The 144,179-nt window shown below is 39.4% G+C and overlaps 6 protein-coding genes across 27 annotated transcripts in view; 5 read left to right on the forward strand and 1 right to left on the reverse strand.

Moving 5' to 3' along the window:
* Positions 1–8,029, forward strand: part of LOC113036808 (arfaptin-2-like) — an 8,077-nt gene extending 48 nt beyond the window's left edge. The window contains exons 1-10 of one of the 11 annotated variants that reach the window (XM_080289191.1): positions 1–75; positions 422–530; positions 1,194–1,302; positions 1,739–1,801; positions 2,735–2,821; positions 2,962–3,062; positions 3,194–3,415; positions 3,489–3,646; positions 3,733–3,907; positions 7,513–7,839. The exon at positions 1–75 is cut by the window's left edge and continues 48 nt beyond it. In XM_080289191.1, coding sequence (XP_080145317.1) covers positions 432–530; positions 1,194–1,302; positions 1,739–1,801; positions 2,735–2,821; positions 2,962–3,062; positions 3,194–3,415; positions 3,489–3,646; positions 3,733–3,907; positions 7,513–7,668 — 1,170 coding nt within the window. In that variant the 5' untranslated portion in view covers positions 1–75; positions 422–431 and the 3' untranslated portion in view covers positions 7,669–7,839. Of the gene's footprint in view, positions 335–421; positions 531–1,193; positions 1,303–1,738; positions 1,802–2,734; positions 2,822–2,961; positions 3,063–3,193; positions 3,416–3,488; positions 3,647–3,732; positions 3,908–7,512 lie in introns of all 11 variants that reach the window. The other 10 variants (XM_026193320.2, XM_080289189.1, XM_080289190.1 and 7 more) reach the window with 10 other exon arrangements.
* A 3,611-nt stretch (positions 8,030–11,640) lies between these two features.
* Positions 11,641–18,384, forward strand: fhdc4 (FH2 domain containing 4). 2 transcript variants are annotated; one of them, XM_080289199.1, is made up of 9 exons: positions 11,641–11,871; positions 12,271–12,805; positions 13,685–13,746; positions 14,428–14,530; positions 14,651–14,736; positions 14,818–14,918; positions 15,017–15,087; positions 15,179–15,452; positions 15,564–15,681. In XM_080289199.1, the coding sequence occupies exons 2-8, from the start codon at positions 12,464–12,466 to the stop codon at positions 15,335–15,337; spliced, it is 924 nt and encodes a 307-aa protein (XP_080145325.1). In that variant the 5' UTR covers positions 11,641–11,871; positions 12,271–12,463; the 3' UTR covers positions 15,338–15,452; positions 15,564–15,681. The 2 variants fall into 2 exon arrangements, with proteins under 2 accessions (XP_080145325.1, XP_080145324.1); XM_080289198.1 differs by lacking the exons at positions 11,641–11,871; positions 12,271–12,805; positions 13,685–13,746; ... (2 more) ...; positions 14,818–14,918; positions 15,017–15,087 and adding exons at positions 15,766–15,930; positions 16,022–18,384 and having other exon boundaries at positions 15,315–15,452.
* Positions 18,385–20,941: 2,557 nt separating this feature from the next.
* On the forward strand, positions 20,942–37,525 carry LOC113035767 (tripartite motif-containing protein 3-like). Of its 2 annotated transcripts, XM_026191460.2 has the most exons (13): positions 20,942–21,089; positions 29,700–29,872; positions 30,367–30,607; positions 30,802–30,953; positions 31,076–31,256; positions 31,343–32,072; positions 32,237–32,340; positions 32,416–32,583; positions 32,681–32,849; positions 33,401–33,460; positions 33,688–33,758; positions 35,784–35,924; positions 36,015–37,525. In XM_026191460.2, the coding sequence occupies exons 2-13, from the start codon at positions 29,727–29,729 to the stop codon at positions 36,165–36,167; spliced, it is 2,316 nt and encodes a 771-aa protein (XP_026047245.1). In that variant the 5' UTR covers positions 20,942–21,089; positions 29,700–29,726; the 3' UTR covers positions 36,168–37,525. The 2 variants fall into 2 exon arrangements, with proteins under 2 accessions (XP_026047245.1, XP_026047246.1); XM_026191461.2 differs by lacking the exon at positions 33,401–33,460.
* A 1,762-nt stretch (positions 37,526–39,287) lies between these two features.
* frem2b (FRAS1 related extracellular matrix 2b) lies at positions 39,288–87,554 on the reverse strand. 2 transcript variants are annotated; one of them, XM_026191459.2, is made up of 24 exons: positions 82,353–87,554; positions 81,163–81,252; positions 64,235–64,381; positions 60,704–60,934; positions 58,565–58,690; positions 57,789–58,040; positions 50,026–50,175; positions 48,916–49,125; positions 48,634–48,831; positions 48,294–48,458; positions 47,920–48,102; positions 47,694–47,824; positions 47,415–47,570; positions 46,862–47,165; positions 46,597–46,728; positions 46,088–46,419; positions 44,316–44,508; positions 44,087–44,191; positions 43,730–43,857; positions 43,500–43,634; positions 42,783–42,909; positions 41,993–42,180; positions 41,756–41,902; positions 39,288–40,931 (listed from the first exon to the last, which is right to left on the reverse strand). In XM_026191459.2, the coding sequence occupies exons 1-24, from the start codon at positions 87,361–87,363 to the stop codon at positions 40,434–40,436; spliced, it is 9,339 nt and encodes a 3,112-aa protein (XP_026047244.2). In that variant the 5' UTR covers positions 87,364–87,554; the 3' UTR covers positions 39,288–40,433. The 2 variants fall into 2 exon arrangements, with proteins under 2 accessions (XP_026047244.2, XP_080145322.1); XM_080289196.1 differs by having other exon boundaries at positions 47,415–47,573.
* Positions 87,555–104,914: 17,360 nt separating this feature from the next.
* Positions 104,915–114,947, forward strand: trpc4b (transient receptor potential cation channel, subfamily C, member 4b). Of its 8 annotated transcripts, none has more exons than XM_026193549.2 (11): positions 104,915–105,341; positions 105,730–106,143; positions 107,009–107,527; positions 110,845–111,187; positions 111,370–111,509; positions 111,651–111,964; positions 112,069–112,264; positions 112,375–112,569; positions 112,826–112,867; positions 112,999–113,088; positions 113,191–114,947. In XM_026193549.2, the coding sequence occupies exons 2-11, from the start codon at positions 105,766–105,768 to the stop codon at positions 113,737–113,739; spliced, it is 2,766 nt and encodes a 921-aa protein (XP_026049334.1). In that variant the 5' UTR covers positions 104,915–105,341; positions 105,730–105,765; the 3' UTR covers positions 113,740–114,947. The 8 variants fall into 8 exon arrangements, 5 of the variants coding, with proteins under 5 accessions (XP_026049334.1, XP_080144644.1, XP_080144645.1 ...); XR_013901230.1 differs by lacking the exon at positions 104,915–105,341 and having other exon boundaries at positions 105,348–106,143; positions 113,173–113,245; positions 113,477–113,530; XM_080288518.1 differs by lacking the exon at positions 104,915–105,341 and having other exon boundaries at positions 105,348–106,143; positions 113,191–113,263; positions 113,477–114,947.
* Positions 114,948–119,974: 5,027 nt separating this feature from the next.
* On the forward strand, positions 119,975–131,928 carry postnb (periostin, osteoblast specific factor b). Of its 2 annotated transcripts, XM_026192838.2 has the most exons (21): positions 119,975–120,138; positions 120,541–120,639; positions 123,676–123,740; positions 123,940–124,097; positions 124,176–124,340; positions 124,420–124,566; positions 124,763–124,904; positions 125,622–125,834; positions 125,966–126,100; positions 126,759–126,907; positions 127,052–127,188; positions 127,378–127,508; positions 127,616–127,746; positions 128,063–128,165; positions 128,262–128,329; positions 128,619–128,664; positions 129,567–129,743; positions 129,817–129,864; positions 130,180–130,254; positions 130,347–130,385; positions 131,347–131,928. In XM_026192838.2, exons 1-21 carry the CDS (start codon positions 120,020–120,022, stop codon positions 131,373–131,375), a joined length of 2,376 nt encoding a protein of 791 aa, XP_026048623.1. In that variant the 5' UTR covers positions 119,975–120,019; the 3' UTR covers positions 131,376–131,928. The 2 variants fall into 2 exon arrangements, with proteins under 2 accessions (XP_026048623.1, XP_026048624.1); XM_026192839.2 differs by lacking the exon at positions 130,347–130,385.
* The last annotated feature ends 12,251 nt before the right edge of the window (positions 131,929–144,179 follow it).

Below are 144,179 nucleotides of genomic sequence, written 5' to 3' on the forward strand. Positions count from 1 at the left end.
TATTCCGAAGTCGTACTATTAAAGCTGCGACCTGGCTGGATGCAGGGATTTTCTGTCTGAATTCTATGGAAGCAGGTAGATGATCATGTGAACGATTCAGGATGAGTAATCATGGATGTAGTATGGGATACTAAGTAAAAACAGCGGTGCCTCCGTTTAATTTATGTTGTATTTCAAGGCTACTGCCCGCGCGACTTGTTTAGTCTTTCTGGCGACTGACACTTGGCTCCAGTCTCAGCTACAGTGGTGAGGATTTGAAGCTAGCTGTCAGGTAGTAGCCCACTAGCAAGCCACATCAGCACCGTTGCTATTGGTCAATCACGTTAGCATCAGTGTAAGCCAGCTGTTATTCTGTGTCGATGTAGGCTAGCATTGTTCTGTTTTTCTCCCCCAGCTTTATGTGCTATTGTCTTTCTTGCAGAGATTTCATTATGGCAGACAGTATCATGAGCAAGGCTGCAACCATGGAGATCCCCATTAACAGCAATGGAGACACAGGCACTCTCCCAGAGGATGACAGTCTGGAGCAGGTCAGTGATGCTTCATCTCACCTCACTCACTGTGGAAATGAATAATGCTATTTTGCTTATAACAGTATCTAGTTTCCCTAAATTTTGCGTGATTGTACAGTTCATGGCTGGTTAGGCCAAATGTTACCCTACCATGTAAAGGCCTGTAGCTAGGGACAGTAGATGTGTACCTCCAACCCGATAACGTTGAATCGTTCAGAGCACCTACAGGAGGAAACTGTGACATAAATGAGCGTTTGTATGACAAACTGTCAGTAAAATTAAAAGGTTGGTGCACCATTTGTAAAGCCCATTGGGATTAAGAAAGCTACACCAGCAATGACATTAGTAGCATTAGAATAAGCAATACTGAGGCCTCTATAATGAAATGTATGACTACTACAAGTAATATTATTATTTTTAGCTCATAATCAAATGTTTTGTATGTTATCTGTCTGCACGTCAGCTTTACAAAAAATAGATTCTGTTCATTTTAACTAAAAGTTATGGATGACATACATTTATGTTTATGTTTAAGATTACTGCTTTGTGGGTCTGACCAAGATAAATAAAATTACATTGTTTCATAAAATGATCAAGTGTGCTCAGCATTTTTGTGCACCTTAACATCCATGCAGATACTTTGAAAAAGCTAATAAATTGTGTTTATCTGTTTTAACTCAGGATCTGCAGCAGGTGATGGTGTCTGGACCCAACCTGAATGAAACCAGTATTGTCTCTGGAGGTTATGGAGGACCTGCAGGGGGCATCATCCCAACCAGCAGTATCAAAGGTACTTTTAGCAAACCATGCTTCCATTCTCTGCAGGTATTGCTTTGTTGTTTATTCTTCTAAGTAATATCTGCAGGGATATTACAAATTTAAAGGTGCATTAAGTACAAGTTGCTGTTCAGTAAGTAATTTTCATGCTAAAACGCACACATCAGTTGAACAGGATTTTTAATAAGTACAGTTGACCCGGCAACTCCTTTTCCAGGGGCTGACAGACACAAATACCCTTAAAGATATTTTGTTTCACGATGTTCTGGCTGTTGTTAGATAAAGGCTGTGTCAGAGATCAGTGCTTGTACTGTCTTTCAGTTACTGAAAGAGGTTGATACTTAGTGCATCTTTTAAGAAACAATAGCAGGAGCTTTTCTTTGTGTGTCACAAGAGAGCTGCTGACCTGCAGTCTCCTGGTTTATGTCACAAACATCCATATTCCTTAGGACCCGCAGTTTACTTCAACCCCGAGTATCTGGACAGAAGACAAGCCCCTGCACCAGGACCAGGTGGCTGTGTATTCTAATAACCCCTTTCTTTCTTATTTAACCTTGATATGTTGGTCTTATTTGCCCCCTTGTAAGAGGTTTTGAGGCTTGATGAGCGGACTTGTATGTAACCTTGCTTGTACCTACCGAACTCTGCCACTGAACAGCTTCAGCAAGAAGTAATGTTTTGGCACCTTTCAAAAATAGGAATGAACTAACCAGATATTACAGGGCTGTCACATTCAATGTTGTGTTGATGTCTAAAAAAAAATCTGTTCTGTTCTGTACTTTGAAATGCACTTTGACCATTTTGCCAGTACTTGCATCTCATCCCATGAATTTCATTTTCATCTTCTTTTTTTAATGCTTTTATTGTGCATGTGAAGCCTGCCTGGTGGATTATTATTTACTTCAAAACCCCTCTAACCCTGCTCTTTATGTGTCCTCCACTGCAGAGCATAACAGTTTTTAAGCTCCTTTTGGACTTTCACTCCTTTTCCGTGGGTGGCTTCATGTCTGAATGCACAGCATATAGCAGCGCACTTTCTTCATGATCATTTACAAATCAAAGAAAGTGCACAGATTTACACATGTTGTGTGAATGCAGTATGTCACATTTCATGACTTAAGTACCACTGACACAGGATTGATCTGGATATAAGAGCATTGTGTAACATAATATCCAGTCCAGTTACCATGGTTATTTCTACAAATATTGTGGGAATGCTTGAAGATTCACACAGAAGCTACCTATGTCTGAATGACTGAATTACTTCAACAGATTAATGAAGCCAGCAATTCTACAAATCCCATGTCAGAAAGGGGCTTCGGTCTTCATGCTCTGCTGTTCTGCGGCATATCTCACTCCCAAGCTGCTCTGGCATGTTTCACTACAGTCATTTTTACATGTCTTCCTCTCATTCTTACTCTATATCACCGGCATGTTCATTTCAGACATTCGCATGAAATCCAGGGGTGTTAACTTGCCTAAAAGTCAATCTGCAGCAAGTCGACTTGCCCACCACACAGAGCAGCATCCAGGTATCACCATGCTCATCACCCTGTCCACACTGTCCTCACTTATTTTCTGTAAACCACTGCCTTAAAAACTTCTCCTCATAGAAGAAGCTCCAGTACTGTGTACACTGTGTGTTTATTTCTAGCTTTTATGTTCTTTTTAGGGTCGTCGAACCATAACACAAATTCAACTGAAGAAGTTTCTCGTGGTGTAGCAGTGGAGAAACTGGACAGTGTGAAGAAATGGGGCATAAACACGTACAAGGTATTCTGCACTATGTGTGCATGCTGTGTTTTTAAAATGGAATAGATATGCTTGGATATGTCTGTGTTCCAAAGACTACATCAGGTTGCGTTGACACCGTGTGCTGTTCTCTGTTCATATTCATTGCGCAGTGTACAAAGCAGATGTTCTCAGAAAAGTTTGGCCGAGGCTCACGGACAGTAGACCTGGAACTTGAGGCTCAGATTGACGTGTTAAGAGACACGAAGAGCAAGTATGAAAACATCCTAAGACTGGCCACCGCTCTCACCGATCACTTTCAAAGAATTGTGCAGACGCAGCAGGCTCTAGGAGATGCCTTCACTGACCTCAGCCAGAAGTCCCCAGAGTTGCAGGTATAGTATTGCAGAATCTCCCCATATGACATGTCATGACATTGGCAGGTAAAACCTCTGTATTTCTCTGCAGGATGAGTTTGGGTATAATGCAGAAACACAAAAGCTGTTGTGTAAGAATGGCGAGGCTCTGCTTGGTGCCATCAACTTCTTCGTATCCAGTGTCAACACACTGGTCAACAAAACAATGGAAGATACTTTGATGACGATTAAGCAGTACGAAAATGCAAGGTATTGAACTACTAAGATGTACAACCATTAAGTGGTTAAACTTAATGGTTGCCTAGAAAATAATTCAGTCTTGTGTTTGTGTTCAGACTTGAGTTTGATGCCTATCGCTCTGATCTGGAGGAACTGAGTTTGGGACCAAGGGATGCAGCTGGCGTGGTTCGCATTGAGATGGCTCAGCATGAGTACCAGATCCACAGAGACAAATATGAAAGGCTGCGTAGTGATGTCACCATCAAGCTTAAATTCCTGGAAGAAAACAAGGTTCAGATTACAGTCTAGTTTTATTCTTGAAATCCCTGCATGTTTAAAGAGTGCAGTCCTCTGAATTATTATTCTTTTTAGCTCTAGTAGTGAAAGATAGTGATATAAGTATAACTTCTTCACTTTTTTGGGCAATGTTGGCACTTTTTTCCCCCCTCAGATTTCCTCGTTACACTGCACATGCAGGTTTTATGTCCCAGACCATTTCAATTAATTTGGGTATTTTTTTTTAAGTCATTATCTAAAGAAGTGCTTAAAGCATTTCAAGATCGCTGCTGAATAGCAAGCCTTGCTTCTAGGAGATAATCCCAGTGTCCACACTCAGAGACTTACCAACTTTGTGGCACATTTGTGCTAAAGCCTTTGAGGGCTTAAGGCTGCCCCACTGTCAAATCAAGCGCATGAGGGCTCTCTGGCAGATTTCTTGAGGTCTTATGCATACTTTCTGAATTTCTGCAGACTATACCTAAGGGTACCTTTAGGTTAAACTTAAAAAGAAAAGTATGAGGAAACAACAAACAGACACACAGGACCAGGCAACCCAAAGGTTGCAATAATATTTAGATTTAAATCAGGGCAGTACAACCTCTCCTTTATTGCACACAAATTTAATTCATTAATCTTTTTTATAGTGTTTAAAATGCTGTCCCATTCCTTTTTTCATACCATTTTTATTCCTTGTGAAATTACACACTCAGGCTCTGCAGTTTTGCTTGCAGGTGATGACATTTACATTTTTGAGGGTTGAATACTTAGGAAGGGTACAGGGACTGGTTTTGGCTCCAGTGATTTTTACCTCCAATCATGCAGCATTGGTAACCACATGACATCAGTGTTGTTGACATCATTGTGGTTTCACATGAAGCAAAGCCTAGATTAAACCACACCCAAAGTCAGGGTTCATTCATGGATGATGTGGTTTTGAAACAGGCTAGGCACTTGCAAACATTAAGGGCACAAACAACTGCCTTTAGCAGTATGATATGCCTCCTTAAAAACAGCTGGTCGTAATAGTTTTGAGATGGTCATTCTGAACGTGGAAAAAAAACACAAAAAAAACCCCAATCATATTTAAAATATAATACTAAAATACTGTGTCTTGCCAATGCCTCTTCTAAGTTGCTTGAAGGATACCCATGTTACTGTGTTGAGTGAGCACAGTGTTGAATATAACTGCTATCATTATACAGCAAAAAGAAGGAATCTTTTGCATTTCTGCTACTTTCAAGGTAAAACCTCAATTAGAACTTATATTAGCAGAAAAAAGAGCTGCCCTTGCCGAGAGACTTAATCTCTCTAGTGTGTGCCTGCATCTGCCCAGGGGCCTCCTCTTGACAGGAATGACTAAAGCATCTCAACTATGAGATGTCCTAGTTGGATGCCCAAACGTCCTTAACTGGCTCCTTACTTGGAGGAGTGAAAGTAAAGCAAAGTAAAATTGAATATATAGCACCTTTAAAGATAAATATCACAAAGTGCTTCATCACAAAAACATAAAGTAAGTTTAAAAATGAGTTTTTAGCTGCTTTTTAAAAGAGACCACAGAGTCCACAGATCTTAAGCTCAGTGGGAGAGAGTTCCCAGTGTCTGGGGAACACTGCTGAAAAACCTCAGTCGCCTTTAGTTCTCAGTCTTTTGTGAAGCAAAACCAATAGACCCTGATCACATGACCTCAGAGACCTGCTGGTGATGTATGAATGTAAAATTTGACTCATGTACACTGATGCTTGATCATGCAGAGCTCTAAAAGTCAGCGCTAGAATCTTAAAGCGCACTCTGAAGGTTAATGGCGAGCCAGTACAACTGAATTAGTATCAGTATGACATTTGAGTACTTGGAAGACTCAGTCAGCAGTGTTGTAGCTGCATGCTGAGCAAGCTGCAGACATCTCCGGGAAGATTTGTTGAAACAAGTAAACACCGAATTGCAAAAATCTAAAAGTGATGAAATAAAGGCATGAGTATGAATTTCCAGTTTAGAGCCTGAACGACTGAAACTCACCTGGGAAATTTTTCTCAACTGGTAAAAGCAAGAGCGAACCACGTCAGCTTCCAGGGACAAAGCTGAGTCAAAAATGACCTCAAGGTTCCTGATGGAAGATTTATCAGATGTGACAAGGGGACCTAGAATCTCCATTACCTTAAGCACAGATCTGACAGGGGCACAAACAAGGACTTCTGTTTCCTCTTCAGTAAGCTGGAGAAAATTGCCATCCATCCAACCTTTAATACAGTCTAATCATTTATGCAAGATGTCTAAGTCACAGTAGAAACATCTTGGGCTTAGAAGAGATATTTAACTGAAAGTCATCTGTGTAGCAGTGACAATAAATGTCATTTAAAAGTGCTCAAAATATGCTGAAGATGGAACAGATAGACAAAATAAGAGCTCCATAACAGAACCTCGTGACACACAGTAGACAAGAGAAGTGGAGAATCATGTCATGGTCAGCAGTATCAAAGGCAGAGGTCAGGTCCAGCATCAGCAAAACAACATTCTCCTGCATCGCTTTGCATAGAAATGTCACTGGAGACTAAAGAGAGCTGTTTTGGTGGAATGAGCTCTATGAAAGCCAGATTTAAATGTACCAAGAATGCTGCATTTGTCTAAAAGAGATGTATGCTACTTGGTCTCAACCTTTTCTAAACTGCTACCAATAAACAGTCATTTTTAGATTGGTGTATAACTTTGAGGATGAGAAGAGTCAATTTTTTATTTTATTTTTATTTTTTTTAAGAGATTGAATGGCATCTTTCTTAAAATAAGCAGAGACTCGGCCGAAGAGCAGTGGAGCACTAGTTATATAGAGCACACGGGGGCCGATAGACTGAAAGACAGTTTTGAACAAAGATGCAGGTAAAATGTTGAGGATGCTTCGAATCAGCTACTATAAATAGTGGCTCAAATTAGTGACCCATATTTTAGAACCCAGCAACTCTCCAGAAGAAGCTAATTTCTGCTACTTGTATTCACAGTCTCCCTCTTTCAGTCAATACTCCGAGGTTGGGTCCCTAGGTAAGGGTGGAAATGCACATCGATAGCTTTGCTTTCACACTTAGATCTCTCTTTACCACAACAGACTAATACGGCGTCAATCTCCTGCACTACTCTTTCCTCACTCATGAACAAGACTCCAAGATACTTAAAACCACAGGGCCTGGATGGGCACAGCCCAAAAGCAGTACATCAGCAATCCCTCCTGTGGGGCCATCACTTGCAGAAAGGGGCTGTAGGAGTTCGGTGTTTTGTGGATCAGACAGTAGTTGTGGTGAAGGTCCTGGCACTCTGATCCCTGGTTAATAAATCTGGCTTTAGGAAAATGAAATGTCACTCATGACAAGAACTGTTAAAAAAACATGGAAATTCTTGCCAGATAAATGTAAAATAGCAAATAAATTCAAGTTAAACTTAAGATAGTATTTTCTGAGATCTTTAAAACGGCCTGCTTGACTCCTGAGAATAGGCTTCAGAGGAATGTGCAAGTTATTTTTAGGAATGTATTCCGAGCAGTTGGTGATCCAAATAAATGTCTGCAGGCTGTGCTTTCATGTAAACACCTGAAACCATGTTTGTAATGTCATTTTCTCTCCTCTCTTTTCTTCTAGGTGAAGGTGATGCACAAGCAGCTGCTTCTCTTCCATAATGCCATCTCCGCTTATTTTGCTGGCAACCAGCAGCAGTTAGAACAAACTCTTATACAGTTCAATGTAAAGTTAAAGCCCCCAGGATCAGATAAGCCATCGTGGCTGGAGGAGCAGTAATATGCATCCAGGGTTCAGCATTTTGACATGTACAGTTTCATGCTGGCATTGTGGTTAGATGGCGAATTTAAATGGATAAAGGAGTATATTGTAGAATAAGTAGCAGCCAGATATAGCTCTTTTGTAATGTTTTTCAGTATGATTTATTACATAGATGGACAACTTTTTAAGTTCTTATGTTGTTTTATGTTAAATCACAAAATTACCCCATGTTATTTTCTTACTCTTTAGTTAGCACAATCATTTCCATCTCTTATATATGTACAGGATAGTCAACTATTGTCGAGATTCTCCTTTGCAGTTTGCACATGCATTATTTTGATGTATTTGTATTGTTGTGTAAGGTTCCCTTTTAATATTTCAGTGTACATCAAATAGGAGGAATTCTTAAAAAAAATAGCAAGTCAGCAGGGTACTGCTACAATGTTCAGAAATTATATTTATTTTCCTTATGCACATGTGATCATGAGATCAATTTTAACACTTTTGAGTCAAACACATCAGAATATAGATTCATGTTTCTACTGTCACTGTTAAAATCCCTGCCTGAATGGTCAGTTTACAGTTTCTGTAGAAGGGGAATATATATATATATATATATATATATATATATATATATATATATATATATATATATATATATATATATATATATATATATATATATATATATATATATATATATATATATATATATATATATATATATATATATATATATATATATATATATATATATATATATATATATATATATATATATATATATATAATTTAGCAAACATGATTTTTCTCTAACCTAATATACAGTCATAATTATTTTACACCTAAATTTTGGATACAGTGTTAGATCAAGTCCAGCACCATTGCAACTATCTGTCTTTTTTACTCTGGAGTTTACACATGGAAACAAGCCTGAACAAACATGACATTTGTGTTTAACAGCAAATCCCCATCAATTCCTAATCTAATCAGATCTCAACAATCATAAAGAAATCCGTATCAAAACATGGCACGCAGCCAGTGTTGCAGTGACTGTAGGAGCTGGCATTGTGCATCTGCAAAACTTCCTTTTGAAATACTAAATGGGAATAGTGGATCAAGGTGCACTTTAGGTTACAGTACAAGTGTCAGCGTCATCAAAAACAGAATGTATGAGTTCATTTGTTATAGTTTGCGTTATTTATTTACCTGTTTGTAACATAATTTGTATGTTACTTAGATTGTTTTAGTCAGCTGATTGTCTTTATCTTCTGCAAATCCAATAAAGTCTGCTGGATGTTTTGTTTCACTTAGATGTGCTTTCGACACAGGGGCTGTCAGTTTCGTATGGTTACAGTTCACAGTATGTATGTAAAGAAAACTCACAATATTCAGTATGTAATTTTAATTATGTACATGATAAAATATATCTGCAACATGCTTTCAGTGGATTACCTTATTTCTTATTCCTTAAAATACACCTTTTTTTTTTTCCTGAAAGTTTGCTTAAGGTTTTTGATGTTGGCTTAAAAGAATGAGACAGGGCGACCAGAAGTAGCCTAAAGAAACTGAATGTTTTCTTTGAGGTGGTGTATGCAGTGAATAAAGCCATCAATCTGTCAATATTAGAATCACAGACATGATTGCTTTTTCAAGCTTCTCTGCCATTAATACAAATAGATTTTTAATGGTCACAGTGCTCTCAGATAAAATCAGAATAAGAGATTAAGGTTAAGAGATTAGATTATAACACACTCTTATCTAATCTTACCTTTATAAGTTATATAATATGATAGTTTGTTGTGGTCACACATTTGGTCTTGTAATTAAGTCTTAAATATATTCTTTACTGTCAGTCCCTTCAGACTTCCCTCAGTATCGCTTTCACTTCCTGCTTAAAATCTTATTTTATCCCAAAGGTCATTTTCCATTGGAAAAGGCAAACAACATGCAAGTTTTCCTCAGTATCTGAGAAAATCCCATGGCTTGCATACTAACACTGTTTAACGCACTGCAGACAATTTGCGGGATGATTTGAAGTATCGATCTTGAAAAATGTTTATGCCAATTTTCTATCATAATATGACTTACAGTCCTGTTTTATTATTATTTTTTATTATTTATTTATTTTTTGCCTGTCCCGTTTGGCTCTTTTGCCATCAGAATTATTGTCTAAAGGCAAAGAAAGATGCCCAACGGATTTACTTTACCAAATTGACCATCCCAGCCTTGCCATAATGGTCCATTTGATTCACCTTTTATTGTGTATTTTATTTTCACTTGTTGAATACGGGACAGACTTGACTGGGGGAAAGAAGGGGAAAAAGAGGGAAAGAGAAACAGCTGAGAAGAGGGACGGGGGAGAAGGGCAAAAAACAAAAACCAACAGAACGGGCAGAAAAAAAAAGAGAGAAAAAAATGCATATATCGATCACCTGGATCACCTGTTGAGAAAGAAAAAAGAAAACAAGCAGAAGAGAACAAGAGTAATAGAATTAACAACATCACAATGATATATGGGAATATGACAGTAAATACTAAATATTAAACATTATTGTGCAGCACATAAGATCAACAGAACACAGTGTGCTTTGAGGTAGGAGCCAAAAAGGGTGTAGTTTGTGGGTGTGATCACCCGTGTGTACACCTGTGAGCATGGACGCGCTTGTTTTTTTAAAAGGTTCCTTCATGTAATGATCTGCTAGAGGGTGTGGGGGGGCCACAGCCCCGTCCTCCAGGGCATGAAGCAGGTATGGAGGAGATCAAAACTCCAGACATCCAGAGGCCCCCAGAACACAAGAGACCAAGGAAGACTAACAGAGGGGCAGCCGCGCCACTGTCCCAGAAAGAGCTGAGGAGAGTCCCAGATGAGGGCTCACTCAGCAGCCGCGGAGCAGAAGCCAGGGGGAGTTGCAGTGACGCGCCCGTGAGCTCCGCCGGCAGCCAGCTGTGCCTGAGTGACCGAGCCCCAGGCCGAGAGGCCGGGGGCACCCCACCTCCGAAGTGGCCCGAGCAAGCCCCAGGCTCCAGGCCCCGATAAGCGGCCGCCAAGGAGTGAGCCGGTGTGTACCTGGACGCCCACCCCCAGACACAAAGAACCACCAACGCACCGATGTCTGAGGGAGTCCGCCACTGGCAGGGGAAGTGGTGGTGGGGGGAGATAGGCCTCCAAACCTTGCAGTCCTGTTTTATTAATGGGACTGAAGTTTTTAAGTACCGAGTCCCCAGCTCAGGGGTCCGATTGCGTTGTACGGATTTCCTTATATGGTCATCAGAGCTCAAACTGAGGCATGTATTCGAGGGCGAAATCCTGTGGGATTTTGATAAATATACACCACGTAGAAAAAACAGTCGACTTAATTTGTATTAGTGGTGTTAAATGTACTCTATTACACAAAAACAAATACACATTCTGGGCTTGTGACTGGTGAGCAATCCGTTATCGTTATCTGATAACGAGCATCTACGGAGCAAAGTTCAAGCTGTTTACCAAGAAGAAATGTTGGTGCTGGTCTCGGTCAAAATATGTACAGACAAATGTGAGAATTTAAGTTTTTCTTGTGCATTAAAATGTGAAATTATGCTAAAAAAAATGGAGTGGGGGGGGGGGGGGGGGAGGGTTGCGACTCCATCAAAGCGGCGAGTTATGTTTGCGGAAGTCAAACGACACGCAGCCAATCAGAGCTGGACTTATTATACCGCTTACCTTTGTGAGAGAACTCCCATAATATAGAGTTAAAGCCTGAATATTAGTTGAAAATTAATATATATAATGAATTCAAATCAATGACGGTCTCACCGCAGGAATATTTACTAAAGTATATAACATTTAATTTATTTTTAATTAAGTTGATAATGTATTTATTACATTTTAAATATGTTCAATGGGTTTTCTCTCTGAGTCAGAATATTTGTCATTCTAGTTGACCGCTTACTCACGCAACTCATTGACAGATGGATAGAAACGCAGCGCCTCCCCAAACTCCAAAGGGAAAAGAAAGAGAGAGAGAGAGAAAGAAATAAGCCAATCCCAGAGTGCCTGGGAAGGTGTGGGCTGTCATGGATTTTAAGTGAGTTCACCTGGGCGTGTCATTTACACACAGGTAGTCTCTATCCAGGCTGATGTCACTCTTTACTTTTGAAATTTCAGCAAGAGGGCCATAAGAAAAGAAACAAAAAGGGAAGCGGAGTAATGGGACTTGTGCTGAGTCCAACACAAAGGTGAGTTGACTTTTCATTTCTTTCTCTCCGGTCTTTAACTAAAAATAATGCTAAGTGTTTGAACAAACATTGGTTTTAGTAGTTTACCGATCACGGTGGACAAGCATAGCTCTGTACTGGATAAAACACCAGGAGCGTTTAGATCTCCTAAAGTGACTGTTATGGCAGATTTAAAGTAGCCTCTATGCGTTTCCAAAGTGGATCATGAATTATTATAGTGTTTGCACAAGTTTCAGGAAACTTTTTATGAAAATAATCGGCGGCATCACTCCCATAATTAATCTTATGTACAGTAAAGAAAGTAAATTCTGTACTCTGTGCTAAACAAAGCTGCTCACTGTTGTAGAGTGTATGAAGATCTGTAGCTTATGTGTCCCCACCCTGCTTTGTTTCTTTCAGTCGGAATGCATCATCCTAACTGACAACACTTTGAACAAGTCACTCCAGGACTGACTCTTGCACCGCATTCCTGTAAAAACGACCAGAATCGCTTCTACATTCACTGCATTCCAATATATGCTGAAATTCAGCTTTTATGCATGAATATGAGTGTGGATGCATTCAAAACCTGCTGAGAGGTTCTTATTAAAAGATGCAGCCAGGAGGTCCTCCTGCACCCCCACCTCCACCCCCACCACCTCCACTTCCTCCGCCACCACCTCCTCCACCTCCATCCCTACATGGCCTGGGTCCAATTTCAAGGTTGGAGCGCCGGCGCTCCAAGATGCGCAACTTCAACTGGGAGACCCTACCCAAACACACAGTTATAGGAAAGCACAACATCTGGACAGCAGATAAGACTGATGGGGAATATGAACTGGACACTGATCATATGGAGGAGCTGTTCAGCCACAAGCAGGCCCAGCAGCAAATCAAAGCTCTGAACCGTCAGAGTCTGAGGGGCCTGCCAAGTTCTGCCACAGCAGGGGAAATGGTGAGTGCAGCTAGCCAGGCTATAAATGTGTCACTATCACCCGTTCATGTAGTGGAACTTTGACCCCCAAGGTTTGTACAAGAGATTGAAAGCTTTTATATTCTTTCCTGTTTATTGCTGAGGTATGGAAGCAAGTTCTTTTGACCTGAATTAACACCCCCCCCCCCCCCCCCAAGCTTACATATAAGAAAAAACAGACGTCCCTGCAATGTTTTCCTCTCCTAACATTTAAAACCAGAGTGACCGAAGTGGTGATTTCATGAACTGGGAATATAGTGATACTATAGGAACTTTATTACCCTTTATGTGAAACTTAAAATTGCAATTTACATTTGCTTATTTTACAATTTACATTTTATAGGCCCAACTTTGCAATATATAAATACAACAAATGACAACAATAGTATAATGTTTCTGTCAGAAACATTATGTAATGATGTAAAATCACTCAGTACAAGGGTGGAGTATTATTATTTTCATTTGTTTGCTGAAGGAAGATCTAATTGTGTTCTCACTGACATCACTCTGTTGTCCATGCTCTGTATTTAAGCTACCGTCCCTAATAAACACCACTAGGCACATTTACTTAATGAAGTGTAGATCAATCATGATTTGACTAACAACACATTTTAACTTTTTACTTTGACCTTTCACCTAGAATTTTGTAAGAGAAATGGTGAAAAGGTGCAAAAACTGCATCTTTGCCTGGAATGTTCAATACAATCAACTCAAAGAATTCTTAACCTTTGGATTCGACTGTCTCTTTGGAAAGTTGAGATGTCTGTGATACGAAAGACAGAGCTCAAGTCAACAATGAAACCGTTTTAGCAGCTAACAAGCAGATTTTAATCCGGTCTCTGTTCTCCTTTCCCCTCCCAGATTTCTGTCCTCAGCTCCAAGAGGAGCATGAACATTGGAATTTTCCTAAAGCAATTCAAGCGGTGAGTCAGTGGTAGCACTGTGAAGGTGTGAGTATTTTGCACAATAATCTTTCCATGTTACACTGTACTGAGGACAAGGTGAGGCAGGCATATTTGTATGCAATAAGACTGCATCATACTCACAAAATCTCTGAAAGCCGACATGTCCTGGCAGGTCTGATCTATACTAGACTGTTCTACAGCTCTAACAGGTTATCTCCCTGATGTAACTTACAGATACACTTTTGCGAGGTATTGTAAATCTATTGCCTAAAGCTAGTTGTCATAAACAACAGATCTTAAAAGGAATGAAAACAATCCTGTTACTGTTAACATCCGTAAAATGTTTGTGATCAAACTACTGTGTCACCAGCAAAACAAGAGAACAACATATGGATACATTAATCTAACTACTTTTTTCTTTCTCATGCTGTTACCAAATATGTTTTTCTGCAATCTGAGCACATTTCCATTCCATCATTTTCATGTCCTGCACAGCATGTATTTTTCTGAGGGTTGAAATAAAGTGATTAGAGCAGGTAGAGGCTTGTATGTGTCAGCAGCTTTTTTTTTTTTCCAAGTTTTTTTTACCAGGCATAGAAAAGTGTGATATGAAAGCATACACACAGAACTAATGAGATATTTCAAAGCAACAGTAAAAACATAATTAAAGATAACTGATTCGCTTGACCTCTATTACAGGTCTATAAAGGACATGATTGAGGATATCAAATCAGGAAATGGCCTGGGCTTTGGTACTGGAAAACTGCAGGAATTATGCAAGATGCTTCCGGATGAAGGGGAGGTACTGTAGTTGCTTTTTGTTTTTGTTTTTTTAAACATGTCTATTGCGTCATGTGATTCTAAACCTTTGTTTATTTACTTTGCAAATACATAATCAGATTTTCTGATTTCACAAATGCAGGTAAAGCAGCTGGTTAATTTCAAAGGTGACATGTCTGCTCTCCCTGAAGCAGATCAATTTATGTTACTGTTGGTCAAGATCCCCAGGTAAGCCACCTGAGTGTAATTCAATGAAAATCACATGTTAAATGTCAGTGGTGATAATGATGGAAACGTTTTGTCTTTTAGCTATGAAGAGCGTTTGAGCTGCTTGGTGCTGAAGGAGGAATTTTTTCCCCTTATGGATGAAGTAAAAGAATTCATCTGTACTTTGACCACTGCTGGAAGGGGTAATGTCTGCATTCCTTGAGTTTGAAACATGAGACCCATTAAAGCAGAGTTGTACGCCCATTTGGAGTTGGAGTTAACAATATATGTTTTCTTTTAGAGCTGCTAGATTGCGATAATCTTCATGCTGTCATTCGCCTGGTCCTTAAGACTGGAAATTACATGAATGCTGTGAGTATATAATGATTGTGTTTGTGGAGTCTTGGATGACTTTTCTTTGTATTTATATTTGTTTGATCTCAATATGTTTATCTGATCATAGGGCGGCTACGCGGGCAATGCAGTTGGCTTCAAAATGTCTTCTCTGTTGAAACTAGTGGATACCAAAGCAAACAAACCTGGAATGAATCTTATGCACTATGTTGTGATGGCAAGTGGCTTTTACTTGTTTGAGAAGTCTGTGTTTCTCACCTTAAGATGAAGTTGCATAATTAGATTTTCAACAAACTTTCTAATTCATCACAGCAAGCTCAGAAGGTGGACACAGCACTGCTTAAATTTCCAGAACAGCTCAAACACATTGAAGCTGCAGCAAGGTAAGCAATACCTTTTTAAAAGCCATATAGGAGTGTCTTGTATGGCTTTTTTCTTCTTGTATTGCTGTATCATCAGAATAAGAGAAGAAATGCTTTCAAAAATTCTTTTAGAATACATCAAGGTGACATTGAAGGGGAGTATCGAAAGCAAATAAAGAAAGTGCAAGATGCCAATGCAAACACTTTAAAGCAGGAAGACCTAAAGGCACAGATGGAGGATTTTCTAATGGTGGGTGATTCGTTACTTGGTCCAGTTTGTGTGAATTTTAATAGAGAGTATATGCTCTAATGTTTTGGTTTTGGCTCCAATTAGGAAGCGGAGGTTTGCTTGAAAGAAGTAGAAACTGATCTTCAGGAGTTGCAGTCTGTAAGTGACAGAGTGGCACAGTACTTCTGTGAGGATGCCAAGAATTTTAAACTGGAAGAGTGTTGCTCCATTTTCAACTCCTTTTGTGAAAGATTTTTGCGAGCTATGCAGGTAATATACGCGCTATATGTGCTGGCATATTCCTATACTGAGATAAAAGAAAAATTAAAGGGTTTGAACTGGGATTTTTTTTTTCCTGCAGGAAAACAAAGCTAGAGAGACTGCAGAGGTGAAACGGAGACACAGAGACAGACTGGAAATTGCAGCCAAGCGGAGATCCACAGCTACCTGCTCCAGTAGAGATAAGGAAATGGATAGTGTTGCATTAGAATCTGTGCTACAAAACTTTGTCATCAAACGTGGTTCTAGGAGAAGAGCAGAAAAGCCCTCATCGACTCGTGGAAGCCCAACTAATGGTAGTCCCAATAACGGGAGCCTTTCAGAAATTACTTCTCAGGAAACCCTTCCCCCAGTAAATCAAAAGATTCAAGCCTCAGTTAGAGCTAAGGACATGGGCAGAAAAGAGTGGAGTTCAGCAGTTGAACTCACTGCGAACTTACGGAACTCGCACAAAGCCCAGTCAGACATCGAGGACACAATGGCAGAGAGTGAAAATTCTAATGAAGAAGAGATGAAAACTTCCAAAGAAGAGGACTCTAGAGGACTTAGGAACCCTTTCAAAAGGACTGTTAGACTTATGACCACAGTTAGATCTTTTGATGATAATGAGGAAGATCTGCAAGATAATAATGAGGAGGAGGCCCAACAGCTGCGTGAAGCATCTAAAAAAGTTTTGCGTTTTCAGAACAGCCGTGGCAGCGTCTCATCTGGGGACTACTCTCTGGAAAATCAGAAGTCTCCTCCTCCAAATGCGCCCATACGCCGTCAGCTCACATTTGATGAGGAAGCGGATAGGTATCCTGATGACCCCAGCAATGAGGATTTGCTTCAAGTTTTGCTCAAACCTCAACCTTCCCCTAAACGTAACCTTGGACGCCGCCATACGCTGCCTACTAAAGTCCCAAAAACCGAGGCAGGGGAAAGTAATCGGTGGACTGAACTGCCCGTCAGAACTCCAAATCATGTGGCTAAAGAAAAAGGGACGATGCCAGAGCGAGAGGGCGCCGGACACCCTCCCTCCAAACCAGTGTTTGATTATACTGACATTTCTCACAACTTAAAACAATCAGGTGCTGAAGACACAAATGACACATCAGCAGAAAACACAACCAAGCCACCTGTTTCCTCAGCTCCTGTCATGCAGCCCACAGACAACGATGTACAGATAACTAGTGACACTGTTCCAGCAAGCAGCAAGCCTGTGGTGTTCAAAACTGAGACCACTGGACTATTTTTTAGTTTTTTAAAACGCCTCGGCGATATGAGCAAACTACAGAGCAGCAAGGACACTGTAAATAAGCCCACAGGCTCTGGTGTTTAGCCTTTGGGATATATTTTTACATGTATAAAAGATAATTTATCTAATTTAATGTTAATTGCAATTAATTCATGATGACAACAAAGTGTTAAGATTGTTCTATTTTGGTAGTTTTTCCTAAATTGTGAATATATTCAAGAAAGCTTTAAGCAAGTGAGGAAGGTTTCTTTGTTTAGGAGAAGGCATTTTGTATGTTGTACCACTAGATGGCAAAATATAGTTGGCTTAAAGTGGAGGTTTTCTGGTTGATGTAGAAAGATGGGCACATTCATTGTATTTGCATTTATATCCATATCCAATAAGACTATTTTGACTAAACTGTTCTCAAAAATGGGATAAATGGTTTAATGCCTACAGTGTGTGAACTTTGGAAGGATTGACGTGCAAAACGTGCAGAAGGTACTGAGAAGGTGGAGAGAGACAGAAAGAGAGAGAGGGAGACACACCAATGACTGTTTTCTAGTCATTGAGAGAGAGAGAGAGAGAGAGAATAAAATGGCTCAGAGGCTGTATTTAAATCCTGGTTAGATGTTTTTGTTTTTAAACTACGCGTGCTTGTAATGCATGCTTAAATACAGTATTTCCTTTTTTTGTTTTGGTTTTTAACTGCGTATATTTGTATTGCTCTGTTTTCAACTCTTTTTGTGAAACATTCTTGTAATTCTTTTTTTTCCACATTATCACAGAAGCATGTCAAAAATGCAGAAGAGTGTGGTTGCTTTGAGGGTCTTACTCAATTCAGCCATTGTTTGATCTTAAATAGGTCAGTGTTACAAAGGCAGCCTGTATTTGAGCAGAGCTGAACTATGAAAAGTCCAAATGAAGGGCGTTGATCCCAAATTAACTTAAGACATCACCACAGGTGAAGGCCCAGTACCTGGTGGCTGACAATGGTGGTACATTTCACTTATGGAAGACCCTCAGTACTTTCATTTTGTGGGAGCAGAGGCATTGGGTCAAAGAGGCCACAGCTTGTACCATAACATTAGACCTTGTTTATTCAACTACCGGCAACCAGTGCTCTGCAGTTGATGCCAGAGTTGCATTAATTAGGTTTTTGGTACTCTGTCAGGCTGTCTGACTTGAAATAATGAAGTAATAAAAACAGCCTCTTCTATATACACAGACTGGTGTATTTCAAATGTTTTTGTTTTTTATAATTCTCTATGATAAAATATTTATAAGGCTAGCATGCATGGATATGGTAAAGGGTCAGTGATAAATATGTTTCAGTACAAGACTCAAACCAGGCAACTATATTTATACTCCATTTATGTTTACAAACAAATAATCAATAGCAATTCAGAATGCTTATCTGCTCAAGCCCTTATAAGCTTGTGTTTGGGTATATAATAACAATCTGAAATGGACAGCTAACCTTTGATCACATTAAGTCCATATGTGTTTAGACAATGGCAACATTTTTGTAATTTCGCCTCTCACAGCACTAGTTGTAGATTTTAAATCAAAGAGCTTGATTTAAAGCGTGAGCTTGAACCGCTTTTGAATTTAAGCATTTTTTTTTAACAAAAATAGTCCCTCATTTTCACCAAAAGGACTGAAAGCACATGGTAGTCAGCTAGATTTTTCCCTTTTCTAATAAAGCCTTTCCCAACATCTAAGCTAGTCAAAAAACTCTCATTGAGGTAGGCGTACTATTGTCAAAGTCTGTCATTAGATGCCTTCAAAGATACAAAAACAGGGAATTTACAACAAGAACAAAAGACCAAACTGGATTTCTTTAGAAAACAAAAGTGCCTGCAGATTTCTGAAGAGCAAAAATCTCTGGACAGAATCACCATGAACCAGAACAGTAAGGAAAGTGTGTAGAGAAATAGAGAAACGGCTCAAAATTCCAAAAAATTCCACATTACTTGTCAAGTAAACAGTAAATGTAATGTTATGGCATTGGCGTGTATGGTTGCCTAATTGGGTCACTAGTGTTTAATGATGATGTGCCTGCTGATACAAGCAGCAGGATGAGTTTTGAAGTGTACATGGCTATATTCTCATTTTCAGCCACATGCTCCACAACTGATCAGACTGTGCTTCCCAGGGCAAATGGGCAAATCATTTTGCAAGACCCCAGAGTTTCTCAAGGCAAAGGCATGAGAGATTCTTCATCAGGCAAGTCAGTCATCTGATCTCAACACAACAGAGCTTTTCAGTTGTTAAATAACAAACTGAAAACAGACAGACCCACAAACAAGCATCAACTGAAGGCAGCTGCATTAAAGGCTTCTCAAGGGAGAAAATGCAGCATTTGGTGATGTTCATGGATTCTAGACTTCAGTCGGCCATTGACTGTAAATGATTTTCATCATCATTTTCATGAAAAACAATCCCTATTTAAACTTCTTATGCTGAACAGTGAAAAGGTCATAAAAACAGCGTCTGATGTGAAGAGCGGCTGCACGGATAGATCTCTATTTATTATGCATTGAACCTGCTTTAAAGTTCTAGTGCAGTAATGGCTGTGTGATGGCTGGCTGCCTTGTTATTGTTGTTTTCATTGTTACATCATCCCTTCAAAGGGGAAGTCATGCTGTTTATCATTTGACGGCATAATATTGACCTAGATTTCTCTAAGTCAGTCATAAACAAATAAAAATACAGATCAGTTCAATGAAAATAAATGATTATTTATTTAAATGTTTGTAATAGATTACTTTAGGGTTGTGTTATTTTTTGTTGAATTAACTATTTTAAACCATGTTGAGAAAAGCACTGTCAGTGTTGTCAGTCTGACCTACATTATGTATATCTGTTATAGTCACTGCTGCTGCCAGACTGCTGCAGCCATCTTGACTCAACTGGAAGCAGTCTCCATGGCAACTCCACCTTGCAGAATAAAACCAAGAGACAATTGTTTGCCCCTCACCCCCAAGCCCCACCCCCCAACAAACTCCTTATAGCCTGCAACACAACAGCCACCTAACACTGACGGCCTTCAGCATTTTATTATACAGTGACATCATTTTGTATTCAAAATTCTCAACCTGCATGAACACATACTCTCATTTCAAATAATCCCCCAAAGTGAAAGCTGTTGAATTCACTAGCAAAAAGCCAGAGTCTTTCTTTGTTCTCAAAAGCCTCTTCTAAGTGAAAACACACAGCATATCCCATTACATATTCCATACTCTACCACCACCTGGCCTCTAGAGTGCTGTATTACTAAAACTAGCAGGACTCCTATTATTAAATGAACACACCTATCCCCTTCCATTCTCTAAAAAACAAACAAAAACAAATCAAAAAACCTCGTCAGCTTTCGAGCAACATACTCTTTATAATAATTAGCATTTTACATGTTTAGCGATTTTTACAAAAGTCTCTGGAAGGAAGGTTTAGGGAAATGTAATATAATTAAATCACTATATTGCCGTCAGTTTTGTGCTTTTTCGTTTTACTCTGATCGTTTTTGTGTTTACATCCCCAAAATTCAAAGGGTAAAGAAATAAACGTTGTGCTTTTAAAGGAAATGGGTGGTACCCAAGGAAGCCAAACCCCTTTGCAGTAGTCAGATTTATCCCTCAGTCAGTTCTCCAGATTTTCCACGTCTTTTGCATATCCCCTGCCTCCTCCATATGCTATTGGGTTCTTTAACTCCTCCCATTAGCCCTCTGACCAATCCTGCGCATAAACCACTCCCCTAATCTCCTCCTTTCCCTTGTCCTCTTCCTTACTGTCCCCTTCTTCTCCCAGACAGACCCTGCCCTTTCCTTTCTGTCGCCCTGTCTGTGGATTCTGTATTGGAGAGGTTTGGGACACTGACAATGGGAAGCTTTCTTTACGGCCTGCAATGCTGACACTCCTGTTGGGAATTTACGTGAGTACAATGTAACCATTCACTTCTTTTTTATGGTGTCGAATTTCTGCTTTCTCATCCTGCTTGTTCCGTTATCCGGAGTCCTCAGAGATACAATGACTGGGCTATAAGCAGATGAATAATTGATTACTTCATCCCAGCAGCATCTGTGCACGGATAAATCATATCATAGGGGGCTGTACTTTAAATAAAACAAACAAAAAAACATGATGTCCCCCTCTTTTGTGCTTTTTTTAAATTGCAACAATCAACCAACTTAAAGTCAACGCAATTAATTCCAGCACCGTTTAAGACAAACTGTTGCACAGAAATTCTCCATTGCTCTGATTTTTTTTAAAGCATTTTTTTTTTCATTGCTTCCTCTTTCAGCCCACACACTTCTCCATTTTAGCTCCTAGCTGGCTGCCGGCTCAGTAGCAGGTGGGCATCTCTGCTGCAGTCTGAGGGCTGGGCTCTTTTAACCAAGCATACATGCTCGTTTGTTAGAGGATTAGTGGTCTTCCGTTGGTTTTTCTCATCTGAATATGTATGGAGTGTGCTGCTGAGAAGTTTTGTGAGCCACATGTGAATCGACATGTTGTTTTCTTGTGCCACTCTGTGGCTCCTTGTGTTGCACTGTACTGCAGCAACAGCAGCAGGCAATGCATCATTTTTGAAGACATTTTTTTTTTAGTCTTCAGGCCTAGACTGTGAGCAGATGGTCCAGTGGTTTTGGTATTGATTGTCTTTGTTCTGAAAGGCTCGTTTTATATTTCTCATTTTAGGCTAAAAGTATCTCAAAAGTTTAATTTTTAAAATGAGTGCAGGTGATAGAGATGTTTGCCTGGTTTTGCTCTGTTGGCTGCTTGCACTGGGTCACAGGGAGGGTGCAGACGGTGCGGGATGCTGCGCCAGAGGGCAGATTGTTAGCAGAGCTTAGAGAGTCAAATTATATCTGTGCTCTTAAGGTATACAGGACAGGGAACATGTGCAAGAGAACCAGGGGACCAACAAGGGCGTTGTGTGGGTTATACAGTACTACTCTGCAAATATTGAGCAACAGAGATTAAACTGTAGCTTAGAAGTGACCAGAAACAGCAACAGCTTTTGAATACTAATTCGATCAAACGCAGACATGTAGCATATATGCTATAGGCTATAGCCCTTACCTGCTAACAAAATCAGCCCCCAGTGCACCAACACAAGTGAGAGGATAGGGAACTTGATAAATATATTATAAAAAGATAGATTGCAGGATAATTAGATTTTTTTTTTGATGTTTCATATTCAATGATTTATTGACCTGCTTTCCATATTATTATATCAGTATTTAAATGAGACCCATGGCAGTGAGTCAGTTCTCCTGGGTTTATTTTTCCTAATTTGTGTAACAACATCAAATGGAAACGATCTAATCTAATATAATGCAATATCAGTTTATCTGGCTCCACTGTTAATTGCTAATCAGTGTATGATTAACCTGATTTAATATAATACACAAGTTGGATCGTTCGCCCTTTCTAATCTTTCCTAGTTGTCATCATGAGGTTTGTTGAAACCCCAATTCAGAATAAATAGATTACTGTAGGTAATAACTATAATAATTATAATTATGGTTTATAGCTCTAGAAAGCAATTAGAAAGCACTTATTTTGGAGTTTAGGACAAAATATTTGAAGGTTTAATCTCCATGAAAATGATTGTGCATATTTTGTGTTATTAATTCATTTATTGGATCAGATTATTGCTCACTGATCAACAGAAGAATGACTGTAGATGAGCCAGAGTTTTGACTTGAGTCTAATTATCAGCTGGTGTCCCTGGTCAGTTCCTGAAACGGCAATCTAAAATTAGAATATAATGACTTATCACAGCCGGTGCATGCTGATAGTACACAGGCTACAGATGACCATCAACCAGTACAAGGCACATCCACCAAACTACCAATACAACAACCACGATGAGGTAGACTACATACAAAACAAAAGAAGGTAAAATGCTTGTGATTGGATCCTCTAATTCTGTGCTTACGTTTGAGTCGGTCCTCCTTTGAAGAGCACTTTTATTATTTTTATTTTTGTTTAGTGGTTTATGAGGCATCGTCAGCCTTTCATAAGACATCATCAAGAGGGATGCAGTCACATCATGATTACTCGCTATAGATAATAAATATTAGATGAGACTTTCTGAAGCAGCAGAGTGGTTTATTTCAACTAAAAAAATAATCAATATTTTCTGGAAAATACCTTTACCAGTAGACATCTGTAAACCTTCAGCTACTGAACTAAAGTGCTGTTGTTTCTTTTATTGAACAACAGTGCAAAGTTCAGAGATGAACGAAATTTATAGATTACAGACTGAGGCATTCACGCTGTAAAACATGTGACAGCACAAAATGGTTAAGTCAATAAAAGTAAATATAGCACAATAAAGTCACAGTTTTTTTTTCTTTACCTATTATAATAACATAGCAGCTGAGCACTGGTACTGTTCATTTTATCAAACCAACATTTGTGCCGCTCGGCAAACTGCCAAGCCGAAACCACATTCAGTTTCTTAAATATCCTGAACACGAACTACATTTTCTTAACAAAGAGTAACCCCACTAATGCTTCACAGTGTCTGTGTATCTGCAAAGTACAGCGTGTATGAGACCGTATTTGAACTACTGAGTCATAGTATGAGACATCTCAGTCCTCTTACTGCAGGTGAATAAGCATTGCAGGCACCGCTTGTGCGCCGATCTACCTTTTGTTAAATCTGCAGTGCGTGTTGTGCCTGCAGACAGGCTGCCCTGCGTGCCGCATTGTATTCTGACAATGTTTAGGAGTGTGGGCTCACAAGGCGAGACAAAAATCTGCTGTTGTCAGATCTTATCAATCTAAACACAAAACAAAATGATGAAAAACTGCCACAGTGTTAGTTTTTAGTAGTTCAGTGTCTAATTGCAATCAGTAAGTGTCTATGCTAGGCCATTATTAGGCATGCAAATGTGTCCCCGCTCTTATGCTGAGTGTATCATTCTCAATAGCCTTACATATAATATACAGACACTGTTTTTCTTTTATGTAAAGCCCAGCGTTCCATGCTGTGACTGTTCTGTCAGAGATTGATGCATCGAGACAGATTTCTTCATCTGATGGAGTGTAAGGGGGGTGGGGTGGTGGTGGTGGTGGGTGTATTAGTCTTAAGAAGTTTGTGTGAATAATGATTGATGAGTCATCACGGAGCCGGCATCTTTTCTGTCCCTAAAAACATATAAAACAGACCCTGTGCTTAGATCCAGCTGCCTGAATGTCTCATTCTTAGGTCCACATTAACTTTGGCATTGTAAAGAGTGTAACTGCTCCACATTGTTATTCCTAGTGCAGATATAACTGTGAATAGTTATTCTTGACCTGTGTTCACCTGAAAGTGCTACAAATTGAGACAATGATCACAAATGTCTTCTGAACAAAGTTACAAACAATGAGACATTCGCTGTGATGTAGACAATAGTTCAGATGCTTTGTGATTATGTAATTTATGCTGTGTCTCTGGAGCATATGCTTTTCTCACTTCTACTCTTACTTGTCTTTTCTCTCTTTATATCTGAGTCAAGCGTACAGATATTCCTTTGTAACAGTCTACCTTGTTCCTCATAACCCAGAAAAATCTTTCAACAGCGTGTTGGGTTTATTCAAAATTACATTTCAGGTAATTCTGCTCAGCCTGTGAACAATTACTGTGTGTTGGCACATGAGGAAGGACACAACAGATGTAGCAGAAAACATAAACTACAGTCTATATTTAAACACAATCTGGAGAGCACATCACTGAGGGACAACACTTCTCTCTTCAGGTCAGTGAGGCTTTCACCAGTGTATGCTGGTCTAGTACATAAACAACTGCTGAAGACTCCTCTCTGCTGTGTCTCTTAAAAGTGATATCACAAGATGGTAACACGGATACAAAGTCCGTTTTCCAAGAGATGCTGTATGCAATTGTAGTTCAATAATACTGAGCTGGCTAAGATAGTAATGCTTAAAATAGATTTGAAATATTGGATACCATTGGAGAAAAAGATACTTGTCTGTTACTCAAATAAGGAAAGAGGAAGGGAAGAGGCAAATACTTTATATGGCCACTGAAGCACAAACATCCTGGAATCCTGAATAGTCACTGTTAAGGAATGGTATTAACAATCTGTAAATTACAGCCTTCTTAAAGGGCCAGTTTCTGATTTCTCATTATGTCGATTGAAGTAAAAATTTGACTTGAACATCAGTCTTTCATTTTATTTATCATGAAAGTATCATTAATGGGATCTATGCTCTTATTTGCTCTTATATTCTCTGTCCTACATATACTGTTAAAATGGTGCATGGTCATATTAAATATGGCCAAAACTTCAAATATTATTTATGTATAAGAAATAGAAATCGCCCAAAAGCTCCAGGCTGCTCTAAATGCTCAGAAGTTCAGAAAGGTTTTCTTCTACTTGGCTCATTATGATGTTAGTGGTGCCAGATATTTCTATGCGGTCATCTCAGACACGCAGCTGAGACTGAGTACAATAGCCCCACCCATCCGCTGTCTAAACCTTCTGTTTGGGACGGGCAGCCAATCAGAATAATCGATTGATCGGTTGGAGAGGTGAGGGGCTGTACCAAGGTACAGTATGGTTAGCATACCCAGTCCAAGCATTTGGTCATGTGACAGTTCCGTTTTATTGGGCCAAATTCATTAGCTTATCATCTCCTGTATAAAAGAGTTTTTTTGTTTAACTGTGTCTCTCTTAGTCTGCATAGTCCAGAGATATTTGAATGAAACTTCTCCACCAAATACTTTTTCTAAGTTAACAACAGTTAAATGAATAAATTTCAGCCTGTTTGTAATGAATGACCGACTTTATGGTCCGTTCATTTCTTTAATCAAAAGTCTTATTCAGTGTTGCACGAAGGCTGGAGCACATCCAGCTGTAACCAGGTGAGAGGCAGGGGTACACCCTGAGTACGTCACCAGTCTACCACAAGGCAATAGCTCACTATTCATTTGGAATCATGATTTAACTTAATGGAGTACCTTGAGGAAATGCTTGTAAGCACACGTGGAACATGCAGACTCAACAGAGAAAGGCCTCGGGCATGTTTGAAACAAGAATTTTCTGCTGTTGGGAGGTAACGGTGCTAATCACTTCACCACAGGGCCGCTCTGTACTTGAAAATCACATGTTGACATGCTGACACTGATAGTTTTATCCTGGAAGCAAGCTGATTTATAACCATTAACTGAAATTAGACAAGTCAAGTTTAATAACTTTAGGGGCTTATTTTGAGTTATTATTTTTAAAGACTTTAACTCGCTCTCTGTCTCATTGACTATAACCAAGAGATGACATTTTGCATTAAATGTAATAATAGTTGGTCACATAACTGTGGGTCAAAGAATTAGTCATGTATTCAGAATAACATTATATTTTCCTCTATAACTGGAATTTTCCGTCTCAAAAAAAGTTGAAATTGCTCTTTCCTATTTATTCCAATTTATCGAGGAGCAAAAAGCCCTGGATTAGGAAGCATGTGTAATTATTTTTTGTTGTTGTTGTTGTTTCCATTATAGAGGACAGCATAACCATAGTGATTTATTTTTTTTATTTTTTTAAAAGCATCTACAGATATAAAAAGTAGCACTTCAATCGGTGGAGCAGTGAGAGGAGAGAAACCCTTACCTGCGCAACCGATTGAAATCTAAGCAGGTTAAGCTGAGGGCAATGTTTTCTCTGAAGGCGAGCTCCTGTTGCTAAAATCCAATTAAATCATTCATATTACATGTGTCTGTTTTCAAGAGAAAGGTTTTGAGCATACACACTTGCTTCAAGCATGGAATACAGCTGTATCATCTTCGGACAGCTAGTGACTAGCCTTCATTCTTTTATGTGGACATGAAGCATTTTCTTCAAAGCGAATTTGAAGTGACTGGGCATGATGGTGTCATCTGAATCTGTGAGACAGTAATCCAGATGGCAGACAGGACCTGACCCTGCAGGAGGAGATTAAGGCACTTAACAGTAATGCAGGGTGAGAGTGGCAAGTGACGTTTTGCAGTGAAACGGCTGACTTTGCAAACATTCGCGCCGTGATTTTCTGCAGTAAAAAGAGAGGAAAGGGACTATTGACCTCATCTGTATGAAGCGCTGACTGTGCACTTTTCATGACAAAGCCTTGTGATTGCTGTTTAATCACATGCTTCCTCAAACATTAGAGTAAACTGCAGATTGAAGTCTTTAGTCTGTGTTTAATTAAATATATTACTATTTATGTTGTACATTAGGTATTCTCTAAATTCACACAGGGAAAGAAGGTTTTTAATGAAAGATCTGTCTGTGGTGAGGCGAGTGGGAGTAACTGAGCCGAGGAGGGCTGCTTGAAGAACAGACAGACAGGCAGGGAGAAGGGAAGGTGGGGGAGACTGTTGCAATCCTAAAGACAGTGGCCAGTCTGTCGAGAAGGGAGGAGCCTAGAGGTCTTGGCTCATCATACTTCCTCCTGATGTCACCGTTCAGCTGCTGCAATTCAGAGTCTATGTAAAGGGAGGACAGCCCAAGGAGGGGAGGGCTTTTTAGGGGAGACAAGGGAAGGGGAGGCATAGAGTTTTTTGGGAAGGGCTTATTGTGAATGGGCTTGGCAGACCTCCTTAGTCAGTAGGCCTTCTGATCACTTGGGAAGAAACAACAATAGAGTCTGCGTGCTTGAGAAAATTCCCATCTGTCTGTGGCTGGGCTCAGGCATACTGATGTCATGAGTGCATTTATGTGGCCGAGAGAGAAAGAGAAAAATGACAGGATAATAAAAAAACAGGGAGAATGAGGGAGGGGAAGAGATGTGGGGCGCTGAGCTGTGAGCAGAGCTGAAATGCCATTGTTATTGCTCGCTGCTCTGTGTTGCAAAAAGGGACAGCTGCCGCCGAGGCCTGCTTGCTCATGTGAGGCAGAGAGCCCAGCTCACCGTGAATTTTTCCCCATCTCCCCTCAGACAGAGAGACAGGTGGTTCCTGAACTCAGCCTGCTAAGAGTCAAGGGAAGGAACTAGAAGGAATTTGGGGAGTGGCATTTCAAAGCTTCCTCTTTCCTCTTGTTGCTCTCAAAGAAAAGGGGCCTAGTTATATTTTTAAGGCATCAGCTGAAAGACAGTTTTGTTTGGTGAGACATGTTATAGTGACGCAACAAGGAAACTGATAGTAAGCTCAAATAGAGTGAATCCTTCTTTTGTCCGGTCTGTGTGCATTGTTTTAAACTGCAATGAGCAGGATGTTTTTACGCTCATAAACATGATCAAGAATTTTAAAAAATGTTATACATTGTCAGTTACTCAGAATATGACATCTTGCATCAGTGATGGTGTGCTACATTCATTTACATATTTTGATCTGTAATCAGGTTTAAAATGACGGCTCAAGGTCAACTGTCAGGTTTCCCCGGCTCAAAGGTTCACTTTGATTAATAGCACCATAGCAATTAACCTTCTCATATACGTATCAGATAGCTGTTTTAAGCTTTCTTGGGCATTAATGAAGCTATTGGGTATCCTAACTGTTCATGATCCTACATAACAAGAACATATCTTGCTAGTGTTACAAAGAAAATTGAAAGAAAAAGCAAAAGAAAATAAATTAATTGCCTTGGAGTTCTTTTCCCATGTAATTTGACATCTCAGCAGTCGTCACGGAACTGTCTTTGTCAGGGGATAAATTCAGTTAATTTGTAATGAATTTTTTGAGCTTTAATTCAAGACGTGCAATGCAGTGTCAAGGTTATTAGCGGATGGTGCATTACAGAAAATTATAAGGAGCCTAGAGTGAGTTACCTGACTGAAGGTGTTTTGTAGGACAGAAACTATAGAGGAAAAAACTGAAAACAATAGGGCTCTTTACAGTGTTAGCCAAACCAAATGACAAAACACACCAATCCTCCTGCTGGAATTTTATTATCATATGAGTCACTCACTTTTGTAAGCGGTGTTTATTGACCAGTTTGTCTGTGTTTTTGGACTCCATGTAATCCTTTATGTGCTTATGTACACTATGACAGATGTACGGCACAACATTGGCATGCTAAGTTAATCCCTGCTTGACCCAGTGGTATAATTTCATGTAACAGCAACTCTGCCATCTGAACTGCAAGCCAGCAGGCATCTACTCATCTAGGAGTCATATTAAATAACAAAAGTGACACAGTATACCGAAAAATATCACCAAGAGTAAAACATCAGTATTAGTATCATGTTTTGATTGGCTTATACTGTGTATAACCTCTAACACTATTGCTGACAGCATAATTGTCTCCACTAAGAGTTCTACCCTGCAGTTTTAATCACATGTATATGTTTCTTTCCACTGTGTGAACTCAATTGGGGGTTTCACTTATAAAGTTAAACAACCTCTGGTGAGGGAACTCATACTACTTGACATAGTTTGATAAGCGAGACCATAAATTGCTCGCGGATACAGGATTTAGATGAGGTTTTATTGTGTTAGCGGGTCTATGAGTCATTTCTTCCTTTGCTCAAGCAACTACACCCTGTTCACCCTGCCTGACTGTTTCCTCGAGGCTTTCTTGACCTTTCTTCTCTTTCTTTCACCTTGTTTGCACAGGTTAAGTGTTCCCAGTGTCCCCTTTGAATGTCTGTCATTATGGCGAAGCGTGAGACTGGCAGCACCAGCCCTGTGGTGAGGCAGATAGACAAGCAGTTCCTGGTCTGCAGCATCTGTTTGGACCATTATCACAACCCAAAGGTGCTACCCTGCCTGCACACCTTCTGTGAGAAGTAAGCCATGAATCACTTAGCTTTACAAGGTGATCGACACCAGGAGATCAAAGTGACAGTAAAGAGATAAGCAGACATAAAACATTTAGAAGCAAAATAAAAAAGATGAGTCAGCGTTTGGCTATTATAGGATGCAGCGTGCTAGATTTTAGTGTACTTTAATGTCTTTTTTAGCAATTTCTAAATTTGGTATCACAGCTCCTCGCTTAAGCGAGCTATTCTGTCATCATCATGGTTTCTGCATGACGTAAGTCACCAGCTACTCTAAGCTTGGTCACAAGAAAAGCACACAGCCTTTTTTTTAGGGCACAGCTTTGGTAATAGCAAATACTGATTTCCACAGCTGTGTTGCTACAGTAGTACTGTTTTTACATCGTTGTGCTTAGTAACCACTCAAATCACATTGTCCAGTCTTCTAATCAGGTCTCACCCTGAAATTGGTGCTTGACTGCAGCTTTATTAACTGATTTCTTTAACATCTTATCTGATTGTAGATGTCTACAGAACTACATCCCTCCCCAGTCTTTGACACTATCCTGCCCAGTGTGCAGACAGACTTCTATCTTGCCAGAGAAGGGTGTGGCAGCCCTGCAGAACAACTTCTTCATCACAAACCTAATGGAGGTGTTACAACGAGACCCAGAGTGCAGCCAGCCTGAGGCGGGCAATGTTCTTGAGTCAGCCAACGCAGCTACAACCTGTCAGCCCCTTTCTTGCCCTAATCACGAGGGCAAGGTAAGCTTTAAAAAATAAAAAAATGCTGATGAAAAATAGGTCAGAGCTGTCATACCTCATCTGCATGTTCATGACCAGGCTGCCGACTGTTATTGGATTAAAAAGAAATGCCTTCTGTATATATACATTTGAACTTCTGAGCAACCTTGACCTCAGAAATGTGACTTTACTTGCCTCAACTGCACCATCTGCAGGTGATGGAGTTTTACTGCGAGTCATGTGAAACAGCCATGTGTCTGGAGTGTACAGAAGGAGAACACAGGGAACATGTGACGGTGCCTCTAAGGGATGTGCTCGAACAGCATAAGTCAGCCCTTAAAGGTCAGCTGGACACTGTTCGCAACAGGTAAGATTTTTCACTGCTTTAACACATAATCTATTATGCGATTGCTTTTGGAAGACATTAGTAAAATTGGATGTGTAAAAGTATAAAGAGCTGTAATCTGCGTTTGTTTTTTGCTCTGGCAGACTACCTCAGTTGACAGCTGCCATTGACCTTGTGAATGAGATCTCCAAGCAACTTACAGAAAGGAAAAATGACTCTGTGACAGAAATCAGTAATACTTTTGATGAGCTGGAGAAGGCCCTACACCAACGCAAGACTGCTCTCATTACTGAGGTGGAAAACATCTGCAGCACCAAGCAGAAGGTCAGCGATCTTATTCATTTTAAATTTGATGCATTTAAAAAAAAAAAAAATCATGATAGCTCTGCTGACTTTCTCCATCTTCTTAGGTGCTTCAAACTCAGCTTACCTCTTTGCTTCAGGGCAGAGAGAACATTCAGAGTAGCTGTAACTTCACAGAGCATGCACTGAGCCATGGGAGCGCCACTGAAGTCCTTCTGGTCCAAAAACAAATGGGTGAGAGGGTGAGTGCTCTGGCAAGACACAGCTTTCCCGAGCATCCTCATGAAAACGGACATCTGGAATGCCAGGTGGAGACGGATGGATTGAGGCGCTCCATTCAGAATCTAGGAGTCCTGATCACAACGGGGGCTGTAGGCCATACCAGCGTTGCCACCGGTGAAGGTCTGCGACACGCACTAGTTGGCCAACACACCACTATCACAGTCACCACTAAAGACAAAGATGGAGAATTGGTGAAGACTGGTAACGCGGTTCTTAGGGCAGAGATTATCTCTGCGGATGGGGTGTGTACTGAAGCTGAGGTGGTGGACAACAAAAACGGCACCTACGAGGTTGGATACACCCTCCGCTCTGAGGGAGAATTCACCTTTTCTTTGCTGCTATATGAACAGCCTGTGAGGGGGAGTCCTTTCCGTTTGCGTGCTGTCAAACCGTCAGATGTCCTGCAGTCGCCAGACGATGTGAAGAGACGAGTGAAGTCCCCAAGCGGAGGAGGAGGTCATGTTCGCCAGAAGGCCGTGCGCAGGCCTTCCAGCATGTATAGCACCACCAAGAAAAAGGAAAATCCAATAGAGGACGAGCTGATATATAGAGTTGGTGAGTGAAAAAGCGTTATTTTGGATATTAATCGTACTGTTGACTGTTCTTACAATCTTCCATCCATGCATATTTTTATGCTTTTAGTGCTTTTAATTTACTTTTAATGGCACAAAATGGTGACTTATCCTTAAAAACATGGTGATGTTTTGTTGATTTGACAGGAACAAGAGGGAGAGATAAAGGAGAATTCACCAATCTTCAAGGCATCTCGGCCTCCAGTAATGGTCGGATTGTGGTAGCAGATAGCAACAACCAGTGCATACAGGTCAGTGGCTAACCTATTTAGCTTCAAAGAATTCATTTTTTGAAGTGTTTAATAATTAATTTTCTTTTTTTATAGGTTTTCTCTAACGACGGCCAGTTTAAGATGAGGTTTGGGGTAAGAGGTCGTTCACCAGGCCAGCTGCAGCGCCCCACAGGAGTCACAGTAGACATGAACGGGGACATAATTGTAGCTGACTATGACAACAGATGGATTAGCATCTTCTCCTCGGATGGCAAGTTCAAGGTTGGCATTCCAGTCAGTAAAAGAAATGTTTTTTGTTTTTAAACCGCACGATTATAAAGTGAAACTAGATTTTAAAACAAAACTTTGTTTGTAACAGAATAAGATTGGTGCTGGAAGATTAATGGGCCCCAAAGGTGTGGCTGTGGACAAGAATGGACACATTATCACGGTTGATAATAAGGCCTGCTGTGTCTTCATCTTCCAATCAAATGGGAAGTTGGTGACAAAGTTTGGCGCCAGAGGAACATCAGACAGACACTTTGCAGGTACTGAGTGATGTTAAATCAATAAATGGGATATTTATATATATATATATGATCATTTTATTAACAATGTGTCTTACGGAAAATGACAGAGATGAAGTTTCATGTATCAGGGCATGTGGTTGGGCCAGATTTACAAAATTGATTTCTGTTTCTTCACAGGAAAGTTGATTTGAACAGTGCTAGTGATCAGCATGTCTCTATGCACCCTTCATTTGTTTTAACTAATGAGTGCATGTATAGCTACTTGCTTAATTAGAGACATTAACACACAGTTAATGTTTTGGTTGTTGCACTGATTGTCCTAATTATAAATGATAAATTATACACCCTGTCATCATAGCACAGCTGGAGTCCGCAGTTCATGATGTACACTACTGCATGCCAAGTTTTGACGATCGTCCTTCCCTGTTGTTCAGATGTGGGGGGGGACTAATTTGCATGCTTTGCTGGAATCCCTCATTGATGCCGCTCCAGTTGTACAGCAATATTTAAGTTGAACTCACCCGTTCGTTCACTTTCATTTCTCACTTATAACTTTTCTTTTCTTTTAGAGAAAAGTGGTGCAAACATTGCACTGGATACAAAGATTAGTAAATCTGGCCCTGTTTTCAGTAAGTAATATATTCACTGTGACTGTGAGCTAAAACAATGAATCTTTGTTCTCTTTTTCTACATGTTGGTGCTTCAGCCCTGTCATGTCTCAGCTCTGAGAGTTTCTCTGTGATCACTTGGTGTCTTGTTTTTGATGTCCAGAAATAGTATGCCGCTTCATCTCATACACTGTAAACGGACGGATGACTCATCTTTGCTGTTCCCTCCCTGTCTCCTCTGCTTTCAGGTCCTCACTTTGTGGCTGTAAATAACAAAAATGAGATTGTGGTAACAGACTTCCACAACCATTCAGTGAAGGTATGGCTTGTTGCAAGTATGTGCGAACATTATGTTTGAAAACCTGGGACTTCTTCCAGAAAGTGTGTTCAATAAACCTGAGTTGATTAGCTCTGAGATCAGCAAGTCTGAGTTTTCGGTTCCAGAGCAGCTGAATTAAGGGTGTACATGAGTAGAAAAAGAAAACCATCATCGGTAGTGCTCCAGTATCAGGACTCACCATGGCAACGGGTAAATAAAGAGCAAAGCCTCCATTTGAATCCAGTAAACTGAAAAATATGAACATGCGTCAGTGCTGACCATGGTATTTATCTCAAATGGAAGGGCAGGAAAGAGTAACTTTAATCAGGTTGGTCTGCTCTGTCATCATCATAGGCAGACTGTGGTCATCATTATCCCAACTGGAATTTTCACTAGATAAATCTGTAATCCTGATTTTCAATTTGATTTTCAAATCTAATTATTCAGCCATAACCCAAGAAGGGTAAAATATAAGTGAAAGAAACAAAAGATAACAGACAGATTACTTATGGACCGGTGATATTAATTACCCAGATAGCAACAGACTACAGGGCAGATCCGCCTTCAGGGCATTTCGATTAATTAAATAAAAGCTGTTTTTCCTACAGGTGATGACCATTCATTGTCTGAATGATTATTTAGTAAAAACTGAATCTTCTAATGGAGTGTAAAAAGCTTAATTTTTTCATACAGAGAGTTTCATCATTTCTGAGATTACTGAATAAAAAAGTTTAATGAAATTTACAGAAAAAAAAACTCTGCTTTAATGTTCCCAGTTTAACCATTTATAATCTGATCTAATTTCAGCCTGCACTGATAGATGATGGCTTTTTCACAGTCATAGCAACGGTGTTTAGATGTTGCTGTTAATAGTAAAAGTTTAGTAATAGTTTCTAATATAATTGAAATGAATGTAAAGTTGTTGTTGGGTTTTTTTGTAATTGCAAACAAGTTTAAATTTAAATGGCTTTTAAAAACATTATATTAGGATGAGGTGTTTTAAATAAAGAATGCAGATTATAATCAGAAGAAATTAAGCTGTTGAACTGATTCAGATGGATGAGCTGGGAAATGACTGGTGCCAAACTGAGTTTGGGTCTGATCCTTATCCATTTTGGATCCGTCCCGCCGTGCAAGTGGACTCCAACATGGACACAGTTTGCTGATCTGTTACAGAGCATATGAATTTCAGACACTGTGCCTTTGACAGCATTTAATGACTGAAACGCAATCTGTGAACACATTGCTGAACATGAAACGCTCAGGACACAGGCTGTCTGTAGCTGCATTTAAAAACTCATGACTCAAAGGCCTAAAGAAAATCATTTCAGCCTCATCTTCACTCCTTCACTCAAATGTTCACATCCTCTAGAAGATCCAACTGTGACAGACATTTTTCACAGTGTGACCAATTACAGTGTGGGGAAAATGGCTGACAGTCTGACAGCTGCATTACTGTCTAGAGTGTGAGAGACAGAAAGATGGAGACTATAGATTTTAGTGTGAGCTGATTAAAAGTCTGAGTTGTAATCGCTGTCTCCATCCTTAACGGTTGACAAGGGAATGAATGAAAAAGTCTTTTTAACCACTGGTTGTTGTTAAGCTCAGAGTTCAAGTCAACTCTCTTTCTGGAGCCTAAAACCCAGATTTTCTCTTAATTCAGGTTTAACAAAGTCAGCGATGTTAGCTAAACTCTCTTCCTACAATAGGACTGAAGTCACTTTAAGATACCAAAACTGAAGCAACCCTCTCCGATAGCCTCTTTATTTTGCAGGTTTTTTAAATCTTAAAATAGTGCTTAGCATTCTGATAAAGGCTGCATACCTGTTCCCCCCCATTGTTTTCAGCCATGCACTTGGACCGATTTTAAAATCAATCAGTTTCAACAGAACAAGAAAAGGCAGGCAGACTCAAACCAAACCAAACACTGCTGTACTTCTCATGCTGTGAGGATGTGACTGGCATTTTTCTTTACTTGTCAGCATCATTCACCCATTTTCTTTTATGCTTAATCTTACCTGACAGGTGTACAATGCAGATGGGGAGTTCTTGTTTAAATTTGGCTCACACGGAGAGGGGAACGGCCAGTTTAATGCTCCAACGGGTGTGGCTGTGGATGCCAATGGAAATATCATTGTTGCTGATTGGGGAAACAGTCGGATCCAGGTTAGTTTGCGGAAATGAATAACTGGAACTGCGTTACACTTGCAGTAGTCACTCATCTAATCTGTCCTTCAATTCTCCATACCCATCCAGGTGTTTGACAGCTCAGGGTCTTTCCTCTCCTATATCAACACATCAGCAGACCCGCTTTATGGCCCCCAGGGCTTGGCTCTCACATCTGATGGCCACGTGGCGGTGGCAGACTCTGGGAACCACTGCTTCAAGGTCTACCGTTACCTACAGTAGATACCCGAGATAGCCATCTTCAACACCGCAAGCACTGACGACACAACCAATGTATTCCACAAGGTGCAATGATTTTTCCAGTACAGCCTTTTGTGTGTCGCCTCACCTTACCTTTATGATGTGAATTGACCATAGACAGCATAAAAGGTGGACGTCGCTGACATCATCCATCTCATTTCAAAATACCAGATGTGATGAGGAGGGGTGGGTTTAAATCTGAAACTGCTTGCTTATTGGCTAATGACTTACAAGTGGTTAGCCAATGATTGGGATAATCATAGCACATTAATCAACAGATAATGATCCTTTTTAAAACATTGTATGACCAAGATTTACAAAGTAGACTTAATTTTTTATTCAGTGTGCCCCAAAATGAGTGACTAAGTCACGAGGGAAGGGTTTACAGAGGTCAAGACAGAAAGCCATTTTCCCATAAACATCTATAGGGTCAAAGTCTTTTTGCAATTACATCTATTGCATTCTGATGGCCTTTAAGCTGCTGCTTGCACTGGCTTCCTTTTTGCTTACCTGGAAACTACGTCCATGTTTTATCCTGTCTGTGGAACTGACGGTTAACTTTAAAATTGAGTGACGTAGCGTAACTCGGAACAAGCGATGACTTGAAGCTATGGACTGGTTTTTGAAAATCTGCAAATACTGACGTGGATGGTATTCTTAAACAACACTTTCTGTGAGAGCTGACAAGGTAGGAGATAGTTGGAACTATTTAATCAGCCATAACTCGTCCAGATGCATGAAACTTTACTTTATCTTGATACCTAGACAACAACACAGTGCACCCATTAGTTGCTTTCTCATGAACTAGTTAATGCTTACAGTGAAATAAACAGCGCTATGCTTCTCCAGCAATGAAATGTAAAACTTCTCATTTACTGACATCTCACATAAGTGTCACCACCATCTGTGCATTGATTTGCTGTATGTACTGTATATACATGAATGTATATTGTGTATATTAGATCACTCCCTATGTATGTGCTATGATTTTTCTTTTTCTTTTTTTTTTTTTTTTTTTTTTTTGGAAACACTCAGCCTTGTGGCAGTCCAGATCACAGGAGTCAAGGATTCCCGGATTTTAAACATGTGTATGGCAGCTGTTAAAGAGTGTGCTTTCAAACATACCCAGCACATGCTTAAATGAAGAATCGTCATATTTATTGCTATTGCAAGCAGCACAATGATCGTTTTTGTTATTATCTGTTATCTTGAAGGGGGAAAACAATGTAAAATGCTAATTTATTTTATTTTATACTAGCTCAGCATTTGCAAATTATTTTTCTAAATATTTTTTCTTTCTTTCAAGCTTCACACTTTCTCCCTTTCCCCAAATTAACCCCTTAAAGCAGAATTCAGTATCCACCCGCATCTGGGAAATGTAGATCAGTGTTTGTGCACTTGGGCAGCTCTTTTCCAAAGCTACAACCCTATCTGGTTTTTATTTACAATACCAACAAAGTATATCAGTATTTAGGTTTCTGTGTTTAGGATTTTGGGTTCATAGAAGCACTGGCTTGCCTTTAACAATTCAATAGCTTTTATTCAAGTGCTACCACCTGGATAGAAATAATACAGATATCTCAGGAAATCCATCCAAATTTCACAATATCAGTGGAAGAATATTAAATAGTTGTTTTTTTTTTGTTTGTTTTTTTTTTTAATTCATAAACTCATAGACATAATAGTGGAACAGGCACATTGGGAGCTTTGCGAGAAAACTGTTAATTTGTGCAAATTTAATCTGAATCCAAGGTCATAGCTATTGGGACGGAAGATGAATTCTGTTTTATTGTGTTTGTTGCTTTGTGGTTTTCATATTAGAAACTGTTACAGATGTATTACCAGAAATGACCGTTTATGAGAGGACATTGACTAGCAAGCACATTCACGCTTAAGAGTACACTATTTGTGATACTGTTCTAAGCTTTCTGTCAAATCTGAGTCTCTGCCTGGCTTCCATCATGCCATGACTCTAAATGAAGGACTCATTTGTTCATTCTATGTAATGTCAAACAAAAACACGGTGCCACGACAGAAGAAAGACCGGGTGCAAGTCTGACTTAATTAATCACAGTACTATGCTCAACACCCAGACACTTCCATAACCTTTCAGTGTGGAGCTTTTCTGAGCTGCAGGATATGACTCAAATTCTACCAGTTAAGTCAGCTAGGAAGCTGTGGTTTTCATGCACCTCGACTCGTTGCCAAACAGGAGCGAAGACATGCTCATCTTTTTGAGATGTGTCTAAAGCATTTTATCCGACCCAGTCTTGTTTTCTCTATGAATATGCACTGGTAATAAAAGCACATGATTTACTGAGCTGCTGTGTATGTGTGTGACTAACATTTGTTTGTTTGCTCTGCAGGGAAATTTTTTTTCTCCCCAAATAAAACCAAATCGTTTAACAGTAGTGAAAATGAAATTGTAATTTACACAGGCACTGGGGACACACATTCTGGGCTACAGTGGGTACAAATTTCAATTTCACTGGCTTGTTATGACGCTGCTTTTCCCAATATTTCTATATTTATACAGATTTCATGAAATCATTAAGTTCAATGCTATTTTCTTGAAAAATTATTTATTTGCAGACCATGTTGTCTTCCTGGTCTATGTTACAAATACTTACAGCACATACAGTATGCATCTTTTAACAATAACTGTTCCCAAAACATCCAAATGGTATATTTATATGTAATACATATGTGTATATACATAGATACATCATTGTGCATAAAAAATGCACTCAGCGTATTAGAGTATAGTAAAAGAAGCACAGTACATTGATACAGTGTCAAACCTAGATTAGCAAGCAAAATGTGCACCGAAAAACAAAAAAATCATACTGTGGATAAACATTTCATCAAGGTATTTTATCACAGGTTGCATAGAATTGTTTTCAATTTCAAAATAATAATAAAAAAGCAAACAAACTTGACATTTATAAAGTGATTATGAAGTTGATGTTTATTATAGGATACACAGCAGTATGAGGTAATCAGATTTTATGGCAACATGGATAAAGTTTTTAGCATTTTTTTCTTTCAATGCAAACTGTTAATATCTACTGCAATATCACAATAATAAGCATGTCATACCGTTTGAGAAAAAAAGATTTGATGAATCAAAATCAAAGGTGGAAAAGGATTGATTTGTGTCAACAGAACAATACTTGGAAAATAAATATATTTAAAACCAAAATATCAAAAAATCAAAGAGAGAATGATTGCAGATTAAACATTTCATTCCCTTTAAGTGAAATAAAGCATAAAAAAAGCACAGTCAACATGTAGCCCTGTTGAGAAAGGGATTTAGCAAGCTCTACAAAGCTACAGTAGGCAACACTTACAGTAGAATTTAAGCGTACCAGTTATGAATGTAGTTCCTGTTAAAAATAATGGATGTGAAACCATTACTACACTACACTGTACACTGCAGACCAGCTATCCCGAAAGCTGCTGTAACACCACAGGATCCTTTAAGAGAACTGTTTAAGTTCCCCTATCTGATTCAGTGTCATATGTTAACTAAGAGAAGAACAATAACCATTAGATAAATACAGTTTCTCATGGGATATACTGTAAAATACAAACATGTGGAAGTACAGTAGATCAGACACATTTGCCACAAGCCAGTTTAAATCAGCAGTGAGACTTTTTTAAAATCCTAAAGTACAAAAATTAATTGCATGCAAGAACATAAGCACAAGAAAATTATATTCACTTGGATGATTTTCAATTGAGCGTTTTACTGAACACACAGGACACACATTTTACATCATAAAACCGTAAAGTCCTGTGACTTCTTAGGCACACACAGAATCTAATCATTCTCTGTAAGAACAGACAGGTTTTTCCAGTGAAAGCGTACTGTGGACAGTGTCAGCAAATGCAAAATATCCGGCCTCTCTAGACCTACTCAGCAAAACACCAAACACCATTCAAGGTAAGAGGCATCTTCTGTAGCACCTTTGGAAACCTAATAACACCTTTTTGGATCAAGTGGCATCAAAGGCCAATTAATAAGTGACAACTTGGCAAGTGCCTTAAAACAGCTACTAACACTGTCCGTTTCCTAGTGTCCAGACCACTCTCCAGCATGAGGAGTGATGCAATATTTCAAGTAGATTTCTGAATAGAATCAAAGCTCTTGTAGTTTGTGTTGTTTCACACGCAATCTTCAGTTTTTTTATGTAAATGTGAGGCACTTGCAACATAAAATAACTTTCTCGATCTTCAGTCTGTCAGTTAGACCTCTGAGCTGTCACTGATGTTTTGTGTCATCATGGGCTCTGCGCTGCTGGAGTTCCTGGGCACTTCTTTCTTCTCTTGTTTGGACCGAACTAGTAACACCACCACAATGATGACGAGAACGGTAAGTAGCAGCCCCACAAAGATACCAATCATCAAAACCAGGCTGTCGTCACCGTCCCTCTCTTTGAGCTCTCGAGGGATCTGTCCTTTGGTAAAGATCTCCCTGTCCGGGCTCGTCCTCTGTTGGCCACTGCGGTCCAGGGCGATGTGCAGGATGTTGGTGCCACGATTGTTACTCACACCAATGTCCTCTACTATATCTAGGACATCATTAGCTGATCTTCTGAGGCGATGTTGACTCTTCGGTAGCAAATCAGTGTGCTGACTCATCACGTGGTACTCCAGGCTTCTCTTCCCTATGCCACGGTTAGCATTGTCCTTGGACCGGACAGTGTAGATGGTGTGTATGTACCACTCTCTTCCTGCAGCCACCTGAAACGAGCAACAGCTATTATTTTAATGTCCATCCATGTGTCTCAAATTACCCAGGTAAAAAAAAGGACAGAATTGATAAAGGGGTTTTTGCCACCTCCTCCCTATATTTTAGTGGAAGGCTAAAAGTATATCTATTCTCAGAGATCCTTAACTGCCAGCTTTATTAAACTATAACCATTAGAGTCAGATCTAACAGTTCCGTGCAGAGAGTAGTACGTATGTGCTATGAAACCTTTATTTTTTGACATTTTCTTGTAAGGAACAACTTCAGTTTTATTTTGTGACTAAAACAGAGCTAAACCTCACAGTCCAGTTCAGTCCAGTCACTGCATAAACTGAATAGAAAAGCACAAAACTTGTTTAACCATTGGAAAATGCCCTGCCAGTCTGCAGACTTAATGATACTGACTTTTCCTTGTTAACAAGCCAAGAAACATAGATTCCCTGACCAAAAGCAGCAATTTGGACATGATGAAAAGTGGAGAGTGTGAGTCATACCAAAAATACATAACTCTGGTATCATAACCTCTATGAAAGCCAACCTAAGGAGCTTTTCATGAGGGCACAGACTGTGTCTGGTCATTAAGTCTTTTTCTCTATCAGCTTGTTAGGGATAAAATGTCAGCGCAATAAAAACCCATTAGTCTAGAGCTATTAGTCTGTGATCTCTACAGAGTGGGATACCATGCTCACACCATAAAGGCAGGTTAAGTTAGCTCTAAATAGTTTCAGTGTAATGTTTTCTCTGGAATGACTCATAGGTTTGTGATTTTAGATCGTGTGAAGTATTTAGTGTGTGTTTTCAATTTGTTTTTACTGACCTGGAAAAGAGCTGTAGAATCCATTCTGAAACCATCTGAACCAGGTTGTCTCACCAGTGCTAAAGCACCGGGGTCATCCACTGCCAGGAAGGCATTAAAAGGTACATCACCAAATACTCGAGCCTGTGTCTCCGGCTGGGCCTTGTCCTGAAGTCAAAGAATTACACAGGAAACGATGAAGTTTGAATAGGCCCAGAGTACACGTGATACTATAAGAAATATTCTTTTATTACTTACAATGATCTTGAATCTGTAAAGCAGTGATGGAGCATCAGCCAGACAGCCGAACTCAAAATTGCTCGGATTATATTTAGGGACGTATCCATCTGCTCCAGTGCACAGGAACACTTTTTCGATGTTACAAATAAAGGAGCTGCCCAAGTTCTGTACTGGATCCACCATCACTCTCCCATAAACTGCATCCCCTGATAAAAAAGAAATAAAGATTTCATCACGAGTAAAACATCAGTCATTACAAGCATAAATTTGATGGTTTAATGAAAAGTTAGTAAAAGTGGTTCTATTATGCCTGCAGGTTCAGTTCTCTCAAATGACTGTACTTTGCTCAGCTATATAATGAGGAAAAACCACTAAAAGCCCAGCTAAAGCCACTCTCACTCTCTACACTGACTCAGACAGCAGCTTCAAGGACTTTAAGTGTTTTAAGACCTTGTTGATGGACACAAAATGCAGGCATTCTCATAATTAGCCTGTTTAGGAAAAAGATGTGGAAGTAGTCAGAATGGCACTTCATGAAGCCCTCATTTTCCTTTCATTTTGTTTTGTTGAGTCAGTAAATAATGGGGGACGTTTCTGCCAAATCAACAGAACCATTCATCACACAGGGATTTCTTTTTGATCTGTAGAATGAAGAGAAGTCCACGCAGCTGAGCAATGAAAACATTCACAGAAATATTTCGAGCTTGGAGCATATTTATTTCCTTTAATGTTATTTTTTCTTTTCATATTTTTCTTTTATTTTATTTTTCAAGATTTTCAAGGCGTTTTAGAAATGTTACAGTATTACCCTCTGAGAAAGCAGTGTCACTCTCCTGTTCAAAGCCCATGGAGCCGTCTGAGAGCCAGAGTGTCCGTTTAGAAAGTAAGATCATCTGTGTGTTCAGACTGAACTCAGCAGCCACTGGATCACTAACCTAAAAAGACACAGAAGACAGAAAACAAAAAAACATATTTACTATTTATTTATAGTTTAGATATTTAACTACCAAATGTGAAGATTTGAATGGTCTTCTTTTTTGTTTTTACATTCACAGGATACTTTGTTAGACAGACCCTACAAGTAACAGGTTGGACTCCCTTTTGCTCTATTGACCAATCGCTCTTGCGTATACTTGGATTTATAAGTAGACAAACAGTAAATATGGAGAGCAGAGGAGGAATTGTATTTTCTGAAATTCAATCTCCAAAACGTGATCGTGATTAATTTTTATTTGCTTTTTTTAAAAAATATATCTGTATTTGCAAACAATAGCCACAGAATTTAATCCAGAAACTGCAAAGACAAAATTATCCACTGGCACCATACTACCAAGTTCAGTATGCCACTTAATTAAGACATTTTTAAAAAAAATAATTAGGGGTTTTGTAATAGTGTTTCATTGCTGTCACAGTAGTTAAAATGTTTATCACTTAAACAGTGTAGCCACTAAACACAAATACATTTCATTCTGAATAAATGGTTAAATCTGATGCAGGCGTAACTTGTTAGACAAGGTGGAATTACCTGCTGAAAGCGGATATCCAGGTCAAAGGTGAGAGGCTCTCTGGGATTGCAGACAGGAGGGACTGCGTACTCCAGGCTGGGAGGGGACGTACAGGGGAGGAGCTTCACTGTGTACATGCCAGAGTAGTCACGCACCTGAGTGGAAAAATTCGATTAATTAAGAATAAAGTGTAAGAAAAATAAATGAGAAAACAAATGCGGCTGTTTTTAAAAGCAAACTCTCTCCTCACAGCAAAATCAGAGATGAATATCCACTGCTGGATAGGCTGGCTGTAAGTTGGCTCAGTCCTGACAAGGCTAAGGTTAAAGGTTAAACCAGGGTGTTCAGGACACATAACCATGGAGGTGAGTGGTGAAGCTGTTGGGAAAAAAGACATCAGTCATCAGAAGCAAACATAAAACAACCTTATTGGTTAATATCATTAGTTAAATATAAGCCACAGGTAAAATCTGCAAAGCCGTGGTCACCCTTTTTTACACTAAACATCTTCTAGAATCTGTTTATTTGACATTTTTGAAACATATTATGACGTGCTAAAGAGCAGCATTGCATTTAAACTGCATATTATGTAACTGATGTGACATACCTGGATGTGAAAACACAAACAGGCCTCTGAATCGAGCTTCTGTGCGGAAGTTGACAACTAGTTGTCCTTGACTATTTATACGCATGCTGGTTGGGTAAAGGGCACCTGCAAAGACAATGACAGACTACTTTAGGTTGCATACTTCATTAATTTACAGGGCCTTAGATTGTAGAAATGACATAAAAGTATTGTGTTAAATCTTTGTTGCAAACAGCAGCTCAAATCTTGCCTTGTAGTTCAGCCTCTGGCGGGCTACCGATTCCATCTCTCCATAAGATGGCAGTGTCGTACACAAATGTGAGCCTCAGCTCTGACTGTAAGTCAAAGTGCTGCCATCCTCCCGCTCCCACGGGGGAGTGAAAGACATATGACACATGTAATGGGACTCGTAGGGTCACAAAGGACTGGACCAGATTAAGCACCTGCAGTGACAAAGATTACATTTAAACTTCAAAGGCGAACCTGGTCTTGTTCCTGAGGTTCAAAGACATAACAACATCATGACATCATCACATAGAATAGCTCACAAAGAAAATGAGGGATAATATTCTGCCATTGTGGCTGTTTTAAGGTATATTTTGAAAATGCTTCATGTTATTGAAGTTAATAACACGCATGTAGTCATGTGTACAGTATATGTGTGTGCTGTGGACCTAAAGGACACTTTACAGGGAAATCTGACACCAACAAGTCCAGTTTAAGATGTATAGTAGTAAGATATGACTGCATTTTTATGCAGTTTTATAACTGTCATGTGGCTGCAATAATGCTCTACATATGTGATACTGCTGCTGGAGATACTGACTCACTGGAAACATTCCTGCTCTAAAAGAGCTGTCTTAAAATGGTCAAAGTGGTGAAAGTGGGAGCAGTCTCTGGTATCTGCACTTTCCTCTGACCTGTGAGCGGTACCTGCCTGCACTGGCTCTGTGTTCATGTGGAGACGTGCCTACGCCTCTGGGCATTTAGAGCTCAGGCAAACGATTTGCAGAATGGCCTTCTGACACAACCTGCTGGGCTTTAATAGATTCCTGTGGCCTGTTAGGCTGGGCACTAAGCCCTGCACTGTGACATGACAGTCGCCCCGACCTGCACAGAGTTGTCTCCAATCAGCCAGCCTGCCCACTTAGAAGAGCACTTGGGTCACAGGGCAGCCACAAAAAAGACTGTTCCTTTTTCCACTGATGCTCAAAGTGAACCTGTGAGGCCTGACTCTATAAATTTATACACAGTACAAGTCCTGTATATAAATGTATACCAGTGAAAAAAACATCATTAATATCTTTTCCTAACTTATAAATGTATTGTTTGTTTTTTTAAATAATATCTCCGATAAATGTGGTCACTAATAAATAAAGAAATATGCAATCAAGTTTATGTTACTGGCAGCAGACTGCTTACTTGCTAAGACGTGTTTATTTCTGCTATGTTCACTTTTAGATCTCATAACTTAAGGCAACAAAGTTCCACTTGTTGAGAAAGGTTTTATCTCCTGGGTGATGCCCTTGTTATTAAATAAACCCGGAGCTATGTAAAATAAGTATCTCCCATTATAATAGCAAACCAATATACAATTCGACATATCCTCAGAGCCAAAATATATTTGCAAGTGCTGCAGGGCATGAATTAATAATCATCAGCATGGATTGTAGAGGAGGTTTTTACCATGATTTGCCCCCCGTACGCTTCCAAACCATCTTTATCAACACTGTTTTAATTAACTGAACTTAAATTAAGAATATGTTGCCAAGGTGAAAAAAAGTGTTGATGCCTGTAAGGCATATGTGCCAATAGCAAAAAAAAGGAAAATGGGGAGACTTGCTACTTTAGCAAGACAAAACCATGGTCCTCTCAGGAACTGAAGAGATCTCCAGACAATGTCGTCTTTATCTGCCAGGATTTACCTCATCTTCAAAGTAAAAAACAACTAGGCAAATGGACAAGGCTTGTTTTAGCCACGGGTTCAAAGGTGAGCCAGACCTCCAAGGCAGGACTGCTTACCTGTCCGTCAGTTCCGATGGTGCCTCCACAGTCGCTGAGCAGCTCAGACATGTCATAGTAGCTTGTGAATTCCCACAAACAAGCCTCCAAGTTAAGGTTTCTGTAGAATCGTAGTGTGCTGGATCCCCTGAGGGAAGTGCTGTACTGGTAAGGTGCAGTCTCGCCAATTACTTCTGGATTTTTGGTGGCATCAGAGAGGAAGCCATAACGAGTCTTAACTTCAGTGTAGTCCAGCAAGTTGGAGCAGCGATGGTGCCCAACACGGGTACCGTCGGGGCTAAGCGTCAGCTCAAAGTTTGACAGAGGCCGTGTAGATACTACAGGCAACATACCTACAGAAACACACATGTAGCAGTTGGACAGCAGACACATTAATAATTGGTGAATAACTTAAGTAGCTTCTTATTAAAAGAATATGGTTGATCAGTGACACGAATGATGTTTCAAAACAACATTCTGTCTCTGCATGATTTCCTATTAGTCTTAATTTTTAGTCAGGAATTGCTTACCATCAATGTGAGGCATGGTGACAGTTAGTTTGATAAGATTGGGGTGGTCTGTGTCTTCTGCTCCACTGTATCGCAGCTTAGCAGAGAAGGGCTCGGCCCCCACTGTGCCTGCAACACGGGGCTGGCACATCCCTGCAACCATGACAAATACAAAGCAACATCAAATATTCTATTTCTCTAAAAAACAGTTCAAGCTTTTGTTATGGTTAACTCTTTTTTATGAAAGACACTAAATGTTCAAAGTTAGCAAATGGACTAAACTCACCCTCGTCCGTGCTGATGGATACTATGGGGCTAGTGAGTTCTAGACCTTCATCTCCATTAGAGTTCACAGCTCTTGCTGCACACTGAACCCTAGAACCAGCCTGGAAATACACTGAATCCAGAGTTATCATTTTAGACGAGGTGAAGAAGGTGTCAAAGTCAACTTCCCTCATCGGGCTGGTGACGCCGTCTGGACCAGTGGGGGCGCTGACGAGCCAACGATACCGAGTTAGGGTATTGTTGATGTTCTCGCTGACACAGATGGAGCCTGTTTTGTCGTAGTCTAGGTACTTAGGATTACAAGCCTGGAAATGGGAAAAGAAACAGTACATTTAAGTGAAATTCACCACCAAAACCTACAGCAAAATTGTTTCTTTATGCCAGCGAGGAGCCCTGAAGGTAGCTCGTAATAAAAAAAGTGTGCACATCTGTTAAATACTACCTCATTAAGAGATTTCATCTGGACTTGTGAGACACAAAGCTTTGTTAAATTAACCATTAACACAGAAAATGACAACAATTATCTATTTATCATAGCATCAGTTAGGACATACAGTGACACAAATGACTGGGTATCCGGCCACAGGCAGAGAGCCCCTGGTTCCATCAGGGTCATCGTAATGCAGCAACGACACCACTCTGGGCACTGAGGGGAATGTCACATCTGCCATGCTGTTGGTCTCCTCAATATAAATTATGGCTTTACTCATCTGCTGATTGACAATAAGAGCAATTAAGAGAAGTTCTTAAACGGGAACAAATTACTGATTGCAAAGTGATAACGTGGTAATTAGATGCTTTAAAGGTAAACACTAATTTAGTTTGGCTTTCACCTTTGTCTCTGCCACCATGTTCTCATCAGGCTTCAGATGCACAGTGAACGCCTCCCTCATTTCTCTTACACCATCATATAAAATCTCCACCTCCACAAAATGGTCTCTGTCACCTTGTTTGAAAATAATTTCTGCAGAGAGAAAGGAAAGACACTTGACAAATATATTTTCGAGCAAATTTCAGAATTGTGCTAGAGGGATAAAAGTGCCTGGCGGTATTATTTACCCTCAGATATGGGATGGTAGTCCTCCCCAGAGGTAGCAGATCCATCTTTGGTGTGAACTCGGACAACAGAGACCTTGGATGTGTCTCCAGCACGCAGCACTGGGATCCTTACTACAGACACTTGGCCACTTTCCTTGGGCTCAGTCACACTGAATTTGGTCTCTCCAAAACTAATAATTGCCTCTGAAAAACCATGAAATATTGACAGTAAAGTATAACTGTGACATTTCCACATACCATATATTACAGTCACAGTGGGCACAACCTTTGTGATCTGTTAAAAAACACTATTGTAGATCTAATCTAACTTTAAATGTGTTATAATGATATCAAAAGCCTTTACACTGTCTTTAGCCCAAAAAAAGGATTCTTACTGTCGCCATCATCTTTTATCTTAATGAGTGTTTCATTTTGCTCTCCAATGGATGCTCCAAATGGAGAGTCACTCTTAGGGCTTCCCAAAACAAGACGGAGCTCTTCCTCTTCCTCATGTTCAGTGTCATCAACCAAAACCAGTAAACACGGTTTTTCAATTTCTCCTGAAAAAAAGTACAAATGAGTAATTAACCATTCCAACTATATTTCAGAATTGAATGTTCCAATTTAATTCTTTTTTTTTATAGCACAAGGTGTTTTATAATACTATGGGCAGGTAAGAAATACACACACACACAAACCATGTAAGAGGACATGTGTAAGGTTTTACTACACAACCTGGTAAGAAGGTGATGATAGAAGCGTCTGTGTTAGGCCTCTCATTGAAGTCCATCATGACCTGTGCTGTTCCCTGTCTGCTGTAACAGCGTACTGTGGACTTGTAACTGATATCACCGCTACGGTATACAGTGGCTGAGATCTGCCCCAAGTTCTCATTGCCCACATACGTAGCTTCACGGAACTGCACCTTTGGCACTAAATCCAAAAATCAGAAATAATACATAAAGATAAGTGTGGCCATGTTAATAAGCTCTCATTGCATCCCATATTTTCACTCACAGTCAGAAACTGAGTCGTTGATGATGATAGCAGTCTTGCTTGGCTCCCCGAGGATCCCATTCATTGGCATCCGTAGTACCAGTTCAAACTTCTCTGGCCCTTCCAGCACTGGCTGACCCAGATCATCCAGGATTGTCACACGAACTGTCTGCATGGTGACCCCTGGTGCAAAGTCTAGATTCCTGCTGATCCCCACGTAATCCACACCAGCTGCCCCACAACACAATATAGGTCAGACGTGTTTCAAAGAACAGTGTTTATAAAACGTAGTGCATATAGCAAAAATCAACTACAGTACATGCCCATATTTTTCTTGACAACAGCTCTCATGTTCATAATGCATTTGTGAATCTCAGGCTGCAAGCAAGTTGAAAAGTTCTATACTTCATGCTAGCAAAATCCCTGTTTCTATTTCATGTTTCATAGGCATGAACAATTGGAATTTGTTGTGATATTAAAGCAGCACTGCTAGAATCTGGACATCTCCCTGAGTGCTGACAGGTTATTCATCTGCTATTCCGTGAAGAGTCTGAGTATTGAGAGCTCAAACTTTGCCCCCAGGCTTTTTTTTCATGTACTTATGACCCACTTATGTGTGTAAGTGTGAGTCTGAATTTCTAACATGCTGCATATGATTAGATTTTGGTTATTTTTGCAGTTAAAAAGCAAGCAGGAGTAGAGATATTAGGAATCTGTGCAAAGAAGAGAAGACTGCCTGGGGGAACCAGATAATAGACGCTATAGGGCAGACTTGAAGGGATAGCAACCAGTCTTACAGTCGAAAGCGGTTAGGAACAAGCAGAACAATTGGCATGCATTCCTGAAGCTCTATTCTCAGTCAGACTGTCATTATCCTCACAACAATGTGTAGATCCAGCGCGTATAAGACATGGTCCGAACAGAAAAGCCCTAGCTCCCCTCCCCCCACCTTTAACCAGTGTTTACATTCCCCTAGGCCATCCACTCAACATATTCAGTGCTGAAATCTGTTTGCACAGTTGAGCTCAAAATGACTATCAATGTGACATCTTAAATCTTTTGTTTTCTGTGATTTACATTTATCTAAGAATAAACTAGACAACGCCGTTAGAGAAGGGGACCAGCAGATACCTTCAGCTGAGACCGGATCTGTCTTTCTGGAGCGCACTGTGACAGTTCCTCCTTTGGAAAGATCAGTCCCTGTCCTCCACACCTGCACCTCCACGTAGCCATCACTCTCATCCACGTGGTAGTCTGTGTTGCCAAAGTAGAAGACGGGATCTGGAAACGAGAGAAAAAAAACACGAGGAAAAGCACGTGGGAGAATGCAGACCATAAAAAACCTTCAACCTGAATCACAACAGGATATCTGAATGTCTGGTGTAATTGCTGAGTTGAATCTTTTAATAGGTAAAATAACCTGTAAAATTATCTCTGATTACAGGAGATTTTAAAGGAACATTTCCATTGAATAAGCAGCAGGTAGCGAACACAGTAATTGTAGACCTTAAATAGTGCTTTCTAACTTCCTGGCACGATGTTTTGGTGGCATTCCTATAACTGTGACAAGTATCCAAAGGGAAAAAAAGAAACCTGATGGCTGGTTTTGTACTGGTGGAGCTCACTTTGATAGCGATGGGTCTGAGAGCCAGACAGGAGGCCTGACAGAAGGTCTGGGGGGTTGTAAAGCTCCATACGCCAGCCCAGGCCTGCCTGACTGCAATTAGTGTTTCTATGAGCTGAGCTGAGATTCCACTGCAGCCAAACTCACCCACTGTTATTCTAGTTAACTCTTTCAGAACCAGCGTCCTCGCAATGATGTCCAGCATGTTATGCTGCAGGTGAAATGGTTGTGTAAGGGTTTGGACTTTGGTGGACATTCTCCTAAGAAAATGCTGTAAGAATTTTGGGGGGGTTAATACAGATTGCTGTAGACACTCCCTGTAGTACCGCTCACAACTGAACATACTGATAACGACATGAATGAACAAAAAGTTTTACATTTGGATTCCATAAGACCTTTTGCCACTCAGTCCAGTTTTTGTTTAACCTCCTAGGACCTGGCGTCCACATATGTGGACATAACATTTTGGGTTGTCTAGACCAAAATACAAATTTTTGCTCTACAAGGGCCTGATATCCACTTACGAGGACATTATACTGCCACTCTTCTATTAAACTTTTAAACAAATATCCTCATATGTGGCTCTCATTTTTCTTAAAAACAAAAATCAGGTAAAAAAAAATTCCCCCATTTGTCCAGTTTGCTCACTGTTTTTAAGGACACACTGCACAGCATGTCAAGACATGCAATGTTTTCAGCTAATAGCTCTTTGGAAATCATCTTGTTGGTGCACAAATAATAGTTGCTGTCAAATGCCTGTGCAGACTGTTTTTGCAAAAAGGTGCTAGTAACAAAGTACCTAAAAATACATTTTGACAATGTAAATTGTTTCTTTGCCAAGCTGTCTGTTATGTGTAGATACAACAAAATATAAAGGAATGAGAGGTGGCTCAAGATTTTTGCACAGTACTGTAGTTAATATCACTAATGAGAGCCACAACTGAGCAGTAAAAACCTTGGGCTTTCAAAAGCTACTGTGACCAAATAACGAATAAATTAAGTGAATGTCAGTGGCCATGGGCAGAGTTGTGGTTTCCATGACAATACACCTACAAAAAGGTACTTAGCTGTTTCTCATCACACAGTATGGGGCAAAACTGAATATGTGGAACGGAGCGATAAACGCAATGAAAAAAAAGAAAACCTAACCAAATCCACGCTGTTATGCGTTATGATTATGTTATCTAGTGAAACCAAAACGCAAGACCAAGGAAACAGAGAATTAGTGACAGAGATTAACTGTCAATAGTGCTGCCAGGCTCAATTACAGATCAGGGAAAAGTGTTTATTATTTTTCACCACATTATACTTCTAAGTAATCTGACTCTTAGAAGATCTTGAATATTTTGATGCAGTCTGCCGTGGCAGCAACTGCTCGATGTTAGCAAGAAAAGACAAGTTCAAAAAAGGAACGGGTCTTTTAAGCAAAGCCTGGGGTTTCATGGTTCTTAGAGAAACCATCTCTGCGATTGAAGTAATATTATTCCTAAGTGTAAGCAAAGGACGGACGACTTTTATGCTTTAATCTGTTCTGAGAGCATGGCCAAGACAAAGAGTGGTGCATCAAGAGTCTTGCAGCTGCCAGAATTTCTACCCACAGAAAGAACAAACAAAGATGGTTTTGGCTGCCTGCAGTGGGACCTCAACTGGAAGAGTAATCAGATCTACTAACCTGAGGTTAGCAGCCAGCAACTCAGGCCCTGTTGTACTAGCCCAGTAATCAGATAAGGTTTGTGCAGCAGACAAACACTGAGCTTCAAAGAACTATGACTCATTAAATGAAAGGTAAGCCACCGTATCCTTGATTCACGAGCAGTAGCCTCCTATACCTCAAAGCACATCTAAGATTACATGGATGTTAGTGGTGATGATGCACATTTAGACCTATTTGTATTATGCAAAATCATGTAAACTATTGAAATCCCATATCTTTGTAAACAGAGGAACAAACTTTAAATGTGGAATAAAAGCAAAAAGCCACAGGGCTTCTTCTTTTGAAATTAAACATAAAAATGTAGATCAGAAGTAAGAGGCCCTTTGATTTAATCATTGTGCTCGTCCCATTATTGTGTAATATGCCGGAAACACAATAGCAAACAAAGAAATATCCTTACTGTTGCATATGAGTGAACATAGTATAAAAGAAGAGGCACAAGGAGAGACGCAGACATCCCTAAGGAGACTGTTGCGCTCCCACTGACTGCTTGATTTCACTTGAACTTTGCATGACATTCCCACAGCGTTAAGTGGCTTGTCTAATGGTGAGATTCAATTGAGCCCTGGCAAATGCACTTCTGCCCACTGTGTGCTAGACAAATCTCTCTGCAGCAGAAAATGCATACAAAATCAACTCCATATTCAATACAGGAAAATCAACAACTTTAACAACGGCTGACAGCAATGCAGGCTTGAAAATTCAAAGCAAGGTCTAGATTGAGCCTCTTAAGGCCGACGACTGAAGTCAGCACTTCTCTGCTTAAGTGCTTTAAGACATCTGTTTATATCAGAACGAACGGGAATCCAGGTGAGACATAATGACAGGGTTTGAGAGGTCTTCCTCAATTCATCCCCATCCAGGATGTACAGCACATGCACTGAACCCACCCATCTTTCAAACAGGTCATAATCATACCTTCAGAACCAGTGCGAAATTTACAGGCCAAGTGACACGAGATGATAAACACACCAGTCAAGTCTTGCTGTACAAGCATTCTCATGTCTTTCACTCCCAACCACCAAAATATTTTCCCGGATGCAAAGTCAATATCAAACAGCAATTACCGCTGCAAGAAAGGACAAGTTTCTCCGAACCATCACAGGAAAAGCCAGAGTGGAGTCTGTAAGGATGTGGCCGTTTATGCGCAGATGGTCGACTGCTGGGAAAATAGCAGGTATTCTATGGTTTGCAGATGTTCCTGTTACTGCAGAATACCCGGACAGCTTGAAAACCTTAATCCCTTTCAGTGCTAATAATCTACAAGATTTAAATGTGTCCAGGAAAAGTAGTAATCATATATATTTATTGTAATTTATTGCTACAATCTATCTTATTGTTTAATATATGTGGTTTCCAACCAGAATATACATTTATTTTACTAATTAGCACACTTTCACCCACAGAGAGCGAGTGAGAGTAAGAGAAAACCACCAGACTAACATAGAAATATGTAAAGTTGTACATCTCCAGAGACCACCTGGGGAGACTTTAAGTGATGGATCAGTCAAATTTCCTTCAAAAACAAGAATATCAGTTTCTGTGCCGTCTCAGAGTCTGGCGGTATTGCCTTACTTTTATTCCCTCTCTGTGGGTGAAGGTGTGCTAATTAGTAAAATGAATATTTTGGTTGGAAAGAAAACATGTCTTCTGTCAGTGCCACAGGTCTTTAACAATAAGCTGACGTTTAACAATAAGCTCAGAGCCGAAAGGGATTTTTCCGGTTTTTTATGACAGGGCAGTAGCTCTGTAGTGTGTATTTTTTTTTTTGCATCAGTGTGTATTTCTGTTGATGAGAAGAGAACAGAAAAGGATTGTGAAACGCTTTGCATTTAGATCTCAGTATAAGTAATAGAAACCACCTGAACCTTTCTGAGCATATGCAGGCACCGTTTCATGTTAATTACCGCGCTGCCTTTTAAATTTCTATAGAGCTTGTCAGTTTGTAGCTTCTTTTGTTGTTTACCATTTCCTTCATTGTTACGTTCTGCTGTCTTCTCTTGGCTTCAGTTTGCTAGTACAGTCTGTCCTCACTTGTTATTAGGACATTTTGGCTTCTGTTTAGCTTTTTAATTTGCTGCTCCTCAGTATCTGTTTCATTTTTATGAGTGATTTTTGTTGTTGTATTTCCACCTCTAGCCTGACAGTTTAATTGTTTCTGAAAGGGAGCCCGATGCCATTTGCACAGTACATGCATATTATACACATTGAATATATGTTTCTGTGCCATCTCTGCATCGGTGCTAATTAGTAAAATGATTTTTTTGGTCAGAAAGAAAACAGGTCTTCTCTCTGTGCCACGGGTCTTTAAACCTGGTTATTACTGCAGTAAACTTCACCTCATTTAGGCATAAAAGCTGTAGACATAATCAATTTAGAATTCCAGAAACTGTCAGATTAATATCAGACTACTGGCAGACAATAGCAACTCCACCTTCTACAGCACGTGCGGTTTCTTGCACATGCCACCGCAGTAGGTGGCCAGGATTGTGTTTGCACAGAGCAGGGAGTGCATATATTGGTGCGTGCTTCATATTTCACTGCAGCACTAAAGCTTTCCAGCTTGGAAAGAAGACAGCTGCTTTTCCCCTCCTTTTTTTCTCTTCAGTTCTTTCTTTCTATTTTTTTTTTTTCTTTTTTTTTGTTGCAAATATCAGTAGTATATGTTTAATAACTGTCTGACCCCACAAGCTGGCAAACCTACTCTGAGCCCTCCTGGGAAGTCCTTGCGCAGACCTCTCACAGGCAGGGGCAGGTGCTTAGCCAGGATCTGACTCCTACCTCCCTCCTATAGAACCCGCTTGACAAGCATTCCTACAAGAGGGATAACAAAGAAGGATGCGATGCTCCCATTTGCCTCAAGCTCTTATATACTGAAGCAAACCTGGATTGCATACTTGAATTTAATACCTAGCTAGAAAAGCTAAATTTGAAGTGGAACTGAATCTCCCGCCGCCTCTCTGCTCTTTCAGATATGTCATTGGTCTTGTTCTGCTTGACTCAGAGCTACTTACCATTTACTTCTCCATCAACATTAAAGGCATTTAATAATCACCTCCTTCAGGCAGAAGTGAAAGGTCGACATGACCTTATTTCTCCCTGCTCTTCACGTTCCATTTATACAGTGGTTGCCGGTAACATTAGGTACCTAATCCTGAAATTATACTCGCTGTGCCTACTTTACACGTATTATGTGCATAAGCACCTTTTGTGTGTATTTGCATGTGCAGGTGGTTGATCTGATGTCAGGTAATGGTGTCATTGTAATAAGGTGCAAACCTGTCAGACAGCAGCTCCAGGCAATGTTTCGCTGCATGTGGCACTAAAAGATTCCACAGTAAGAACCAGATCTTAAGAATAACAGCAAAATGAACACAAAGGAACTTTCTTCAAAAGTGTGCTGTGTACTGTACTCCATACAATTATGTTGTATAGGCGCACTACTGTGAGTTCATTGCTTTCTGACAACTGATATGCATAAGAATATTTTGACTGTCACAAGCCAGAGGCAAAGAGAACATGACAGCAGATAGAGCGCAGACTGTTAATTCTGGCTGTCAGTCTGAGTCGAGTTAATCCTATGATGCCCTGAGCATCCTTTTCTTCTTTTCTCTGTTTGATAATACACTGAGGACTTATAATGTAGGCAAAGGCAGGTGTCAAATTAGCACAGTGACTATTTTTTTGGATATTTTATAATGAGACCTCTGTTGGTGATACGAGAAAGGATTATTTAGGTAAGAGATGAGTTTGTAACAGCTAAGATAACACACGCAAGATGGATAATTTCAAAGCAGGAATTTGCCTTTCACAGCTTTCAGTAATGCACCAGCACAAACATGTTGTTCATCAGTTATAAGCTGTGCAGCACTAGAGGACTTTGGTCTTTAGAGATCGCTTCTAAAGCAAACTAAGTTTTCTTATCTTATCCTGTGTGATACCTGTTACAATCCAATTGCTTCATTTGCCACACAACCTGTTTTTTTATTTAAAAGACAAGCAACAGCATTATGAGACTTTTTCAGACAGTCTGTAAAAGACAGATATATTCTTTCTTGATCTCCAATCGGTAGAATCTCTGGTGGTTGTTAAGACATGTATGTCTCATACTGTTGGAGTCAAAGACGTCCACGAAGACTGTGACAGTGTAATTCAATAGCTGCAGTGAAAGAATATCCCTTTGTGAAGCAGGATGGCTGCTGTGAGGACTAACTGTTGTACATACAGTTAAAAATTTCTACCTCACAGCAGCTGTTTTGGCAGTCTCGATTCAGTACCCACAAGCAGTAGAGGTCAAAATGCCTAGTGCTCACTCTCAGGTTACACCGCACACTGCTACAGTATAAAAACTTTCTAATTTAGTAACTTCCTCCATCCTCAAGGAGGTCAAAGAAACACACTTGAAGCGTGGCTGCCTCAGGTACCCTGGGAACTGAATGGGCGAAAAAGTCTTTGACACAGATTGAGGCTTTAAACTGAATTGAAAACTGCTGCTGGAGTCACCGTGACACAGGTTCATGCACTTGTTGGCAGTGATTTTTGGCCATGATCTAAAACAAAAACTACTACTTTTTTATTGTCGAGAAATGGAACACTGAATATTTCTGTGCTGCTAAACATTTGAGGTCACAGGTAATATTATTTCAGAAGCTGTCTAAACTAAAGTCAACAGCGTGAATGACAGGACTGTTATCAAACATAAAAAACATGCGGATTTGAACGCATTTGAGGTTTCACTAATGGGAAATGAAACTAACTAAAAGTAGTAAAAAAAATCTCAGTGAAGCTAACTAACTTTAGCCACACACAAAATAAATGGTTGGCTAAGTTTTCTGACTATTAGAATTCTAAATTGAATGTTACATCACATTTGCAATTACATGGCTTCAGATAAATTTTCATTCAAGGGAAGACCCTTCTGCAAATGTGCTGCTTTTTTTTCAGCTGCGGTGTTGCCTGCCTGGCATCATAGAGTCTTGAATTCACAGCAGTGCTTGTGGAGATTGTTGAGCGATAGAGAAGTGTGGATAAGGCCATCAGGTGTTGGGGAACAAAGAGGCGTCAGGAAGATATGGGAGACTATCAGACCTCCAGTCTGAGCCTGCAGATATGAGATAAAGGCTTTGCCTTCAGGAAGAAGGATCGCACACTCAAATGCTTTCTCTATGAGACACTGGCAGGCAAGCACAAACACATACAGGGAAAAAAAAAATCAAACACACGTTCACATCTATACCAGCATGTTTGCAACCTGCTTATCTGTTTGAATTTATCTTTTGGAATCAGTTTATGCAGTGAAAATTTGCATTTACAAATATTTTTTTAAATTAAAGCCCACAAATAAAAAACACACTGAAGATACAATAAAACTTAGTTAAGGAACAAATTCATGCTGACTTTTTTTTAGGCTTTAATCAGACGTGAAAAAGTGAAGATGAAAAACAGGCAGAAATTGCCTTAAACTGATTCCGCAGTCAAATTTCTTAACCTGCACTGACTATTTGAGACTGGATTGCATTCAACTGCATACTTACGACCAGTGTAATGTAATCTTACCATCATCCATATCAGGAATTATTGTGATTCTCGCTGTGGGAAACTCGGAGCCCAGACAGCCCCCCATGGGCATGCTGAGGGTGACATTGAAGCTCTCCTCGTCTTCGTACAGGGAGTCGTCGATGATGACAATGCGGCAGGATTTTTCTATCTCTCCCTTGTCAAAGCGCAGGATGCTGTGATGGTCCTCAGGCCTGGAGATGTAATCAGAGTAGGACAGCACGGTGGTGGGCATGGTGCCTGTTGCAGAAACTGAGCAGACAGAAAACAGAATTACAGGAAGAAAAATGACGCAACAGTGTACTTTTCGTCACATTAAAAATAATTATTTATGTATGATTTTCATGAACAACGGACCTAAGTTCAAACTAAGCTATAACAGAAGGCAGTGCCTTTCGACTTAATGTCACTCTTTAATGAAAACTTTTAATGCAACATTGATCTTCATCAAGTCAAGTCAGTGATTAAAAGCAGATCAGCATATGGCCTTTATTTTTCCTCTAATGCATTAAGTATCACATTGCACCCACTTTTGATGTGCAAGGAGGAAAGTCATTAGCACTCCAGATGTATTATCAATATGACAGCCTTCATCTTCTGCTTTAAAGATGCCATTTATAGATATTCAGCCTCAGCCTAAATTAGATTTCACCGAGAAGAGGTGATCAGACTGAGTACTGAGAACAGGGATCCTTCTGATGTGGAGGACAGCACTAACTCACTCGAGAAATGACACAATTTATCACAAACATTTCAACACAAAGTTATTGTGTTACCTTGCTGGGTGTAACATATGACCATGAGCTCCTGGCTGACATCCCCGCTTCTGCGTACAGGGATAAGCAGCTCACCTATGTCTTCCTCTATGTTGTAGACGGCGGAGGGTATAAACACTGTCGACTCTGCGCGTGAAAAAAAAAATCATCAATAAAGATATTAGATCATTACTCTGACACGGTGTTTTGTTATGATTTAAGCTAAGTAGCGTCAGAATTGATTTGAGGAAATCTCTTATGTATGATCTAAGCATGATAAGAATAATCTGAAGTGAAATAAAAATGCACTGGCGATAATGAAAGGGGAAACGCTTCAGAATATCAAAGTATGGTTTTGATTATTTGCATCAAAACCCTTCATTAGACAGACGTGTGCGCTGGGACCAACAACAGCTTTCATTACAGCTCTGCTGATGGTGCTTCCATCATGTTTTATCAGACACTATTTGTTGTTTATCCGCAGTAAATATCTCACCTATAATTGGCTTCCACAGGATAATAAATAAACAGTTCTGCTTATTGACCTGGTAACTGATGCAGATGAATATGGAATTTGTTACGTGAAGAATTAAGCTGTTTAGAAAATAATAAGCCCGCATAAATTGGCTAGAAGACGTGAAAGTATAACCTTTTGTTTTCCTTTAAAGTTTTACGGGCATCTCTCTATCTATTTCTCTCCATCTCTTAGCCATGTGTGACATTTAGCAAGGTAATGAGTTTTTATCATTTCGGCCATGAAATCCACAGACAAATGGTTTGTATTCTTCTCAGTAAGTGTCATGTTTGGCCACATTGAAAAGCTATTAGAACTTGAGCTGTCCTTTCCCTTCCTATGCAAACAGTTGCATTGGATTATGCGGTTGCACTTCACCTCTCGTCCCTCTGAGCTATTTTAGTCAGTATGGTCTGAAATTATTTATTTTTCACCGATACAAGTGATTCAATTGGTGCCCTTGGGCTATAAAATTTTTCTGCTCTCAGTTAAAAGAAACATGAAATATAGTTTTAAAAGCCCGCAGAGTATATTTGACCTTCAGAGGTTAAAACACATATTAAAACTTTAGAAACCATGAACAGTGTAATGATATGATAATGGACATGGGCGTATGAAGACGAAGAAGATGTCTGTGCAAGGCATGAAGATACAAAAATAGAACTGCAGATAGATAGCTGTCAGTTTTTTGGAGGGTTTCTTCTTGTTTTTTCTCGTGTCTCTGGAGGGGGGGATTGCCCTCCAGAGACACGAGTTTTGCAAAACAAGCTTCACCTAAACACGATCATTAGCTTACACTGTTGACAGCAAATGCTTTGCTTTCACTAGCTGAAGCCCTATGGGATGAGGAGAAACATTATCCATATTTATATCCACATTTGTATCATGCTGTTCTCCGTGTCATCTCTGTTACTGACAAGCTGTTTTAAGAAACATCTGTTCAGTTCTTTAGGCAGTGCCTCGCCCTTATTTACAGTACGATAATTTCACATTCAGGTCAGTGCGGCCATCTCTATTTCATATCCCTCTGACACTATGTTACATCTCTAGTGGAAAGAATATACTTTTCTACTTTTTATTGTCTGCCAATCTTCATTTTTGATTCAAGATAGAGTTAGTTCATCTATAATTTCAGTGTACTTGAGATTAAATGCTACATTTAAAATGCTCTGATGTCTTTTTCCAGACCTTAAATTTCCCAAATTAATCCCCTAAACATAAGCATAGCTTAGTATTTGAGCATTTAAGTATTTATTGTCATTGTCAGAGAACAATGAAATTGCGTTGTGTTGTCAACTTTAACCACTTTTGTGCAGTTTTAGTTTACCTAGTTATCCTGTAAATGCATTATCTCGCTCTCTCTTTTTATTTTTTTGAAATTCCTTTTTCATGTTCCAACCTGCAGAGGCAGGGTGCGTATTATTATGCATTGCTATGTGGCCAACTAGTTTATCATGGGTGTGATCAACACAACCATGACAACCACGACATTATTTTTTCTCTGCAAAAATGACAGATCAGCGTTAATGTTCAGACACGTGATATCAAACACTCAGTTACATCAGACATTAATGAAAAATGTTCAGCCCCCCCCAAAAAAAGAAAGAAAGGAAGGAAGAATCTCTGGAAGTAAAATCAATACTGACCATCATCGGGGTCCAGGATCTCTACAGTAGCTACCTCTGGGAATTCAAGGGCTGCCATCACCGGCTCAGACAAAACAATCTGAAATGTCTCGGACACTTCATACTCCCCGTCTGACAGGATCCTGACCTTCCAGGTGGCTTTGCTCTGGCCTGGGTTAAACTGCACCTGTTTTTGAGATTTCCCCCGGAAATCTTTGTCCTTTTCTGCAGTGCCATCCTTTGTGCCAATACCTTAGAAAGGGCATTACAAAGTTATTGTTAATTAACATTTGAAAATTCTGTAAAAATGACCTCACCATCTGCCGGCTTTTGTGTTTAATTTTAACATTTTTCTTTGTTTACTGCATGCCCATTTACAAATGTAAATATTTATGTGATTATGAATAACTATATAAAAGCTGAAAAACCAAACAAACATACAATTAAACTGCTTTTCACCTCCCGTAACACCTGGAAAATCTCACACCCCAGTTGGTCTAACACAACAATATCTGTCCATATCCAGGGTGCAGTTTCCCGCCACCGTTCTTTGAGATGATCATGGTGGAAATAAACACCATTATCCCTCATGTCAGCCCAGCCTCAGCAGAAGTGGTTGGAGGCTGACTTGCACTGTCTGACCTTCAGCATGAGAGCTGTTTGATGGAGCTTACAGTCACTACTGCTGTGACACTGGCTGGAAGCCTGTTGAGCAGGAGCGCTGAAGCTGGTGAAATGTCACACAGCCATTCCATTGTGTTTGCTAACTGGCCACACAACACACAGCAGGGTTCTGGCAATAAATAAATAAAAAAAAACCCTAAACAAAACAAGGAATTCCTGCGAGCTGCTGTAAATGCAGAAAACCATAATATCACTGGAAATTGAACCTTTGAGATTACAGGATTTTTTTTAAAAATACTGAGCAAGATAGAATTAGGAAAAATTAAATTTCATGTAGTGTTTTTAAATGAAAATAAGAAAGAAAAATGAGTGGATACAATGAAAAAAAAGGTTTAGTGGATCCTGAAATATCGTCAACATTCAAAGAGTATGAAAAGAGACACAATGATGTACTGTTAAGTCAATCTCCTTCAAGCTGGATTGGTTGGTCCCATTCACAGCGGTCACTCTGAGCCTTCGCAGCAGCTGGGCTCACTGTAGCCTCCTTACTGGTGTGAACTGCACTGTGCACATTGGTTAGAGATGAAGCAGCCCATCCTTTGGGTCCTCAGATCAGTGTTCACTCATGCAGGGTTAGGCAAGATAAAATATGCTGTCTTCACTTGAAGGCACTGACCTAAGATCAGGTGGTATTTTATCACAATACCGAGGCAGAGAGTCTGAGGTGCCACATTGCTCTGGTGGCCTGCTTATGCCAGTTAATCCGAACAGTTTGCTACTTTTACTCTGCTATCCCCATCACAGCAGAGGAGGCAGGAAACTATAAATGATCCCTGTAAGAATGACATGAATGCTCTGGGATTTTTTATGTTTTCCGTTACAAGGAAGGACACTACCTTTCTAAGACAGGATATTTGTTATTACGTGTGTGCCTGGAGGCGGAATAGTGCAGAGATGTTGAAGCACCAGAATAACTGATGAATAAAATAAAAATAGATATTTTTAACCGAAAAATATAAAGTTCTAAATTGAAACCAATGGCAAGTGCGACAGCATGGATGTTATTGTTGAGAGATGTCAATAAGGTTGTCTAAATGTCTGATGAACTTGAGGCTACCTATTTTTCATGGCTAGAAATAAAAAAACAGAAAATCCGTCCAGGACTATTTGATCAGACAAAAATAGAAGAGAAGATTGCAAATGTATAGATATGGGAAACAGAGACAATAAAAGCATTTATGATATATATTCAGTAAGAGAAACTATTGCTTTTAGTTCTTGTAATTTTTTCTGGGTATCATAAAAGCACGATGGCAAGCTTTGCCTGTACCCCTCTACGGAGAGGTACATCATCCTCTCCCGTCCATTATCATCCACCTTAATGCTGCAGCAGTAACAAGAAAACTTGTTTTTTAAAACCTTAGCACGCAATACCAATAACACAACAGCAATTTTGGACATAATGCAAGCCTTGTTTTCTTTAGGCAATGAAAACAGTGCATCCAAAGTTCAAAGGAGAACTTCTTTAATTGATAATGAAGTCATTAATAAATCAGCACCAGTGCTCCAGAAAATCAAAGCAAACAGCAACTATTTGATTGTTTGCCCAACCTCCTTATAAACAATATTTTACTTTGTTGTTTAAAATCATCCCACAGACAGATCACTATTGGGTTACCACACACACACAATCAGTTTTGCATCTTTTGTTCTGCATCTTATCAACGTGAACAGGAAAATTACATTAAATCTTGTAATAAGTTTTAGATTTACTTCTTACTCTGATCTACCACATGTATCACATCTTCACTGCAAGTTTTCTCCTCCTCTTTTTCTCACTCTACTGCACCTCTCTAATAAGCGCAAAAGGCCATAAAATAACATTACATAACATATACATTTTATGGCATTTAGCTTTATAATATAAAGATATTATATTTTTATTTCACTGAGTCCCTAAGGTAGAGCAGTTATGCCGTGCAGTGTGAGACACTGTAAAGGTCAGTAAAATTTGCATATCCCCTCAGAGATGTTTCATTAGTCTGGGGGCTCTTGAGCGTACGAAGTTGCAGTGACGGTACAGTAAATGATCCTATGGGGTTTGACCTTCAGCATGAGGCCATTTAATTACACCTCATCTTTATGGACAGAATAAATGGCAGCACTAAAACAGGCTACTAGTGCCAGCTGTAAGAATTCCTGCCACTCATAAATGCTTACAGCAGCTCTTTTTTAAAAAACAGTGTTAACAGTTATTGCTCGTTTAGTTCTGTACACTAGATTGCCTCGACTAACATTTGCAGTGGCACCTCTCCATAGGCTCTAACTTCAGCTGACCTTTCTCATGAGCATGCAGAGTCCCTGAGGGAACATCCTCTGCTATTGTGTGACTGGAACATAAATACCGTCCAGAAAAGAGAGGTAAAAGGTCACGACCCGTGTGACCTTATTGGCTATCTAGGCCAGCTTTGCAATTGTCCTGAAATATAACAATGCGCGTTCGTGTGGGCTTTTGAGTCGGTGAATGCTTGACGATATGGTGGCCTGCGACACTCAAGTAAACAGACTTAAACAAACGGGTGTTGAGAAAGTGAATATCTTCCAACAAGGGCTATATGTTTGCTTCCCTGTGTATTTGAATTTAACTGCAAAACAACTCAACAGACTCTGTGGAATTTGGTGAGTTAATCTTTAGTTAATCCTGGAGCGAAGCAGCAAGCAAATCATCAGTGGTTGACCAAAGAATGCACAAACATGTAACATGTTCAGCATTTATTCCTTTATTATTTTGAAAATATCCAGAATCAGAAAATGGGGAACATTTTTTGTTAAGATAAGATGAACATATTCAACTCCTCTCATTGCTTTTTGGTAACATTTAAGATGAATTAAAGACATTTTAAGTGACTTGATGTAAAATCTGCTTACTGATGAATGATGTCTCTCCCAGGTAGCCCCTACGCTTCAGCACCACCTCCAGGAACTTGGCCTCTTCGTTCACCACGTAGTGTTGTTTCTCTAAGGAGATCCAAGCCCAGTTCAGACGGAACTGTTGGTTCTTCAGTTTGTTGCCGCCTGTTACAAAAAGAAAAAGTTTATTTTTTTTCTTCAAAAATGACTACTGAGAAATCCTAATACAGAAACACAGAAGAAGACGAATTAAAAACTCTAACCAGGACTAAATGGTCCAAAAATGGGCACATCATTTTGATTCAGAGGTGATACAGAAATTTCAATACCCTCTATTAGGATGGGTTCTTGCATACCCCCAGGTTTTGACTTTGACTTCTAGCCTGCTCTCAGTGAGGGGTATGCGGTGTGCACAGCCCTTAAGCAAAAGGAAAACAGTTTGTGCCATCTAATTGCTTCATTTCTGATTAAGATAAAAGGTGTCTGTTTCTTGTCTGAACTGGGTTTTTTCATCCATGCCTTTTGAAGCTGCACTCAAAGGGCGACGTTATAGTCCTGGAGGGCATGTCTGCAACTATTTGACCGTAAAGACTCAAAGCAGAACCACATAGACAGGCATCAAACGCAGATACACAAACTCCGGCAGACCAAAATGGGCACACATGCACGCACGGACTCATACAGGAACGCATTTTAATATGGTCATTTCCAGTGCGATGGCTGGGAGTCTAAATAATGAAACACAGGTTAATAAAAAAATCCAAATGCATCCACCAGACTGCACAGTTAAATTGTCTGGCTGGTGCTGTAATGGTTGAGGATGGTGAGATGGAGATGCATGAGCCACAGAACATTTGGCAGTTCAGAAAGTAGTGAAATAAAAGTGAAATTGTCAGGAGGGTACCGGGACATTGTTCAGAGATTTTAAAGTGCTGCCTTTGCAGATGTTAGGCACAACTGAGAGTCTCAACTCCTCCCTATTCTTGTCGGTACAGCCAGTAAATCTGTCACGTCCAGCAGACCACTCTGCTGTGTCCATTTCCTTCCTAACTGTGAAGGGTAAAACCTATATACATTCACCCTGGGTGTTTTATTATGTGTGAGGGTGCATGCATTATGAGGTTCGGTGACTCTGTGCATGCTTGAGTGGGTGCGCGCACATATTAAATATTCTCTGCACCTGTTACTTTGGATGTTAATGTACATGTTTTCTCGCACTGAGCAACACCAGGCCTTTAATACCCATGTGTTAAATACCCATTTGACAATATGCGGCATTAACTGCTTGAAAGTATAAAAAGTCAGTGTGATGCATGAGGACAAGTAGCAAAAAATATTTATTTTTCCCTCATCTCATAGAAAACTCGTTGTATTATTTATGTCATTAAAATATAATGAACACACTGATTTACTTTGATGTTTTCAACCAGACAGGGTGTTTAAAGTTAAGAAGATAAAGAATGCAGTAAATTCCGAAAGAAGACAGAAGACAAATCAAGACAGATGCTGAGGTTCCTTAAAATTACAGATCCAGATGGAAAGGACTGAACTGTGAACCTTGAGTAGAAAGCAGATTTTCTCTGAGTATTTATTTCTCTGTTTGACAACAGGCATATCTAGTTGACACACAAAAAATGGCCTTTAGTTGACACACAACTTCAAAGCACGGCTGTTTCTCACCTCATTCTGATTCAGAATCACGTTTTGAAAGTTCAAATACTGTGGATTTCCCTCTGTGTTTAAATTATACTTAAATATGAAAATTGTAGCTATCTAATATTGATCAAAAGGTCTATCTGGCAGTGTAATAACATTTAATCATTTTGTAATGCTAGCATTCACTTGTTTGTCTGCTCAGGCACTATGTCACTGTGGAACACCTCGCTTTTCTGTTTTAGTAGGCAAAGCCACCGGTGCTGATGATGAGATCAAGTAGCTCACAAGGTAAGTGCAAAACATTTGCACCACATTATGACAAAATTTCCATCACTGATCTCAGGACACAAATGGCAATTCCTGAGTGAAAAGCTGTTTGGGAAGTCAATGTGGCATTAAATTTGAACTAATAAAATCAAGCTGTTCAGCTCTGTTATGCTTCTCAGTACACTAGCAGTACAAAAAACAACATCATTTAAAATATAAAATTCTGTGTGCAGAGAAAACATGCTTTTAAAGAAAACTATTGCTGGCAAAATACATCAAATATTACATATGTAACACGTAACTTTTATTAAGTGACAGTACAACATCCTATGGGAACCTGACACACATTCTTGAGGTCTACCACAGTGTAGGCTTTCTGCTTCCTGTGTGTTCCGCATTATTCTTCTGGAGACAGGTGACCTATGTATGACAGGGCCTCCCTACACTATTTGGATTAAAGCCAGCAGCATGTCACTCATGCCACCAATAAACACTGTGTGTGTGATCTCTGAGCTGTGGCGCCTGTTCTCCACGGAAGCAATGGAAGCAGAGGTTTTGGCTAGTCTTCTGCCACCATTTGTTTATCTGAACCTTACATTAGATAGAGTCTATGTAGGTATAGAAAATGAAGGTAACATATTATTTGCACACTAAAATATTCAGCTAGAGAGTGGAACAGAATATAGTCAGATGCACACCAATTCATGTTCTGTTTTGCATAAGTATTCACATGACACTCAAAAAAGTGCCTACGCAACAAACCGAGCCTCAAGGAGGATTTTCTTCCCTTCTTTTTCAGGATCACTCACATTAAACACCTGTTCACCTTCAGCGTTATTCACAAACTTGAACAAGCTCTATTAATTATTCACTTTCCCTATCCATAAGAGACCGAGGACGACACAGCACTGACCCGCACTTTCAAACATCAGAAGAAAAATATTTATGTTCACAGTTTATACCAGAGTATATTATAGGTAGAGTCCCAGAATGACATTAGAAAACGTTAAGTTTAGCGTTCCTCAAGGTCTTGTTAAGCTTTAGTATGGGCTTCAGGGAGTGGAGGTGCTCATTTCCAGAAGACCACTTCACTCCCCTAGATTTCTTTCTAATTAAGATAAGCAGGGGTTGGACTAATTCCACTTCAAAGAGGCCCAAAGGAAAACATCCAAGTTAATCTTTAACTAGGTCTCACAGTAGTGAGACAGAATTTAGTGAATATCTGTATCACTTATGTTTGGGTCTGCTCTGCAGGGCTAGTCTTAGATTTAATATTAGACCATATTTCCACATTATCCTTATTTTTCCTGGATAATCTTAATGAATTCACCAGATTGACAAACTGCCTTTGTTCTGTCTTTGTTAGTTTCACAGTATGCCTTTAAGCGCTGGCAGTGGATGTCACTCTAAATATTAGAGATAACTGTCAGACTCTGCAAACAAGCACTTAACTACAGCCAACCTCATACATGAACCATCTGAGAAACCCTCTTGTACAGTTCATGTAGCTGCTGTCCGTTCACATAGTGGATGCGTGATGAAGGACAGAAGCCTTTTGAGTGGGGCCAAAGAATGTGAAAGGCTGCACTGTGCCAACTTACAAAATGGTCTCCTCCCTGCATACATGTTGCAGTCAGCCCTTATTTGGTCACCGTCAAGCATTGCAGGCCAGAGTGCCCCATGGATTCAGCCAGGCAGACAGATAGGCGGCTCTTTGCCCACAGAGTTGCACTGCGCTGATTATGAAGGATAAACTGGGACTAACTGATGAATCCTTTTAGACTCAAAAGACAAAATGTATCTAAAAATAAATGTACTCTAAATTCACTGTCATGTAATGGAATAGACTGGCATTTATACAGTGCTTTTGAGGTGTTGCTGAGCAATTTACACTATAAGCCACATTCACCTTTTCACTCATATTCATAACGCATTTTATTCTGTGTATTTAAGCACTAGCTGTGTCTATCTTACATGCACGTGGCTAATTTATAATCTAAGATGCAGATTTTGGAAGCAGAAGCCAAAGGACCTGAGGGAACTCCAAAAGGGACATGAGGAACATGAAACGTCAACACAGACAGTCTGTGCTAATCAATCCTCCTTCTCTTTCATTCTGCACATATCAGCACTGCAATGTTAATAAAAATATAGCTCGATAACTAATTGTGCACCAAACCTGCAAAGTAATTTAAGTGTTTTGGTTAGTTGTGTTTCAAAGCTTCCGAGTGCAATTAGACCCCACTACAAGAAAAAGCCACAAGAGCTTTTCAATTTATTTATTTATTTTTAATTTATTAATAAATGCATGAAATAACTTGTAAAGTATAACTTCACAGCTCTGTACAGCTATCAGAGACTGAAGGCAGAGCATGTTTAAGTGCAGAATAACATTTTATTTGACTTTTATGCATTTATATGTTGGAGAAAAGCCAAGAAATAAATATTTAAGGAATGAGTTCAAATGTATTTCATATGCAGATGTTTCCAACTACAAACTCTGCTTCAGTGTTGCACAGATAATGTTTTTCTACACTTCATTTGTTTGCGCTGGTGTGGATAACAAAATGATGTTTCCACACCTGCAGTGCGAGGCATAAAGTCTCCTGAAGCAATTTGCTAAACCAAATTCATTCATACTATTAATCAGTGCCTCTAAAACATTATCATGCAGTCCTATTTTTCTTAAATCACCAGCAGCAAAAAAAAGAAAGAAAAAAACAATAACAAAAAAAACCCCAACTACTGTTCGTGCCATCTTTTAATTAGCATCAAAAAATGTCGGTAAGTGTAAATCAGTCTGTCTATTCAACATGTGGATCATTAGCAAGACACCTCATCTAATGATCAGGCTGCCATCAAGCTTTGAGGTAATTGGCTACATTTGGTGAATATTTATGGTCACACTGAAAATTGCTTTGAATAATTTGGGTTGCTTTCTCAATCTTACAGCTAGGTTAAAATTTCATCAGAATCCAATGTGTCCTCAAAGATGTAATCATGCTATTTATTTTATCTCTAGTGTGTAATCGATTTTATGAAACCAGGGTTTTAGCGATTTTAGTATAATCGTCTTTAATTAATTTGCATAATGGAGGCAATGTCGCCTTTGAGAACATATAAGTCAAGAGACAAATCAATACCTAATTTTCTTTCAATGGTTAATTTCTGTGATGGAAAGCAAACATGTTATATAATCATCTCCTATAAAATGACCTTTGCTTTTAGGTCCATGGTGTGTGAGACTATACCAGCATACTTTTCACCTCTCCAATTAAGGGAAAGGGGATTTAATAATCCTGTTGAAAGAAAAAAAGCACATGGCAGAGTAGAGAAAGAGAGAGAGAGCGATATGGTCTAATCTCCCTAAGCCTTGTATGCACAGTAACGAGTGGAGAGCTGGCCATGGCTTGAAAGATTTAGAATGGTTATGATTTCACAGGTCCTAAACCCTTTTCTATAAGCACAGACTTTCAGGGAACTGGTCTGCCATAAATCTGGCCACTCCAGCAGCGTCCCTTCTGGCTGCTGTTGCCTCTGTGTCCACTCCAACACACTGTGGTCACTCTGGGGCAAGATTTGTGAATGCTGAAAGAAAGGCGAGAGGTGCTTTTGTACAAAGGTGCCAGGTCAGAGAGCCATGCAAGGCTTAAAGCAAGCAATGCTTTGCTCTCAGTAGGGAAAGTTCTTCGAGATTAACATCTGAACCCAAAGGTGATTAAATTCTCAGAGCTCTTTCCAAATTTGAAGTGTAGCAGTTAGAATTACCTGTCCTTAGTGACTAAATCCTGATTTTTTTTAAAGCTGTTTAGAAGGTTAATGTCTCCTTATTGCATTACATCTCTGCTCTGAGACTTTATGGGGTGACAACTATAACTATGTTGGCCATGATTGGATTACACTTAAAGGCATTTTTTTTAGTTTCATAAAACATTTTACAAAATCAAAACAGAATCAAATTATCAGCTCCTCACAAGAATCAGAAAATTAAAAAAAAATTCTACCCAGCATCTGCAGAATGAAACTCAAAACACTTAACATCATGATTTCAATACTCTCTTCTACCCTGTTCTTGACACTAAGGATCCTTTTAAGCAGTCATCCTGTTTACACTTTTTGATTCCTAATTGCAGCACCAGGTTGTTGTGGAAACTGCACAGTGAGCCACTCGCATGTGTAAAAAGGCAATGAGCAATTCCCAGAGCTCCTATTTCAGACGAGGCTCCTTTATTCATCCCCAGGAAAGAAATGTGGCAGAGGAAGTACAGTTCAATGTGACTGTAGGGAAAGGTCACCCATTCCCTGGGAATCTTCTTCACACTCCAGTGTCTTCACACACTGCCACAAATGATGTCATTTGTGGGTGCAGATATCACAAAGACACATGAGAATAACTGGTAAGAATACATTTTTGGAATAAAAACATCCGTCGTAAAACGTCTACTGTATTTCCAGTTTCAAAGTCACAAATCTGCCTGTATAAATTCAGATCATTTATACATTTATATGTTGGCAGTTATGTTGACAATTAATTAAAATCTAACATCCATCTTACAAATTAAATGTTAGCAAATTATCGCCATCATTTAAAGGTTTATTATTCTCAAATATGTAAGTTCATAAATTATTTATGAAAACATTTAAAGAGTTATCAAGTTCAGAGTATAGACTTGCATGGGCAGCTCCAATTTCCAGTTATCCTGACAATAGACAAATGTACCATTTCTAAAATTTACAAACCACTGACATCTCATACTGCAAATGAAAACATTCAGGCTTTTTATATCAATCCTATTAGCCTTGGGAGGAAATATTAGTTCAATTAGAATATTTCCAGAAATCTTAAGAAGCAGCATGAAGCCAACTCTGCAGTGCATGTCTGCACTTTGTGATTTTACAACATGGGGCACTGTGCCAAGCACTCAAGGTGAGGACTTATTTCTATAGTTTTAGAGGTACTTTTTGTGTTTAGGCATGTTGACAGGATAGTAAAACAGACAGGAAAGTGAGGACACCCAGGCCGCTGCAGTAGTCTTTCAGCATATGGGTGAGCTATACCAGTGCCCAGGACCTCTATCATGGCTTTACGGCTAATACTTTCTACATTTTTCTTATATTTGATGAAAATACAGTGCGTAACAAAATCACGATCGACATAGATTTCAAGTTATAAATTTCAATATATAAAGATTTAACAAATGTTTAGAAATTTAACCATGAAAGTTAATACACAGGGAATTTAAAGTGCATCACATTTCTGAAGGATATCTCTTTCCAAAAGAGGTATCAAAGCCTCTTCTGAGGGCTTTGTATATTTTGATTGTATAGGTGAGCTCAGACAAAGTATTCATTGATTGCCCTTGAATAGCATTCCAGCCTGTCGAAGAGGACGTGGCCTCGAGTGTCTTAATTAACAGTCAGCCACACGGTTTACGGAGCATAAGCCTGAACTCTCAATAGCAAGGGAAGTTACAACAAAAGGCTGAATTAGCAACTACAGGGCTTTTTTTCAACATTCACAAGTAAAGGTCACAGTGGATTTCAAATCAGGAGTTCTTTGCTCATTACCAGTCAATTATGTACAGTATGAACACCATGGCGCATAAGCTGCTGAGGTAGATGTGCAAATCTTCTGTGACCTGCTGAAAAAGCTGCGTGAAGTGAAGCTGGTGCCAAAAATTGTTTTAGCAAGCCTTTGAGTTTCGTTTACATGGAGTTATTTTTTAAAAAAAAACACCTTTCCAAATAGCATGCTGTAAAGAATACAAGAATAACATGCCTTTTGAGCTTATCTTAGCCTCAACCTCAGGCAGAAGAAAATGTGTCTGCCTGAGCTTACATTGTTACAGGTGCATATGCAAAATGTATCCCAACTCTCAAATACTGCTGGCGACTGAACAGAAGAACAAAGGTAGCAAAATAACAAGGAGGTACAAGGCTAAGTGCGAATATGGGAGGGAAAACAAAGAAACATAAGGATGCAGGAAGACAGGAGTTGACAAAGAGAGGGGGGGGCGTGCTTTTTCTTGACCCTTGAATGCTCAGTGTTTGCTCTCTTGTCAGACCGAATAATGGTGGACTGTTTGCTGAAAGCAGCAGTGTGAGACCACAGAATAAAAAACCCCATCCCAGTCCCCCAGACTCATGCGCTCCATACTAATAAAGCCGGGCATTTCTCGAGTCTGTTGGGCCGGCCTCCATTGGCTTCGGCTATAACAACATGTTTCAGCTGCATTTCACAGTTGTTACTTGCAAATCCTCACATGTAGTAAAGCGTTTGCCTTGGAGCGAAATGCTCCCTAAAAAGCTGAAATGGTAATTCCTAAAGAAGTGTTAAATAACTGTTGGCCCTTTGTTTATGATGGATGAAAAGAAGCCATTGAGTAGAACTGTGCAAACCTGCATTTTAAAGATAAGCATGCTGTTCTGCATTCATGAAAAGAGCGAAGAAAATGTCTAAGGACTTAGTGTTGTTATTGTCTTCTCCTTTTAATATTGGACTGAAGATTAGTCTGTGCAGCAGAACAAGCCCTGGGTTCAAAAATATTTGCTGGCATGTTAAAAGAAGAGTACTTCTAAGGATGCCTGCAACATTTAATATAGGCAATCAAATGGATTTTTCTTTTTTTTTCTGGCCTTTGAATCATTGTCAAAATAGCTTCTGGAAGTCTTTGTTGGCGAAAGTGAACCTTATGATATGAAAACCGACTTCTGGTACAAAGTCAGATACACTCTTGTCGTTGCATGGATGAGTTCTGTGCTGCAAGACCTCTATTCGGAGTATACCACATTGCATAATACTATCATTTAAATTTATTCTCTTCTGAGACCACTGTGTTGTGTGCTACCACATAAAAGCACACAGTGTTGTAGGGAGCACAATTACCTGGCATCCCGTGGAATGGAATAAAGTAATGCGATGTAATGAATCTGAATATTTCTCAGACTGAAAACTATTAGACATGAAGGACAAGAGATGAATGTTGGAGTTACAAGAGAGCAGAAATGTCATTCTTACCTTCAGATTGCTTTGTTAAATTTCACACTGAATATTCTTTAAAACATTATCACCTCTTTTTAAAGTTGAAATGAAATCTGCACCTGATGTTTCGAAGCTTTAATCGCACCATATTTTCTGCTCATACATATGACTTATTAACCACTGATCACGTTTGAAGTAATGTTTGGTGGCGAGGATAGTGGCTTTAGCCAGTCGCCTGAAAAAATAAGCAGTAAAATGCAACCTCTTTACCAGACTGCTCAGTTGTCTCAACTTGCTTCCTTTGGCCTTTATTTCTGTCTCTTGTCCCATTTTCTTGCTAATATGTAACTCTTCACCTCACTCCAAGCTCATGTGCTGGAAAACCAAGATAAGCCCATGCATGGTCTAGTTAATTTCTGGCAGCAAGACATTCCTGAGTTTTCTTAATGGGGGGAAGGGTTCATCTGAGTGCTGGACATTTCCACGGCTGTCTTTGAATTATTTTTGTGCTTCTCAAACTGATATAAGCCAAAACAAATTTTAGAAAATGCAATGTAAGACAAATAACTAAGAATTGATTCACATATCAAATGCAACTTTTGGTGGGACATATTACTTGACCAGTAGTGGAAAAATACTGATATGCACTGCCTTCAGCTCTGTAAAAAAATATAAGAGAATAGATGAAGTGAGCGACGGGAATGTTGTCTGAATTAAATAACCATAGTTTGAGGCTGTCATACATTCCTTGAAATGGAGAGAAGCTTGATACTTACTGACTACATAACATTTCTTCACGGCCAATCAAATCTATAGCAAACTCTAAATCATTTATATTCATATGTAGATCCAGCTGAATTCATGCAGAGTTTACCTACTACATTTGCGCTCTCACACCTTGTCAACACAGGCAGTGTTTAGAGAGTGAAGTGCACATCAGCACATTCATGCCGTCGCTACAGGCGACAGGAAGCAGCTTGACGCCTTGCCCTCACCAATACAGGGACCAACAAAGCACTTCAATCTTTCATCTCCTATGACTACCCCCCCACCTCCCAATCCATTTCTCCACACGATGACTCCTCATATCCTGAGTATCAGGCTACACTTATAGAAAGGAGGTGATGGTGAGTGGGAGCTTGATCAGAATTCCCAAAGGGTTTCATCAGCACCTTTCATGAGACGAGAGCCCAGAGACACACTCCTACCATGTGCGAAAATAAAAACCTTCTCAAGTGAATCTGTGTCTAAATGCGTATCATCTTCAGTTCCTCTCTACTGTATATATTTCCCTTGCATATTTATATACTAAACTTATTCTTATTCTTCTTCTTTCGGGTGATCTGCCTCCTCCTCACCCTGTCCCTAATATCCTCTTCTGTCACACCAACGCTCTGCACGTCCTCCTTCTACTACATCCTTGAATCTTCTCTGTGGTCTTCCACTTTGCCTCCTGCCTGGTGGTTCCATATTCAACATATTGTGTCCAATATATCCACTATCACTCCCTTGCACCTGTGCAAACTATCTCAGCCTTGCCTCTCTAACTTTGTTTTCAAACCACTCGACCTGAGCTGTCCCTCTGATGCACTCATTTCCAAAGCTTGGCCTCCTGTCTTTTCATTAGTGCCACTGTCTCTAAACCAAACATCTACCATCAGACCATTCTTTTCACTGTTGCTTCTATCCATCACAAATCACAGCTGACACTCATCTCCAGTCACTCCACCATGTCAATACGCTCTTCTTCACCTCCCGTGTACATGGTCTGATTTGGATAGCTGACCTCACCTATTTAAACTCATCCACTTTTATTATTTCTACTCCTTGTAGGGTCACTGTTACATCCGTCTCTCTCTCTCTCATTCACACATATGTATTCTGTCTTGCATGTACTACTTTTCATTCCTCTTCTCTCCAGAACATACCTCCACCTCTGCAGGCTCAGTTCCACCGTGCCACTACTCTCGCTACAAATTACAATCTCATCTGCAAACAATATAGTCCAAAGAGACTCCTGCCTGACTTCATCTATTAATCTGTCTATCACCAGTGCAACCGATCCGTGATGTATTCGCACCCCTAACTTGAACCCCTCTGTCCCTTCTCAATAATATGCTGATGATATCACAATGAAAGAAGCTGGTGTTGTTTCTGCTCTACATCACAGCACTCTAATCAAAAGAGACAACAGCTTGAAATCAAAGACAAAGCCGTTATCAATTAAACTGTAGCTGATGCCAAGCATCTTGATGAAACATTTTAGCAGCGCCAGCCTCATCTCTGATTATGAAATCAGACAGCTGGCCCAGTGATGGAAAGACGGTCAATGCTTTGTGTACGCGAATGTGAACGTGCATGAAAAATGTGTACAAAGGAGGTGCAGCGTGCAAAGGGCTCCAATCATGAAACCCAAGTATAGCTGGAGAGAGTTGTGACACACTACAGCCTCGGCCCAGCTGTCAGTGGCTTATCATGCGGCAGGGCGGAGAGGAGCAGCTCTGGTCCACTGCTGGGATTCAGGGGCCAGAAACACATTATCCAGAGTGATTTTTCAAAAGTGAACAAAAGCTCTACTCCTGTGAAAAGAGAGTTGTTACAGCAGCAACTGTAGCATCACAAACACTCAGATTCCCTGCTGTTTGTCAAAACAGTCCCATCGGGCGATTTCATGAGGCCAAAAATCACACAGGACACATCGCAGAGCATGAAAAGAAAGTGATATTTTATATTGTGACATAATAACGCAAAATAAATTCCTGAATAGTTTAATTTGACCTAAAGTTTATTTCCTTTTTGTTCTGCCCCTGTTATATTTATTTTAAGTATGACTCAATTTGTCTGGGGCCGTCCTAAAACCCGATGACACAAACTTTAACCCTTTTTTTCCACATAATGGGGATTTTCACCAGAGGAATCTCAGTTCTGCTAGACTGATAACCTAAGGCAGCAATGACGACACACATCATCATTCGGAGAACAAGCCTGGGCCTGAGGTTTCTATACTTTTGGGAATTTGCCTTTGCTTTGTTAACCTTGGCAACATACACTTTGGCAGCACATAAAGACAGAGAGAGCAAAATCATCAAACAGGGTTTCCCTTCTGTTTTCTAATGGGAAAATTAAAGCAGATCAGAATAAATCAGTAAGTTCCCTAGATGTTTAAGCAACAAATCACCCACATTCTTTGCTGTAATCAGCACAAACACCACAATGAAAAATAAATGTGACATTGTCATGGCTGCTCCAAATCATTATCTATCATTAATGGATTTGGTGTTCTCTTTTTCTGATGCATTTGAGGCAGCAGAATATGCCTTTTGGACTAAATATAGATTGTAAATACGGAGCTGTAATCTGCACTCAGGAGCAAAATGAACAGCAATAAAAAAAAGGAGGCACAGCACTAACAGACGGCCTGAAAGTGATCCAACAGACTTGGGCAAAGAAATCTGAACAAAAAAAAAAAAAGAGAATTCATTGGCTTATTCAGTGCCTAAATCATTTCAGAACAATGAAACCTCTTGAAACATATTTAGGCGTTCCTGCCTCGGAGAATTCTACTATCATCTTTTCATCATCAATAAAAGCATTTTAATCTTTTTTTTTTAAAGTATTTCGCTGGCTCAAGACTGCTAGATAACAGCGAATGTTTGATCCCCTCACAGATGAGCACAGGTTTTTCATCTGTTTGGTTAGTCGCAGCAGCTCTTTGCGGATATGCTTTCATTTAAGTCGTCTCTACGCTTCACACACACATTAAAGGAAAGCAAACTTGCACATACACCTCGTTATGCTGTGCTGAATAGAGAAGGCTGCTGCTGGGTGGTAAACATTGCAAATATAACTGCAATGCAGACTAGTGAGAAAATTATAACACAAAGTTAGCTGCTGACGACATAAGGGACCGGTAAGAGACGCAAATCACTCTCCAACTAAAATGATTAGTCTAAATCCATTCTGTAATTCAGTTTTTCAGCCCCAAAGTGCAGCAGCTGTGCCTCAGGAACAGCTCTGTAATCAAAGCCCAGATGTTTTATCACTAAATGCTTTTTCCATAACAATAAAACGACTTCACCTATTTTATTGTCTGCAGCACAGCTGGACTGTGAAGAAAACCGAACACCCTGAAACCCCTTTAAACTATCACTACAACGAGACCAGCTATGTAATTTGCTGAAGCTTAAAGCATACTTTATGAATATGATTCATACCAGTGGTCCCAAGGACAGAGGAATGTTATACCCCACAAGAAAGTATAGAAGAGACAGTTTCATTAATAGCAGGCTAGAAACGCTGCAAAACTGCAGAGTCATCTCCTGTGCGGTGATGGGGATATTATAGCATATAGCTATACTAACCTCACAACTGCATGTGAGTGCATGTTCTACACTTACTTTTGTTGTACTCTAGCACGCAATGGGGAGTAAGATAATCCCCCCCCCCCAAGCCTGGAATTAGGAGGGGAGACAAAGAAGATGGAGTATGCACCCATTGTCACAAGAGATTACACACCGATAACATGGAAGTTATGTTGACAACATACATATCAGATGTTACTGCAGGTGAAAAATGGTTTGGAGGATTTATTAGGTCGAGGTATGCACGGTGACCTGAACTTATCTTGTTACACGAAGAAGAAATAACAAACAAAACACGCTTGTAGAGGTGGGCTCTGCAGACATGCACCCTATTGTCTCTTTCCATGTGAGAAAATGTGTTCCAGACAGAAAGTGATTCTATTTTTCTTTTCACTGCTGACCCATTTCACTAGAAATTATTGACTTACATACTCTATGCTTCTTACAGCGAACGAGTCTCATTAGTCAAATGAGGAAAACATGGACATTTTGTGCATGCCTGCAGAGTTTGACCTTAAAAATACGTTTCTTTTCCCAAACTATTAATGATCTTTTGCTGCCTTTTTGTAGCTCACTTAAATAAAAATAAAAAATAAAAATGCACTGAGCGCCTGGAATAAAAAACAAAGAGTACTACATTGTGTCTGTCATTAAGAACATTTGTGAGGTTGACTGACTGGCTGGAAGCAGACAGGGAATCAGCTCCATAAACAACTGCCTGGGAATGCGAGGGCTCGTGTGTGCTCAGGTAAGCTCACCTGAATGCAACTGAATCCCTAGGAGACAAGGGGAGAGCTGGAGTCCATCAAAACACAACAATTAACTGAGTTAGAATAACAAGGGCAGCACACATACAGGCACACAGATACAACCCCCCCTCCGAAAAAAATCGACATTCCATTTGGGCAACAGTTTCTTCAAAACAGCAGACATCTCTACAAGTTAAAATGTGTGAATTTAGTCATTTGGAATGATTAATTTAAAGCTCTGACAAGGATGACAAAAAATTATACACAAGCATCACTGGTAACATTCATCCTGTGGTCTCCTTTTTGGCAAAAACACCTTAAATGCAGCTTTAAAAGCCAGCAGTATCAACTTTAAGATGCTAAAGAAATTCAAGAGGAAAATAAATCAGATTAAAAAAAAATGCACAAATCATTTGTAGACCACTGCACATAAAATGCAGCATAATTTGGAAGTAAATTCAATATTATTCTGTTTTTTATACACTAACAGGATTAAAAGTTGTAATTTGTAAGAAACTCTATTCACTAATTAAAAATGCTAAGCACTTTGGGATGTGGCCCAGTTGTTTTTACTTGTAGTAAAAAGCCCATCTCCTCTCTTTATGTGGCCGAGTTAATCAAGTGAAACCGCCTAAATTGCACAAACATAATTAATCAAGGTAAACAAAATATCTGCCTGCTTAAAGCACAGGTCATTACTTTAGTCGATACTCTAATATAACTGTGCTACACAATGGATGAGAGCGAGTCAGGTCTAGCACAGTTTCACATTTGGGCTCTGAACTCACCATTTACAATTAGAAACATGTAGAAGTCAGAAAATACATTGTTGCAAAGAGGAACTGACGCTCTGGCAGCTCAGATTAAAATCCAACACTGTACCCTGGTTAACAAGACAACCCATCTATTAGGAAAACTATGATGTCAGCTTCTACAATTAAAGCAAGCTTGTGGTTAGAAGTGAGACTGCCATAAGTATTTAGATGGAGCACAATGAATGGCTTTGCACTTTCCATTCATCCTCCTTTGTGAGAATACATGCCGGGAGTAAATTAGCGTACTGCCCTGTAATAAGTGCAGACAGTCACTTTATGTTTGGACTGACAATGGAACCAGAAGAAATCCTATAGGCCTTTGTGTGGTGTACTAAAACCCAATACATGACCTCACCTGGAAGAGGGAAAAACAGTAAATAAATAAATCCAATAGCTTTGCACATGTGCTGTTTAAACAATGACCAGCACGCTTAAGCACACAAATTATGGTAATCAGAAGTCAGCAGCAGGCGCATACTCGAAAATGTGACTACATTCACAGTTCGTCACAACTATTGGCATAAACCCGTGGAATCTCACTGAACAGCTGCAACATGAAAAGCAACTTTTCACACTCATAGCATTGCCAAGTGCATTTGGTAAATTTCCCAATGAACTTGAAGCGAGAAAGAGAATGTTTTCCACTGCTGAACATGACATAGTGCAGCTGTGTGCCAGTGTACGGCATTCAGCTCCTCCACAACACGGCTGTTCAAAGAGCTGCAGGCTCTGTCTAGGGATTTAGGGCAGCCACCAGCCCAGCTTAAATCTTATTAAAAAAAAAAAATCTTCACTGATTGCCTCAAAAACTGCACTGCAGTACGTGGTGAGTCCTTATGGATCAGCCATCCAATGAGATCATTCATCAATTTGTTAAGCTCTTTAGGTGCCACTATAAAGTACAATTTTCATATCAAAGAATGACATTTTAGAGAGGTGCACTGTATCTGATAGTTGCCATTTTATGCTTTGTTTTGTTTGAGGACATAACTATGATTGAGGACGGAATAAGACAAAAGCTGTTTTGAAGTCTCGCAGTGAGCGCTGAAAGGAGTGAATCTAATTGCCAGTCTGGAAGATAAACTACCAGTGTGGGGATATGTGTGTCATCAAGCATCAAGCAAGGTACACAGAGAAAGAAAGTGACAAAGAGGAAGAGAGGCCCACAGAGATCCATTAAAACAAAACAAAAAAAGAAAGCCCAAGTGAGACAATAATAAGGGACTGAGCCCTCACTCAACAACAAAAAAATCTGCATGGGCTCAACTGCTGATATTCAGTACCAGCTCCTGCATTTGAGTCATCTCTTATTAGCGCCCCATCCACCTGTTGAGATTGATTTTAACCTGTCAAATATCAAACCGAAGGCACGGAAAATGAGAAATGAGAATGGGAGCTCGCCGAGGTGCTTGTGGGAAAAGAGGGCCCCTATTAGAGCCGTCCTTTGTGCTCACTCATCACAGCTGAAGGATAGCAGAAAGGACACACTGTCAGGCACACTGCTTCTGCTAATCGGCAACACCGGCATGATTGCCTCAAACCATTCACAGAGCCTGCGTCTGATTACATATCTACAGCTCTACTAATTAGTAACTGGCTAAATCAATCATTACTTTCTAAAAAATAATGAGCGACTACATTAGGTGCTAAAAGACTGACCTACCTATGGCATCATTTGCAGTAGGACAAACTAATGAATATACTAATAAATATTTGAATAAAATTTTAATAGGCGTAAAAGATCTAATATTCCTTTTTTCTCCGAAATGCTGGTGGAATGAAATTCACCAGAGCATAAACAAAAGCTACCCAGAAACAGTACATCTTTCCTTCTATTTCACTGCATGCCTGTTATCTCACTTACTTAAGCTGAAATAATGGAAATCTCTGCAATCTTTGCAGATGCCTTTTGATTTGTAATTCTGCCTAATTAGGCACATCGTTGAGTGGATTCAAGCCTTACCCTTCTTAGAGAAATCTGAATTTATTAAACAGCAACAGCGTGACAAATTCACTGTAACATCCTCAAAAGTGAGCGTGTCACAGACTCATTTCAAATTTAACAGCTATCACTCAATATAACTCCAAGAGTGGATGTTTAAATTGAGGAACTTACCGCTGTCCTCAATGGAGAAATGAAAGATGTCGTTTGTCGCGTTGTCCCCATCCCTCAGAATATAGCATATGCTCATGTCGTCAATTTCAGCTGAAAAAGAGCACATTTACATAAGTACAAGAAAAATCCTGCTCACAAAATTTTGCATCAGCTATTTGGCAAAAACAACTAACAAAATATGTTCAGTTTGTTCCTATCTACTTGTCAGTGTCTTTGTGCCTGTGTGCCTAAATGTGCACGCTGACAGCACCAGGGGAATCCGAGCAAAAAGAACTGCCTGAAAGGGCTGTAAACAAATAAGACTCTTGAACGATGCCGGACATTAAGACCAGCTTGACTCGTGGGATGCCATCACAGCAGTCTGTCTGCTTGCCATCTTGATAGCGTGGTGCTAGACAAGCTTCCTTATAGCACTAAAAACTGCAAAGTTTCCACTTGCTGCGTTCAATATTTTATGTCAGAATATCTCCCTTCAAAGGGACAGATGCATACAAATGTGTAGCCTAAACTTTCAAATGCCCAGGAGATAGTGTCTTTATTTACTGTCTGTTTACTCTTGTGAGAACTCTTGAAATATTGAACAGGCCTCTAGGGGAAAGCATCTCACAGTGGCTTAGTAAATAAAAGCAGGGAATACGTGAATATTGACTGTGGCTGCTATCCTGATATTTACCATTACCAAGACACCCCTCTGGTCTGTTTGAAATGTAACTTCTGTACTGCACCATGTTATTTACAAAGCCAGTGATTTGCTGGGAGCTAGAATACCGCATCTCTCTCCCTCTGACATGTTTGCATGTTCACATTATTTATCATCACGTCTGTAATTCTCTTGTCTACTGTTATATTCCTCTGGTAAAGCACAAACCACCCTAAGTTTCCTCCAAAGTGAAATGTTTTAGGCACTGTTTGAAAAATGCTCTCCTCCAGAGCGAACTAGTCAGCCTGAGGCACTAGCATACTTCTTTCTGTAAACAGGCGCTCTCTAGAGTGAAAACAAAAAGTTTATGATTTTTAAGACCATTGGAGTAAGGCCATTTAAAAGTCTAAGTAAAAGCAGGGTAAGATTAAATTCACATCAGACTGCTCCGAATATTTTGAAAAGTCTTCTACGTGAGTTTTACTGCAGGAGATTGCAAATCCATCAGAATGTCACAGGACTGAAAAGTTTTAAAGAGCAGCCTTCTTACCTTGCGTGAAGCTGTTGATAGTTGCATTTCCTCTGGCGTGGTTGATAAGGTAGCCATGTTTTGGGGCTACAGTAATCCTAAAGGTCACAGAGTCCTGAATGCTGTCTCTGTCCTCTGCTTTCAGGGTCTTACTAGTGATCACAAAGCCCAAGTGGCCTGTCTCCAAAACCCGCAGTGTTGGAGCACCTTTATTAACCAGAATCTGTGGTACACCATTATCCACGGAGAGGATGGTAATCTTCATCATTTGAGGCTTTCGGGTCTCAAATACAGTATCGGGAAAGACATAGAAGTCTGTGTGAGTGCCATCGGTGACAGTGAAGGAGAAACTGTCCTCTGTACTCTCTGTGCCATCGTGCCTGTAGCTGATCAAGTTCTCATTCAAGTCCTGCTTTGTGAATGAGGTGACAGGCCGGGTGTTGTTAAAGAGCAGGCGACCATGAACTGGAATCTGAGTGACTGTGAATTTCAAGAGACGGTCAACGGTGTCCCTGTCTTCAACTGTTAGCTCAAAAGGTGTGATGAGTTTGTTTTCTCCCTCTGTCACTGCCAGACTGTGTACCGTCAGTACAGGCTTTTTATTATCCACATCAGCGATGGAGATGCGGAAAGTGCGGAACACGGGATTATAGCCATCAGTCACTTCAAATTCAAAGCTATCCATTTTCACTTCGTCATCCGATGTGTGAATGTAGTAGATTTTGTTGCCAGCCAGCTGGAGCTGTGTAAAGGATGAGATGGGCATCCCAGGTATGTCTGTGCACTCCAGGTGTCCTCTGACTGGTGCCCGGGTGATTGTGAAAACTAAGTGTTCATCTGGGCTGTTGAGGTCACTGGTACTGAGGAGGTCTGTTGTCAAAGTAACCCTGCCACCCTCTTTAAGAGATACACCTTTACTGACCACATCAGGGAAAACCATGTCTATGCTGCCGATTGTAACATAGAAGTATCTGTCAATCAAAGGGTTGATGCCATCAGTCACATCAAACTTGATGAGGTCTCGAATTCCCTCTTGTCCATTGTGGATGTACACAATCAGACCCTGATCCACCTCGCTTTGTGTAATATTCATTCCAACTGTGATATTTTGCAACGTCCCTGAAGGCGTCGCTCTTTGCAAATACCCTTGACTGGGTCCGTATCGAATTATATATGTTAGCGTGCTATCCTCAGAGTCCAGATCAGTAGCTTTTAAAACATCGCTGTTAATGACTTTCACATCACCTATCTCTATTTCAAGGCCATCATTGATTGCCATCCTTGGGGTTTCGTCGTCCACAGGGATAATCATAACAATGACTGTTTTCTCCACACTGAACTTTCCATCTGTAAGAACAATATCAAAGCTGTCCTCTGTGGTCTCTGAGTCATCATGCTCATACACGTAGCTGGAGGCCTCCCTGATCTGATCCAAGGTAAAGTTAGACACAGGGACGGTGCCAGTAGTGAGCTGATTGAGAATAAATCCATGCTTGGGGGGTTTGGTGATGATGAATGTCAGCTGATCAGAGGGGAGATCAGCATCAGCACCATTCAGAATGGGAGTGTCAATAACTATGTTCATGCCCTCCATAACCACAAACTCTCTCATGTAAATCTCTGGCTTTTCATCATTAGAGGGGATTATGGAGATGGGGAAAAAGTGCCTTTCAGAGAAATTGATGCCATCAGAGCATCTGAATGTAAACCTGTCTTCTACTGGCTCGACTCCTTTGTGAATGCTTTGAACATAATAAATGTGATTCTGTTTGATGTCCTTGATGGTGAAAGCACTAATAGCTGTTCCAGACCTGGATTTCTCTGAGCCTGGGGCTGGGGAAATATTTTCCACATACCCTGAAGTCGGCTGTACGATGATTGTACATAGAAGGTCATCGCTGGGGGTGTCGACATCATCTGCGCTTATGTGGAGAATCTGAATGGCATGCTTCTCTCCCTCAACAACAGTGAACTGCGGCCCCACAAAGACCTCTGGAGCCTGGCTGTCCAGAGGAAGAATGGTGACATGCACTCTGACACCTGTGATCTTATTTCCTCCGACAGTCCACTCATCAGACATGTCTGTCAAAGTGAGATTGAAAAAGTCCTCCTTTGTGCTTGAGCCTATCTCCCCACTTGTGTGAGCATAGACCACAAAGCCATTAATAATATCAGCTTGGGTGAATGTGCCCGATGAAACACCTCTAACCAGGATTTCACCCAATGACGGCGGGTCTTCAACTATGAAGGTTAATCTGAGGTCATCTGTGTCCTCATCTCTTCCTTGAATGACATTACTTGTGATTTCTGTTGCTCCATTTTCCAGTACATCTATGTAGGAGCCAATTGTGCCAGCAGGAAGACTTATAGTTGGAGCCTCATCATCAATTGGCTTCACATTGATCTTTATAGTAATTGGGACTATGTGCACCCCATCGCTGACATCTATTTGTATGGAATCTACTGTTGATTCATCTCCATTATGAATGTATGAAATTAGGCCATTTGCAATATCCTCTAGACTGAAAGCATTTCCTTTGGTCATATCAATGAATGTAAACTGGACCTGACCATGCAGTGGTGGCTGAGTTAAGGTGAAGGTTATCTTTTTCTTTTCCGTGTCTGTGTCAGAGGTGTCCAGCTCAGCACTCGTAAGGATATGTCTGCCACGCTCAAGCACAGTAAATCCAGAGTTCTTTATTTGAGGCGGCTTGTTGTCCACAGGCTTTAAAAATATAGTGAAAACCCCTTCTACAGTATTCCCAGAAACATCCTCAACAGTGTATCTAAACTGCAAAACATGAGTGGTAATTCCAAGCTCAAGATCAGGTGGTTTGTAAGCTATTTTGTGGTGATTGATTTGAGCCTGAGTGAAAGTTGTGACTTCGGTGTTTGGATTTTCAGTCAATACCAAAGCTCCGAGTACAACAGGGCTGTTCTCATCTGTGTCTGTCGGTGGCTGCACGATTGTATATTTGAGATCACGATCGTCTGAATCGAGGTCAGTGTAACGGAGGAATTTCTTTCGGAAGTAAGTAAGCTGATACTCATGCACAGTCATTTGCAGCGTCGCCCCAGGGTACAGTTCAGGTGGAAGGTCGTCAACAGGGAGAATTTTGATGTCAAATGAGCTTTGACCTGATTGATTTGGTGGGTCATTGTCATCTTGAACCGTAAACACAAACTGATCCATGACTGTGCTGGTACTGTGAGGTCCAATGTGCTTGTAAAACAGTTTACCATCAGTAATATCCTGCTGCAGCCATTCAGTCACTACTTTCTCATACATTTCGTCCTCTGTATTAAACTTCCAGGTTGATGGGTCTTCTGGGGCCTCAGACTGACGCAGCATCACCTGTCCCAGTGTGGAAAAAGGAGGCTCGATTGTGAATTTAATTGTGGAATCTTCTGAGTCGATGTCTGCTGCACTGAGCATAAGCGAGGTGATAGGCATCATTTGGTTTTTGAATAAAACCAAACCAGTGTTGGCATTTATAATGGGAGGCTCGTCATCTGTCGGCACAACAGTAATAGGAAACAGAAACTCCACCTCATTTGTGCCATCTGTCATTCTGAAAACAATATTATCACTGTACGTGTCACTGCCATCATGTTGATAAATTACTACACCAGCATCAAGGTCAGCTGGGGTGAAAAATTTCCTCCTGGAGCCAAGAACAGTCAATTCACCATGCCTCAGGCCATCAATAACAGTCATTTTGACTTTCTCTAAATTATCCTCATCACTGATTTCCAGATTCTGTGAACTGGACAGAGGCCTGGACTGACCCTCATACAGCAATTGTCCAGTATTCCTAGTAACCACAGGGGCCAGCGTGTTCATAGGCTTTACAACAATCATGAAAGCAAAAGGATCTGACACAGCTCCCTCTCCATCCACAACCTCAAACTCAATCTGGAAAATCCTCTCAGTGTCCGAATCCACAGCAGGGGGCTTGTAGGCAATTTTCAGCTCTTTGAGGTCTCCTTGGTAAAATGAGGTTATTGGCAAATTCCTATCATCAGTGCTTACTATGTAGCCTTCCTCAAAGGACAGGGGAGATGTAATATTGAAGATTAATTCATCAGGATTAGACTCGACATCCTCTGCAGCCAGCATATCCGTGGTTATTGCTGTCATTACAAACTGATCTACTTCCATCATCATCATGGCAACAAAGCTGGGTTTAGGAGGTATGTTGTCTTCACCCTCTTTGATTCTGACCAGAATCTGGAAAAATTCCTGCTTGAGCAAATTGCCTTCTTTATCATGTAATTCCACAACCATCGGAATGTAATCTCTGTTAGGTGACTTCAAAGCGAAAGTGTGCTGATAACGGGTGTTCATTTTAATAAACTCATCACAGTCCACCATTGTTCCGAGGCTCTCTTCATCCACAAGTTTTCCATACCTGGGCAGCACATTGCCACTGGAGAGGGAAGCTATTTTGCACTGATGCGCACTTCTATCATAGGTGAATTCTAAAATTTTCTTATCGATGGGATTACTTGTGCCGAGCAGTTTTTCAACAGTGAGCGGCATGTTTTTCGTCAGCACCTCCAGCTGTGTAAAAATAACCTCCACCTCCATCATAAAAGGTATTATAATTGTATCCGTTTGCGTGTCGTACCTGAGTTGTAACCTCACTCTATCCTTCGGGGGACTCCGAGAGCCAAAGTGAGAATACTTCACGTCATTGGGACCAAATTCACACGGAAACTTTTTCGGAGACAGGTGTCCAGGCCTTTGAGACAAAGGATCGTTGTCTAGGACTGTTATGCTGCATCTATCACCGGGCTGAACTTGGATAACCAAATCGTTGATGGGATCAATGAAGACTGATCTCCCGAAAGGCACGCGTATCCCATTATTGGCAACCAATATCGTGTCTTCTGACAGCTCAGCCCTCAAAGCGTATGATAATCCATAGCTGTCAAAAACCTGTGCAACCACATCACCTGTCAGAATCACTGCGAGCAGAATCAGAGCGGCGCCAGTCCCGTGCAGATGCGGGTGAATAATCCAAGCCATTTGTAGAGTGGAACTGCAGAGGAAACACCTTCAACTTTGTGCATGCAACCTTGTAAACCGCGTACCTCGGTTAAAGTTGCAAGAGTACAAAATCGGAGTTGGATAATATCACGCACCTGTGAGCACTGAGGTGCACCATTCTCTCACAGTAGCTGTGCACTGATAGCCCAAACTTCATACTCCTGCCTAGCTGGAGTAAGGAGAGCCACGCCCTCCACTCAGCCAATTGGTCGATATCTCTCCTCCGGAACGCGTTAGCCAGGTTTTAAATGGACGTGGTTTGTGTCATTCTGGGTGGAAAAAGAATGTCGCGTCGGATAAACGCTCAGTTTCATTTAGTAAAAGAATGTGGTGCTATTTATGTATTAGACGTGACTTTGCGTATGTCCCCAGCAGAACTTGCAATAAGATATGTGAGCAAGTTACTTCGTTTAAACACGCCAAAAGCAGACTAGCGGTCTTTATTAAATATACATTCAAATATAGTTGAATTACTCCAAAATATCCACATTAATAAGGGAATGAGAAGTCCAGCTGTATCAATGTGAGTGCAGAAGAGCTTTGTCTCCCTCTCCTGGGTTGCGCTGGAGTGAATATGCTCTGCACGTCTTCATTACCCTCCAAACTCACATTTTTTAATACTCACTGTGTTTGTTTGTTTTTAATCCATTTCGGAAAATTTGGTCTATGATTATATTAATATCTCGTGCAATTTGCAATTTGCAGGATTAACTGTCTTAATGTTTTCTGTTTTATTTAAGAAGTCACTGTTTTTGTCACTAGAGATTCAAATTATGCCTTGAAGGCAGTCCTCAACTCTTTTTTTTTTTTTAACCCTGCTCACAATCCACTCCTAATGGGATCAAAAGTTCTATTTATCCAAATCATGTGGGAACATTGTCCTGCTTCTTGCTAGGGCAATCTAATCGCAGAGGTCCTCCAGATGTCAGGTGCTTTCCCCAGCAGAGCACTTTCCTCTGACAAGCTGACAAGCCCAGTCATGAACCTCTCTCTGTACCACTTACCTGGAGAACCAGTGTTGATGAAAAGAACACCCACAAAGATACTGCACTACACAGCAGGGCAGGACAGAATGACTGAATTTTATTCCAAGTAGGGTTGATTTTGGTGCCATGAGCACTGCTGCACAGTCAGATAAGAATTACAAATCTGGTAGATTAAGAAATTTGTCTGGTAGAATCAGACATACGTCCAAAGGGGAGTGTATGGAAAAGAAAAAAAAAAGAAAAATCTTGAACACGTGTGGTATTTTACTGTTCTCACATTCAATTAAAATGTCAGCAAGACAGATTTCTACAACACAGCCGTGGTATTCATTGAGCCCACCTGCAGGAATAGCTGCTCATCTGTGTATATAGTATGTATACAGATACCTAAGATTCCCTGTAAATAGGCAGCAACTCTAGAGCTTTACAGTGCCTGGAAAAATCTGACTTCATTTGCGTTCCCTCTCTTTTGATCCCCTTTAGATGATTTTTCATTCCATCCACAAGCTTGTGGACGCACACATTGTGTCTGCACTTACCAATAGTTATGCATTAATGACACACAAACCATCTTGCAGCTGGCATGTGTTGAAATCAGTACACAGTAGCTGCCATAACAAACGTTGCACTTGAGTTGCACTGGACACTGTTGACAGGGTCCAATTATAAATCTAGCCCAGCAAACTGCAAGGCAAAGCTCCCAGTCCTTGACAGCTCCCAGTTACAAGAGAAAATGAAAAAGAAGATGAATAGGACTTTCTGACAGCAGCAATGGCAGAGAAGGTATTGGATCATATCCAAACCTTCAGGCTTATTTTGGGGAAGTTTGATGATATTCTGTCATATCACATTTATATCAAATTTATTGAAAATGACCAATCATTCTTAGTAGATAGAACTGTCAGTCCATGCAGCAACTGAAGACTGTAATCATGCTCCTGATGTGCAGAGGATTTATTGCTGGGTAGTAACCATTGGCCCGGGACTGAGGTTTAAAAATTGCACTTCGGCTCAATTTCACATACCACTTGTGTTTATCGAAGTAGGAGCTGATTTCAGGTTGCTCAAGTTTTCACGCTGCTGACAGCTGACAACAAAAGTTTCCAGGCTCTTTGTTCGGGAGTTCGACTACTCTTTGTTTGTCGCTGTTAACACTCAAACCTTGGTTTACTTTGTTTCGAGACAACTTTGGTGACAGCTAACTACACTTTTACCAGCCGTCCAAAGACAGTGTCTATGTAGAACAAAAAGATACATATATTTACACTAGGTGGATCATATATCCAAAAATGCCATGTTTTTGCTTGTTGTTTACTGAAAACCTAGCTTCCAGTTTCCTCTCAGCTGGATGCCCTCCCAACAGGCTAAATACTGGAAGACTTGTATTCCCTCCTGTCAGAAACAACACTGTTATTTTAACCATTTTCACAGAGATATACATCATGTAAGGTGCCTTGAGCTCTGAGAAGTGACATCAAGTCAACCTGATACTTGGATAATGAGGCGCTGCAGGATGGACCATCTGTGCCTTCAGCCTGAGCTCAAATCTGGAGCCAAACAGACTCTTCACATTGTTTTGTTATGTGTGTATTCTGTCATTATTAACATTAACCACTATGTCTGGCATTAACATCATTTGAGATTTATACCCTTTAAATGTGGGTGGAATGCAACTGTTAAAAAAGCAATATTGTAATTAATAGACCACACAATGCATTAATTAAATCGAAATTAATTAAGCCGCTTCCCTTTCTCCCTTGTGCTCTTGATAAACGTCTCTTTTGGCACTACTGTGTTTGCTTCAGAGTTCATAAGTGACTCTGTTCCAACAATTGCCTTGACTTATCAGGACTATTTTTGCTGGTGGTCATTCCCTAGAGACAATGCAACCCTGGACTCAGTGATCTCATTAGGGCTATTTTAGCTCATCATTTCTCTGTAACACTGAGTTGAACCTCTAAGCTGAAAAGATGCCAGCTTCTCTGCCCTTCCCTATAAAAGTAAATAGTATAACCCACAAAAGCACGATGCACAGCCTACCAGCAGCCAAATCCATCTTCTCTCATTTATTTTACTCTTGGGATACTAAAGAACAAAAAGGCAGCTGATCTAGTGAAGTGTAATCATATTCTTTATTTGCACTCCCAAATCCCCAGGTGTCTGTGAACCCATGAATTAAGACTATAAAATATGGCCCTAGCACACATACTGCTTGCAAAACAAGTCAAGTATATTTATGGCATTCTTTTAAATAAATAGCTACAATGCAAAGTACTTTGCAAAAATCCAGGGATAATCAACAGATAGAACCAATTTTATGAACTGAGACATAATTTTATGTGCATGTGGAGCTACCTTCGTGTGTATAAAATATAGGTTGGCCACATTATGTTGACTTCCACTTAAATCAGGAAAACTGCAGACTATAGCATTTTAGCCTTAGCAGGTTGGATACATGGGTGGAAAAGTGGTGCCAGTGTGACTGATGTATTTGTAGAAGAACGTCATTCTCCACCGATTTCAGAATGAAGTTTGTTGAGCAATAAAACAATTCAGAAAATTAAAGAATTATGAATGAGATCATCATTTATTAATTGTGTAATGAAAAAACAGACTTTAAATTTTCTTTTAGTCAATAGCAGAGTTTATATTTTGTCTTTTTTAAAATTATAGCTATTCGTGGATGTTGATTTTTAATGAAACATGGTATTTCAGGTGACTTCAGAAAAAAATTGCATAAAAGTTGAAATTTAAGTTGAAGATGTTTGCAAATGAGGCAAATCAAGAAAGAAAAATTGTACTTTTTATTAATGATCATAACCAGGTTTGTCTATGGGGCAGGAAAAAAAATCTAGTTCAGCAATGCAGTTGGTTCATTAACCAGTAATATGTCAAAAAATGTGCAAAAAATCATGCAAAGAACCTGGAATAAGGAATAAGGGATAGTGGCTGAAAAATATATGCATGAGAAAAATAAGAAATGGGAAAAGGAATGAATAAAACAATCAGATGAATCACGAAAAAAAACGGATATAGTATTGTTAGTGGTCATGTTAGGATAAGTGTAAATGACAATATGTATGTAGTGTGGTGTGGGGAATCCTTGGCCTATGGAAAAGTCTGATGGCATGTGGCCCAGTGGAAAACGTCTGGTCTGGAACATGTGAACCAACAGAGTAAAAGAAACAGAGCTTGGATTAATAATAAAATGTCTGATCTGAGTTCACAAGTCTCCAATCTACAATAAAACCATTTCCTCTATGTGCTGCTAATTGTTTGATGTAGTTGCCCTCTTGTAAGTAACCATTTTATAATGAGATTTTAATCAAGTGTGATGTGTAACTCTGTGTTACAAATCCTCCACAGTGCAACAATGCTAAAGCAATTGAGGGGCACCAGGTTACTGTCAAAACTGCCTTCATTATGGCTTGGCTCGATATAGTGCCAGTTAAGGACACAAGCACATTTACCCATTCATCTGTAACTGAAAACTGTGTGCAGTCTTTTATGTGTTATTAAAACTCAAAATTATGGGCTTCCTGTAGAGATGTGGTCGCCTACAGGTCAAAGGTTACATCAGTTAATCGGATTGCTGCCGGATACCCCACAGGCCTTCCTACTCTTGATGAGTTTTCAAGCTACGAGGCACTTAACATTTATGCCCACCGTGTGGGCTGAACTCGTTTATGCTGCACAAGAAGAAAGAGAAATGAGATTTCAGCTGGTGAGAGTCACTGCGTGACTTCTGCACATCATTTTGTCATGAGCGGAAAAAGTTGAGCAGAGTAATCGGTGTGGGAAATTACAAATTTTAGTTCATGATCTTCTGCACTGATTTTATTTTATTTTTTTAAGTGCCAGACCTTTTTTAAAGTGGACCAAACACTTCATTTTAGGCAGTCTTTTAAGGTTGTTAAACTTTTCAGTTTCCACTTTATGATGAGCTAAATGTGTTTTCCCTCTCGTCTCTGTTTGATCTAAGTTGGGGACTAAATCGGCGATACCATCAGGACGAAACAGAGAGCAATCACTAGATGCTCGTGAAAAAGCTGCATACACAGCACATGTGGAGATAATAACAATTTAACTCTGTCTGCATTCCAATGTTGTGATTGTTGTGATATGATCCAGATTAATCTATTTTAGAAACCGAACTAAGCACATTTTTGTTTTATTTACTCTGACATAATGACATTTACTGCCTTAGAGTGAGAGCACATATGTAGATGCCTATTGTTCCAATATGCTGGGGAATGTCTCAAATATTTCTAAGTCCCCCTGCCAAGCTGTAATTGACTTAATCTTTCCATTAGCCCCTAGTTGCCAAAGCCAGCTGTCATCTGTTAAAGTTAACTGCTGTAACAAGGTGCTTTTCATGCTTTCTGGTAGATGTGAAGACTCAAGGGGGATTTTTAACCCCCTGACCGCCGGCACAGCACACAAACACACATACTCATGCATACCTCCTCATGCATACCTGTATGTTCCCTGCTGACAGCTCTTATAAGCAGCAGCACACAAACTGACAAATTCTTCATTTTTTTCAGGTTATGGGGCACCGCTGATCTCATTGAGCTTGTTAATACTCCTGTAGACAGAAATAAACAGAACCTATAACCTACACGCATCATCACTTCTCCACAGGTAGCAAACAGAGATAACAAGTCCCTGCAGCTTGCTAGGAGACAAAACCACATATGTAGAATGAGAGAAAGCAGAACTGTTTCTTATATTTCCTTAAATTATTTGAACATGCAAAATTAGCTTACAAAATATAAATTATTACAAAGTTGAATATATATATATGCGTGAATACATGTCTATTTACTTCACTGCCACTACCAGAAGATGGCAACATCACATTATACAGTAAAGCGTACAGTATTGCATCAGAAATATATTATTGTGTGACAGCATGATACAGTGTTAAGAAACACAGACAAAAAAGTCTTATTCTAGTGCAGAACTGATACAAAAATGTAGTTTATTTTTAAGTCTTGATTAATTAAAATTAAGCTGAACAAGGCAATTACAACTTACTATGTTTTACAGCACAATTTCATCCACGTGCATACAGTGAAAACGTACATGCATGGATCTTTCAATAATTAGATGGGAACCGTGCTACAATGAAATTTTCAGACGTGTTCGTTTTGGTTCAGCTTGTCAGTCACGCTATTTTCCATAGTTGTGTTTTCTCACTACTGAAAGACTGCCGGGCTTAATTAGTTCAAGATCTCAACAAATGACTTTGAACTTCTATTGCTAGCTTGACTATTGCATCAGTGTTCAATTTTAGAAGCAGGGTCAGAACCTGGCCAATACATACCACATCTAATTGACAGAAACTGGACTGCAATGCCAAATGAGTTCTACACCCACAGGCACAGCAAATGCCCTGAGGTCCTGTTAAAAGTGAGCATATATAACGCACAATAATGGGAAACGGTGTATACTTTGTTTATTTCAGTTTTTCTTTTATTTAATCATTTATTTTTGTTCTTATTTAATTCAGTCATGACTTTTAAACAGACTGAGGAAACGTCCACCAAATAGTGACTGACTAATGTGAGGTAGAAGGAGGGCTTATATATGTCTGGTCTTCTGTACCAGGCAAAGTTCAGTCAGTTTATCAAGTAATGACTAAATAGAAGCAGGGTCAAAACCTGGTCATACAGTAGCTTTCTCATTAAAGCAACCAACAACAAAATCAACAACTGTAACCCTTAAAACAGATACAAAAAATCTATTGATATATTGTTAATACATTTGTCTTGAATGATGAAAGCACAATTTATCATAGTGGTACAATTTCACAGTGATACAGCAATGTGTGTATCAATATTCCTGACATACTTAATACAATCTCATAACTTTAGAAATATCTGCTGATGGCTGGTGCACCAGAAACCTGATCAAAAGTTTACTACTGAGACCTTTTTTTGTAAGTGCACGGCAGTTCTTGTTATTAATTATGTGCAGATTAAACACATAAATCCCAGGTGCTGGCACAGAAAATAAGAGTCATTGCATACTTGAGAAAAGTGAAAATAGTAATCAACAAGCCGAACTGGGTCGCAGGAGTCTGAGGGGAACAACAAACATCATTAACAAACGTTTGACCTAGAATTTCTAACTCTCATTGAACGTTCTCCTCTTAAGGAAGTTCCTTAAGTTAAGGAAGTCTTAAGGAAGCCTTTCTGTAATTCACTGGTTGGAAACTGTCTTAAAATGATCTTGTAAGTAAATTCAGTGCTTAACAATTTGACCACAAGTCAGTGAAAGGCTTACATCAGATTTACCCTAAATTGCAATTTTAGTAATTACCAAAATCATTTTTTATATTTCTGTTATGCTTAATCCATCAGTATCCACAAGCACTTTCATCAAAATGATTAAAGAGCTTGCTAATGATATTTTCAATGAATTTCAATGAACTTTCAAATTCACTGCTTTACAAAAGCAAATACAAAACACCAAGTGAAACTTATTTACTTGCATTCCTGAACAAATAAATTAGTCAAATACATTTGGCAGATTTCTAAAATATTTGTGTTTTCTTGTTTTAATGACAAGTGGTCTAATACATTTGTTGGACACTGTATATACATATGAATAAAAATAAAAAACTGTAGTAGCCTGGTAGCCTGGTGGCGTAAAAAAAAGAAAGAAAGAAAGAAAGAAAGAAAGAAAGAAAGAAAGAAAGAAAGAAAGAAAGAAAAACATTATTTAAGAGGTCACTAGGATTTCTTAAGAGAAGGCAACATCCCTCTGCCCTCTAGTGGCAAATGCATTAAGTGACTTGGTGAGGGTTGTTTAACTCTAAATCACAATTTCTATCCAGTAAAATCCCACATAATTAAAGGGTGTGGCTTATAAATTTAAAAGAATGTACATCTGGGCACCAGGTGAGCAGGCGCCTATATGCCTAAGTGCAGCCCAGGTTTGAGTCTGTGACCTGCTGCATATCTTCCTCTGTTCTCTCGCCCCCTTTTCCTGTCTACTCATGTTTGACTATCAAATAAAAGCAAAATGTCCTAAAATAAATCTAAAAAGATGTGGGCCCATTTCACTTATGTGCTTGCAAACACTGCCAAGAAGAACATTCATAGGCTTCCGTTTTGTTTAGCGTTAGTGATAAAAGAAATTGGGATAATAGTTTCCAATACCAAGCTTTACATTTTTATGATGTTGATAGTTTTTTCTTTGAATATGGTATTGGGCTCATGTCTCTTAAACGTCTCTGATTATGAGCTTGCCCTCAAAACCAGGTGTCCAGGTCTGTGACTTTATCAAGCTTTTTGAAAAGCTCCCAGCTTAAAGCAGGATTGGACAGGACAGAGATCAGACCTCTCCACCAGAGAAGCCAATGAACTTAGCGAGCAGAAATATTAGGGGAACACGGTGACAATGTACTTATTTGGCAAATATGGTGCCTTGAAAATGCATTTCTTAGCTTCTGATTTCTTAGTTGTTTTTTTTTTGCAATTTGTTCATCAAACAAATTTTGATATTAGATTAAGCCAACCAAGTAAATACAAAATGCTGTTTTTAAATAATTATGTCATTTATTAAGGGGGGGAGAAGCTATCTAAACCTGTCTGGCTCTTTGTAAAAAGGTGATTGCTGCCTTTGTTAAATGATGATTTGATTAACAACTTGGAAAGCTGAATTCAATCTCACAAGCCACACCCAGCACTGATTACTGCCAGACTTGTTGAATCAAGAAATCACTTAAATAGAACCCCTCTGAAGTGAAGCAGGATGAAAGAGCTCAAAAAGCAGCACATTACGCCACAATCGAAAGACACAGCTGAGAAACAAAGTAAGGGACATTTTTCAGTATAGCAAATGTGACAAAGCCATTTCTAAGACTTTGGGACTCCAGCAAAACATGGTTACCCCCCTTATCTACAAGACTTGGAACGGTGGTGAACCTTCCCAGGAATGGCTGGCCTACCAGAATTACTTCAAAAGAACACTGACAACCCATCCATGAAGTAGGAGTAGGAAATATGAGTAGGAAATCACAAGAACCCACTTGCCTCAGTTAAAGTCAATGTTCATGATTCAACAGTAAGAAAAAAAAACCTGGAGAAAAATGAGATTCACGGGAGAGTTCCAGGGCAAAAACAACTGCTGACCAAAAAGAACACAAAGGCTAATCTCACATTTGGCAAAAAACATCTTAACGGTTGCCAAAACCTCTGGGAAAATAATGTGTGGACTGAGTTTGGAAGGTTTGAGTCCTATTACGTCTAGCATAAAACTAACGCAGCATTTCATGAAAAGAAAACCACACCCACAATCATACATGATAGTGGTAGTGTACAGGGAGTGCAGAATTATTAGGCAAATGAGTATTTTGTCCACATCATCCTCTTCATGCATGTTGTCTTACTCCAAGCTGTATAGGCTCGAAAGCCTACTACCAATTAAGCATATTAGGTGATGTGCATCTCTGTAATGAGAAGGGGTGTGGTCTAATGACATCAACACCCTATATCAGGTGTGCATAATTATTAGGCAACGTCCTTTCCTTTGGCAAAATGGGTCAAAAGAAGGACTTGACAGGCTCAGAAAAGTCAAAAATAGTGAGATATCTTGCAGAGGGATGCAGCAGTCTCAAAATTGCAAAGCTTCTGAAGCGTGATCATCGAACAATCAAGCGTTTCATTCAAAATAGTCAACAGCGTGTGGAAAAACCAAGGTGCAAAATAACTGCCCATGAACTGAGAAAAGTCAAGCGTGCAGCTGCCAAGATGCCACTTGCCACCAGTTTGGCCATATTTCAGAGCTGCAACATCACTGGAGTGCCCAAAAGCACAAGGTGTGCAATACTCAGAGACATGGCCAAGGTAAGAAAGGCTGAAAGACGACCACCACTGAACAAGACACACAAGTTGAAACGTCAAGACTGGGCCAAGAAATATCTCAAGACTGGTTTTTCTAAGGTTTTATGGACTGATGAAATGAGAGTGAGTCTTGATGGGCCAGATGGATGGGCCCGTGGCTGGATTGGTAAAGGGCAGAGAGCTCAGACGCCAGCAAGGTGGAGGTGGAGTACTGGTTTGGGCTGGTATCATCAAAGATGAGCTTGTGGGGCCTTTTCGGGTTGAGGATGGAGTCAAGCTCAACTCCCAGTCCTACTGCCAGTTTCTGGAAGACACCTTCTTCAAGCAGTGGTACAGGAAGAAGTCTGCATCCTTCAAGAAAAACATGATTTTCATGCAGGACAATGCTCCATCCATCCCCTCCTTGAATCGCTACCTTATCATGGTGGAGGGGTTTGTGTGTCACAGGGATCCCAGGGGCTATGTTGTCTGGGGGCTTTTGCCCCCTGGTAGGGTCTCCCATGGCAAATTGGCCCTGGGTGAGGGACCAGACAAAGAGCGATTCATAAGACCCTTATGAAAAGGACACCGAGGGAACAGTTTACCCTGCCCGGGATAGGGTTACCGGGGCCCCGCCCTGGAGCCAGGCCCGGGGAGGGTGCCCGAGGGCGAGCGTCTGGTGGCCGGGCCTTAGTCCATGGGGCCCGCCGGGCACAGCCCGAAGAGGAGACTTGGGCCCATCCTCCCGCAGGCCCACCACCCGCAGGAGGCGCCATAGGGGTCGGGTGCATTGTGTGTCGGGTGGCGGCCAGGAGCGGAGGCCCTGGCGGACTGACCCCCGGCTGCCAAGACTGGCAATAGGGACATGGAATGTCACCTCTCTGGTGGGGAAGGAGCCTGAGTTAGTGCGTGAGGTTGAGAGGTACCGGCTAGATATAGTCGGGCTCACCTCTACACATGGCTTGGGCTCTGGAACCAGTCTCCTGGAGAGGGGCTGGACTCTGTCTCAGTCTGGAGTTGCCCCTGGTGAGAGGCGGCGGGCTGGGGTGGGTATCCTAATATCCCCTCGGCTTGCTGCCGGTACGTTGGGGTTTTTCCCGGTGGACGAGAGGGTTTGTTCCCTGCGCCTTAGGGTCGGGGAACGAGTCCTGTCATCTGCGCTTATGCGCCGAGTGGCAGTTCAGAGTACCCAGCCTTCTTAGAGTCCCTGGGGGGGGTGCTGGAGGGTGCTCCACCTGGAGACTCTGTTGTCCTGCTGGGAGACTTCAATGCTCACGTGGGTAACGACAGCGAGACCTGGAGGGGCGTGATTGGGAGGAACGGCCTCCCTGATCTGAACCCAAGCGGTGCTCTGTTATTGGACTTCTGTGCTAATCACAGTTTGGCCATAACGAACACCCTGTTCGAACATAAGAGTGTCCATAAGTGCACGTGGCACCAGGACGCTCTAGGCCGTAGGTCGATGATCGATTTTGTAATCGTATCAGCAGACCTGCGACCATATGTTCTGGACACTCGGGTAAAGAGAGGGGCTGAGCTGTCAACTGATCACCACCTGGTGGTGAGTTGGATCAGGTGGCGGGGGAGGACGCTGGACAGACCTGGTGCACCTAAACGCGTAGTGAGGGTGTGCTGGGAACGTCTAGCAGAGGCCCCAGTCCGCGAGATCTTCAACGCACACCTCCGGCAGAGCTTCAACAGCATTCCGAGGGAGACTGGGGACATTGAGTCCGAATGGACCATTTTCAGCGTCTCCATTGCCGATGCTGCTGCATTGAGCTGCGGCCGCAAGGTGGTTGGTGCCTGCCGTGGTGGTAATCCCCGAACCAAATGGTGGACACCAGAGGTGAAGGGAGCCACCAGGCTGAAGAAGGAGTCCTATCGGGCTTGGTTAGCCTGTGGGACTCCGGAGGCAGCCGACAGGTATCGACAGGCCAAGCGGAATGCGGCTCGGGCAGTGGCTGAAGCAAAAACTCGGGTGTGGGAGGAGTTCGGAGAGGCCATGGAAAAAGACTTTCGGACTGCCTCGAAGAGATTCTGGCAAACCGTCAGACGTCTCAGGAGGGGAAAGCGGTGCTCTACCTGCACTGTGTATAGTGCTGGCGGAGCGCTGCTGACGTCGACTGAGAAAATTGTCAGGCGGTGGAAGGAATACTTCGAGGACCTCCTTAATCCCACTGACACGTCTTCCGAGGAGGAAGCAGAGTCTGGGGATGAGGGGAATGACCCGCCAATTTCCGGGGGCGAGGTCACTGAGGCAGTTAAACAACTCCTTGGTGGCAGAGCCCCTGGTGTTGATGAGGTCCGCCCCGAGTTCCTGAAGGCTCTGGACATTGTAGGGCTGTCCTGGTTGACACGCCTCTGCAATGTTGCGTGGAGATCAGGGGCAGTACCTGTGGACTGGCAGACCGGGGTGGTGGTCCCCATCTTTAACCCTTGTGTGGTGTTCGTATTTTTGTTACTCAGCCAGTGTTCATGGGTCTGGTGGACCCGCTAGAGTTTTGGCTTTCCAAATTAACACTATCAAACAATTTTATGTTAAATTACTCAACAGATGTTTACTTCATCCCAATTACAAGACATATGAACAGCAAACATGGTTAATTTTTTCCCTTTACCTTTGTTAGATCACATTTATGAATTAATGTGCTTCTCGTTTTTCTTTTATATAAAATGTTATAAATAAATCAGTTATAATCAAGTGGAGTGAGTGGAAAGACACAACACATTTACACGTGAAAAAATAATTAATTGTTTAATTTTTCTTTTGAAAAAAACTGAACACGGGTCTCACAGACCCGAACACCATACAAGGGTTAAGAAAGGGGACCGGAGGGTGTGTTCCAACTACAGGGGGATCACACTCCTCAGCCTCCCTGGGAAAGTCTATGCCAGAGTGCTGGAAAGGAGAGTTCGTCCGTTAGTCGAACCTCGGATACAGGAGGAACAATGCGGTTTTCGTCCTGGTCGCGGAACACTGGACCAGCTCTTTATCCTCTCCAGGATACTTGAGGGTGCATGGGAGTTTGCCCAACCAGTCTACATGTGTTTTGTGGACTTGGAGAAGGCATTCGACCGTGTCCCTCGGGGTGTCCTGTGGGAGGTGTTGCGGGAATATGGGGTGTCTGGCCCATTGCTACGGGCCATTCGATCCCTATACAACCGTTGCAAGAGCTTGGTTCGCATTGCCGGCAATAAGTCGGACTCGTTCCCGGTGGGTGATGGGCTCCACCAGGGCTGCCCTTTGTCTCCGGTTCTGTTCATAATTTTTATGGACAGGATTTCTAGGCGCAGCCAAGTGGCGGAGGGCTTTCGCTTTGGTGGCCTCAGAATCTCATCTCTGATTTTTGCAGATGATGTGGTTCTGTTGGCTTCATCGGGTGAGGGCCTCTGGAACGGTTCGCAGCCGAGTGTGAAGCAGCGGGAGTGAGGATCAGCACCTCCAAATCTGAGGCCATGGTTCTCAGCCGGAAAAGGGTGGAGTGCCAACTCCGGGTCGGGGATGAGTTCCTGCCCCAAGTGGAGGAGTTCAAGTATCTCGGGGTCTTGTTCGCGAGTGATGGGAGAAGGGAGCCGGAGATCGACAGACGGATTGGGGCTGCAGCTGTAGTAATGCGGACGCTGCACCGGTCCGTCGTGGTGAAGAGGGAGCTGAGTGTAAAAGCGAAGCTCTCAATTTACCGGTCGATCTACGTCCCTACCCTCACCTATGGCCACGAGCTGTGGGTAGTGACCGAAAGAACGAGATCGCGGATACAAGCGGCAGAAATGAGCTTCCTCCGAAGGCTGCTGCCCCCGCGACCCGGCCCCGGACAAAGCGGATGAAGATGGATGGATGGATGGATGGATGGACAATGCTCCATCACACGCGTCCAAGTACTCCACAGCGTGGCTGGCAAGAAAGGGTATAAAAGAAGAAAAACTAATGACATGGCCTCCTTGTTCACCTGATCTGAACCCCATTGAGAACCTGTGGTCCATCATCAAATGTGAGATTTACAAGGAGGGAAAACAGTACACCTCTCTGAACAGTGTCTGGGAGGCTGTGGTTGCTGCTGCACGCAATGTTGATGGTGAACAGATCAAAACACTGACAGAATCCATGGATGGCAGGCTTTTGAGTGTCCTTGCAAAGAAAGGTGGCTATATTGGTCGCTGATTTGTTTTTGTTTTGTTTTTGAATGTCAGAAGTGTATATTTGTGAATGTGGAGATGTTATATTGGTTTCACTGGTAAAAATAAATAATTGAAATGGGTATATATTTGTTTTTTGTTAAGTTGCCTAATAATTATGCACAGTAATAGTCACCTGCATACACAGATATCCCCCTAAAATAGCTAAAACTAAAAACAAACTAAAAACTACTTCCAAAAACATTCAGCTTTGATATTAATGAGTTTTTTGGGTTCATTTTGTTGTTGTTCAATAATAAAATTATTCCTCAAAAATACAACTTGCCTAATAATTCTGCACTCCCTGTATGCTGCTTTACAACCTGAATGCCTTGCTGTCTTTGATAAAACCATGAATTCTGCTCTCGACCAGAAAAGTGCTTGATTTAAAACACTTCGGAACAGAGCAGATCAATGACAACAATAACAATAATAACCAGTCCTGCAAATTCCTCTGCACTGATGTAAAAACACTCACTGCTAGATCTTTGCTAATGCTTGTTGTAGCTCTTGCTACAAATATTGGCACAAACAGTTATTAAGTTTAGAGGGCAATTATTTTTTCACATAGAGTGAAGTAGGTTTGGATTGCTTTGTTAATAAGTGAAACAATCATTTAACAACTGCATTTGATCGTTGTCTAATAGTCAGATTTGTTTGATAATCTAAAACAAACACATGACAAATATGCATCTAAGAAATCAAGAAAGGGGCCAATACTTGTTCATACTAAGGTGTGTATACCAGAGGCCATCTGGGTTTTCATATTCCACTGAGAAAATGTTATGCAGTGCTGCTACATCTGTTGTATAACAGCTAATTATAAAGTTCAGATTTCTAGCTTGGTTAAAAGATAAGGAAAGATCATAAGAACAGCACACAAAACTTCTCATTCCCCAAGAAAGTTGTGTACAGTCCACAGTTTGGCTGATGAATTCTGGTTGGAGATCCTTTTGTGTAAATATATCTGATAAATTAGAGTATTTATTCCTCCTTCTGTCGGTTAAATTGATGAATGGACAATTCATGACTGAATGACAGTGTAAAGAGGTTTTGAAATATTAGTTTTTTAATTATTTATTAAGTTTTTACTTGTTATGTGATCTGTATTTACTAAAAGTTCGCCCATTTTAGGTTTTTGTCTTGATTTTTGTTGTCTGATTTTCAATGCAGCAGTTGCCTGCTCCAGGATGTTTTTCTCCTATGGGAGACAATAATCTTATCTTCCACCCATCTATTTTCTTCCACTTATCCAATTTCAGAGTCATGGTTGGTCTGGAGCCTATACCAGCTGCCAAAGGGTAATAGGCAGGGTATGCTGTTCCTAGTCCGTTGCAGGACTGACGCAGGGAGAGAGATAACCATGCACATCTAGAGCCAATTTAGAATCACCAGTTAACCTAACAAGCATGTCTTTGGACTCTGGGAGAAAGCCAGATTAAGCAGAAGGAACCCATACAGACAAACTCCACTCAAACAGACCATAGCCAGCAAAGTAGATTCGAACTCAGAACCTTCTTGCTGTGACACTACAGTGCAAACCACCTTCCTCTGTCTCAGTTTGTCTTAAATAAAATGTACCAAAACAACATATATATATAAGTGCATTACAGTTTGCTTGTAGGATATAAAGGGATGTAATATAAAGAAGGCCAGCTTGCATCCATGCATCAGCCCTCTCTGTCAGCTAATCTCCACCAAAAGTGCATTATAATAAAATATGGGACATGAGCTGATCATACAGGACGTTATTATGGCAAGCAAGTTAACCGGAAATTGTTTTTGTCTAACTGTATCCTGGTTATATTTGATCATTAGTGTTGGAAATCATGCTACACAGACTGCTTGCAGTAAAAACTGTACACCTGCGGCCCCAGCCACACTCTTTATTACTTGAGAGCAACAGGACGCAAAAAGGAAAGCTACACCATCTGCATATACTGTAATAAATCTTTCTTTGCACTGTTATAATTGCATTAGTAAATGCACAAAACAGCAGGCTGTTTTGCAGATTTCTTGCAGGTGCAATGTAATAACAGCTGGAGTTATAACAATAACAGTGATCACAAGTCCTGTAAGTGAGATATTCCAAAGCAGGGGAAATTTGACAGATCATACACGGTGTTCTCTCACACACATACAGTATCTGTTAAAATCACACAACACTCTTACACATGCAAGTTGCAACAACTACAAAGAAAAGGAGGAAATACTAAATGTGAGTGCATGATTCATAGAACATCACTTGATGAAGTCCATCATCTCAAGACTGTCCTCTCACGATGCCTGCAACTGATTAATGTCAGGAATATACCTTCGGAGCAAAACCAAAAGGCTGAAAAAAGACGAGTAAAAGGAATTTACAAGTATGCACCTCACAAAAGTACAGAAGTACCTCGTGCAAAGTCATCCCACATAGCTGTATTTCAAAGGAGGAAGCACCGACGATGGCTGTGGAAGAAAAGGTGGTTTTGAAAGAATTTTTTAAGCCACTTCTGTGTTTGCATTAGCCAGCTAAAGACTCATATTAACCATCTTACATCAATTGGCTGTTGTTCACATAACTCAAACAGCAATCCTTTAACAGCCCAGTGGATATCAGGGATAAAGAGAATTTACAAGATCTCTTGAACAGCAATTTTTACTAGTAAAGTAGATTCTTGTGAACATTTATTAAATAACCAAAAACTTTGCAATACAAAAAAAGACGCTCTTATAGTAGTCTGTGGTTGCTGGATGTCTGTAAAACCCTTGAGTCTACAAAGATGAAAGTGGGAGGCTAGGGTGTTGCACAGATCCAAATCTCTGCTTTTTAAAGTAAATGTGTGATGTTACTAAAGGGCAAATTTTGCATGACTTGGTAATTCCAGGCAAATCAAAGATCTTTGGTATCTGCTCCGCAGTGATGTATATCTATTCCTTGTGGTTTCCAGGAAACATCATTAGCAGACGGGTTACAGCAGCAGAAAACCACAGTGGCTGTCACTTCTGTCGGCTAAGAGCAGGAAATTGAGGCGATCGTTTTTACCAACCCCTAACAATATTGTGTGGTTTGATGACTTTTGATTTCTCCAACAAAACTACATGGTAGTCTTAAATTTGGCACAAGCAATATGAAAGCATGGATCCATTGTGCCTTTTTTTCCCCCAACTGTTCAGGCTAGTGGTGGTGGTGTAGTGGTGTGGGGGATTGTCAGTATTTAAAAACCACAGCCTACTTTAGTGTTGTTGCTTTCCATATCGATCCATTTATGATCACAGTGTACTCGTATTCTGAAGATTAATTCCAGTAGGATAAGGCGCCTATAGTCACAAAGCTCAATTCATCTAAAACTGGTTTCTTGCACATGACAATCAATTCACGCTGCTCAAATGGTCGCCACAGCTACCAAAAACAAAATCTCTGCGGGAGGCAATTCTGAAGGCAAAAGAGGGTCCAAACGAGTAGCAATGTTTATCTAATGATTTGGCCGTTATCTAATAATAACAGTTACAATTTGTTCGTGTGAGAGTATAGCTCACATAAACAAATTTTAACTGTTATTATTTTTTTTAGTTTATTTATTTTGTATGATTTTAATCCCGCCCTTAGGAGACTAGTGATTTTTGTTTTCTAGGCAACGTTATTCCTCGTTTTGTTCCTTCGTTTATTTAGCATTATCCCCGACACCTGTTACACCACTGTTAATGTCCTTAAATCTACAAAGAAAGTTACCGTGTATAGAAATTGCGCCTGGATGAACGTCACGTACTGTTTTCTTACGTGTATTTTACAGAGAAATATGCGGTAAATTGAAGGAAAGGGGTGGGCAGGGGACCTGACATGCCATTAAGTTGCAGACTCTTTGGTGGAGACTTCAGAGATTAAAAACAATCAGAGCACGCAGCTTCCCTTTCCGACTGCAGCTGTGCGCGGAGCTTCGTCGACTGATTCATGTGATTTACAACTGGAAAACATCAGGAGGTAAAGTTTGTATTCCTTCGTGCATTATTAAAGCCACAGTTAAACAAGTATTAGGGTACTTTAAACGAAAACTAAAGGATTTTAGTCGCTTGTTTTCGTGCATTTTTAAGCGAAAAACAACTTTAATCATCGTTTAGATGACGATGATATGTTATTGTTATTCGTTGTGTTAGTATGGGTGATTAATTATATATTTTACAATGTTTTAAAGGCAAACATACGTATTTTTATTTGTTTTTTTAATTTGTTTGATTTGTTTTTGGTTACGCACTGGCATCTCAAAATGTGTCATGTGAGCAGAAATGTGTCTTTTTCGTGTATAGAAGTATAACACGGTCAGTCTTTGTCAGTAGTTGACTTGGTATTTTTTCTTGTCTTTATTTTTCAGTCATTCTCCGTGAAGACTGAGACAGTTTGGGCAGCAATGTCTCAGCTGTACTATAAGAAAGCTGACAGCTCCACGTACAGGGACCGCATCCCTCTGCGGATCGTGCGGGCAGAATCGGAGCTCTCTGCTCTGGAGCGGGCCTACCTGGGGGCTGTAGAGAAGGGGGACTACGCCAGCGTGAAGCAAGCTCTGGAAGAGGCTGAGATCTACTTCAGGATCAATATCAACTGTGTGGACCCCCTGGGACGCACAGCTCTGCTCATTGCTATTGAAAACGAGAACCTGGAGATTATTGAGCTGCTCCTCAGCTATAATGTACACGTGGGTGATGCCCTGCTACATGCCATCCGTAAAGAGGTAGTGGGGGCCGTTGAGCTGCTGCTCAACCACAAGAAGCCACGTGGGGAAAAGCAGGTACCATCTGATTTGCAGTTATTGCTGACCTTTGAATATACTGATTTTTTTTTTTCATTAATTTATTTGTTCAGCCTGGCATTGGGAAAATCTGCGAGCCTCATGTGGTTAATGTAAATTATGTTATATTATATTTTGTAATGTATTTGTATAAAGACATGTTGTGGCAAGGTTACATTTGAGCAGAAGTGTCTCAATGTCTTACTACAAGCTACTAATTATTATATGGTTATATTTGTATACAGAAATATGTTGTTAAATATTTGTATATAAACTCCTCATATGTTTAAGTAGGAGCAGTGAGAAAAATCATTTTATTTTCTAGTCTGACTCTGAAAGAGATAAGATGCAAATAAGTGTGTTCTTTGCCTTTGTATTCTAGCTACGACTGGATGATTTAGGGAATAAAGCTATTATCTTCTCTCATAAGTTACCGAACCCCTACTTCCGTGGGCCTTTCTGCTACAGCTTTTACAACAAATTAGCCATTCTCCACAGTCTGTTTATCAGACTCTTTGAGAAAGGCCCCGCTTGTGTTCAGCTTCTTGACATCTTTGTAAATGAGGTCTTCCAGTACTGCTTGCTTCTCTCTATGTATTCTGTGAAAAGGGAAAAACAGGGTGTTGCTTCCAACCAGGAAGCCACTTTGAGGCCAGCTGAACCACAAGCCATTAGTTGTGTGCTTGCTGTTAGACAAGATGGTTAGAGACTGAAGACAAATGAAATTAGATCCAGTCAAAGAGTTGTTTCAGTTCCTGCAAGAGGTTTAAAAGCATTGTACTTTTGTGATAAAATGTTTGTGTACCATAAATGCGTTATTTTATGTCTATTCATTTGTGTGTTGCTCTGTTGGTTTCTTCAAAAGGTTCCATCGGCTCTGCTGGACAAACAGTTTTCAGACTTCACCCCAGACATTACTCCGATCATCCTGGCAGCTCAAACTAACAACTATGAGATCATCAAACTGCTCTTGCAGCGAGGGGTTTCTATACCCCAGCCACACGCTATACGTTGCAACTGTATGGAGTGTGTGTCCAGTTCAGACGTGGATGTCCTGCGTCACTCCCGTTCTCGTCTAAACATCTACAAGGCCCTTGCCAGCCCGTCACTCATTGCCCTCTCAAGTGAGGATCCTTTCCTCACGGCATTTCAGCTTAGCTGGGAGCTGAAGGAGCTCAGCACGGTGGAGAACGAATTTAAATCAGAGTATGAAGAGCTGTCCCGTACATGTAAACAATTTGCAAAGGACCTCTTGGACCAGACTCGTAGTTCCAGAGAGCTGGAAGTAATCCTCAATTACCGTGACAACATCAACCCATTGCTGGATGAGAACATTAATGAGCTTGCCCGACTGAAACTGGCTATCAAATATTCCCAGAAAGAGGTGAGCTTTTATTTGATTTTGATGTGGTCTTTGTCACACTGGAACAAAAAGGTTTTTCTGGATATATTTAAGGTGAAAAAGACATGAATACAGGAATTTGTCTACACCAGTGCACATGCAGATTGGCAACAAGTAATAAGAATCAACCTGTTTGAAGATGACAAGAAATGCGCCAAGATGAGCTGTAAATGGCCTGGGTGGAGATGTCCTGTGGGAGTTTAGAGCAATATGTAATTGCCAGGCTGGCTCTTAGCGATGCATTACAGTAACCCTCTTAGAGAATCCCATGATAATTGGATAATTGAGGATAATGATGGGAGAAGTAATGGCCATTTCCCTGAAATACAAACTCATAATATTTTAAACTGGGTGGGGACCGTTTAGTGTCTTTTAACATATTCTCTGGATATTTATCAATTGCATACTAGTTTTGTATTATTTGCTGCAAATGAAAGAAAACCTACTAATAATTAGATACCTTGGCATTCACACAAAGATCTGTGTCATTCATAATTATATGTATATTTAATTTATATTGGAGTATAACGGTACATTGCATGAATATCAACCTAACACAGAGCAGGTGACAACAAGTTTTTAAAAGGTGGTGCTTTTGGTGTCAGGTCTTTTTTTCACACCTAAACGGCGAATAGTGTTGGGAGAATCCAGTCACCCTCAGACTCTGTTTTGTTTTGCTACGGGTGGTGTCTCTGTAGAGCATGTATAGAGGCAGAGGCAGGTCACCTGACCCCACCCGCTCCCTGTGAATTCACCTGACAGTGACCAGTGCTATTGTCACATCGGTGCATCACACGGCGTTTATATCAGGAAGCTGTTAGAGTAAACACCAGTTAATGTTCAATCCACCTGGCATTCATGTTTTCTCGTGCAGCTATTTCTGGTATATGGTTTAACTCGACTTACACTGTTACAAATTCAGGATTGCTTTGTTTGTTTTGGTGTTTCCTGGATAACAGACTGGAATATAAAGTACACATTGCGTGCACTCAGCGGGTGTCTTTCATTTATTCCACTCATTAAAGAGGCTGTGTGGAACTTTTGGGTCTTGTTTGTGTACAGCAGTTGTATAGTATTTGCAGAGTTAATGGCTCATACCACCCATGTAGTCTTAGAATTGAGGCTTTAAGAGTATTTTGATGACACAGTTGGTGACATGAATAAGAAAGATCAGTATGACTGCCAACAGTTCTGTGTGCTACAATTTATCTCCATGGAAAAGGCTTTAGACAGGCCTTCCTACTAATTTTGTTTATCTAATCATTTGGCCTAAATGAACTCCAGTGAGCCTGAAGTGAGAACAATGATCTTGGTAAGAAAAAGAAAAAGATTTTTTCTTTCTTTTTTTAAAAACATTTTTGACATTTGATTTTCAGCTTATGTGATTATTTGTAAATTCTACATCAGCACATTAAAAAAAAAAAAAGCATTAGCATTATATTTAATGGGCCTTATAGAAAACTGTTCCCATTACCCCCAACCATGGTGTCTCCCTCTGGAACCTGGTTCTGCCCGAGGTTTCTTCCTGTTAAAAGGTAGTTTTTGCTTTCACTGTTTATTGCTCATAGGGGGTCTCTGTATTATTTTGTATTATGATACCTTGTCATGAGACAAGGTAACATTTTTCCAATATTCTGGTGACTTGATTTTAACTTTGTGACATGCAGAGTTATCCTGATGGAAGGAATCGTCAAAAAATGGGTACACTGTGGTCATAAAGGGATGAACATGGTCAGCAACAACACTGAAGTACACTGTGGTGTTTAAATGCTGATCGCCCACACCATACATCACTATCACTAACCTGGACTGTTGAAAAGCTATGGTTTCATGTTGCTTATGCCAGATTCTGACCATACCGTGTCTAGTCTATCACTTCAAAGCCATTTGGCCATTCTCCTCAGCCAACTGTATCAGAAAATTGCTTCTTACTGGATATTTAGCTTTTTTTTGTTTTTGCATCAGTCTCTGTGCACAGTAGAAGAGTCTGTGTGGGAAAATCCCAGTAGATCAGGAGTTTTCTCAGACCACCCTGTCTGACACCTACAGCCATGTAATATTCAACGTCACTTAAATCATTTCTAATTCTTGTGTGCATTTGAACCTCAGCAAGTTGTTCTGGCCATGTCTGCATGCCATGAGTTGTTGCCATGTTTGCCATCATTAGAAATCTTTGTTGTAACATGTTGTACACATGGACCTAATAGAGTGGCTCATGAGTGTAGAATATCATTCTTTATTAATAACAATAATAGCAATTATCATAACAATTCAGATTAAAAAGACAGACACAGAGCCATGTGATTCAAGGGTTTAAAAAATAAAATTCACTTAAATATTAATTGGACTACACAAACTAGAACTTGTTTGATGTCAGCAATATTAGGATCATGAAAGTCTTCTTTCTTGTATTCTTCGGAGATTTCTCTGGAGGTTTCTTTTCTTGCTACTTGCTGTGCTCACTCTGCTTTTGCACATTTTCCTCTAAACCTGAGCTCAAACTCCAAATCCAAAGTGTTAAGTGTTTAAAAAGTACAAAATATATTTAACTGATTTTGAATTTTGGATTCTCAGTAACTATTAAAAATAGTGGTAGTGTTATCTGTGAATTTTTAGATAGTAGAGTGAATATCAATGTTCTGTATGATGCAATTTGCAATATATTGTGAAATAGAAGTAAGAACACTAATTGATGTAGGAGTCTAGCGTGAGATCTGTGTAGGGTCATTTTCACCTTCAAAAAATATCCCCATACACAATCTGTTCCTTCCAGATGTCACCATTTGCCTCCAGTCATTTTATGTAAGTTCAAATCTGTCCAGGACAGTTACTGAAGGAAACTTTGAAAAGGCAGATTCTGCACTGATAGATGACCTCATCACCCGCAACAAAATGCTTTTTAGTACCATAATTGGGATCCATTTAGCCATAACTGGGTTACACTGAAATTGAATTCCATCACCATCTGCAGATGTCCAACAGACTTTTATATCAAATCTCATAGAGCAGAGAAAATGTGCATGGGGAAAAGATTTGGCAATCATTTCTTAACAGAGCGTTGAACATCACTTTAGAAATACCTTTTTGAAACTCTTTGTTTTGAATGAATGTTTCTAGTCGTTTTGCAGTTCTTGATCTTTTGTGGCAAAAAACGTGCACATCTTTTGTGTACCATTAATTACCGTTTTTTCTGTTTAGTCAGTTTTTGGTTGGACCTGAGAGACAGATGGGTAAATAAAAAACAATTTATTTCATGTAAACATCTGTAATCTTTATTTGTCTCTCTCTTTGTCTCCTAGTTTGTTGCTCAGCCCAACTGCCAGCAGCTGCTGGCGTCTCGCTGGTATGATGAATTCCCAGGCTGGAGGAGGCGTCACTGGGCAGTAAAGCTCATCACTTGTATCTTCATTGGCTTTGCGTTTCCACTGTTATCCATCTTCTACCTGATCGCTCCAAAGAGCCGCTATGGCTTATTCATCCGTAAGCCTTTCATCAAGTTCATCTGTCACACTGCTTCCTACCTGACCTTCCTCTTCCTGCTCTTCTTGGCCTCGCAGCATCTACAGAGTGATGATCGGTTGGAACACCGTCAGGGCCCACCACCCACCATTGTGGAATGGATAATCCTGCCCTGGGTGCTTGGTAATAATACACACACATATTGCAGACTCTTTTTTAGACTGCACTCCTGTGTACATGAACACTGTAGTCTAAGCAGAGGTTTGTCACATGATTTCATTCATTGCGTCTCATGTGTGTTTGCCTCGGGACAAATACCTGAGCAAAAATACAACAATGACACGTCTTATTTTCATTCCTTGAAGGCTTTTTATGGGCTGAGATCAAACAGATGTGGGATAGTGGTTTTGAGGACTACATAGATGACTGGTGGAACCTGATGGATTTCATAATGAACTCTTTGTATCTTGCAACAATTTCACTGAAGATTGTTGCCTATATTAAGGTAATTTATATTAAAGGCTTCTATCTGTCTGTCTGTTTTATTTATTACTTTGTGCTGGAGTAACCATCATGCCGGAAAAATTGACATTGTGTGCTATCAATATTGAGCATGTTTGACTATTGTTCTTTTTTTTTTCAACAGTATAGTGCAAAGTGCCAGTTGAGAGACACCTGGGAAACGTGGCACCCAACATTGGTGGCAGAGGCATTGTTTTCCATCGCCAACATTTTCAGCTCCTTGCGTCTCATCAGTCTTTTCACTGCCAACTCCCATTTGGGGCCTTTACAGATTTCATTGGGCCGCATGCTTCTGGACATACTTAAATTTCTCTTCATCTACTGTCTAGTGCTGCTAGCATTTGCCAATGGCCTCAACCAGCTCTATTTTTACTATGAAACAAATAATGGGACTTGCAAGGGCATCCGCTGTAATCAGCAAAACAACGCTTTCTCCACGCAAGTTGAAATTCTTACATAAATTACCCCTGAAAATCTGACTTGATTAATATGTTTGTTTTTCCAACAGTGCATGCTGTGATGTATGGTTGTGTTCTTTTTAGGCTATTCGAAACACTGCAGTCATTATTTTGGTCTATCTTTGGGCTGATTAACCTGTACGTGACGAACGTGGAGCCGGACCATACATTCACAGAATTTGTCGGCTCTACCATGTTTGGCACCTATAATATCATCTCCCTGGTAGTGCTTCTAAACATGCTAATTGCAATGATGAACAACTCATACCAGCACATTGCTGTAAGTAGCAAACTAAAGATTACACAATTATTTATTTTAGAGTTAGATTATTAGAGTTATCAAAATAATCTGCCTAATCTGCTCTATGAATTGTTTGTGTTTCTTTTCAGGATCATGCAGACATAGAGTGGAAATTTGCACGAACAAAATTATGGATGAGCTATTTTGAAGAAGGGGGAACTTTGCCATCTCCATTCAATTTAATACCCAGTCCAAAGTCAGTTTATTATCTAATTGGATGGATAAAAACACATTTGTTTAGGAGACCAAGCACAAAACGTCTTGAAACCTTTGAAACTTTGGGGGTAAAGTGTTTCCAGAGATTTTCTCTGACCTGTACTGTCACCACTGCATGTTATACATTTTCATGCATGCCTGTTTATACCCTGTCTACTATTACAGCCTCTAAGTGGCTTCGAAAATGAATTCATCCATGTTAATGTGTGTCAAACGATTACCTATTGAAAAAGGGCAAGTAAGAAAAAAAAATCACCTAATCAGTGAAAATGGAAATAACCCGGTGCTGTCTTAATGAGCCTTTTGTTTTTCTTGTAATTGCAGAGACGTGCAGCTGAAAATGTAAAATTAAGCCATGAGTATCAGGTAATAATTTGTATTATATTGCACTGTATTGTTTATTATTTTTGTTGTTTTTTTACTATCCTATTTTGATTGAATGTAAATGGTTAAATGTAAACATAACTCTTTGCTTGTTTAAAAATAATGTGTTTTAGGAGGTTTTGAAGAACCTCATGAAACGATATGTGGCTGCAATGATTAGAGATGCCAAGACAGAGCAGGGGTTGACAGAGGAAAATTTCAAGGTAGCATAAAATTCTTTATCATTTAAGCTTAAGTACCCAGTTGTATTATGTTTTCCATATATTTTTTCCACTGTTTAATCTCAGATTCCCAATAATTGATAGGAGCTCAAACAGGATATCTCCAGCTTTCGCTTTGAAGTTCTGGGAATGATGAAAGGTAAACCTGGGCTAGCAGGTAATATTGCAAGTACCACCTTGGCTTACCCTGGAAATCCATTCAAATATTCTCCTAAATTCCCTACTGATGAGTCTCAACAGAACCAGGACATCTTTGATATGTTCACTGCCACTACCAACACTACCAACACCACCCTACAACCTGCCAAAATCACCAGGTCTGCTTGCTTTAATAGCCAAACCAGTGGTTCAGTTATTTTGTCTACTGCAGGACAGACTCAAAAAGAGGCTGCCAAAGAAGATTCAAACCCTGGATCCCTTCACAAAAGGAAAAAACTCCCTTCTCTGAAATGTGATGAAATATGTTCATTGCCAGAGGAAGAAATGTTGGGTACTGATGAAGAAATGCAAGGAAAACATCAGACTGAGGACATAATTGTGGACGTTTCACAGACTGATGAGAAGGAATTCAAGGACATTAAACCTTCTTGCAAAGAACTTGATAAGGATGGGCCGACAAAATATAACAATTAATCTGCCAGCAAGTAAAACTTAAAATAGTTTATTGAAATAAGTTTGCTTGTGATAAACTGTACTGTAGTAAATTACCTATTCTGCTTAATCATGAATTCTATCCAGTGTATAATGGTATTAGACAATCACAAATTATATGACATGCATACAACCACAAAAATATGTGGTGAGGACAGGCGTCAGTGCCGACTTGATGCTCAAGCAATTGCCAAACATATTACTAATTTATGTTTTAAACTGAGCAATTCATTCCAAAGAATCCTTACAACCCACTGCCTATCTTCTACTCTTTTATTGCCTACTTACTATGCTATGCAAAAATACTGTATCTTATCCAGTTATTTGTACGAAAGAAATAATCAACAGTTTTAACACTGATATTGTATTCAGTACTGGAGGTAATTTGAAATTTAATCATTCTATCAAGTACACAAGCATCTTCTCTCCTACACTGGGAGGTGTAAGGGAAAGCTTTTTTCTTATTTTTGCAGTTGTAGCAGACGATGTAATCTAGATGATGTAATCTAGATTTGGTCCTGTAGTAACTGTTGTAACCTTGCAGGCAGTGTTGCGGACTAGTGAACTACATTTAACTTAATTTATAGTTTAACTTATTTTGCAATAACTTTCAGTTGATCCACAATAATGTAAGCACTTCATTTGTATGTTTTTGTGGGTGCTTAGCTGTTAAAGCTATAACTTTGACCCATTTATTTAAACAGTTTTACGATTGCAGTCAACCAGCTTTTAAACTAGGTATAGCAGGGTGGTATTGCCCAGCGTTCACTAAGCAACATCGTCAGTGATAAAAGTGATGGTTTTTTTTTTTTTTCAAAAGAGTTTTACATGCTGTTTCATCCCCACCTGGAGTTCCTAGGCAACTGTGTGATGGCCAGTGTGCCAGTGTGTGCAATGATTCTTTTTTTAAATATTTTGTTAAAATGTCATATCATATGCAGATTGCCAGTTTAATCTTCTTTTTTTAAGAAAAAATCTGTTTGAAGTTATATTTAAAAGGGGCTCTATACAAATTTCTTCATGTGTTGATTTAGGTGTACTTCTTCCAGTTCTTTCAGTATGATTTACATTTTCATAACACTGCTTGCAAGGTTAAAGGCGTTCTAGAAATATGTGATAACTCTTCAGTTTAGTAACTTGTCACATGTATTTAAATTGCTCTGAATAAATAAAATCAAATGCTAATGTAAGTGTTATCTTGTCTTGCTACCACATGTGCCTCTCTTCAGTTAGAAGTCCTCCAGTTGTTTGGTTGTCTTTTGGTAAGCAATGACATTTCTGTGTGTTTGGTCTATGTCAGGGCCTTCTAAACTACTGAGAAAAGGATTAATGATAGGACCCATAAATACTGTAGAAATAGAAACATATTCTAGAAATAGAATACGTAACTTATTTCTTATTAGAAATCAGCTAAAACTAAATTTTTCTCAGATAATCAGAGACACATCTTGATTTTACATTTGAGAATGAATGGTTCAATGGTACAGTATCTTCAGCAAGGGTGAGGAATGTGTAAATTCGCTTTTGGCTGATTTCTGTTTTTATGTTTTAGCTTCTCTCTGAAACACTTTTTGATTTTATCTTGAAAGGTGCTATAGAAATAAAATGTTACTTAGTTACTTTACTGTGGAATACCTATATTTGTAGTAATGCTGGCTAAAGTTCCATCACTAATCCTGACACACTGGCCGAGGGAAAGGTTGAAGATGAAGAAGAGAACATCAGCTAACTCGCTGGCATGCTCTGAGAGTCCTGCTGCCTTATGGGGGTTGAGCTTCCTCACTGCTGTGTGTACCTGAGCTCATGAGATTGTTAGGCGAGGTGATGAGGGGCAGGTGGTCCTATGTGTATGTTTCCTCTCTGTGTTATAACTGGAGGTCTCAAAACAGGTGTAGAAGGTATTGAGGTCATTGGACACGCTGTCTATGGAGCTGGTGATGCTGGTAGTGCTTGTGTAGTCTGCGATGTGTTGTAGGCCTAGCCACATGTGCCTGGAGTCAGCAGTAGAATAGAAGCCATCCAGCTTCTCTCTGTATTATTAAGGACGGAGTTGTTTAAGTAACAGGAAATAGGACATACTTAGATGTCAGGGTTTTAAGTGTGTAATGGCCCAAGAAAGATGTCTTGGCCCATTGTTGTATGTTATCTTTCCTAATGGCATAACAGTCATCCTTAATAAGGCTATTATTTCTATGTATCCAAATTATTCATCAATATATATATTAGTTACCACTAAGAAAGAGTTAAATGTTAAGTGGAAAAGGAGCAATAAAGTGATTTTGAATGTCTGTAAATCAAATAGCATTATACTTGGTTCTAACCTTTCTATTTGAAAAACTCGAAATTTAAAGGTTTCTATTAATGGTGTGTTTGTTGACCAAGTTCATGAGACCATTGTACTGTGTATAATCTTAGTAAATTATCCTGGACAGAACATATCAAGATAGTTGCTAAAATAGGAAATGGGATTTCTGGGTTTAAAAGACCAGGCTCAACCAGGTCATTTCATGATTTTAATTATTGCCAATTAATATTGATGAGATTTCTTTTTTAAAAAACCTCTCTAAATGTTATAAAACAGTTAACTCTTATGCTTTTATTATGATGTTATACATCTGTGTGGAGATTGTAATAGTGCACTGTTAAAGTTTAAAGACCCGTGACCCCAGGAAGAGTAGCTGCTTTAGCTAATGAGGATCTTAATAAACTAAACCAAACCTAATTGCTTAAATCTTGTTTGTGCTTGGAGAAAAGAATTTAGTAAATAGTTTACCTTTTCTCTACTTGTTTATACAGTCCTTCTTCTATGGAATAGTGTTGCACAGCTGTCCTCAATATGTTTCCTTTTCTCACAGACTGTGTGACGTGTTAGAGGAAAAAAAAACACTAAAGGCATATTTTTCTTTCTCATATATGACAAATAATGCTAATTCTGTTTTTGTTATGAACTATAAATTCTTACATTTGGAGCTCTTCTTATAAAAAAAACCTTTTAAAGTAGTTTTGGCCATTTTTGTAATTGTTATTTTAACCAAAGACCAAGAACAGTTGAGTTGAACAGTCATTCATTTTAAGATAAATCAAGTGGCTTTTTTACCCATATATGTTTTCTTCTCATCACAACTATAAATATGACATGTTGTAGATTTAACTGTGAATCGACTTGTAAAATGAGGTCTGCCTTGAAGAACTACAGAAAAGAACAACTGTTTGAATGTTAGTGCTTTAGTATGACTGCTCTAGTAATAAAACTCTTACATCCACGACTCTTTGTAAGAGGTTATTAAAAGTCATTTTTAATTAGCTGTTAAGCCCAGTATACCTTTTGCCAACCTTGACCTAAATGGAAGAGAAACCTGTATGGTTTTACACTATTGATCACTGAAACTGATGCAGTAAAACTACAGGCTGTTGGTACATTTGAGAGCTTCACCACTGTTAATAATTTAGCACTCAGCACTGATATTTCCGGTTCTCTCTCATGATTGAGAGATTCTGTGGTTAGAAGAAAACTGGTTTATTTCCAAATAGGAGATGAAGCACCATCTAGTGATCTGTGAGGATATTAAAAAAACAAGTGTAGTTGGCTAATGACAATACTATGGTACCTCTGTGTAATGACTATGTAACTAATCATACTATTTAAAGTAGAAAACCTGTGAAAAACATGTCATGATGGTACCTTTCAGGTACAGAGGCCTATCGTGTTGCTACTTTTAACCTGTAGTCAACAACACAGTGCTTAATAGAGGTAAGATACTACATTGATTAACTGAGCTAATAGGTGCCTGTGAAACAGTGCTACTGGTGCTTGGTTACTCATAGTTTGTATTTTCACAGACCGTTTCACACCTTCATGGATTGAAGCTTGCAGGCAACCTTAGGTGCTGGATGAAACTGATGTCAGTTTCTGTTACCATAGTAGCCCTGCTATCTTTAGAAACCAATCAACAAAGTGTTTGGGTCTTTGTACTATATCTGAAAAGCTCACTCAGTTAAGATTGCTGTTGCACCTTTTCCTTTAATTTCCACTTAAAAGTAAAACGAGAGGAGCCCGTACTTGGGATCAAGACTTACTTTATTCTTTGTGGCACATGAAATGTTTGTGTCGGTGCCAGCGTGTGTGTCAAGGACTGATTCAGAGAGAGCGTGCTCTGATTCAAAGTGCAAAAGCCACACTGCATTTGATTATCACTGCAACGAGTGTGTGGCGATTCCATTATCTCTCACTGGCTGTTTAATAGGATGATGGGACTGCATAGTAACTGTATTTCAATGTTTTGGATTTTAGAGGATTAAGGGGCTTTCTAAATGCATTAAATAAAGGTGATAAGAAGCTTGGGCCTTCAAACTGTCACTTTTTAAATGTGATTGGCTGATTTTTTCATTTCAGGCTTACAACTTGAAAATACAAAGTCAGTCCACTGATGTTCAGCTCCAGATGTCTGTCTGTTTGCTTTTCTTTGCCATCCTCCCTTTCTAACCCCTCAACCAGTCACAGCAGATGGCTACCTCACCCCGAACAGGGTTCTTCCAGAGGTCTCGTTCTGTTAAGACTGAGCTCTTTTTTCCTAAGTGCTTGCTAAAAGGGGAACTTTTAGAGAGAGCTTTTCTCTCTAATATTTACCTACATCTTTACCTACAATATGAAGCTCACTAAGATAACTGCAGTTTTGAACTGATGTTACATAAATAAAACTAAACTGAGTCAATGTCTGCACGGTATTGGGTCTTAGGGTCTTTAAAAAAAAAATCCGCTGACTTGGCTGGTTAAGACAATCTTTTCCTTATCCTATTTAGAGCATCTGGTTAAAACCAGATTGGTTTCACAACATGTGCCAAACAGAACTCTATAACTAAAACCTTTGGTTACGGTACAAATAACAATTACAATTCCAGAACTGTTGATATTTGCAAAGTGAAAACAAATAATGATCATTAACCAGCACCATGAGTAATTTAGCTTATTAATAGTCAAGAGAGCTGCAACTTTTGGAAATAACAAAAGATGACATATACATTGCTTTCATATGCTTAGCACATGGGTTCCTGCTGTTCATCTTCAAGATACAGCCTGTTATCATTTCCTTGTAACAGTTGTGGGATTTTACATTTTCCACATCTGAGACATTTCCCAGACAATCGTTTCCTGTGCTCTGTATATGTGAAGTTGTTTTTAAGACGCTTCTGTTAACATGCCAGTGCAAGTTTCCTGTTGTCCTGTTACTACTTGTGTTACAGCACTTAAGTGTTGCCCCAAGACTCCATTCTTTGTAGCCTTAAAAAATACCACGGCTCCACTATGAAAACATCTGACAAGTGAATAGTAGGTGCAAAGACCTGAAAACAAGAGCTGAACTTCAAAGACTACAAAAATAGTTTTCTGCTAAACAGGAAGATACTTTCAGATACTTCTGTATCTCAATATTTACTCCTCCTCGAATGTAAAAGTAATCATGGGCAATATTATCCATGTCCAACAGCACTGTGAGCCTCGGTGCTTGTACTCCCACAGCCACAAGGTGGAGCAAATAGCATTCTGAAAGATTTACACATTCCTAGTTCTGGAATTTGTTCAGAGCAGAGATTATGTAATGTCCCTTTGTTTGTACTCCAAATAAAGGACACTTTTATAGGCAAAATACATTTGAACTATTCATCCCAAGTATCCCATCTGTTCAATATCTATATCTATCATGCATCACTCAGCTTCAAAGCACTAGACACAAACTGAAATATTTTGCATCTGTGCACTGAGAATGTGTGCTGAGCCTTCAAATCTTCGTTTGAATCAGTGTGCAGATGCAATACAACACAACAGATTTTTAGATACAACTTTTTCCATAAAGTGAAAGCATAAACTCATAAAGGGACTTTTAGAATCACTCTTATATGGCTAAAACATGTTTATGGAAATTATTTTGTGGCAAATGTGCACATTCAAATTTAGACAAGGAATCAAAAAGGTTAATTTGAAAAAATGGTAAAACTGCTAACAATCAAAAATTGTCTCGCTATTTTAAAAATGCTTTTCCTTGATCAGTTAATATAGAAAAAAAGATTGCAATCCTTGATTATAAATGGTAAAGCCCAGTGTATGTTTTAAGTCATATGGGTTTTTTTTTTAAGTGCTGGGTGGTCCATGCATGTACAAAAAAAATTGCCATCCTCCTAGGGTGGGTGAGACTTGTGGAATATAAACTCCTGCTCTCCGTCTGCTCCCACTACTCTGGGTCTGGGTGGGCTAGCGAAGGAATCAGGGATGAAGCTCCTTTTTGTGGTTGCCTGTGCACTTTTTGTGCTCTGTACATTTGATAATGCTGACTCCTCAGCTTATGACAAAATTGTTGCCCACAGCAGAATCAGAGCCAGAAAAGAAGGGTAAGCTCATCTATATATATTGTTTTGCTCTTTTTTGTGCATGCATGAACATTGAACAGTTGTTATCATTTTTGCACATTTGTATATTGTACAACTCTATAAGTTCCAACTATTTCAACAATATTAATTGTGTATTGTTTTTGAAGGGTATCTAAAATCTTGCATTTCACTTAGGACATGTTTAATCCAGCATGTGTCGTTATCACTATTCATATTTAACTGTCTGGCTTCAAAAGCAGCAGTAGTATTTGCCAAATAATTATTCATGCTTGACGGCCTGATGTCTTATCCATCTGGGCTGTTAAATAATCCTTTACACGTGAATAATTTCATAGATTCCTACTGATGTTTTACTTGCTGACTAATTCTTCATCACATTTTTTGGTATAAATTCTCATTTAGACCCAATGTCTGCGCCCTCCAGCAAGTCATGGGAACCAAGAAGAAATACTTTAGCACTTGCCGTAACTGGTACAGAGGGTCCATCTGTGGAAAGAAAGCGTGAGTGCTTGTTTTGTGTATCCAACAGGAAAAACTGTACCTCCAGTTCAAACAAATACATTCACTCAGCAGTTATGTGGGCTTACTGTTCTCTTTATTTTCTTTTCCCATTTCTTCTACTCCACCCCCACCCCACTCCCTCACCCCACCCCCTCCAACATGCGCATGCAAACACACACACACACACACACACACACACACACACACACACACACACACACACACACACACACACATCACCCCCTGCCCTCATTTTTCATGGAAACTCGGATGTTTCCACAGAGATAGACATCTGTTATCTTACTTTGAATTACATTACCACTTAAAATGAAAAACACATTTATAGATCCAGCCTTTAAACTCTTTCTTTAGAAAACAGTCCAGTTTGATCCTAAACTAAAAGTTAGGGTTCTCATAACTTGAGCAGTCGGTTGATGTTGGATGCCACAGTGGTGAACCACTGATTCCAGGATATGATGTGGCTGCAAAATGTTGACTGTATTCTTGAATGGAAAAGCGTTTAGCTCAGCCATTATAAGAAACCTCTTTATTGGTTTTATTCCAGCAATCTCAGCAGTTTTAGTTTAAACATGAATCAAGTTTGTGGCTATTAACAGACCCTTTTACTCTTTTTCTTCCTGTCACACACATATACATACATACATACAACACTCACACTGAGTTTGCCCTCAGCGCTTGACTGAGTCATGCTTTGCACTCTAAATAGGCTCAGTTCTTCATGATGAATACCCTCTGCTCACTGAAATCGGCAAATGATAAGGTTGAAAACAGTCAAAATATTGTGTTTTAGCGGAAGTCTGACAAGAAACTATATAATCAATGAAAAGTTGGATGGGCTAAAGCTGCAGTTAAAGCTGACTGATTTACTCATTTAAACCTGTTACAGTCTTCTAAATTAAATAAGTCAACTTCAGTTTGAGTTAGACTTTTCTCCCATAGAAGAGAACTAGATAATCTGGTCGAATATAAATAAATTGAGCTTCTTCTTTTTTTAAAGTACGAGTTATATGATTGAGGAGGCCAAGTCTCCTGGATCCATTAACTGCATCCAATTTTATTACCTTCTCCAACCAAGCCTGTTGCTCCTCCCATCATTCCTCCTACCCTGTCTTCCATAAATCCCCCAGATGTTAGTAGTCCTCCAGCATTAGAGCAAAACATTTATGTCAGTTATAACTTTCAGAAGTGCTTTATTAAAACTGCAAAATGATTTTGTTTACCAGCTCTAAATTTTGCTTGTAGGTGAGAACATGTGCGTTTTAAGCTAAAATATCACCAGTGCCTTTTGTGATCATTTGAAGAACTTCAGGGTAACTAGCTCACCAAGATAATCAAAGACAGTGAGACCTGAATAGAACTTTTCCATTTATGGCAGTTGGTGCTCAGCCTAACTTTATCTAGCCAGTCAAAGTGTTTGTCTTCACCCTCTGAGAGAATATTCTCTGCCAGAGCAGGTCCGCCTCTAAAGAAGCTTTATATTAACAAACCTTCAGAATCCAGGCTAAAAAAATTTTGGTGGGTTTAATTGAAATTACGCTTCATGGACGATACAAAACGACAAAGTTTTGTGTCGTCCATGAAGTACTTACAGTACTTTTGAAGAGATGCTGATAAATCAAAAGTTTCCAATTCCGTAGCCAGACACATTTCCACAGTGTGGGAAAGCAATGTTACGAGGGTTTTGCTGACTCTGCCTCAATGGGGCTCGTGTGATCTCATCCCAATCCCTGCAACTCTGATGCAGACCAAGAAGCATGGGTCTGTTGGCTGAAACATAATAATCAGATAAGAGCAACAGTAAAGTAAAGTCCAGACTATAAATCATCATCTTACATGCAATTCATCTTGTCACCATGTTGTATAATGTTTCTCACATGTATCCCTTAAAAGCCATAAAACTTGTGTAAATTCAGTCTTTATTGTCTAAACTTGCCTAAACTGTTCTAAACTATTAATGGCAGATTTGACATGCATTTGTCACAGGAATACTGTTGATAGAAATGAACTGCTAAACTTTTGTACTTTAACATCCTTTTTCCTTTAGTTTATTTTTCTTGTATTTGGAATCAGTATATGCATTGCCAAAAGCAATACTACTTGTTACTATAAACTAACTGCCATGACTTGGAAAAGAAGCAGTTTTCCTACTGTTAGTGTTTATTTTTTCTGACAATTAAAACTGGGCAGTTTACCTCAATAATCTCCCCTGCCAACTCTTGGTGCATATGGCATTGTTTATTCCTCATAGCTATGTCTCTGATGTTTTCATCATCTTGGGAGTCTTTTTACTGTTGAATACTCATTAGGTATTTGCGGTAAAGTAGATATATTCAAATGACCAGTTTTCCCACAGGAAGAGATAATCCTATAGCTTCAGCATGGTCGAACCTGCTGATGTAAGACATCTTTTATGTTGTGCAGCTGCACTTTGAATTTTACTGGTCTTTTCAGGCTATGATCTCAGGCATTTTGGAGAACATGCCGCTGCTCTTCATATGTGTGTCCAACAGCAAATAAAAATGTGTCAAAACATAAATCAAAATGACTATTCTCTCAGTATGAAAGTCTGTTTCAAAAACGTGTATGCTGGCGTCCAGATTAGCTAAACTAAGTCCATCAAATCCATTTTTTATGTTAACCAACATTTTGTAATCTCAGATATAATTACTGATCAGACTTTCAAGACAGACATCTTAATATAAATGTCACATAGAGTTCAGACTAATTCTGTAGCTTAAAAGAGGAGGCCTTGGTGATATAAATCTACTACTGTAATGCTAGCATGAACACAATTAGGTTTTGGCAAAAGTCTTTGGATCACATGGTCTGTTTGGGTAATGCAGAGAATAATGGGTTACATCTGGAAACACTGAAGAAAACAGAAAATCACAGAATGATGATTCAACTAAAAACATAGCAGCAAGAAAAATTACTTTCTTGCATGTATTATTATGACTGGTATCTCAAACATATGTGCAAATCCATATTTTTGATGTGTGTGTTTTTTTCCTGCAGGACTGTGATTTATGAGTGCTGCCCAGGGTATATGAAAATGGATGGCATGCTTGGCTGCCCTGCAGGTATGGCCTGTACTGTTTTGTAGAACAGTTGTAGAACAGCTGTGTTTTAGCTTTGAGATCAGACCAAATAAACTAGAAGCAAGTGCCACAGCATATTGTTGACACGTTTTTTTCCAATCGATCAGTTCAAAGATTGTGTCTTATTTCTGTTTTCAAAAACAACGCTCGACCCTTATTGTGATTTTTTTTTCTTTCTTAGTTGCCCCGATTGACCACGTGTATGGCAGTTTGTCTATAGTGAAGGCCTCATCAACCCAAAACTACGCTGACATTTCCAAGCTAAGACCTGAGATTGAGGGACCAGGATCTTTCACCTTCTTTGCTCCCAGCAATGAGGCTTGGGATAATTTGGATACGGTGAGTCAGTGCAAAACAAAAAGCTCTGGAAGATCTCCATCTTTGAGATTTTAACAACTAATTTTTTTCATCTAACAGACAGTGAGGGATGCGCTGGTCAGCAACGTCAATATTGAACTATACAACGCTCTTCATTATCATATGGTCAACAAGCGCCTCCTGACCAAAGACTTAAAGAATGGAATAAAAGTCACCTCCATGTACAATGACCTTGATCTCCATATTAACCATTACTCCAATGGGGTGTGTACTCAGTGTTATTTTAACATGTTACATTAACCATTTGTCAGGGGTATTACACTGAAACAGATGTCGTGTACAGATAGTGACTGTGAACTGCGCCAGGATCATCTACGCCAACCAGATCGCCACAAATGGAGTCGTGCATGTCATCGACCGCGTCATCAGTACTATTGGAAACACTATTCAAGATGTCATTGAAGTTAACGATGACTTGACAACCCTGAGTGTGAGTACAAGCTTTGGTAGGAGAAAAATGATTAACAACTAAAACTGCAAACCCTGCTGTTAAAGACTTATTGATGTAATACAAGACACTTACAATTACTATTATACAATTATAATGTGAATATTTTCTTTGTATGCTGCTTTGCAGTATAATGAAGTTCACTAAATATAATATTGATGGTGAAATAATCTTCTAGGATCTATTTCAAAATTCTGAGCTTTTGGAGAAACTGGGTCAGCCAGGACATTACACTCTTTTTGCCCCGACCAATGAAGCCTTTGAGCAGCTCGGCATCGATGTGCTGGAAAGAATTCAGAGTGACAAGCAGGCCCTCAAAGGTAAATCAGACTTCTTCAAAGGCTTATTTTTAGTGTTAAGTTAATTGAAGCAGAACGATGTTTACTGATGGAAGTACTGGAAAAGAAATGTAGTGGTTGCTGGGAGTATGGTTGCGCATTGAGCTTCTTCCAATTCAAAACAGATGAAGCCACAATAGATCTGGAGCTTATTTAGCTTTAAAAGCTAACTTGAACCAAAAAAAAACTTTCTTCTTTCAAGCCAAGCATTAAATTGTGAGTTTGAAAACATATGATGTAACACATAATTTGACATTTTTATGGCCTTTTTTTTTTTACTGCTATATGTATCTTCATAAAATATACTCGTATAATTATCAGTAATATTTGTTGTTGTTTAAAGTGTTGAGATATACATTGTGATTTCTTAAAGAATCAGAATTCAGAATTTCTAAAAGGCCTTCAAGGTAATTATCAATCTAAGCACCAAGAGATAGTAAAAAGTTGTACTTCATCTGTATTTCCTCATGTATATTTGCTGTGCCGTGCTCAGATCAGAACAGTTCCCCACACTAGAGGACCACTGGGATCTAAAGGATATGCAGGTTTCTTGGATATAACCTCCTTGACTTTGGTATAACAAAGGAAAAAACATTAATGTCCCAGTGTATCAGACAAACATCTACTTACACAACTAAATCATATATTAACTCAAATATTTTAGTTATTTATTTATTTATTTATTTATTGTTGTTTCAGCTCTTCTGTCTTTCCACCTCCTGGACTCAATCCAGTGCTCTGAGGGTATCCTGGCTGGCACCTCTTATGAGACACTGGAGGGCAACAACATTGAAATTGGCTGTGATGGCGAAAGCTTGACAGTCAATGGCATTAAAATGGTGCGTCAGAAGGACATTGTCACCACCAATGGTGTCATCCACATTATTGACAAAGCACTTGTTCCAGACTCAGGTTAGAGCACCTCTTTGCTTCCTATTCAGGCATGCCTTGTTTATTACACAATATGTATATCGAAGAATATGTAAATATTTTTTCTATAGTTCATATTCTAAAACCGTCAGGATTTCCTTTACCTCTTTAAGCTAAGCAGGTAATGGAACTGTTGGGAAGTTCCCAGTCAACCTTCAGTGACATGGTGTCTGAGCTGGGCCTTTCTAGTGGCATGAGATCAGATGCAGAGTACACTTTACTGGCTCCATTCAACAGTGTCTTTAGTGGTGAGTCATATACTCCTCATTATACCGCTTGCACTTCCTCTCTTATCCACTCGGCAGGTGGCAATGTCGATTTTTTAAAAATGCTTCATGGAATTCATGCAAAATCTTAATGTCATATGTGGAAAAAGTAGCCGCTATGCTTCTCATGTTTTAAGAAACAATTAATTGTTGTCAGCTAGGGAAAAATTGTATCTTATTTATATTGATAATCTTTTGTCAGTGGATGTAAAGAATTCCACAATAAGAAAATCTAAAAGTGACTGTTATCAATTAATGTTGTCACATTTATTCTGTGCATTTATCTATTTATTGTCTATCTTGACATAAGACACGTCCAAGAAAATCAGGAAAACTGTGACAGATGATGATATTTCTTGCTCAATCCATAAACATTCCCTCTGTCTGTCTGTGAACATGGACCTACAGAGCATTTATCGTCATTTGTAGGACACTATTTGTGGTTTATCTGCAGAACTGCCAGGTCAATGAGTACAGAGTCGACTTTGGTCAAAATATGTCTGTTACTGCTTTAGGGTAATGGTAGTCAAAGTAGTAAGAATACAGTTTTTTGAAGCCAGTGCTTTAAATGTAAATGTATTTTTTTCCTGGTGTAATTAATTTTAAATGAGAATCATAAAACTGTTTCTTTCCTCTGCAGATGAAATAATGTCCATGGATCAGGACTTACTCAAAATTATCCTGGAGAACCACATCTTGAAGAATAAGATTGTTCTGGGACAGCTGTACAATGGCCAGCAGCTGGAGACCATCGGAGGGAAACTTCTTCGGGTCTTCATCTATCGTTCAGTGAGTACTCTTCTCTAAAGATTTGCCCAGTAGTTATAGCTGGAGGCCATTAAAGACTTGTTATAGGCAATAGCCTCAATCAATCTTCAAATCTTTGAGATTTCAAGTTTATTCTCTTTTATTCAACTTGTTTCACATCTGCAGGCTGTGTGCATCGAGAATTCCTGCCTGATACGAGGCAGTAAAGAAGGAAGCAATGGGGCCCTTCATCTCATGAGGACTCTGTTGAAACCTGCAGAAAAAACTATGTACGAGATTCTGACAGAAAACGGAGGGTTCAAGTAAGTACAATGGTAATATAAATGGACTGTGGTCTTAAAAACCAGTATAATACTCAAACCACATCTTGACAATCATTACATTAAATCCACATGGCACATATGGGAATGGGAAAGTGCTGTTGCTGCAATATGTCATCCCTTAGAGGCGTCTACAACAGCCAAGTTACAGTTTTCTTCTCTGCTCTTTAGGATCTTTTTGTCTCTGATGGAAGCTGCTGGCTTGACTGACGTGCTTCGACAGGAGGGAGGCTTTACTCTGTTTGCCCCAAGCGACAAGGCTTTTGCAGGTTTAAGTGAAAGAGACATGGCTGTGTTGAAGAGTAAGTTTACAAGACATTTTTGTCTATTTATTTGTTGGGCAGTAAAAGTCTAGTTAGAAATGCAAAATACAATAATAGCTTATGTGTGTGTCTTTGCTTTATTTCAGAGGACATAAATGCACTCAGAACCATCCTTCTGTATCACATCAATAATGGTATCTTCATTGGCGGTGGTTTGGAGCCTGGGGTGACAAACCTTCTCAAGTCCCTCCAGGGCAGCAACCTTAAAATTGTAGTTGTAGGTATTTTGTGCATCCAGATGGAAACTATATATCTTAATCTATTAAACCTTATACTTCAGATAAATCCCTTTTTTTTCTTTTTCTTTTTTAAATTTAATCGTAAAGAGTTAAGTATTCAGTAAAACTGTTTTATATGGTAGTGTTCATGAATATTGTCTGATTAAAAGTCACTTTGAAACTCAGTGACTCCAGTAAGCTAATGATATTTAATGTGGGACAGAGATTATTCTTCATATTTTAGTATGTGGTTTCATTCACACCCAACACTTTGTGGTTTTCTTGTCTGTAACTGTTTGAAATGGTTGTCCTTAGGCAAACAACACTGTGAAGGTTAATTCTGTTCAAGTCCCTGAGGCTGATATGATGGCCACAAATGGAGTCATTCACTTTGTCAACAAGCTGTTGTATCCTGAAGGTAAAACTTTCATCCAGTTATTGTCTTATAAATCTGCCAAGAAACGTGATAACTGTAAATACCTAATTGCGGTCAACGCCCTGTGCTGTCTTGTAGAAATCCCTATTGGATCCCAGGAACTCCAGATGGTTCTGACGAAGCTCATCTCTTATATTCAATTTAAGGTTAATTTGTTTTTTGTTTTTAAAGTTCCCGAGATGTTGGGTTGGGTCTAGTTTGCAGTTTTTTTATTCTTTATTTAAGTCGTAACAAAATTGTTATAATTCCATGTAAAGTATAAGAAATAGAACATACAATGAAGATTATGCTAGTGGTTATTTTAGTAAAATGGTTCTGATTGAACATTATTGTTGTTAATTATTTATATTTTTCAGCTGAGCTGAGCAATTATATGCTTTATTATGCAGCATAGACATTTAATATGCTTTAACAATTGTATTTACTTTTTTACAGTACATTTCTGGATTCAGATATCAGGAAATTCCCCTTACATTTTTGAGTAAGTAGTTTGCATGTTTCACTGTCATTAATAACTCTGTATTTCCTGTTGTTATTATAGAGGACTGTCACTTGTGTCATTCAGGAAAGTATAGTAATGGTGATTAAAGAATATCAACATCATTTGATTCCTAATCAGTGAAGTATGACCAGTTATATTTAATAAAACTGTTGCAAGCACAAAACTGAGGAATTTCAAAAGACCAGTGGAAAAAAATAAAAACAATATATTCCTCATCTAATGACAACCGTAATATTTGATTATGACTGCTGATCTAGCTACCACATTCTGCTAACTGTTCAATGCCCCATCCTGAGGCACTCACACAATACCTGTCAATGCCTGAGAAGAAAAAAAAAACATTAGGCAGTTAGCTAAGATTAGCATTCATTAATCCATTGACATTTCTTCTTTCCACTTGCCATAAATTGTTTGGTATCACTCCATTTCCATTAAGGTAGTCAAGATGGTGAACAGTGAGGGCAGGGAGGGTACAGTGTACATTAAAAACTATGGGAATCTTTATGAGATTACCAACCAGGAATTCACAGTGCACTTTATGTAGCCAAACTTGTCAGTTTACATGCAGTCATGCACTGAAAGCTAGTTAATTACAAATTTTGAAACACAGTATTTAGATATCACTGACATAATAGTCACATGTATTTAAAATAAAGCTGTGCTAAAGCAAATCATAAAGCTGTAGAAAATTATAACACAATTGTATTAGTAGATATCCTTTGATTAGGAATCGCCTTTTCTTTCATGGAAATTTTTCACTGAAACTATTTTTTGTGTGTGTTGGCTGTACAGAAGTTGATCAGTATACAATGCTGTGCACTCTTGATTTCAGTGTAGTAAAACATGGCTTCTTTGCTTTTTTACACTTCCTGGGGTAAAAGAAGTGACGAGGGTCATTCAAAGGGAACCCATCAAAAAAACGGTTACCAGGGTGATTGAAAAGCAGAAACCCATCCAAAAGGTTACCAGGGTGATTGAAACGCAGAACCCCGTCCAAAAGGTTACCAGGGTGATTGAAAGGCAGAACCCCGTCCAAAAGGTTACCAGGGTTGTCTCTGGTAAGTATTTCTTAAGTGTAAAACACAATCATATGACTTGATATTAAGAACTCACAAATGTTGTTGTTTCCAGGGCCTCAATACTCAGTCAGCACTGGTACCAGCAACATTGATCTGGAAGGTCAGTGAAATGCTTTGGAAACTTAAAAATAAGGATTGTTTGTGTGATTATTAATTAATAATATTAATAAATTATTGTTAGATTTGATTTTAGATAAGATTAGAGCTCTCTGAATTTAGCTATCACAAATAAAATAATATAGAATATAATAAAGATAATTTATACACACATCATAGGTGACTTTTAAATACATATAATAGACTTTAAATCTTATTAAACAGTATTTAGTTAGAATTTATGTGTTATTACGCTTATCTGATATTTTTTGCCAAATATTCTAGCATCACTTTAAAGATACTTTCATTTTTCCATCAGGAGTCGATCTTTCAGAAGTTTCCACCATTGAAGCGAGCGATCTTGACACATCAAGGCTTACCAAAATAATCCAAAGTGAGTTTTTTTTTCCAAGTCTCTAGGAAGTGGAAAGCAGGAAAAGAATTCATAAATAATGTGTGATTTGTGTGTTTGTTTTGCCTTTATAGAAGGCAGTTCCAGAGGAAATAATCCCAGAAGAGTTATAGGTAAAAAATAAAGAAAGAAAGAAGAAGAAGAAGGAAAAAGAAATAGAAAGAAAGACAGAAAGAAATGAGACCTGGAATTGTAATTAATGCAGCACAGTGTGAGATAGTTTAGACTGTCACTTTAAGACTTTGGCTTCAATTATGCTCCATTCTCTTCCTGTACCATATGTCCAACACATCCCTGCAATCACTTTGGTACCTACAGGAATAGCTTGACATTTTGGGAAATCTGCTTACACTACTCACTCTTTGTTGAGAGTTTGATAAGAAAACTGATACCACTCTCATTTATGGATTGAGAGGGCCAGCAGCCCATTAGCTTAGTTTAACACAGACAGAAGAGATGGCTGGCAATCACACTGTAATGCCAAAAAAATATAGTCCTGCACAAAGCCTTCTGTAAAACCACGTGCTGTTTCAGAATACCGATTTTTTATAGATTAAACAGATGACAAATCATTAACTGGTGCTGGTACAGACCCAGGCTAGTTATTTCCGGGTTTGTGCTTAGTTAAGCCAGCTGCTATAGCTTCATTTTTGTCTTGTGCATACAGTAATGGTATCAGTCTTCTCATCTAACTTTCAACAAGAAAGATGCAAATACAATTCCCCAAAAATCAACATTCCTTTATTCCAGCTGCAGTCTCTTTGCTCATCTGCTGTCATGCTTGCTGCCACAATGCTCTCCTCAAAAGCTATGCAGAAATGTGTCGCTTCAGTGGCTGTTATACAACATTTTGTGAGACCCACATCCAGTCAGCATCCATCTGTATAGTTTCTGAGACTATACACTTCCCAAGAGGGGAAGTCATCATCATCACTCCTGCTCCATGTGCTTGATGTTTCCATCTGGGCAGTGATGAGAGTTTGGATGCCAAACTTCAGCACAGTATATCTTTTAGACTTCGACAACAATCTAATCCACATGGCTGACAAATATTTATTTTTCTCTTTTTTCCAGCTGGCAGCAGGAGGAGGGGAAGGGACTGAGCACAAGCCGATGAGAACACCTCCTGGCTAAAAGCCGAAAGAGACGTCAAACCCAGATTTTAAAGTTGGTGTTTTAATACAAGGGCTGTGCCTAAAATTCATACTGTAATAGGTATACCTGACAAAAAAAACTACTCTCATAAACACTTTAATGGTGCTTTGAATGTATATAAAGCAAGTTCACATGAATATTTCAGCATGATTTTAAATACACAGAAAGTCAAAGCAGCTATAGGATAGTCTGAATGCATTCATTCATTAGATTTACAATAAAATACTTCAATTTTGAGCTTCTCTATGACTTTGCTTAACGCAAAGAGGTTAAAAGCTGCCTGAAAATTTTCAAAATCTAAGCATGATAAAGATAAAAAAATAAAATAAAAAAAAAAACATGTTTTCTGACTTTAACTGTATTTTTTTTCTCTGTATATTGTTTAAATTGTAATGTAAATTTGTCTCTCTCTCTATCATTTGGAATGATGTAGCTGAATGCTTTTGGCTTTGCCTTCTATTTTCCAAACATCTTCCAATAAAAAGCTTTTGTTGAGATAAATATGCCTGTTTGAACAGGGCATTAGTGGAGATTGTGTCATTTTGAAGTCTTTGCAAAATTCTTAAATGGTAAGTTTTGTTTCATTGAGATGTTAAAACTAAATTTGTGCTTGGAAAAAAATTCTTTACTCCACAAAAGTTTGACCATAAAATTAAAGTGAAAACAGTACACAAATAACATAACTTTTTTTAAGTATGCTAATTCTGCTTTTGTTAGCCTGTTAAATGTTTAACATTATGATGGTCCTACTCAGAGAAAAATGTATAGCTTTGAAAATGTTTTGCCACTTGATATAGGATTTTATCTAGTGAGTAACTGCAAGCTTCTTTTGTTATTTTAATTTTATAATGTGCCAGCTGTTTTCAATGAGTGACATATCCAGACACAGGACCAACAGATTAGCACCTTTATTAGAGTCATGCTCCTCTATATGCTTGTATTATGGCAGTATGGGTAGCAGCATTTCTTCTACCAAAATTTGATTGTTGTTCAGCTTTAATGCTTTTCATACATTTTGGAAATGCTACTAAGCAGTGATTTCAAAAATATTTACACAAATTATGCCATAATGTAATGTACTCAATTATAGCCATTTGATGGCGTTTTTCACATTTGTGACTGTTGCTGACCCTTTGCCAAATTAACTTTATTAAATGTGAGATTGCCTGTGGATGTGTGCTTTATATTTACTTAACTTTTCCAGTATTTTTTCGAAAATATTTTGCTCACTATAAATTCATAGTAGTATTTTTTTGGTAAATGGCCTGTATTTATATAGCGCTTTACTAGTCCCTAAGGACCCCAAAGCGCTTTACATATCCAGCCATCCATTTTAGTTTAATAGTGACCTAAAAGAGGGTTTAAAAGAGTTGTAAAGTCAGTCCAACTCATTGGAAACAGAACTGTAGATACCAAAACCTATGAGTCATTCCTTTCAGTGGTTTAGCCATGCATCTGCCAGTTTAAAAGGATCCAGGCAGTTTGGATTCTGTACAAAATAAACATCAAAATTGGTTTAAAAAATAACTGCATTATCCTCATTTTCAAGAAGAGTCAACTGCCTTTACTCATAAAAAAAAAAGTCTAACTAAAAAACTACAAATAATTTATGAAAACTACAAAATATGATGAAAAAATAAATTGTAACATTGGCATCAATTGCAAATTACTTACATTTCATTTCAAAATGCATTGCCGAATTTCATTTGTCAAAAGAATATGTAAGTAACATGTGTTTTTTTATGTGTGAATGCAGCTGAGATACTTCCCTGAGGTTACAGGGACATTATGTTTGCTGTTATGTACAGATATTTGGGTCAGCACCAGCTTCTGCATTATTGTTTCATGAGAAAAATTCCTCAGTGCAGTTTATGGCTTCTTGGATACACTAAAACGGTTTAAAACCTCAAGCAGCCAAGAAACTTTTGCAACACACAAAACAGACATGGCAAAATATAAAACGTTTTGTTTTTTTTCTTATCTGTTATTTCACATCAGAAATCATTTACAGGAATCGTCAACAAGCTTTGGTGATCCAGGCAGCTGGTTCACATGGGCTGATATGATGAAATCATACAAATAATCAGTGTTTTGCCATTTATATGTTGTTTTCCCCAAAACATCCCTAATGACAGCCCACGTGACGCATCACAACTGCTCATGCAGTCAGTAGCTTGTGGAAAATCAAAAATAATATTTGTCTACCAAGCAAAGAAGCACAAATAATATCTTAGTATTTTCTGTAGAGCGAGACCTGCACCATATGGCCTAAAACCTGCTCACATCTGTACTCTGTGGCTGTTTTAACAAGTAATGAACTGTCAAAAGCTCAATTGCATTGAAGTAGAACTGTGAGGCAACTTTTTATACCTCTAATTATAGATGACAGGTTTCATTACTGAATATTTGACAGGATTGCTTGCACTATAGAAGCTGCTCACTTGTGTCGGCTTGCTACATTTTTCTTACCTAATAGAAATTAAACACATTTTTATTTCACATTGTTGATGCTGTTTCTTTCAGCATATTGAAAGAAATACAAAGCACCTTCATTTTCTGTTTGATAAGTTTGTGTTATTTACAAAGGGATTAAAACTGAATGTCTCAAATTCAGCAGTGCTGAAACATACCTCTGCAGCACATTTTAGGTACCGTGTGGGATTATGTTGATATTATCTTCATGGATTTCAGCCATAAAAAAGAAACCATTTATTTTTTACATGTAAAATAAAAAACATTAAAAAAACATTTTATCTATTTCTATTTTATCTAGAAAGTGTAACCTACAGTAACATGCAAACCTAGCTACAGATAAAGTTTAATACATTCTGCAGTCAGACTCACAATGGGCACTATTTTATACATTTACAACTTCTTCTGAAAACATCTGGTGCGGGATCATGTTACTTTTCCATTTGCCTTGTGATTTTCCATGCTCTCTTCAGCAGCAATCTACCAATCAATTATTTGGTCATTTATAAGACCGTTCTTGTCAATAACAACAGTCTCCAATTTCACTTGACTTAGTACAACAGTTTCCACTGCTCATCACCAAAAAGCAACTGTCTTCTCATCTATAAACAAAACAACAGAGTCGGCAAATGCATGTGCAGCATCCCTTTAATAAGCTTTCAGACACTTGTACCTAGTTTTGTTGTGTTGACTTTTATCAGATTCTCCTAATAACATGGGTCATCTGTGCTTGAAATAAACCAGCATTTGAAGGTGCATCAGGCTACAAATTTTGAACACCATTTTTAAACTTTTTTCTTTTTCCGTTGTTTAAAAGTTTTTTCTTTAGCTGTTATTATCATATTTTACTTTACTAATCAGGGCTTATCGATTTTTAATGATCGCAGAACTGCAGAGACATTAGTATTTAAGATGTAACAATAATACAATGAAATGTATATGACAAACCCTATCTGACCAATAAATGTAGAATCTAATGGAAAGTTTCTCTCAGTTTTAACTGATCCCCATCAGCCACTCTACCAAAATAACACTCCAGTCCAGCAAATGTGCATATCAGAGGTTGCCTGGATGCAGCTGCATGAAAGCAGCACTGGCTCCAACAAGCTGTCATATTTCTGGAACACTGGATGTGTTTGATGAAGTTCAACTGCAGCCCCATCGTGTATAGACTTGGCCCTCACAAAGTACAATTTAAAGGTATTCACATGAGATTCCGAGTACAGGTGAGCATTATGTACAAAATACAATCATAGTTTCTTCATTGTGTTTTGCATTTTATTTTATTTTTACCTTGTATGGTCACAAAACTAAGACTATTAAGCCCAACAGCAATGTAGGTCATCTAAGGCTTAGCGCACAGTGACTTATTTTCCATCTCTGCGGTATATTTCATAAAGAAAAGCAGATTCAGAAGTTACATAATCATTCATTCTCTGACAGACAACCAGGAATAATTGCCAAAACAACATAAATTGAGCACAGTTATAATTTTCTGTAAATTTAAATCAGACGGTTTTTTGAGAATCTTTTTCCAAGAGTTTTATTTGCTCTCTTGCTTCACAAGATAGTGTTTTTCTCAAAATGTATGTTACATAAGTATGCTTTTGAGAACTTCCAAACCCACATGTCTTTAATTAGAACATAGTTTTAATTGTCCATAAATTTAAAAACAAAAACAGCTTTAATTTACACAACAACATAGTTATCAGTGTTAATGACATTTCGATGGATCCAATCTTATATTCATGTCTGTTCACAAGCAGATTGTGTTTGATGATGAATGCCAAGGTTTCACATAATACCCTGTCTGGCCAAAAGATGCATGAGAATAACATTATAGTACATTGTAAAAGAACAGATTTCACATAGAATGAACACTTGAAACTTCCATAAATGCCATTGTTTTGTTTCTTTCTCCCCACTTTAATGTAATTCAGCTGCAAGAGTCAGTTCTAAAAGCTTTATCTGCTCATAATTAAATAGCAGACATGCACAGACTAATGAACATAGTTGAATATGTACCACAAGACTTTTAACAATTGGATTCTTAAAGATTTTTTTAAAGAACTAAATACATTTTAAGAGCTAAGTAATAATGTTAATAAGAAAAAGCCCACAAAAAAGTTTGATATAACTACATCAAATATCAGATGTATAACTATAAGGTAAGGCTATGGTAATGCTAAATGTCCACAAAATCGGGATATTTATTAAGTGCAAAGCAGTAGCTATTTAAATTGTATAACATGAGTTCAAGGAAATATTGTTTCTGGGGAATTACTCATGTTACTAAGGGTGTGCTTTGAAATGTTAAAACTGGATACAAAATGGGCCAATGTCATTCCAAATAGCAACATAGTTTTTCACTTGGCCCAAAGACATTGCACTTTTGAACTGAATGAGGAAAAATCTGGCACTGAACACTCACAGATGTCTTGGTTAAAGAAATCCCCTCGAATATAATTACACAAATCTCTTTACACAGAGGCAATAACATTAGAATTTGGCTACAGATGCACCATATACGCACTATACCTGCTTTTATATTTTATTACTGCAAAACACTGCAGTAAAGAGAAAGACTTTAGAAAACTTGAATAAAACATAAAAAAGCAATAAAGGCATAAAAAATTGTCGCCACTGTGGTATCACTCAGTTTTGAGTTTGGCAGTTTGGCTGAAAAGTGTTGATTGCTGTTATCGTTGTTGTCATTTTTAAAGGACATTGACATATGGTAAGATGACAGCTCTCTTGCGGATAAGAAAGAGATCTAAAGAGACTCATAAAAACTGCATAAAACATTAACAAAAACACAGCTACCTGCTCTTGATGATGCATACATATCAAGCTGCCTGCAGAAAGTAGACTGAAAGCTAAAGGCTACAACTCAACATGCCTATCATCTGTTTAAATGCTTGCCCTCAGGCAAATGTTCTAGGTCCAAAGCAAGCACTACACAATCAAGAAATATTTTTTATGCCAAATTCATCTGGGAACTCTGACATCAAACAAAATAAATCAATAACACGCAATAACATGTCAATCTAAACCTGGTGCAATACTATTCATTTTTAATTCTATACAAATTTTGGTACACAATTGCAATATTTTTAAGAAACAACTCTGACCAGTTTCACTTTCTTAAGCACATCTGAATGTCTACCTGTGTATGTATGTATGTGTATTTTTTAAAATAAGATATCTGTATGTACCTAAGTTCTGTTTCTCAGTAGTTCTATCAATAGTTCTAACTAGCTAGCTTGATTTGCAAGGTATACCCATAATCCATTAGATGCTAAGTCAGATGCTAATTCAGGCTAGCAAAAACAGGCTTAAACAAAAATTCAGGTTACTTACCAGAAAATCTGAACAGCCAGCTCTTTGGAGCTTCTCTCAGTACAGCTGAAGACTATCCACAAAATAATTCTCAACTGTTTAATATTACTGGCATGTAAATTGATCCTGAAAGGTGAAAAGCAAGCGGCAACTGGTTGCACAGAAGTCTGGAAAAACAGCCTTTGGTTCCCTTGCTCTATAATCTCAATACTGACCAGAAAATCATAAACTACTGCTGACTTTTTTGGTATTAGTCCCTAATATTAAATTTTATTGAAGATATCACAAGTAAAAACAGATGCAGTCAAATTAGCCAACATGATAGCAGCTGCTGCACAATAAACTGTAGTACCAGCAATAACTAGTGACCAGGCCTTACAGTCATAGGGGAGAAGGGTAACATCTCCTGGGTCTAGGAGCGGCTTGCCCCTCTGTTTGGGGAGTGTGACTGTCTGTGCAGTGTCTATTTGTGTCTGTCTACACGTTGGGTGAGTGCCGAGTATTTGGTTGTGTATATGGGGGTGGGAATGCACCCCTGTTCGTCTGTGTCTATATGTCAGGTTGGGTCTTAGACTCAACCTCTCTGGGTACATCTCAGGCCCTCCTAAGTATGGAGGCCTATCTCCCCTCACCACACTCCCTGCCAGCGGCTGATGCCCTCAGACGTTGGTGTGTTGGTGGTTCTTGTCGACTGGGGCTGGGCGCTCATGTATGTACTGGCTCACTCCTGGTGGCCGATTGGCGGGGCCTGGGGCCTGTGGCCCGGCTGGGCCCCTTCCGGGGGTTGGGGTGCCCTCAGGCCTCTGGCCTCTGGGCCTGAAGCTCGGTCCTCTCTGGCACAGCTGGCTGCCGGCAGAGCCCGCGGGCACACCACTGCAACCCCCTCTGGCCTCTGCTCTGTAGCTGCTAAGTGACCTCTCGTTTGGGGCTCTACTCAGCTCTTCCCAGGAGGGTGGCACGGTTCCCCCCCTTTTGGTGGTCCTCCTCGGGTCCTCGTACTCTGGGGCCTCTGGATGTCTGGGGCCTGGATCTCCTCCATACCTGCTTCATACCCTGGTGGACGGGGCTATGGCTCCCTACACTCCCTAGCAGATCGTTACATGGAGAAACCATTGGAATACAAGCATGCTGATTCACACAGGTATGCACACAGGTGTACACACGGGTGTTCACAGACACGGACTACACCTTTCTTGGCTGCTGCCTCAGAGCACATCGTGCGCTGTCTATCTTGCGTGCTGCACAATAGCGTTTAATATTTAGTATCTACTGTTATACTGCTAGTTAGTTTAGTGATGGTGCTGTATTTATTACGTTGCTCTTTTTTTTTTTGTTTGCTTTCTCTTCTGTTTTTTTTCTCCATACAGGTGATCCAGGTGTTTTGTTTGTTTTTCTTTCTTTCTTCCCCCCTTTCTCACCATCTCTTCTCCCCTCTGTTTTTCTTTCTCTCCCTCTCTTTCTTTCATTCTTTCTCAATGTCCTATACCCCAGTCATGTCTGTCCCATTTGTAGCAACCAGAAATAAAATAAATACATAATTATAATAAAGGTCAATCAAAAGGTCAATCAAATGGACCAATATGGCAAGGCCATGATGATCCACTTGGTAAAATAAATCCGCTTGGCATCTTTCTTGGCCTTAAGACAACAATTCTGATGGCTAAAGATCCAAACGGGACACAAAAAAAAAGAAAAAAAGAAGAAAAAAAGAAGCAATAGCTCACTTCAAAAATAAGTGACATTTATGGTACTGGATTAAAGACCTAAATCACATAATAGAGGTATTTGATGCTTGACAAAATACAGTTGTGTCTGAATGACATGTCTTTCTTGTTTTTTTCTTCTTTTTTTTTCTTTTTTAAAAATGTTGCCTCTTTACACAACCACAGTGGATTTTAAATGGCAGTCAAGATTAGACTGAAGTGAAAACTTCCAGCTTTATTCAAGGATTTGTATTAACTGATGTGACTGCATATAATAACTGACTGGAAGCGACTTCGCAGTGTAAATGGATAATGACCCACAAATATACTGGAAAAGTTTCTCAAGGCAAAGAAGGCAATGCCAAAGATTTCAACCCAGCAGGTCATAATCTATAGTTACTCAAGACACAACTGAAGGTAGACATCTACGAAACAGCAACAGCTGGAGATGAAGTGAAGTCCTAAGAAAGCATCTCAAAAGAGAAATCATTAGATTTTTGCCCATGGATTCTGGACTGGACTGGACTTATATTTGTTTGTCCAATTAATTTTGAGCCTTTGAAAATGAGGGACATAAAAATGGATGTAATTGCTAAACAATAAATTGAAATGAAACTGAAAGTCTGCTTGTCAGGCGCATCTTGGCTTTTTGATTTATAATACACTGTGGTGGTATATGGAGACCAACTGAGAAAATATTGTTGTTGTTAAAAAATGTATGGGCTTAACTATATAAGAAATGGTCTTCAGTTCAGTGGTCTGTAACTATACTACTTTTTCAAAAATCTTTCTAGTTAGCGAGACAGATATTATATTTTATGCACATTTTGGTTGTTTTCATTGTTTTCATTATGCCTTAATCAGTTTCATGTGCGTGACTGAATATTTATAGTAGAATTACTAACTGGGCATGCAAATCATTGTAATGATTAGGTGGCAATTAGACAACCTGAGGATATACAAGTATTTCACACACAAAAACACACACAGTTCCTTGGAATTGCAAATTTTTTTTTTTTTTTTTTTTTTTTTTTTTTTGGAATTGCAAATTAAGTGTGTTTATGGGCAGTTCATTTTGTCCTATTCAGAGAAAAATCTGGATTTTTTTTTTCTAAATTTCAATGCAGTTCACTTAATAATGTAATAATGTAATAAATGTTTTTCAGAGATGTTGTTGTGACATTCATAGATTCTTTTAGCACTGAATTGGCATTTAGTATCTACACGTGAAAAAGAAAAAGTAAAACAAAACTTTTTGACTAGTTTGACCAAAGGCAGCTGTAATCTCATGGGGTTTTTTTTTCCCCCAAATGTCATAGTTGGCTTTGTGCACAAGGATCAAAAGAATGAACCACTTTCTGCATATTTTATCCAACACTGGCAGGTGGACACAGGAGATCTGGTAAACAAGAACTCTGACATCCGGTGATTAGTTTATTCTCTTCGTTTTACTGAAACATCACTGAAAAACGTTGTCAGTACATTTTGTTTCTGGAGGGGTTTCAGCAGTGCATGAACTCACTATACATTTGACCTTGTTCACTGTTTCTGATTTACAACCTGGCAGCAGACCTGAGGATATTCATCATTCTTCTTCAAAGCAGCTCATCACATTGAAGTCCAGCACCTTTCATTACCTGGGCCAACCCAAATATTGTGAAATGCCCTAGTTTTCATGAGCTTTGGCTTGCAGAAGAGCTTCCATGCATGATAAAATAAGGATATTAACTCTTTCATACTGACTACATTGTGAATGGGATAACACTTTTAGCCTATACTGTACAATAGGAAATTTTACATTTCCCAAAATTAAAAGGAATGGTCTTTCCTCCATGTAACACTAAGCATCGTTTCTGTATTTTTGGAACCTACAAACCTAGGGACAGTGTGAACTTACAAACACATTAAAATGTTTTATATTGCTACTTTAAATACCAAGAACAAATTGTCTTAATAGAAGTTTATAAAATCTGTTATGACTGATGCTACAATTGTGTTTTCCTGTGGAACAGAAGCTCTAAACACTGCACAGCTGTTTAACACTCTTTGTTTTATTTCTCTTGGCGTTAGTGACAGCTTTGAGCTTTAAGCCTTTGCTGCTATGAGGCAAACTCAAAATGCAGACTATATGGTAAATGGCCTGCATTTGTATAGCGCTTTTCTAGTCCATAGGACCCCAAAGCGCTTTACACTACATTCAGTCATTCACCCATTCACACACTGGCGATAGCAAGCTACATTGTAGCCACAGCTGCCCTGGGGCGCACTGACAGAGGCGAGGCTGCCGGACACAGGCGCCACCGGGCCCTCTGACCACTACCAGTAGGCAAACACGGGGTTAGTATCTTGCCCAAGGATATTTGGCATGCAGCCAGGGTGCAGCCTGGGATCGAACCACCGACCTTCTGATTAGTGGCTGACCTGCTCTGCCACCTGAGCTACAGCCACTATAACCCTGACCAGGTTTGCACGGTGATCTTGAGATCTTAAAGTACAACAAATTAAGATACCATTCAACAATAATACAATACCTCCTTCCAGACTGTATTTTGGATTGGATTATATTAGACGCTTGACCAAAAATTCCTGAACCCACTTTGAATGCTATCAGTGCATTGCATGGGCATTTAAGATAAGGATGAAATTTAATGTGTAAAGATGATAATATTTTATTTAGTTCAGATTAGTCCGTGATGTCTCCAAATTTTCTTACTTCGTTTCTATTTTATGCATTTTTTATGATGCAAAATATGCATTTTCTCTGGCATGCTATGATGAGGAATCCTCCCAAAAAATCCTGCATTCAGATCCACATATGAATTTACTCCAAAAGTTAATGACTTCCAAGATCATCATTGAATGCAAATAATGGGATTAAGCATTCCCCAGTGATAACTCAAACCAGTGGAACTTTTTTAGAAATCCATGCTAAACATTAACTGTGTGATGATGCCAGGTTTATCGTGTCTTGGACTTGGTACTTAAAATTCATTAATGAAACTAGGGTTGAAACTTTGATAAAAACTTCATTTAGCATGCCCATAACTGGAGGAAATGCAGGATTCTGTATGCTAGGAGGTTACTTAATTTACAAACATTACATATAGGAGTTATCCTTGTGTGGCCAGTAATAGGAGTGTAAAGGCACTATTTCACTCTTTTCCGTCATTAGCTTTTGACCAACAGCTCTCCCCTCCCCCAGCAGTTCCTGAGAGTCATGAGCGACGTCGATGGGATTCCCTGTGCTTTTGTGGTCCAGATTTTCAGTCTGTTATTTCCTCTCTGCTCAGTGGTAGCGCTCTTAGCATGGTGTGTTTCCTTGCCAAAAGCAGATAAAGTTCACAGTTATACAATATGACCTGTCAGAAATCATAAAGCAAAATCTCAAGTGAGATGTTTTCTTTGGCAGAATGTTGTAAATGAAAAACAAGCTAATTGTTCATATGCACTATAAATTTCATATACAGAAAAAAATATGTTTCATTAAGGCAATGGCTGATCTTACCTCATCTTCCCCGTGGACTGCAGCAAGTACATCATTAGTCATGTTTCTAGGCACGGTTCAAACCCACAGAAGTTTGTTTTGAATTCAAGACAGGGTCTCCAAAGAAGCTCAAAGTGTCAGGCTAAATTAGGAAAATGTGTGTAAAATGATGCCATGATTTTGTTTTTCTCCAGATGATGTAATAGCAAAGTGCAAAATATAACTCTGAAATTAATGTTTCACTCAGCGAAACAAGTGGATGTTACTTTAATGCACAAAATTTCTGCCTGTGTACTTGATTGTTTTTTTGTCCACAAACTCCTTCCGAAAAAATCTGAAGTTCAGCAGTCAAACACAGGTACATCTTAGACCCCCAAAAGTACTTTTCTACACCAGATATGTCATCACATTGCCCAGGACCCATCTAGCAATGGGATAAAAAGACTCATTTTTAGCATTCATTAACCGAAAACACCTTTTGTTGAAGTTGAAATATGCATGATGTATTATGATATTTCCACAAAGGTTTAATAATACATGCCTATAATTTACTTTGCAAGGTGCTAAATTGTCCCCTTTTTTTCATATAAATTAGTGCTGTCACCGTTAATCTCGTTAAAATGACATTAACGCCATAACCGCATTAATGCGGCAATCCTCCGTTAGCGAGTTAACACAGAACACCCCGTGCAGGGGCTGCGCGCAGTTAGCTTGTTAACGCATTAGCGCCGTTCATGTACTAACTGCCTTGTTTTGTGCTGTATACTCTAAGGGTCTGGACGTACCAAGGTTTAACTTTTATTAACAATGTTGGGAGTCATTACAGTGACTCTTGGGCAGTGGTTCGCTTCCTGCAAGACTTATCCCATGGTGCACTGGGGTCCGTTGCCAAAAAGGATAAAGGACTAATCCAAATCCAATACTGAATTATAGCAATGAGCTACGTTCAGGATCAACATGTTTTACATATTACAAATTATTACAGTAATAGCTAAAAGAAGATACTAAATATGTAAAGAGTGTTTGAAAGCACATTTTAAGACAATACTGTACCTTAAAATTCCAGTGAAAATGCAAAATATGGGGTTAAATAATCTTAAAACCACAAATGAGTCCTAATCCTTTAAAAAAAATGCTTCATGCATTTTAAAATATTTAACTCCTGAATAAAGTCACTCCCTGCATCACTCATCAGTCTAGTCAGTGTTGTGCATACATCCTGAAAGTTTTTCATTTTCATAACAACCTTCCAGAAATTTGCATTTTGGCACGCAAACAAGTGTCATTAATCATACTTGTAAGTGCATGCCTCAAACTCAGATTTAAGGTGAGCAGAAAACCTCACTAGAGAAAAACTTTACCCCTTTGGCAGAATTAATAAAAGCATCTTTCTGCTGTCAGACACTGTACATTCATCAATCTACACATATAGAAAAGGTGAAACATTGAAGTGATGACATACATACTTTTTCTTTTTTGCCTAGAGATGAGCTTCATTCTGCCTTTGGTGTTTTAGGAGTTAGGTAAATGCTGCATTTTAGAAGGTTCATCTTGAACTAAACTTTATTATTATTGATGGTAAAGAAAACTATTTTACAACCTTTTCATGGGTTTGTGCGTTCCTGCAGCTTGTGGGTGTGTTTAGGTTAAATTACGCCTTCTGACTTAAAATATGTATATTTTTACTGAACTTTACACAATGACTGGTGGTTCATAGGATTGTCGGGAAGGTTAGACATGCACTGCTGCTAATT

The sequence above is a fragment of the Astatotilapia calliptera genome, chromosome 14 (assembly GCF_964374335.1).
Source record: "Astatotilapia calliptera chromosome 14, fAstCal68.1, whole genome shotgun sequence".
Lineage (NCBI taxonomy): Eukaryota > Metazoa > Chordata > Actinopteri > Cichliformes > Cichlidae > Astatotilapia > Astatotilapia calliptera.

What these genes read in the sequence shown, in the direction of transcription:
- fhdc4 (XM_080289198.1), top strand. An exon ending in GATTTTTGCGAGCTATGCAG is followed by an intron (nt 15,931 to 16,021) that starts GTAATATACGCG and finishes TTTTTCCTGCAG; the next exon opens with GAAAACAAAGCTAGAGAGAC.
- LOC113035767 (XM_026191460.2), top strand. Translation starts at nt 29,727, where the DNA reads ATGTCTGTCATTATGGCGAAGCGTGAGACTGGCAGCACCAGCCCTGTG. An exon ending in TCTGCAGCACCAAGCAGAAG is followed by an intron (nt 31,257 to 31,342) that starts GTCAGCGATCTT and finishes CCATCTTCTTAG; the next exon opens with GTGCTTCAAACTCAGCTTAC. An exon ending in GGGGAAACAGTCGGATCCAG is followed by an intron (nt 35,925 to 36,014) that starts GTTAGTTTGCGG and finishes ATACCCATCCAG; the next exon opens with GTGTTTGACAGCTCAGGGTC.
- frem2b (XM_080289196.1), bottom strand. Translation starts at nt 87,363, where the DNA reads ATGGCTTGGATTATTCACCCGCATCTGCACGGGACTGGCGCCGCTCTG. An exon ending in CAACGACTCAGTTTCTGACT is followed by an intron (nt 48,832 to 48,915) that starts GTGAGTGAAAAT and finishes TTTTGGATTTAG; the next exon opens with TGCCAAAGGTGCAGTTCCGT. An exon ending in ATCCATCAGCACGGACGAGG is followed by an intron (nt 46,729 to 46,861) that starts GTGAGTTTAGTC and finishes TCATGGTTGCAG; the next exon opens with GGATGTGCCAGCCCCGTGTT.
- trpc4b (XM_026193549.2), top strand. Translation starts at nt 105,766, where the DNA reads ATGTCTCAGCTGTACTATAAGAAAGCTGACAGCTCCACGTACAGGGAC. An exon ending in AGCCACGTGGGGAAAAGCAG is followed by an intron (nt 106,144 to 107,008) that starts GTACCATCTGAT and finishes TTTCTTCAAAAG; the next exon opens with GTTCCATCGGCTCTGCTGGA. An exon ending in TCAAATATTCCCAGAAAGAG is followed by an intron (nt 107,528 to 110,844) that starts GTGAGCTTTTAT and finishes TTTGTCTCCTAG; the next exon opens with TTTGTTGCTCAGCCCAACTG.
- postnb (XM_026192838.2), top strand. Translation starts at nt 120,020, where the DNA reads ATGAAGCTCCTTTTTGTGGTTGCCTGTGCACTTTTTGTGCTCTGTACA. An exon ending in TGACAAGCAGGCCCTCAAAG is followed by an intron (nt 124,905 to 125,621) that starts GTAAATCAGACT and finishes TTGTTGTTTCAG; the next exon opens with CTCTTCTGTCTTTCCACCTC. An exon ending in CAGCAACATTGATCTGGAAG is followed by an intron (nt 129,865 to 130,179) that starts GTCAGTGAAATG and finishes TTTTTCCATCAG; the next exon opens with GAGTCGATCTTTCAGAAGTT.